General features: G+C 41.1%; 4 protein-coding genes across 4 annotated transcripts in view; 3 read left to right on the top strand and 1 right to left on the bottom strand.

Moving 5' to 3' along the window:
• Window positions 1–104, bottom strand: part of g2e3 (G2/M-phase specific E3 ubiquitin protein ligase) — a 13463-nt gene extending 13359 nt beyond the window's left edge. Inside the window, exon 1 of the mRNA XM_030719020.1 lies at window positions 1–104. This exon is cut by the window's left edge and continues 41 nt beyond it. The gene's annotated coding sequence lies outside the window, so the exon portion shown is untranslated.
• A 3244-nt stretch (window positions 105–3348) lies between these two features.
• ehd4 (EH-domain containing 4) lies at window positions 3349–53881 on the top strand. Its single transcript, XM_030719214.1, has 8 exons — window positions 3349–3799; window positions 15862–16038; window positions 19902–19999; window positions 35064–35230; window positions 35326–35459; window positions 39082–39193; window positions 47841–48005; window positions 51111–53881. Exons 1-8 carry the CDS (start codon window positions 3570–3572, stop codon window positions 51666–51668), a joined length of 1641 nt encoding a protein of 546 aa, XP_030575074.1. The 5' UTR covers window positions 3349–3569; the 3' UTR covers window positions 51669–53881.
• A 5039-nt stretch (window positions 53882–58920) lies between these two features.
• Window positions 58921–131473, top strand: sptbn5 (spectrin, beta, non-erythrocytic 5). Its single transcript, XM_030759095.1, has 80 exons — window positions 58921–59034; window positions 62024–62191; window positions 66100–66216; window positions 66507–66661; window positions 66839–67067; window positions 69459–69545; window positions 69725–69832; window positions 69918–70002; window positions 70211–70344; window positions 72096–72316; window positions 72436–72574; window positions 72672–72806; window positions 72932–73020; window positions 73191–73344; window positions 74276–74479; window positions 74748–74958; window positions 75001–75005; window positions 75151–75322; window positions 75988–76124; window positions 76677–76889; window positions 77012–77164; window positions 78062–78192; window positions 78499–78750; window positions 78897–78972; window positions 79458–79669; window positions 80006–80255; window positions 81642–81781; window positions 82559–82658; window positions 82817–82987; window positions 83140–83304; window positions 83457–83546; window positions 83634–83770; window positions 84460–84646; window positions 84860–84969; window positions 85591–85681; window positions 85860–85976; window positions 86125–86282; window positions 87746–87878; window positions 87991–88136; window positions 88266–88380; window positions 88558–88668; window positions 89103–89282; window positions 90783–90986; window positions 91120–91269; window positions 91357–91461; window positions 91756–91944; window positions 92171–92326; window positions 92777–92965; window positions 93058–93153; window positions 95739–95860; window positions 96193–96307; window positions 96757–96870; window positions 97589–97710; window positions 100481–100643; window positions 100722–100910; window positions 101217–101294; window positions 101377–101549; window positions 101645–101735; window positions 101810–101956; window positions 102199–102336; window positions 102524–102691; window positions 104793–104881; window positions 105079–105265; window positions 105619–105687; window positions 105788–105931; window positions 107528–107724; window positions 107819–108023; window positions 110331–110510; window positions 110598–110753; window positions 110843–111060; window positions 111884–112073; window positions 112160–112336; window positions 112755–112862; window positions 117499–118386; window positions 118459–118527; window positions 119878–119961; window positions 121330–121421; window positions 121778–121894; window positions 128946–129142; window positions 129764–131473. The coding sequence occupies exons 1-80, from the start codon at window positions 58921–58923 to the stop codon at window positions 129919–129921; spliced, it is 12336 nt and encodes a 4111-aa protein (XP_030614955.1). The 3' UTR covers window positions 129922–131473.
• A 12574-nt stretch (window positions 131474–144047) lies between these two features.
• The window catches only part of foxg1a (forkhead box G1a), a 2015-nt gene continuing 1883 nt past the window's right edge, over window positions 144048–144179 (top strand). Inside the window, exon 1 of the mRNA XM_030719264.1 lies at window positions 144048–144179. This exon is cut by the window's right edge and continues 1883 nt beyond it. The gene's annotated coding sequence lies outside the window, so the exon portion shown is untranslated.

Genomic DNA, 144179 nt, shown 5'->3' with positions numbered 1-144179 from the left:
CCTGTCGTTTTTTGGAGATTTAATCCACTTGCTTTTGTTTACTTCTCACTAACGCCGTCGAGTTTTAAATTTCCCTCTTTCAAAACAAAAGAACCCAATTTCCGCTTCCGTTTCTTTTTCATTTGCTTCAGGCTTTCTCGCTCTGGGCTTTTATTTGGCACATATGCGCCCCCTAATGGTTGGTGTCGATACTGTTCTCAACAATAGTTTGAGGATATCAAGAGACGGCGGAAATCTGAGATGTGTGATGGAAAGCCTGATTAAAGAGACTCTTTTTTATAATATATACACATTAAACTAGAATTTCTTTTATTTATTTAATTTCAAACTCATGATCCTGTCTGATATTGTCTTCTCCTCCAAAACACTTTTCACACACTCTTCTTTCAAGATTGTCCCTACTCTATGTCTCTTCCTATTCACACCATGGCGAAATGCCTTGAATCCACCTCTAACGCTTTTGCCTTGTTTTCCTGCGCACAGAATAGATCTACCTTTCTTTTGTCCATCATATCATCCAACTCTCTTCTTTTACCAATCATAGTCCCTTCATGTAAAGTTCCTCCACTCCCAGCCACACTCCTGCCTTTCCTTCTGTCTTGCTGCCTCCCAACCCTTGCCATGGGGTAAGAGGCAAGGTACAGGGCTAACACAAACATTCACGCTCATATTCACACCTATGGACAATTTAGAATCACCGTATCACATTTTACATATCAGGACATAATAAAAAATCATCTTGTCCTTAGCAGGTCTTAAAATTAGGTGAATGCAACCTCAGATGAACTATAAAGCATGACATATTACATTGTGTCATTATTTATTTAACAAACACTAAAATGCAGAAGCCATGTGTGAAAAATTGAGTACACCCCATGATTCGGCAGCTTGTAGAACCACTTTTGGCAGTAATAAGTAATCATTTTCTGTACAATTTTATTTTCTCACATCATTGTGGGGGAATTTTGGCCCACTCTTTCTAACATAGTTACTTTAATTCATTAAGGTTTGCAGGCATTTATTTATGCACAGTTCTCTTAAGGTTCTGCCCCATCATTTTCAGTCAGGTTGAGGTTTGGACTTTGACCGGGCCATTGCAACACTTTGATTCTTTGCTTTTTCAGCCATTCTTTTTAGATTTGCTGGTGTGCTTGGGATCATTGTCCTGCTGCAGTGATACTTCAGTGATTATCAGAACACCCCTAAGCAAATTCACAAATTTTAGCGGAAGGGTTTGTGTGTCCCAGTGATCCCAGGGGATTTGTTGTCCAGGGGTTTTAGCCCCCTGTGGTAGGGTCTCCCAAGGCAAACTGGCCCTAGATGAGGGGCCAGACACCATAATTGAACATAAGGATGTCCATAAGTGCATGTGGCACCAGGACATCCTATATTGCAGGTCAATTGTATCATCAGATCTGTGGCCATAAGTTCTGGACACTCGGATGAAGAGAGGAGCTGAACTGTCAACTGATCACCACATGGTAATGAGTTGAAAAAGGTGGCAAGGGATAATGGTGGACAGACTCAGCGCACCTAAACATATAGTGAGGGTACGCTGGGAATGCCTGGCCACAGTCCACAAGATCTTCAACTCCCACCTCCAGCAGAACTTCAACAGCATTGCGAGAGAGGTTCAGGACATTGAATCCAAATGGACCATGTTCCCTACCTCCATTGCTGAGGCTGCTGCATGGAGCTACAGCTGCAAGGTGGTTGGTGCCTGTTATGGTGGTAATCCCTGAACCAGTTGCTGGACACTGGAGGAGCCATCAAGCTGAAGAAAGAGTCCTATCGGCCTTGGTTGGCCTGCAGGTCTTCAGAGGCAGCTGATGGGTACTGGCAGGCCAAGCAAATTCTGATTCAGCAGATTCGCCCTGAGTTTCTGATGGCTCTGGAGGTTGTAGGGCTGTCTTGTTGACACGCTTCTGCAACATTGTGTGAGATTGGGGTGGTCCCTCTGGATTGGCAGACTGGGGTGGTGGTTCATATCTTTAAGAAGGGGGACTGGAGGGTGTGCTCCAGCTATAGGGGTCTCACATTCCTCAGCTTACACGGGAAGCTCTGTGCCAGGGTGCTGGAAAGGATCCATTAGTCAAACCTAAGATTAAGGAAGCCCTCAGTGTTCCTCGATTCTTTGTCACGTCCTCGTTCTCTCTCTGTGCACGTCTAAGGGCAAGGGAGAACTGAGGCTATAAATGCACAAAAATTGGAAGAGTGGGGAACAGGTGGGTAAATAAACAGGTGCAACAAATCAAGGGAAACAAGATAAAGGAAGTAAAATTAAAATACAAAGCAGAAGAGACAAAAGACTACTTAAATAAATTGGGAAGTAACATAACACAGAGACGGAGAACAAGCAAGACACGGAAACACAAGTCACACAGGAATACACGGGAACTCAAGGAATTAAATAAAAATCAAACTATATCCATGAACAGAACCAAATGTGAAACTAAAAACTGAGAATATAAATATAGAACAACCAATTAGGATATGCTGTTCCAAGAAAAATGCAAAACTCAGCATAAACGATTCTCAAAACCAAAAGGAATCATAAAAACCCCAAAAACCTCAAAACCCTGGGTCCAAGACCAAGGGACCATGACGCACTGTCTAATATTAAAATTTGTTTGATGTTCTGAAGCATGGAACTGGGACAAATATGCAAAATAATTAAGAAATCAGGAAGTGGGCAAGTACTTTTTCACAGCACTGCACACATACATATTTAACATATTTTGTTGCTTTGTGTCTCATTTTCTTACTTCTTCTGAGAACATGGACAGGACTAGTGGAAAGTAACAGTACATTTACTTGAGTACTTTTCTGAAGTTTCAATGCACATATACTTTATTTACGTATTTCTGCGTTATACTGCTATCTACTTCTACTCCACGATAGTTTAGGCGTATGTATTATTATTACATTATTATAAATTAAGATACCCAGGAGTGTATAAGTAATTAAAATGATCTCCAGTTGCACCTTTAAAGGGATATACACATTAATTAATAATTAATTATGATCTAATATCTGCTATCACGTATATAATTCTGTATAATGAGCACTTCAGTACTTCTGTACTATTACTTCAGCAGGTTTATCAGGCTACATTTACTTACTTTTTACTTACTTTTATGTAATACATCTGTATGAGGGCTTAAAAACGCGTCCGTGTATTTAATGTCTACACAGATTTGTTTCTGATCAAATATTAGGATTTGCCACTAGATGTGGCAAAAGCACTGCTGTGCCACTCCACTGAAAATATCCTTGAAACGTTCCTGATGCGTGTGTGTGTGTGTGTGAGTCGGTGTCGTCTCGGGGGAAAGGGTGGTGCCCCAGGTAAACGCAGCAGCAGCAACAGCAGCGCGCACATCACAAACACACGCCCAAAACCGCACACAGAGGAGGCACAGTACTGAGAGCAGCGGAGACTCCCCGGTGCCGAACAAACACTCCCCTCCGCTCAGCCTGAAGGACGGAGCTCGCAGGGAAGGAGGCGAAAAGAGCCGCAACATTTGGAAACATCGAAACAAGGAAGTTGGATACAGAGCGCAGCAGGAAGCATGTTCAGCTGGGTCAAACAGGAGCAAGGTGGAAGCAACAAAGAAGGAGAGATGTATCAGACGGTAACGGAGGGACTGCAGACTCTCTACACCAAGAAGCTGCTGCCGCTGGAAGAGACGTACCTCTTCCATGACTTCCACTCCCCGGCCCTGGAGGCTGCTGATTTCCAGAGTAAACCCATGGTACTGTTGGTCGGCCAGTACTCCACCGGGAAAACCACCTTCATCAGGTAGTGACCAACAACTGACCAGTGTTGTTATCTGTGTAGAGGCTGCTTGGCAGAGAAATGCACCAGATGATGCAAGAACACATTAATTTGTGCTGCATCACCTGAATGACATTTGGTGGAACTTCGTGCCAGAGGTCGTTAAAATATCACAATTTAAGACGCGTTTGGTTTCAGACAAGCTTAAAGAAGTGGTACACATGCTGTAATGTGTCAAACAAATGTCTGAAGTCCTGTGGTGAATTCGGCTGGTATAATTTAACCCAAAGCAACTCTGTATTCTTGGCAACATACTAGTTCATGTGTGTGCTACCCCCAGAACCAGCGCAATCAGCATTTCCAAAAAAAAAAAAAAAACCCAAAAACCCAACAAAATAAACCACGAAAACTATATCTATATATATCTATCTATCTATAGATAGATGGATATAGATAGACAAAGAATATTGTGGCAGTCTATGTGTGAAGCCTTTTCAGATCGTTGAGGATCTTAAATAGGATATCTTTTCAGTGGATTTGCTCTCCTTCATTGTGCAAACAGCTGTTACACTCTTGACGTGATAGTGGAAACAGCCATCAGTAACAAATACACATGCTGAGGCTCATGGGTATTGTAGTGGACTGTTATGGATGACTGGGAGCACAGCCTTTACTTGTGCAAACAGAGTGAGGTTTCAACACTGCTGTGCCTTCATCAGGGTCAGAGTGAACAGAGACACGTAAGGCCAATCCAGGTGTTTGGATAAGTGTTAAAATGGCTTTTGAGGCTATTAGATAATGAGTCAAAGTTGCCATAGTTCCCAACACCACACCAGAAACACAGAGACTCCTTTAAATGTAAAAACTATGACACGTTCACACATCAGTTAGGTGTGACAGGCCAAAGTAAACATAATGACTATGTAAGTCCATGCTAGAGGGCTGACATCATTGCAGGAACACAAGAATACAGCCCTCTCTTAAAGGCCGTAAAGGTACAAAAAACCCCAAAATACAAATATGAGCATGTGTCACGGGGCAAGAAAATAGAGGAAATATGACAAAGTTTTTCATGTGCTACACCAAAAGGCTCCACTGTGTTCAGAGTATAAATTAAATATTTCTGTTAATGGTGCAATGAACCGATGATGTCACTGCTTTTTGGAGATAATGAGTTTTTTTTCTTCCCCAGAACTTTCATTGATGTTGCAGAGCCATCATTAACATGTCAGGCAATAGCATTTTTTTTTGTCATATTCAGATATACACATTATTAAAACTTTTTTTTTTCCAACATAAACCATGGAAACATATTAGTTAGTGCTTAAATTACCTAGTACTTTAAAACTCTGTTCAGTCAGTTAACCAGTGACAGTTGAGTTGACTATAATTGGTTGCCTTTCGTCTTTGTTCACTTTGGCTCTGCCGAATAATAATAATTACCTAACAACTGTTTCTGTAGCACTTCTTTAAACACACATTACAAAGTCCTTAAGACTTGGGAAAAGCCACATAAGAGTGGAAATCTGGGCTTGCGTACAAGCACATTTATACACACAATAGAACATACAATCAAGGGATGGCAAAAACCGTGGTCCAAATGAAGTTGTACATCACCGTACAACCATGACTGAAATGAAAGGGAACGAGACCAGGATAACTAAAACCAATAGAAAACATTTATGGAAAAGGCCGAACTATAGACATGTGTTTTCATCACAAAACACAGATTCACCCAATCTGATGGAATTAGGGGGGCTGTTCTAAAGGTACGGTCACCTTTGATTAAGAATGAGGAACAGTTAAAAGACCATGATAGTGAACAGGCTCAGCAGTTGGGATATATAAGCAGGGGCCTGGCCACGTAGGGCCTTTGTATGTGACACACATTTTAAAATGAATTTGAAATACCTCTGGAAGCTAAAGAAGGGATGTCTGACTGCCGTGATCTGGACCATCTGAAGACGAGCTAGGGAGGATTGAGCAGGTAGAAAGTGAGATACAGTATCGAGCTGAGAAGATCAGAGTGTGTACTAGAAACCGTGGCTGATAGATATGATTGCTGCAGTGATCCTTAGCTGAAAGAAACAAGGCTGGATGAACTCAGACGTGAGATTTAAATTTCAAATGCTGGTCAAAAACAGTATCAAAATCCTTATGATTGGATGTTACCAGTGAGAGGGTCCATGCAGTGACTAAACCACTTTAGTGAAACCATCAGTGCTGAGCACCTGGACCTCAGTTTCACGAGTATTACAGTGAAGGAAATTTCCAGCTAGTAATGCAGTGATTCTCAAATCCAGGCCTCGAGGTCCGGTGTCCTGAGATTTTAGATGAGTCCCTGATCCAACACACCTGAGTCAAATATAGAAGTCATTATCAGGACTCTGGAGAACTTGACTGCATACTGAGGGGGTAGTTCAGCCATTTGATTCAGGTGTGTTGGATCAGGGACACATCTAAAATCTGCAGGACACCGGACCTCGAGGCCTGGATTTGAGAATCACTGTAGTAATGGAATGAAGCATTAACTTCAGTTTGTTAGACTAAACAGTGAAGTATGGCTGAGTATAGTCAAGATAGCACTGTTACTACATGCCCTTGAAGGAGTTAAGCTGTTGGCCCAAAGGGAGCATATAATGGGAACAGAATTGGTCCAAGGATCTATCCTGGGAGGGCCCCTACATGAGAGAGGAGTTTAGACAGATGTGTACTTGTTAATATGAATGCTGAGATGTTTGTAAGAGATGTAAGATTACTAGCATTTGAGATAATAGCCTGATGAAGATACAGTACTGTGTCTTCACACTGTTTGCACACACAGGTAAAAGTTGTGAATCAAGTGGGCTCCGGTCACTTCTGTCATTTTAAAGTTTCCTGTTCTTGAGCTCGTGAGCGCTGCATTCAGCTGCATTCAGCTGCATTTTGCTGGAAGATGCTCTCAGAACCGCCTGTTTCTAACACCAGATCTGTGTCACACTCCTGCCACCGTGCTGTGTATTTACAGAGCGGGTGCCATTTTTTCTGTGGCTGTAGCGGACAGCAGTGATATTTCCTGTGTTTTTGTAATAAAGTCAGATCTGAAGCCAAGAGAAATGATGTTGGATGCAGGGCTGTGATTATGATTGTTTTCACTGACAGTAACGCTTCCTGTTCTCCTCTGGAGTCGTATTAAAATGTTAGACAATGCTGAAAATGTCCAAGCAGCAGTCAGAGAAAGATGAGCTAAATGAATCTCAGAGTTAACTTTTTAAAAGAGCTGAAATGATCTGGTATTAAAGATTCACGCAATTGAGTAGATGAATACAGGTAATTACACTGTCATTACTGTTTTGTTTTGACTTGCACTGTGTGAAGTATGTGATGTGGTTCATAAAAATTTTCTTCTTCTTTTTATCTTTCATCCATCCAGCCGTTGAAACCACACACAGAGGAAGTTGTGAAAATGTCTGAGGGAGAAATTCTTAGTGATTTCCTGATTTTTGGCCTGTAAGACTGAGCAAGCATCCTGAAAAACAGCCTAGGGAATTGATAGTATTTTCCCATCAATTTGGTTCAAACTGAATAGTGAGGATAAAAATGTTTGGAAAACTGAATGAGAACGCTGTAACCTGCAGACCTGTAACAAGTGTAATTAAATTGTTTCTGTCAAGAGTAAAAGTGCTTTGGAATACATCTTCATTGGGGATACATGCCAGGTTTGCGGAGATGTTGCCATTTATAGGTTCTACTTTCAATACTGGACCAATCCAAATAAAAATTTTTGACTAATAAAGAAGTTAGCTCCAAAAAGGATGAATATGTAGGGCCCAGATTAAAAGTATGCAGTTTTTTCCTTTATAGGCAAACTTAGGGAACAATGGTCCTTACCTTTGCTGCAGTTTACATTCAGATAATGTATTTGCAGTTATTTGGTTAGACTTGCAAATGATGAAGTGTAGATGAAGGATTCAGATTCAGATAGTTTACAGGCATCTTCATTCAGACAGTGACCGTGTTAATCAACTTATTCTTCTTTCAGCTGCTCTCTTTAGGGGTTGCTACAGTGGATGATCAGCCTATCTATCTATCTATCTATCTATCTATCTATCTATCTATCTATCTATCTATCTATCTATCTATCTATCTATCTATCTATCTATCTATCTATCTATCTATCTATCTATCTATCTATCTATCTATCTATCTATCTATCTATTGATAGATACACAAACACACACACAATTCAATTTTAATGAGAGACACAAGTCCACATTACCAGTGGAGTTCTCAGTTTGTACAGTTTTAATGGCTTTTGGAATTTCCTCCTGTTTGTTTTATATGCTGCACTCCTGATAACATTAGCTTAAAATAGCCATAGAGGGCATTGTGTCTGTGCTTGCTTTTACTCTCATGTCATTAATAGGTCTTTAGTTTTTTTTAGCTGTGTATCCCTACACAATTGCTTTTTTCCCCACAGAAATGTTACAGCATTTAAACTCCTTGCAGAAACAGATCATGCTGTACTGAAGTTGGTAAATAGAAAATGACTCAAATCCACTAAAATTACGAGAACCTGTTCTCTCTGCGGGACCCAAGCTCTGCTGAGACACAATTCTCAAAAGTGTGTTGGTCTCAGACGTAAGATTCCTATAGTAGAAATGCACCTTGCAGTTACCAAATAGCAGGGTGATCCTAGATTGGCCAATTTTCTAAAGGAGTTTGGCATTACTTCCCCTCTTTAGACATATTTAATTATTATTTAATCTTAATGACTTAATCACTAAGGTTGTAACATTCTAACCACCTCATGGATAAGCTGTTAGGAGAGTTTGCATGCTCTGCCTGTGTTTCCTTGAAAGTTATAGCCAGGTTTTCTTCAGTTTAAAGTAGGTTTTAAACAGAAAGATATTTGGATGTATGCTTTTGATGTTGAAGAAAAACTGGATTTACTGACTTCTGGTGGTAAATCCAGCTGACAGAAAAATCATGCGTACAGTTCAGAGAGTTTTGTTTGGTTACCAGTGCAGCTTTCTCACTTTATTATCTTCATGATGACAAGCTGGTGCTGTGCCAGTGTCCTCAGAACCTGGTTAACAGCAGTTTCTCTGACAGCAGAGAGCTGGGACTTACAATATGTCAGCCACAGTCAGTAACCAAATCTGAGTTTATTGAAGCTGAAGGATATTAACACTTGTTGGAGCAGCACTGACTGAAATGTGTGTGTAGAATCAAGTATTTGCAGTACTTATCTTCCAATGATACATTTTCTGAATTAAATCGAACCTTTGTGTAATGAAAAGTGGTAGTTTAAGAAATGCTTATCATATTTTCTGCAAGTAATGTAAAATAATTTCATTTCCACTTGTTTTCCTAGTCAGAAACACAATTATCCAATCCAGTCATTACGACACTAACTGAATAGGTTGGAGACCATGTATAACCTTAGCTACGATGATGTCACCCACCGGGTTCTTAAGTCCTGGTTTGAAGCCTTGAGACGAGTGTTTCCATCGGTGTGAGGGGGCAGATGTGATTGTGAAACTGCACGCACATTGGCTAACAACTTGTCAATTACAAGTTGTCAGCATATAACTTGTGATTGTATAATCCTTTCTGACTCTTAGAATGACCAAATTTCACAAAATGGACTTAATATTTATTCAGTATAATCTGAAATGACTGACTGAGCCCATAAACTCATCAAGTGCTTACAGAGGAGAAGCCTGAGACATCTGTGCACTTCTGTAGACTTCTACAGAGTTCTTTCTGCAACCACAAGTATCACCCTCTGGTGGCTGTTAAAAAGGATCCAGATTTAAGGCACTTCAACATCGGCTTTACATCTCAAACCTGGAAGCTATGCCCATCTTTCATGCTATCTATGTTTAGAGCTTACAATGCTTGCTTTATGCCACATAGTGTTTTTGGGTGTGTTGAGGCTGAAAACTTTGTTAATGGAATGGCAACTGAAATAAGGCCCATTCATATCTCCAGATGAGTAAGGAGTGAATTATATAGTGCAACAAACTCAGAGCAGGGGTCATCACATTGCAGTTACAGTTCAAGCTTATCTCATGGCTGCAGAGAGAGAGAGAGAGAGAGAGAGAGAGAGAGAGCATATGTGTGTGTGTGTGTGTGTGTGTGTGTGTATGTTGAGTAAAAACAAGCAGACCAGCAGATCTGACCTGCAATCCGTTTAAGTCTTACACAAGCTACACAGAAACGTTGGCAGTTAGTGTGTGCGTGCATGTGTCTGTGGGGTGGGGGGGTGAAGGGACAACTGAGGCCCCACCTTACCCTGGAAAGCTGTGAATCATGGGAACATGTTGCCAGTAAATTGCAGAGTCAACATATTTCCTCTTCTTGTCTTAAATGGGTGAAATGAAACCTGTAGCGTCAACTGTGCTCTGGTGAATGGCCCAAGAGCCACAAACAGGTCATAGTATGTTCTGCATGGAAGGTAGTGGTAATCTGACCAAATCCTATTCAACCTTTTTTTCTAATATTATCATTTTGTATGTAGGTGAACTGATGATGAATATCAGCATATTTTCTATAATGTATTTTCCTTTAATCGTATCAAAAATCACAGTTTCCTACACAAATGAACACTACATAAAAATTGCAGACAAGCTACCAAACAGTGCAACTATAAAGATAATCATAGAGTTACTGAACACAACTATAAGGATACACTCGCTGAATCCATATTTGTGTGTGAACACAAATACTGCACGGTAAAACATCACCGTGCAGTATGGGAAAGGAAAACTGCTCATGCAAACTTCATGAATGACAGAAGTCATTATTTTTCATAGGAAAGCCAACAGATGAATAAAATTATCTCTAAATATATTTGTGAGAAGCAGTTTGAGCTTTAAACCATCAGAGTGATGACATTTTCTAAAATTTAGAACATTTTGGCTTGCTGTCATTTTTGGCTTTAAAGTTATAGTTAGGTTAAGGTTAGGATATAGGTTTGTGGTTGTTAAACTTCAGGGTAAGAGGCTCTGGAATGCATTAGTATCAGTGAATGTTCTCAAAGATTGCTGTGCATGTATCTGTGCCCCTCTACCTACAAAGAAAGTGGATCAGGTAGTAGTTACTGTACAGAAAAACTCTTAGCTAAAATATGAGAGAGACTCATCTCAACAACCTCAAAGTCAGCACTGTACTAACGTGGGTCCTCAGGAGTTTACCTGCCAAGTTTGAAGCAGATTGGATGAATGGTTGTCAAGATGGGAGAAAAAAAATCACAGGGAAAAAGCAGGTGCACAGTATTACAGTCAGTGACGTGCAGTCAGGGGAGGCAGGTGAGGCACGGCCTCGCCTGTCATCGTGGAAATATAAAATTTAAAAATAAATTAAATGGATATATTCATTCAGTGATTTGTATTTTAAAGTTCTTTTCCATTTAACTACACCATTTTTAGATTAGTTTTTTCAAAATCGCTGAATTTTCGCATTTGCCGGTCAAATACTAAGAGACGAACGGTGAGGCACCAGCCCGGCGAGCCGCACCACGGATTGCGCAATCCGTGGTGCGGCTCAGTATAGTCATTGCCAATGACTACTAACTGTGCTGGCATGCTATGCAGTGAGACCGGATTACTTTCCCTTTGCATGTGGCTATTAAAATGTTCTAACACTTTTACTATATGAACTAAATTTCCATATTTTAGCTGGTGTATATAATGCACAGTTTTTTTTTTTTTTTTTTCATTAACAACTGTATGTGTGTGTAATGCATTCTTGTGTTGAGCGATCATGAAACTGCTGCGAAGAGACACTAGGGGAGGCACGCCGTTCTCGTGCCTCATGGTAGGGGGCGCTGGTGATCCCAGGGACTCTACGACTCCTCGGCGGCAAGCTACCATAAACAGTTAGCAAGGCCAGTTAGTTTTTCCTGTTGCTTGGCCTTATGTTCAACATGGAAGATTACATAACTCAACTGAAAGAATTTTCTAAACTGGACTTTCAATCGAAGCAGAAGATAATAATTAAAGGAAGACCAACACCGTAGCTAAAAGGTTTGCTTCAGACTATGTTAATGTTAAACAAAACAACTGTTGCCAATCAAATGGTGAATAAGCTATATGTTTGTAAATCTGATGTGATGACGTCAGTGCCTCACCAGTCACGACCCTCACCGCACGTGACTGATTACAGTGCATATATTCCACAAATTCCCAAACTGCAGCTGAGGTGAAAGTCCTTGTGGATCAGTAGCTGAGTGAAAAAATGAGGGCTGAGATTGACTAAACTGTACGGCCGTGACATGTGACATTAAACCAGCTCAGCAGTTTCACACATAGTGGTGTAGCCTGTGGTTTTCCATCTTTGGTTCTTGTCCACTCTTTGATGTCTGCACTGTCCACAAAGACAGGAGATGACGGGATAGAGACTCCCAGTGCCCCTCTCTTCCTTCCTTTCTCACTTTTCTTTAACAAGGAAAAGCATGTGGAAAAGTAGACAAGGTCGGTGTTAAGATGAAAGGAAAGGAAAAAGATTTATTTTCAAAGTCTTTGCAAACACAGCTGCTCCCTGGCAGAGTTCAGAGGACCTATGAGACTGAACGGCAGAAACAGGCCAATGGCATATTTTTGTGACAGTAGATCTGTGAGTTCCTGTGGTATCAAATTAAAAGCTGAACTGCTACTAAATACAGAAGAAAATAATTTCAATCATCAATTAATCATTCAATCAAGCAAAAAAATGTTAAAATGTGCTGTTTCAGCTTCATAAAATATGTGAATATCTGATTCTTGTCAAATGCGATCATAACCTGAATAGCTTGGAGCTTTAGACTGAGTGAAATCAGATTTATTAAACATATCGCCCCGACCTATCTCTGTCATCTAACTGCTGTGTGGCAGGCAGGATTGGACCCCAATGCAGGACTCAGGAAATGTGGAACTTAGATTATGCAGCTTTATTTTCTGAATGCGCTGGAAACTTGAAACTAAGAAACTTGGCACTTTACACTTAAGGCGCACACAGAGGGGACTCGTGACAAGGATTTGACAGTGTAACAACAATGTACAATGTACATCCTGTATAATGACAATAAAGGCATTCTATTCTATTCTATTCTATTCTAAAGAATCTCTTAAAGGAAAACAAAACTGAAATTTACGGTTCAAAAAGTCCAACCCAAAACGCTGGGTCAATAGACCCAGGATATTGACAGTTTAATTATACTTAATGGGTGAGACAGCTGTTTGTTGTATTCAACCAAAAAAAAAAAATCACATAGGGTTGCTATCTGACCCCTGTGAAGCTGATTCTTAATGTTCCTAATGGTAAATAATCCACAATTAAATTAAACTAAACATTAGGTCACTCATTAAGTCCCTGTTAGTAAATGATTTAATAATTGATCAACATACTGATTGATTCTGCTTTACAGAGACCTGGTTACAGCAGGATGAATATGTTAGTTTAAATGAATCAACACCCTCGAGTCACACTAACTGTTAGAATGCTCGAAGCACAGGCTGAGGAGGAGGAGTAGCAGCAACCTTCCACTCCAGCTTAGCAATCAAAGACCCAGATGGTTTGAATTCATTTGAAAACCTGACTCTTATCTTATCAGAAAAGTAAAAAAAAAACAGTTTTAGTTGTTGTTATCCATCATCGTCCTGGCCCTTATTCAGAGTTTCTGTCTGACTTTTTATCTGATTTTCTGCTCAGATCAGATAAAATAATTATTGTAGTGTTTTGGGGTGTTTTTTTCTGGATTTTTGGTTGATATTCCAGACTTCTCACATCCAAAGAAGGGATGAAATAATTATTTCCCCCACAGCATTACACTGAGTCTTTGAGTATGTTGCCAAAAAACAAAACTGCGTGTCTCGACTCTTATATTATGTCTCATTTCAGATATTTTTGATTGTACACTTCTGTGCAGTACACATTATTTGACTGTGATTGTTACGCTAGCTACTGAATTGATGAATATTTGCAACTTACTTATCTTACTATGTTGTACTTACTATTTCTGACTACACATAATAGGGCTAATAAATTATCCTGCAGTCTAAAGAATTTAACACACAACATGACAATGCTTGTAATGTGTGGTTAGCTCACTTGATTGTCCTTCTTCTGGCTGAAAATAGTTTTGGTAGTCCCCACTCCTTTTCCAACATGGAGCCAAGATGGCAACTATTGAGGAAGAAGAGTGTATACTTTTTGACCAATATGAGCATAGAATCTGAGTACTTGTAATGCACTCCATGTAGCTGTAATTATATATATCCATAATAGTAAGTTCTTGTTTTAGTGCATAGCTTCATCAGTCTTCATCAGTTTAAAAAAAAAACAAAACAAAAAAAACCCAACTAAAATTGTACTAAAATAAACTACTTTTGGCCGCTCCCTTATTCACAAGGGGTTGCCACAGCAGGTTTTGCATGTTTGATTTAGCAGATTTTTATTATGTTGGAGTTTCTTCCTTTCATAGCCCCAAAAGGGATTTCTGTCTCCTCCTGGGATCAAACTTAGGATCGAACAATAAAATCTTAAAATATAAAGAACACACTTAAGTTTATGTAATCATATTTTCAAAAAGAATTACTATTTATCCGTATGCTTGAAGAAGAAAGTGTAAATATCACTTCAGCTGACAATAAAGTTACTTGGTTGTTGTTCTTGGTTGTACTCAAACTACGAGGAATTAATTAATGGGTGTTTTTAGTACTTCTACCAGCCCCACTGAAGATAACCTGTCTGATTTGGCAGAGCCATGCAGACCTTCCCTCCTTCTTTGTAAAATTCCATGATTTGTTGGATACAATTCAGGCAGAAGCTGATGAATGAGTTCACTTACAGTTTGTGAGAGGCTTCTGTTACGAAAACCTTTTGAACTTGATATTATTGTATGAACCATTTTACTTGAAACATCCCTTTCGGAGAGCAGTTGCACATATATTACAACTGCACGTAATTTATTTTAGCGGACATCTAATCTGCATTACTGTATGCAGTCCATTCTCATGCCAATGCTTTAGTTTCTGCCTGCACCACCCTAATCTGACCCAATCTTTCCTTTAATTTTCAGACCATAGCTACCATATTTTTGTCTTTTGTGTACTTTTATTTGTACATGCTAATTTAGCACTTGGTACAGTATTACATATTATGCTTCTTTCTCACCAAAGTCCAGGAAAATGTGCTGTATTGATCTAACAATCTTTTTTTGGTTCTGAGTGTCTCCTGCATTGAATGATCTTTTTAATTCGTGTCAGAACTTTGTTCCTTTTTTTCTTAATAAACACAAGCCTCCAAAAACTATTAATTTGTCATTTTAGGCCCCTCCAGTTTTTTTTTTATTAGCACTGTTTATGGGTAAAACATCTTGAAGTTTTGAAAAGTTAAGAAAAAAACCTACAGCCCTTGGGGTCACAGTATACTCTGTAAATTTAATCATTCTGGGCTGACTAAGATTTCAGTGTGGACATCAGGAGTGGTTTGGTAAATTATTATTGTTTATTGTTGTTATTATTACCTTTTTCTAGTTCACGGTTTAGCGCTAAATTTGCCCTCAACAGAGCATGTTCAAGAAAAGTAAACAGTTTGTGTGACCTCTGTATTTCGTCATGTTTTCCACCGTATTGAACCTGTTTTTGCTGCATGTGCTTTCCAGGTCATTCAGGGAAACATGTTTTTTTTCAGTTAGCACAGTTGTAATGCGTCTGTGTGTGCACAGATGCATGTATAGAAACATGTAAAGGTTGGATTTTTGGATTTAAACACAAAAACAATGAACTGACCCTAACATTGCAGCAGGCAAAAGATCATTGCAAAGTTATGAACTACACAACAGCCACTAAGGTTTTTTTGACCTACTCTTATTGACATTTTAGTAAAATGCAAACATACAAGTACGCTAAGATCCTGAAAGTCGTTACATTTGGCATCACTGATTCTGCAGAAATCAGCAGTGAAGTTCATTGAGAGTCGACAGTGAAGTGTTTGCTGCTCTTATCTTATTAGTAGAAAAAGTTAAAAGGTAACAATGAATCTTGATTTGTTTTTCTTCATCAGGTGAAATGAGCTCCACATGAGAAAGCACTACATCTTATATTCTGTCTTTGCTCCAGGTATCTATTGGAGCAAGATTTCCCTGGGATGCGGATCGGTCCAGAGCCAACCACTGATGGCTTTATAGCGGTGATGTATGGCGAAAACGAGGGGGTGGTCCCAGGCAACGCTCTCGTGGTTGATCCCAAGAAACCCTTCAGGAAACTGAACGCATTTGGAAACTCCTTCCTCAACAGGTAGAGACATGCACACATTAAATCAGCAAAAACTCAGCTTAAAAAAACCCTCCATTCATGATTTTCATTTAATCCTCTGAGGTCTAAGTCATGGGTGGTAACCCTAACCTTAACCCTACCCTAAGACTTGGCCAGAATGGACTTATTTGGAAAAAATGTGAATAGTTTTTCTTGATTATTTTTGTTCTCTGATTGCCAAACAGTTTAATAAAAACAAAAATCTTCATATTTGCCTAGGGTTAGATTTAGGGTTAAGGTTGGGGTCATCACCAGTGACAACGCAAACCTCAAAGGATTAAAAATCTACATGTATGATTAGACTTTAGAGGTCTTACATAAGTATAAAAATATGATAACATAAAAATGCAAGTTTTTCAGAAAAAAACAAACAAAAACAAAACATTGATGCACTTCTGCTGGTAAAGACTAGGTAGTCAGATAGTTAGCTAAACCTAGTTTCTGTTTTTTTTTTTCACATTTAAGAGGCTGTTTTGATTCTCTGAGTTAAAATTTCCAAGCATTCAGTATGTTACAGTAATAAAAATAAATGTTATTATCTTAAGTTGAGGTTTCATTTATTAAAGGGGACTTATTTTGCTCTTGTGTGATTCAGCTGCTTTTCCAAAGCTGGATTTCAAACCAGCAGATTGTGAACAGTGAGGGAATTCTTTGAGTTTTTAGGAGACCAAAACAAACAATAATCAGCTGACTAAAATGTAGCTCCACCAAAAGCACACCAGAGCGCCTTTGGAGCTGCTACAAGACTGTTTAATGCACAATAATAATAATAATAATAATAATAATAATAATAATAATAATAATAATTTGATTTTATCCATGTTTGGATATTTGCATGTTAGTTATTGGCTATTATTCCTTTTATTAGGAATTAATATTGTTAATGTGTGGTGTTATGTCTGTGTTGAAGCTGCTGTGGCAGTGTCATTTCCTGCAAAGGATTAATAAATCATCCAGCGATCATTCTGCCGATCTAAAGTCAACCAGTCGATTGGTCCATTTACTGAAGAGCTGTCAGGATGTTTACCTGCTGATCTCCAGAGCCATTAATCATTTTGATCACTGATCATTACGCTCAGTTAAATTTTTCATCAAGCTTGTGAGGTCATTGATGAAATGTGGTACATAATGACTGAGAAAACTGTTAAGCTCTCCTGATGGAAAGAAAGCAAGAATCAGAAAAGTGGAATGACTGAGATGGGTTGTAATTTATTTGCTGTCTTTTCTCTATAGCTTTTATTCATACAGACAGAGCACAGAGAGGTTGGATAAATGAGATGGGTGCTGACTGATGTGACATTAGAGACCTCAGCGCTCCACCCAGTTCTCAAAGACCTTGACCCTTAAATTTAATCCTTAAAAAATAATTACATTTGATTGCAGACTTGGCCTTACTTCCTGATTTTGGAGCTGTTTGGATTATTGTCACTCCATTTCACTACTTTGACACACACAGACACACCCAAGAACCAAAGTAGCCAAATCCAGAGGGATGTGAAAACACTTATTATGCCCACAGTGCAATGGGGTCAGTTTACATATAATATTCTACTGGTTTAAGCCTGAAAATCTATGCATAGCTGTACAGTAGATGGCCTGCATTCATGTGCAATGCACTTTACATCTATGCACTTTTTATTTTTAATTTTTGTTGACACTCTTGTGACCTTGCTCCCAATTTGGCAGTCACCATTCCCTGAGCACAAAGAAATCCTGGCACTTCCTCCCAATTCTGTCACCGCTTTCCTCAAAACATTTACAACGTGGGAAGTGACCTCTCTCACCCCACGCTAACATATAAACACACTGCTAGCTGTCAGATTCCAGACTTGGTGTCAGGTATTTAAATTTAGCTAAAACCACTCCTGTCCAAACATATTTCCTCTGTCCAGAAATATGTCTAAGAGCAGAAGTGAGGAAGTGGACAGAAATGTGTGTGTGTGTGTCAGTGTGTACCTGAAGCATTCCTTAAACCAGAAATCAAGTCTTGTCCCTTTGCGACCCTCTACAATAAGTTATTGTTTCCAGGGGGAAGTGTGTGTGCGTCACCGTGTGACAATATGGTGGTTTTGTTTTTTCCCACTGCCAGCCTTCTGCATCCCTGATGAGTCGAGGCAATTTATAGCTGCTGTAATCTCTCAGCTAAATTTAGCCTTTAGGTGACAGGGAGATTAGAAGTACCATGACCAGAACCTGGCAGATAAAAGGGAGAACAACAATAATAGCCACTGGGTAATAATAAACTAGTAATGCAAAGGAAATAAAAAAAAAACTACTCAGTAAAGCATAGCATATAAAAGATGGATGTAGCCACAGTGATGTCACCCATTGGTGACGACACCACATAGCAAACCATGTTGCTTCTCAGATTTTTAGCAGCATACCTCAAGGAACATGGTCCCTGCCTGCTCCAGGTCCACATGTAGACTGGATGGGCAAACTCCCACACACACCTGAATATCCTTTAGAGGATAAAGAGATGGTCCAGGGTTCCACAACCAGGACAAAAAACACATTGGTGAGAGCATATATAATTTTATTTATATGCTTTATATATTTTATATATATAATTTTTAAAAAATCAGACTGTAAACATGCTTTTTAATACTATAAAGTTGAACATTATGGAGATTATATGGATTGACTTGACTGAAGCCAGCCTCAAGTGGTCACTCCAGGAACTGCAGCTTTAACTACATACAGATGGCAAGCTACTTTACAGAACGATCTCTGGAGCTTGAAAAAGGCGACTGGACTTCTTTTTGTTTCTTGAAGACGTTTCACCTCTCATCCGAAAGGCTTCTTCAGTTCTCAACCAAATGGTGGAGAGACCCAGGTATTTAAACCCCTGTGGGCGTAGTCCCCTGGAGGTGGTTATGACCCTCTATTGATCATGTGCGTGAACACATGTGCCCAGGTGTGAAGAGGGCGTGGGTCATATTTAATCAGTGGTTTCAGTTGAAACCAATTTAGGACTCCGCTCCATTGTTTCCTGTGGCCTATTGAGGTCACTGGAACAAAGGTGTGAATGGGGGTTGAGACGTCTGGGAAGGGAGCTCAGGACAGCACTGTAAGCGGGGGAAAGTTGGTGACGTAATCCACCTCCTCTGTTCAATGATGGTTGTTCACAGTGGACATAGATGGCTTCTTTCACTCCTCTTTCAAACCATCTGTTTTCCCTGTCAAGAAACAAAAAGAAGTCCAGTCGCCTTTTTCAAGCTCCAGAGACTACTATGACCTGGATAACTGAGAATCTACACAGACATATTTACAGAACGATCTTTCTTTCTTTCTTTCTTTCTTTCTTTCTTTCTTTCTTTCTTTCTTTCAACCATTTTAAGTCTTATTGAACACTGTTTGACCCCTGCCCCACCCCACCCACCTTTTGTTTTAACCCAGATCATGGTGACGCCCCAAGAAAGTCATTCATCAGGCAGCTATTATCACACAGCAACCTTTGTATCCTGCTGCATGTCACAGATAAACCTCCTCCATTTCAGCCCGAGGAAGACTCACAACAGTTGTGACAGTGACAGGCTCTACTGACAAAACCTCCCTTTTTCCTTCTTGTATTATTTGTTATAAATTCATCTTGCATCTACATTGATAATTTGAAGTAATTGGTAGTTTCCCAAGCTGTGCTTTGTTTGTTTGAGGTTAAGCCAGATAGTTCATTCATCCCTTCATCCATTGTGAACATTATCATTTAAATTTTATTCCTTCAGCTGTTCAGTCCAGTAAACTGAGTATGAATATCAGATTGTCAGTTATTGAAAATGTTGAGTGGAAAGGGCACTTCTGACCAGCTGACAGTGAAACATCATACCTCTGTGTTGTGTGTTCAGGTTTATCTGCTCCCAAATGCCCAATCAGGTTCTTCAGAGTATCAGCATCATCGACACTCCTGGTATTCTGTCTGGAGAGAAACAACGAATCAGCAGAGGTAGGGTGTGTGTGTATGTGTGTATATGTTGGCACCCAACCTTCAGTTTGTTGTGTTGTTGCATAATAGTCCTTGACATTTCTTCACTTCCTTATATTGTATTAGGTCAGTGAGGAGCTGACCTCAACATTTCAGAATTTCATTTTAAGGGCAGTTTGTGAATTTGTCTTTTTGTTTTGACCAAGTCAAGTAAACTGCATTAGCGTCATTAAATATCAGTGGACATTTTTCTAGACTAAACAATGACTCAGTTTTTGAGGAAATTAATAGGCGTGGGTCACTAATTATTGGAAAGATTTTGATAAATACTGGTGAGGATTTTGCACCAACTCAAGACAAAAAAAAATCCCCAAACTTCTCAGATCCAATTTTTTTACTTCTCAGAGGAAGAGTTTGGGAATCTCACCTTTCGATCCACCCTCTAGAGAAATGTAACTGTGCTAACATTTAACCTAAAAAGTTCTTGTGAAATTCTGTCTCTCTTTCTCTCACTTCCTTCTTTGTCTCACAGTCTGTTTCCTCCAATGAATCAGTGTTGCTGATGTAAGGTTATAAATGCAGATCTGAAACCAGAGGCACTGATTCAGAGCATGAGCGCAGGAAATGAATCCATGCCAACAAAGAGAGTTACACATCTGCAATCATGTAACGTCACTTAGGTTCTTAAACTGGATGTAGTAATGTGTTTTGACTCCACCGCCCTTTTTGTTGAAAATTTTGACCTGAATTGATGTATTTGGTGTCAGAAATGAAGTTGTTGAAATTCATATTTTTTTCCCCTCATTAAAAACATCTCTTTTCTGTCCTGAATGACAAATCGTAGCATTTCTTGATGAAAATGTGTGATTGTGGCCTCAGTGATGGTTGGCTGTAGAACCCAAACTAGAACCAGGTCCCACTGCCCCTAACTTAACAGTGTTAATTAGAAAACAGAAGCTCTCATTAAAGCTTTTAGTGATCAAACTGGATACATAACCTGGATACAAAACTGAGGAAGAGATTCAGTGGGAGTAGATTGGATTTCAGTACCTTTGTGCATCAGAGCAAGGCTTCTCTGACTGTGAGGCATGAAGGGAGATGGGAGGTGAAAATATCTGGGTGCCAGTGTTGTAGTTCGGGTAATTGTAATGGGAATACTGTGACGATTCCATCCCAGCTGTTTATACACACCCTTCATGAGCCAACTCAAAGTGAAAAAGGTGAACTCATTTTCCCTATTGAACATTTTTTGTAATAACTCCATTAGTTGATCTAGTGTTGTTATCAGTACTAGTATTGTAAAAAGGACTTGGCAGGACCAAGCATAAAATATATTTATGCATTTGGCTTTCGCAACATGAAATCAGAATTAAATAAAATGGAACAATGTATGTTCTCATTCAGCTTCCTTATTTTTGGTTTCAGCAGCATAAGCAAAAAAGAAGCACTCCTGCTAAATTGTTCCAATAATATTAAATTTTAAAAACTTTCCAACATTTTTGTGACAAAGGCACCTTTTAAACTGTGTTAACCCCATGTCTGATCACTCTACTGAATTCTTCTTCACTACTGTAGCTTTGTTTAATATTCTCACAAAGTGTATGCCCAGTGCTCTCTTTACCTGTTTTCATCTCTTTTCTCCTGCCCTGTGCATTAAAAGGATGCAATCAACATTATGCCAGCAAAGATCTGACCAAATCTCCTCAGACAGTCAGCCTTTAGATACATGTTGGTGAAGCTGGCATCAAAAATAACACGCCCTGCTGGAATCAATACTAAATCAAGCCTGAATAAACAGACTAAATAGAGAAATTCAGTGTGGCTTACATCTCTTATTCAACTCAAATAAACATCCATGATACATAAAAAGATGCTCCAAAGAGTTGAAAGCCTTGCCTGGGAGAAAGGTGTCTGTTTATCCCGTGGCAGTGTAGTCTGAGTGTATTAACGTTACCTCCTTCCACAGGGATCCTTGCACGCGTTTTCTCCACCTTTAGTATAGATGTGCTTGACTTTACAGATTCAAAATGGGAAGTAGAGCTCCTGGCAGGTGACAGAAGGTTATTGCCCTGACAAAACCTGACACCAAGTACTTTGACAATGTAAAGACCTTTCTTTCTGCCATCTCAATTGCAGATCTAAACATACTCGCTGATATAACCGTCAAAGATTCTTAAAAGAGTAGTTGTAAAACAGCTAACTGATCATCTGCAGAGGAACGGTTTATTTGAAGAGTTTCAGTCAGGTTTCAGAATTCATCACAGTACAGAAACAGTATTAGTGAAGGTTACAAATGATCTTCTTAGCGCCTCTGACAGTGGACTCATCTCTGTGCTTGTCCCATTGGACCTCAGCTTTTGATACTGTTGACCATAACATTTTATTACTGCAGGAATGTCTTAAAGACATGAAGGCCTGAATGACCTCTAATCTCCTGCTTCTAAATTCAGATTAAAGTGAAGCTCTTGTACTCGGCCCCAAAAATCTTAGAAACACGGTGTCTTATCTTGATTACCTCATAACCCATGTGTAGGACTGCTTTCTTGTAGTTGCGTAATATGTCTCAAATTAGAAACATCATGCCTCAGAGTGAGGCTGAAAAACTAGTTCATGCATTTATTACTTCTAGGCTGGATTATTGTAATTCATTATTATCAGGCTGTCCTAAAAGCTCCCTGAAATGCCTTCAGCTGATCCAAAATGCTGCAGCTAGAGTACTGACAGGGACTAGAAAGAGAGAGCAGATTTCTCCCATAGTGGCTTCTCTTCATTGGCTCCCTGTTAAATCTAGATTAGAATTTAAAATCCTTCTACTCAGGTACAACGTTTTAAATAATCAGGCCCCATCTTAGCTTACAGACCTCATAGTATCATATCACCCCAATAGAGAATCGAGAGAAAAATGTTCCTTTTTGATAAAGGTTATAATCAGGTGACCCTGAACCCTCCTGTGGTTATGCTGCAAAGGCTAGATACAATAACAAAAGAAAAAGGAGGAGGTTATTTTGTACACATGTATAAAGTTTAATAGATAGTTGTCCATAAGAAGCATCTACAAAGAACTACAAATGATTTGATATATTGATTATTTTGGTGGCATTACAGCCTTACATAGAATACATGGAGGTTCTTTAATACAAATTATGTATATAATGTTTCAAGGTCTGAAGTGAGCACTAATATCTCTAACAGTGGCCTCACAAATACAAATATACTGTAGAGGGTGCTGATTGATATAAATTTCTGTGAGCAAAATAAAACAAAATGGAATGATTTACAATTAATTCAAAATCTGTATTTAAAACGAAAATGTAATTTTAAAAAAAGCTGCTCTTGTGCTATGTTTTATTAAATGAATAATTCTGTTTTACTGATATTTTATGTGGTGTCACGTTTCTGTGAAGATGCTTTGTGCTGTACTAAGCTCTGTTTTTGATGATTCCCACAGGAGTCTTTGCTGAAGGTTTTATATGATACCTGTGGTATGCTGGCTGGGGAACCAGACAGTCACATAACTCAGACCATATACTGAGCTTTCTAATGCCATCTTACTTTTAGCACAGGTCTTTATGATTCTGTAGGAAATAGACTTGTTAGTGCTCACAAAGGAGTTCCTCAGGGAACCAACAGGAGTCCTCTTAACTTTTATGTCCTCAAAGTAATCTTCTACTTTACAGTTTGTATGGTGTGGTATTCTGCAATGTCAGAAATGCTGATGCTGAAGTTGTCCAAACTGAGTGCCTCCCAGAAGGAAACCCAGAGGAAGATCCATCTGCTGTAGATAAGCAGTTGTTACAAATCTGGCAAATGAAAGTCAGCAGAGAACAGGGAAGATTTGTGATTCTGATTACAGCTGCACTTAGGTTTCTTGTGGAAGAACACTTGCCAGAATGGAGTGCTTAGAGAGACAATGTCAACAGCAGTGCATCCACATATCACAACTGTTAAGGAGGTGTGAAAGGCTGAATTAATATTTTGGTAAAGACTGACTTCCTGGAGGCCACAAAAACTAAAATGTCACATTGTGGGTAGGTAGTATTTAATTAGATTGCTGCAAATTTGAACCTTTAAAGTTCAACATAATTAAATTAAAGACACACATTAAGGGAACTACACTCTTCAGCTCAGTTGTATGTGGTCAGGAATGGCAGAAAGTGGGCAAAAAAAGTGACGCCTCAGCAGCGTTATGAAAAAAACATTTTATTACACGAGTCCTCTTAAACATTTTCCATGTTTCATTAAAATGAAATGTTGTGACATCCTTACTACAAACAAATTTTTGCTTATATATAATTAAAATTTTTAGCATATGGAGAAGATCATGTTATATCACCACTTAACATGTAGTGGATGTAGTAATGATGATTGCAAAACATCACTAAACCTGCCAATTTCAGCGACGTGCAGACTGCCTGTTAGTTTTTAATCTCTCTAGCAGAATCTTTTTGTACTGCAGAATTCCTGTTGCCCTTACATTGAGTCAACCTAGATGAATGACACCATCAGTGGAATAGCTCAGCTGGGTGGATGGAGGGATGTCGGATTAAAGGGAGTGAATGAGGGCCAGAGGAAGCTGTGGTGGGGCTTTCCCTCCATCTGGAAACATTTAGAGCTGCTCAGCTGAGGTTAAATTCCTCTCAAAGACATTCAAGGGGCCAACAGTGACTCAACATGGACGCACATAGAGACAGCATCACTAATAGATAAAACTTCACTTTGCACATGCTGAAGGCAATCTGTAAGATCACTGCTACTGCTCAGGAATGTTTCATCTGATTAAGTCACTTTCAGCACTTTAAAAGTACTGAATATTTGCTCTGTGTGCGTTAGTCTGCAGTTGCCTTCCAACACAGTCAACACATTTTTACACACTTCAGGTCTTGTGTGGGGATAAGTGGCCTTTTTGTTTGTTCAAGCTGCATTTAAGATTTGCTTTGTAAACTAAAGCACCTGTATATTAGATATGTATCATATACACGGCTCAAAAAATTCTAGGAACACTTTTTAATCAGAGTGTAACATCAAGTCAGTTAAACTTCTGGGATATTGATCTGGTCGGTTAAGTAGCAGAGGGGGTTGTTAATCAGTTTCAGCTGCTTTGGTGTTCGTGAAATTAACAGCAGGTGTGCTAGAGGGGCAACAATGAGACAACCCCCAAAACAGGAATGGTTTTATAGGTGGAGGCCACTGACATTTTTCCCTCCTCATCTTTTCTGTTTGTTTTTTTTTTTACTAGTTTTGCATTGGGCTGGGGTCAGTGTCACTGGAGAAGCCTCCTGTAAAATTGTTCAGTATGACCAGTTTGGTGTTAGGTCAGTGATGGTCTGCGGAAGCATATCCGTGGAGGGACACACAGACCTCTACAGGTTCGGCAACGGCACCTTGACTGCCATTAGGTATCAGGATGAAATCCTTGGGCATATTGTCAGCTCCTCTGGGTGCACGACAATACCCAGTTTCATTGCAGGTAGGAGTATTCAGGCAGTTAATGGAGGATGACGGAATTGATACCGTTGACTGATCCCACACTTGCCCATAGAAAAAATCCACTATCAGGTTGCACGTCAGACTGTCTACCCTGACACTGTCAAGTATGCATACAAGCAAGTGGGAGCCATACAAACTACTGAGTACCATTTTGCTGCAATTACATTTTGGCAAAATGGACTAGCCTGCCACATCATTCACTTTGGTTTTTGGGGTGTCTCTGAATTCAGCCTCTGTAGGCTGATAATTTTCATGTCCATCAAACGATGTGGCATCCTAACACATTACCCAGTCCATATCAGTATAGATATCCAGCATGATTTTTTTTCCCATTGAGATCTGATGTGTTTTCAAAGTGTTCCTTTAGTTTTTTTGAGCACTGTAGATATGATGTATCAATAATGCAACTGTTGCTCTGAGTGTAAAATAGAAAGTTCTTATACTGCACCTAAAAAACACTTTTTGACCAGATTGTTTAACACAATCTTGGAGAGTGACAGGATGTACTGGTACTGATTTTAAAGAACAAGGGTGATGTGCAGAGCTAGTAACTGCAGAGGGATAAAGTTGATGAGCCATAACATAAAGCTGTGGGAAAGAGGTGTTGAAGCCTGGCTGAGAACAGAGGTGAAGATCAGTGAGCAGCAGTATGGCTTCATGCCGAGAAAGAACTCCACAGATAATAATGTTTTATTTGAGAGAGTTGATGGAGAAATACAGAAAAGGTCAGAAGGAGCTGCAAAGTATCTTTGTGGATCTAGAGAAAGCATATGATAAGGTGCCAAGAGAGGAACTGTGGTACTGTATGAGGAAGTCAGGAGTGGCAGAGAAGTATATGAGGGTGGTGCAGGACATGTATGAGGACAACAAGACAGTAGTGAGGTGTGTGGTAGGTGTGACAGATGGGTTCAAGGTGGAGGTTGGATTACATCAGGGATCGGCTCTGAGCCCCTTATTTTTTGCTATGATGATGGACAGGCAGACAGAAGAGGTCAGGCAGAAGTCTCCTTGGACTATGATGATAAATGGTAAATGGACTGCTTTTTATATAGTGCTTTTCTACTCTACTTGAGCACTCAAAGCACTTTCATCTCATTCACACAAGTGCTCAGGTTGATTGGTTTGGAGACAAAGCTAGCGAGGCAAGGTTGAGATAGTTTGGAAACAGTGGATATACTGGACAAAGGATGGAGATGGAGCTGCCAACCAGGCAGGAGGAAAAGAGGAAGAGCACAGAGGAAGTTCATGGATGTAGTGAAGGAGAACATCCAGAGGGTTGGTGTGACAGAAGATGATGCTAGGGATAGGGTGAAATGGAGGAAGATGATCAGCTGTGGCGACCCCTAAAAGGAAGAAGCTGAAAGAAGTGTGTAGTAACAACCTGAGCTGTGGTGCATGCCAGACACAGTGAATAGGAGCACTTTTTTTTCTGGGCCACACTCATAATCTGTATATGAAAAAGATCTGAAAAGATAAGCAATGCAGAAAGTCCTTAAAAATACATTCTTTCTGATGTCCAGCAGGGAGTGACTCTTAATTTCAGATTGTATAAAAGTCTTTAGGAAAACAAATGTAGGCTCCCTTGATTTATGACCCTGGTAAACAGTTTAGTCTGTGGGTTCAGTCACTTCAGATGATGATGATGTTCATTTTGTAAATTAGAGTCAAAAAGAATGATAAAGAATGTTATGTCTCACCAGTATGAGTATCCAGTATTCCTCAGTTTGTCAATCAGATTTACCCCTCGTCGCTGAAAACACCAAAATGGCAGTGGATTAAAAGCTCAGCTCAAGGCTTTAAATTGGGACTTCACTAACCAATGGATGGCTAAGTGGCTGCAATTTTATATGCAGTCTATAGCCACACCAAGACAAAATACAATAAAAATTGAAGGGTCACTGTTTTGACACAATGGGATGTGCAAATGTAAATTATCAAGTGGTTGAGGGAGTGATTCAATTGTAGAGTTGAGGGACTGTTGATTGTGGAGCTGGCAGCTAAATGTAAATCCGGTATGGCTCTTGTTTGGGTTTTTGTGCAGCAGCAAATTTTTCTGATCTCATCCATTACCATGCAAAAATACCAGTTATTGGAAAGAGAAACAATGGCTTCTTCTCTTTTCAACCACATGGCATTGTTTAAGAGAAGCATTTTGAGAAGTACCACTGAGTAGGGTGTTTCATTGAAAAATTTTATGAACTGCAGGTATGACAAAAAATATGCATGTAAGGGTTTGGTGTTGTTGGGCCACACAGAGAATGTGTAGATATAAAAACCGCACTGGATGTAGTTCATGCCTGCCAACCTTTCCGTTTTATAATAAAAGTCTGATCTGCTGTTTCACTGAGCACAGAGTATGCTTTATGGACACATTACAGCTGCATGTTTGGCAGAGATGTTGGCTGCAGATTGTCTACAGGGTGGAGTTGATGTATGCCCACAGGGCTCTGGTCCCATATGTTGTTCAGACTGATCTACTGCCAGCCTGTCATCAGAGGGTGGAGTCTGATTGCAGTCTCAGAGTTCTAATAGAAACATTTATTTTCTAGGTCCGACTTTATAGGGTCCACACACACTGCCTTTAATCAGTCGATGGACATTGCTCAGTCATCATGGAGGTGATTGTTATAGTGTGACAGAGCCATGCTCCAAGTGTAAAATTTAACTTGGAGCCAGGCTGTCTCTTTCTGAGTTGTGTGCAGATAGCGGTTGGCAGGTCTGGCCAAGATCGTGAGTTTTTATGGGGTCGAATCATGATTAATGACTGGAATCCTGAGTTCGCTGTTATGATCCATGGTCACGTTCTATGTTTTTTATATGTTTGACTCCTCCCACTAGACTGTGTGTGATCTGCATCTTTCTCTCCTCACTCCAAGATGTGTGTATGGGTCTGTGTGCGTGTCGGCTGTCAGGCGGAGACTGCCGATTGGTGGTTTTGAATAAGTTCCCGAGTGCGGATTGGATAATTGGATGGACGGCAGCTTCTTAACCTTCAGCTGGCAGCCACCTCATCCCCCTCCTTGCCTCCTCTGCAACCAAAAAAGAGTCAGCCAGTTGCTAGTAGCCTTGAGTGTTTGTGTGAGAATCCTAAACTGACATCCATTAATGAATTGTGTGAGCTAATTTGTATTTCTGATATCGCCGTTGCTAGCCAAGATCGTTCTGTAAATTTTACCCCCAGAGCAAACTGCTGTTTAGTTTCTTGAATTGTTCTGTGCTGCTGGACTTTTCTTGTGAGTGGCTGGAGTGGAGAGATATACCTCATGATATGTCTAGGTTACCCCTAGGTCAGAGGTATAACATCACAAATAGCTGAACTTGTGTGATAATTAGTTGTGGTTGGCTGGACACAAAGCCACTCAAGGATAAAGATTAAACTCGAAAGATACCTGCATGCTGTTTCTGCTCAGATTTTATTCTGAAAGTTCTGACTGGAAATTCAGAATTTTAAGGCTGCAGAACAGAAGCATAAGCATAAGACTTGCAAACATTTCAACTTCATCTGGTTTATTAAATTCTATTAAATTCTAATTACAAAAAAAGTCACACCTCCATGCCCTCCACAGTCCTTTGAATTGGTGTCATTATAATTGCATCACAAGCAATCACCCCTTTGATTTGTTAATGTGGAGTAAGGACATTTGGGCAGCTCTTGGGTTTATGTATTTAATTATGTGATCCTTACAATCATTCAAGACAATTAAGATTCTTCACAATATGAGATCATCAGATCGGTCACTTCCAGCTGTAGACTTTTAGTCATTCGGGGTAAACAGTAACTAAACCGTGAAGCCTTCAGGCATCATCCAACGTCTTGTTTTATCTAAGAGTGCAAATCCCCAGAACACAAAATTACTGCAATGTTATATTCTGCCATTGGACAATGGTCTTGAGAGTTGATGTCTGTCAGAGTGATTATTAATAGCTTGACATTAAGATCTGAGAAGATAATATTTAGCTTGTTTTCCCATGAATGCATTAATAATAATTGTTATTGCCTCACTGTAGTTTTATGCTGCCCTTCATATAATGCACACTTGTAACGCTGGCATACAGTACATGACTTCACACGTGCTTACACAGGCAACACCCATGCTTGCACTTCTGCACTCTGAAATGAATGTGCATGTAAGGAGCAGGCACTTTGGTCTGTCATCATCAGGAGTCAAAAGTAAAGAGATGAAGGGGATTGAAGTCTACTGGTTAGATTTTTAAGTTAGAGCTTTAGTTTATGTCAGCTTACTGTCTCACTGAGTGTTTGTCAGTGAAAGAATCTGCTGTTTTTTGGTTAGGGCAAGAAGAGTGGAAGAGAAACAGGTGAGTTGTTTTACACAGTCCATCCATCCATCTGTTCGTCCCTGCGTCTGTCCATGAGGTTTTACCTTTCCACTCTATAGACTTCAAAACCACAAAGAGTTGAGCCATGTAATTTAGCATATATGTTCATTACTCATTACATTATTATTTATAGTCCTGGATATTTAGGGGCAGCACAGTGGCGTGGTGGTTAGCAGCACTACTACCTCACAGCTAGAGTTCGATTTCAGCTTGGTTTTCATGTTCTCCCCTTGTCTGTGTGGGTTTTCTCTGGGCACTCCGGTTTCCTCCCACAGTCCAAAGACATGCACTTGGGGTTAGGTTAACTGGGGATTCTAAATTGCCCATAGGTGTGAATGTGAGTGTGAATGGTTGTGTGTCTGTCTGTGTTGGCCCTGCGACAGGCTGGCAACCTGTACCGGGTGTACCCTGCCTCTCACCCTATGTCAGCTGGAATAGGCTCCAACCCTGAGCAGGATAAGCAGAAGAAAATGGATGGATGGATATTTAGTACCCTTTGGCTGTATGGAGGATTTCAGGCTGCTAATGCTATGATAAAATATGCTAATTATATATGCAACCTCTTTCTCATGCCTGATTGACTTAGCCTAATCACGTGATTATATTGTGCTGTGTAATTGCCTATACCTACTTGACAGTTATTGACCGAAACCGAGAAAGTCTGGAATCCCCATATCTGGAAACTGACCCAGATCACTGAATAGCTCATAGCAGCTGATAGTGAGAAACTGGGGGATCCCAAATTGGGGGATCTGGGGGATCCCAAAGCATTGTCTAACATGTTGGTCAAGGATGACTCATGGCCATAAATAGTACAGACTATGACTCATCATTGAGTCCATCAAGGTCTTCAAGGTCAACTTCACGATTGACAAAAAGCCTTATAACTCAGAAACTATGATTCTTACAAGTGTGGTGTGCATTGTCAACATATAGAAAGTACCATATAAAGATTTAAAATATCATGTCATTTAAGGTGATCTGAAGGTCAAAGTGATAATAATGTTATATAGAGCTATTTAAAATTATGTTTCTTACTGCTTTTGTTTGTATTGACAACATATAGGCATACAGGGAATGATAAATGCGGATTCTAAATATAATTTTATTTTTGACTGCGGACCTTTTCTTCAAGTTCAAATAAGGTCAAACTTTCATAAAATGTCTTTTGGTCTTTAAATCTCTGCTTAAAATTCTTCTGCCTTTGTTTGTATTGGCAACATTTAGGAAAGGATACTGGTATATGGGGATTCTAAATCCCCATATACCAGTATCAGATTGGAGGAAGGTTGTTAACCATTCTCATATATGCTGTTGACATAATACTTCTTGCTTGCTCTGAATCCGAGCTACAAGAATTGGTAAACAGAGTTGATAGAGTGAGCAGCAAATATAACTTAATGATCAACACTGAAAAAACAAAGGTAATGGCAACTGTAAATCAACAATCCAATATTACAGAATGAGGCATCATCTTGGAAAAAGTAAGCACTTTTCCATATCTGGGATCAGTCATCATAGATGATGCTACTTGTGGAATGGACATCAAGAATAGGCTCAACAAGGCAAATGGAGTCAGGACATCACTGATCAGATTGTGGCAAAAATCATGGCATAGCAATGGCAACAAAAATTTGCCTGATGAGGTCACTAGTATGGTCAACAGCTTGCTATGAATGTGAAAGTTAGATACTGAAAGGGGAAAATGAGAAAAGAATAATGGCCTTTGAGATGAAGGGGTTACAACAGATTACCATGGAAGGCAAAGAAAACCAATGAATGGGTGTTAAAACAGGCTGGGGTGCAACACTGCTTGCTGGAGTCAATTAAAGAAAGGAAATTGAGATATTATTGACACGTGCTAAGATAACAACAAGAATCCTTGGAGAAAGACATAATTCAAGGTACAGTTCCAGGTCAAAGATGTAGAGAGAGGCAAAGAATAACATGGATAGACAACGTCAAGACATCAACAGGATTGACACTGGAATGTTGTCCATAATTCAACCAAACTTCGGATTGAAGATGGTTAAAGACAAGACGGGAGAAAATATCACATTATAGTTTGCATCCAAATATCATATCACATTTGACCTCTGACCTCACTTTTACATTTCACATCTGACTTTCTTTCAAACTGACCCCAAAATGTGTTACTTTTACTGCACTACAATCTTCTTAGAATATATACAAAATCCAATCCTTGTCCATTAAAGGGAAATACTGCCTAGACAGTGAGCTGCCTTGGCGGAGGTTTGCGCTCTCTCAGAGTGCTTCTTGTTTTATGATTTTGTTTTTGTCTGCTGTTTTTTAGGAATTTATTATTTGCAAAGTTTTGTTAGGAAAATATTGCCATTCATAATATGATATATAATAAAAGTAGGTGTAGTAAGATAAAACCTTTTAAATTAGTTATTTGTTCTATTTAATGAGATTTTTTGTGTAATCGTGTGCATTTTTTTTGTTTTTGCCATTTTAAGTACAATTAGCCTTTTAAAAGTTACTCATTTTATGTTGCAAATCAAGGCACCATGTTATTCTTCACCTGAAAATGAAATAAAGAATAATAGAAAAAATAGATTAAAAAAAAGACAGTTGAGTGATGTAAAACTCCTACATTTGATACCTACATTTTGACAGGTGTTATATTTATCATGCAGTTTATCCAGATTTCTGAAGTACATTCAGTATGTTACAGCAGTGCAGGGGAAGTTGTATTGTTAGACTGAAGGCATTTCCTTTTTTTAAATGAAATGGAACATGTGAAGTAATCAGTTGTCCTGTAATAGAACCAGCAGAGAACAATTGCAGCTCTTATCAGAGGAATGTCCTCCTACTGACCCTGCAGGAGTGTGTTCTGTGTCACTCAGGTGTGTTCTCTGCCAGCTCTAATGAGTCTCAAAGGTGCAGAAGATTTCCCAGTTGATGGCTGTGTTTACCTTTAGGCTCACATCTGAGACAAACCTGAGCCAAACACCTGAACTTGAAGCTGGAGGGTGTGAAACACATTGCACTCAGTGCTGACAGCATCATTTATTCATGAGCGGACAATTCCAGGGTGGACAAATTGCAAAATATAGCTCCTTCTCCACAGAGGCAGTAAAAGCTTGTTTGCTGAGCTGCAGTGATTACTATTTAAAAAAAAAAAAAAAAAAAAAAAACCCAAAAAACTAAAACAGAAATAAATTCTTCTCCAAGATCCCCATTCAGCACAGACAGACACCTTTGCTGCCTGCAGCCTCCACCAGGAGCTGGATGCGAATGACAATGACAGGAGGCGGTGACAGACTTGCAGAGCTCAGGAGACCTGCACAGAAGCCATGCGTAGAGTGATAGGGCAGTGGGCCTTTTTGGTTCTCCTGGCTGCAGGGTGGGGCCTCCATGGATTGGGCTAGTTCCAGCACATCTGGTGGATGCTTGATTGGAATCTGGGAGGTTTGGATAACAATCAAACCTCCCATTTTAATCTTTTTGTGCAGGTGGATCAGAAAGATTGGTGTGTAACAGATTTTACTGCTGGTTTTTGGTGCTGTAATCAGGGCTTTTAATTTTTTTTTAAATAAACTGGTCTGAACAGATGCTAACAAAACTGCAACACTAACTAAATTGCAGTGGATTGGCTCCATTCTGTTTAGGGTTCTTTTCTTATTTCCTTCAAATTGGGTTCTAGATCTTGGAATCTAGGTTGCAAGCCCATTAGATTAGAAATACTGATGGTAGTCCTTATTTACTTCATAATAAGCATCATCAGCAATTGTACATGTGTTGTGCCAACAAACACTCAGGTGTGTGTGCTCCCCTGTAGTGATGTTGTGAATGTGGACAGTGGGATGCACCATTGTTGTGCTTAATCTGTCAAATTCAGTTGGCCTGCAGGCTGATAGACTGTTATCTACCCTCACGATCATTTTTATTTTATTAGTTTTACTAGGCAGAAATAAAAAATGTACATTTTTGCTTTGCTTATTTAACTCAGGTCTGATGGTGGAGACAGAGAAATTTATTGTATTTCAAAATGTTTCCAAATGTCTATTAACCTTGAGTGTTTGCTGAAGGTGTTTGTACTGTACGTGTGTTCATGTACTCTGGCTGTGATCGATGGCACTGTGTGTGCAGTCAGTGACCTCTGGAAGGTGTGTGTTCAGTGTAAACTGTGCATTTTAAATGTGCCTTTTAAGACCTGGACAAATAAATGGGTTTCCCAGCAACCTCAGTGGTGAGGTGAGGAGGAAGTCGATGAATTACTGAGAGCTTCTGAGAACATTTTTAAGCCTTTTTTTTATCCCACAAATCTAAAAAGCACTGCATGGAAAAGCTTTTGTCATCATAGGGAAACCTAAACAAACCTGAATGCAAAACTACATTCCGACTTTATATAGTAAACTAACTGAAATCTTCCCGACCATCCATTCACTCCACTGACCTACAGATATACAGTACCAGTCAAAAGTTTGGACACACTGTATATCATAAATATGATATCCAGTATAAAAGTGTTTTTACCTCTTCTGCGCCACTTCTAAATTTCTAAAATGACACACCCATGGCTGTACCATCTGAAGTGCACCAACAACAGCTAAAATATAGTCTTTCCAGAAAACAAACATCCTAAACTAATGTTTAGTGAGACACTAGGATAACAAACTAACTAAACTAAGAGAAAACGTCTCTGCTATGATGTTAAATCATGCTTGTTCACTTGCTAATGCTAGTTCTGGTTACGCACGACGTGCAGATTGTAACTGATCTCAGAGCAGCAAAAGCTCTCAGCTCAGACGATACACACATTTAAATCTCTATTAAAAACACATTTCTTTTCCTTGGCATTTGGCTGCAGTGCTACCTCCTTTTAGATGATTGTTTTATGGTATTTTATGGTACTTGTTTTAAACGTTTTAATTTTTAATTTTCTTATGTTATTTATTGTTCTTAATGTTTTTATTTATTTATTTTTATTTTATTATTTTATTTATTTATTTATATATTTTTATTTTTATTTAGTATAGTCCTTGGGGTTACAGATCTTGTACAGCACTTTGGTCAACGTCGTTGTTTTAAATGTGCTTTATAAATAAACTTGACTTGACTTGACTTGAAAAGCAGAGCCAGCAGCATCTAATTCCATCAAGCTTGTTAGCTGCTTGTTCACAACTTTTGTGCATATTTTAGGTGTTAGAAGAAAATGTAAAATATGTAAAACTTGTATTAACCACAAACCATATTTCAGGTGTCATCCTTTTATCTGTCTCCCTCTGACCAGGTTATGACTTTGCTGAGGTCCTGCGTTGGTTTGGGGAGCGAGTGGACCGGATCATTCTCCTCTTTGATGCACACAAGCTGGACATCTCAGACGAGTTTTCAGAGGCCATCAAAGCTCTCAAGGGTCAAGATGACAAGATCCGAGTTGTCCTCAACAAGGCAGACCAGGTAGGACAGACTGCATGACTCCAACATGAAATTAAACTCTGCTCACCTGCCCACCTGTGTAACCTCCAACTCCTCCTCCTCACCTGTCCGATTAGGTGGACACCCAGCAGCTCATGCGGGTGTATGGCGCTCTCATGTGGTCACTGGGGAAGGTGATCAACACGCCAGAGGTGGTGAGAGTCTATCTAGGCTCCTTCTGGGCCAAACCCCTGCAAAACACTGAGAACAGGTGAGACACGTTATTTCATCGGTTCATTCACAGGGAATGTTTACTTTTTGTCCCCAATGTGCTTTTTCTTAATGAAGGGACATGAGGAGATACTACAAACAAATTAATTCGAATAATTGAAATCAAAAATGTACAGCAGGGTTTGAAATATGTCTGCTTCAAATGGCTGGAATAATTTATACTTTATATTTTGAGTTTATGAAAATAAACCTATATTATCAGGGTTTCTGCAGTGCTGAGGTTGTAGCAGTGGTGTGGTGGGAGCACTCTTATTTCCATAGTCTTAATACTGCTAATAGCCAACTGTGGATATAAATATAATGTAACTTATCTTATCAATAATCCTTAGGACAACGGATGAAAATTAGCTTTTGTGCTAACTCTGGCATATTTACATTGATGCTTATTGCAGACATGTTGATTAATGTGCATTGTCCTAATTTAAATAAATGAAATAAAAAAAAAATAAAAAAATTGTCATTATCAAAAAATTATTTTAATCATTATTACGTAAACAATGATTAAAGAGGATCTCTTGTGCTCCAGAGAAACTTTGTGTGAGTCATAGTTCAAAAGCAAGCCCACCATTTGATTCTCCGTCTGAAATAAGGCATTTCTTCAGTCTGGCTGCCCCTCCAAGAAGACAAATTTTGAACAAATTTAAAGATATGTGCTAAACTAAGCTTGGAGCTCCACTACATACTGACAACTTTCAACTTGTTCTTAGAAATTGTATTAGCCTGACAAGTGCACTATATATGTGTAAAACATGTCAGTAATGGGTGGGAAATGGATCAACATATTTAAACATGTTGAACAGGTGTTAAAGATGCTTATTGATTTTCACCCTCAAAGGAATTGAATGCACTTACAGGAATCAGAGCAGTTGTTAACTGTAGAAGAAATGTTTTCACTTTACTAGGTTCACTGTCTCAGCTGCAGACGGTGCTTCTGTGTGTCAGTCAGAGAAGAGAAAATGTAGCTCCAAGTTACTTAAACTGGCCAGATACTCGGGGTACAAATTGCTAATACTAGATTGAATCGCCTTTTACCTTCAGAACAACCTTAATTCTTCATGGCATAGATTCAGCAAGGTGCTGGAAACATTTCCCAGAGATTTTGGTCCATATTGTCATCATAGCTTCTTGTAGTTTCTACAAATTTGTCTGTGATGCAAATCTCCCATTCCACCACATCCCAAAGGTGCTCTATTGGATTAGGATCTGGTGACTGTGGAGGCCATTTGAGTACAATTAACTCATTGTCATGTTCAAGAAACCAGTTTGAGAATATCTGAGCTTTCTGACATGGCACGTTATCCTGCAGGAAGCAACCATCAGAAAATGGGTAAGCTGTGGTCATAAAGGGATGGGCATGGTCAGCAACAATACTCAGACAGGCTGTGGTATTTGAATGATGCACAGTTGATACAGAGGGCCTCAAAGTGTTCCAAGAAAACATCTTACACAGTATTACACCACCATGTGTCATGTTGTACCATTCAAATGTTGCAACAGAAACTGAGACTCTTCAGACCAGGTTTTTCCAGTCTTCTACTGTCCAATTTTGACAAGTCTGTGCGAATTGTAGCCTTAGTTTCCTGTTCTTAGCTGACAGGATTGGCACCCACTGCTGTGGCCCGTCTGGTTGTAACCAGTAGTTATTTTAGTTACTGTTGCTTTCCTATGAGCTCAAAGCTCTCTGGCCATTCTCCACTGACATCAGCAAGGCATTTTGGCTCAGAGAACACTCACTGGATATTTTCTCTTTTTTGGACCATTGTCTGTAACTGCTTGAGATGGACGTGCCAGAAAAGCTTAGGTCAGCGGTTTCTGATATATTCAGACCAGCCCATCTGGCACTGGCAATATGGCAGTGATTACCGTATTTTTCGGACTATACGTCGCTCCGGAGTATAGGTCGCACCAGCCAAAAAATGCATAATAAAGAAGAAAAAAACATATATAGGTCGCACTGGACTATAAGTCGCACTTTTTTTGGGGGGGGGGGGTTGATAGAATCCGAGACTCAGAGCAGAAATTCCATCTTGAACGGCAATTTAAAATAATAATGGATTAAAGAACAGGACGAACACGGTTACGCCTATGTTATGCTAACGTAGCACATTCAGCTACATGACGCACAACGAACACGTGTTCGGTATTGTAACGTTGTAAACACACTTCCAAAGTCGGCGATATTCACAACAAAGGTCGTCTTTATTAACAGAAAAACGGCTGCTGTAGGCCACAGCCACGCCAACCACAACTACAACAGCGGAACAGCAACACACACACAGGCAAGCTCTCGGTCTTTTCTCTCTCTCCATGCTGCCTTCACGAACCTCCCGAACAGTCCGAAATCCCACAACATCAACACGCTCTCTAACTAAGAGAATCGCTACAGTATGTTAACGTAACATTAAGTTATTCAGATAACCATAGCATAAAGAACATACTAACAAGTTAACCAAACCATCAATCCATTGAATTCTTCATCCTCGGTGTCACTTCTAAACAATTCCGTACACTCCGTAGACGAAGCGCCGCTTCCTCTTCTGTGTCGCGTTAGTCAGACTCGTCGTCAGCTGCAGTTCCAATTATTCCAGCCTTTCTGAATCCCAACAGGATGGTTTGTCACTGAAGCCCATGTTTTCTTGATCCATCCAATGACTTCCAGGAAAGTTGGGTGGCGCATTCTCCCAGTTGCCGTTAAGCTGTGCTCTCCATCCACCATCCACTGCGCCCACAGGTTACGCAAGACTGCCTTAAAGCTGCAGTTCACGGAGATGTCAAGTGGCTGGAGTATTTTGGTTCATGTGTTATAAATGTCACATATACGTCGCTCCGGAGTATAGGTCGCACCCCCAGCCAAACTATGAAAAAAAGTGCGACTTATACTCCGGAAAATACGGTATATAAATACGTTTTACACTTTGCACACAACAGTTTTACATGCACACTGTGGAACACTGATTCCCCGATTTCCCAGGACTCTGAACACAAATGCATTACTGCGCACTAATCTTCACAAACATCAGGCTTTTGTTAAAACAATTCTAAGTCTACCTTGAAATCAAATTGTGCCTTCATCCACGACACAAAAGTTATGGATTAATTATATGCATGTTGCAAAATAATTGGTGAGATCAATTCAAAACCCTACTCCTGCAGTGAAAGTGGTACTTATGATTTGCCAACAGAGCAAATTCTTGCATAACAAACATATTTTTTAGTCCTCAGTGTACTGTCGCACTGTGATAAAATAAAGTGGAATCAAATGAAAAAGTAAATGTACCATACAAATATGCACTGATGAAGAATGTAGGATATAGTTAAATAATTTCCATGCATCTGCCAGTATAAAAAAATAAAGTTTGCTCAGCTTCGGGTTCATGTCTGTGGTCTGGGTTAGACCACTGGTTCTCACCAACGTCACAAACAAGGCAACATGTTACCACTAATATGTTCCAATTATATTCCAATATGTATGTGTATGTATCATTTCATTGATCCATCCATTCCTTCATGTGTTTACTCATTTGCTTGTTAGATATTTAAGATTTCTTTTTCCATATTATGTGTATTCATTCATTCATTGAGTCATTCCTGGGTCTTGTCAGGCGTCTATTCGAGGCTGAGTCTCAGGACCTCTTCCGTGACATCCAGAGTCTTCCGAGGAATGCTGCTCTCCGTAAACTCAACGACTTGATCAAGAGAGCGAGGCTGGCCAAGGTGAGACAAGAAGTCACGTGTGGTGGTTGGAGTTAAATATCAGAGCTGGAGGAATTCCAGGAATATTGTGGAATATTTGGTTGAAGATCTCTGAGATAGTGTTTTCAACTGGCTGAGTTTTGGTTTCATGATGGTGTCCTTGTGGGTAAAAAGGTCTCTAATGACATCAGCTTTTGTTTCAGGCTTTTACTTAGAAGAATCGAAACACAGCTGTTTTTTATTCAGCAGAAACAGGAAGCAGAAGTGGTACTAAATTTAATGGTGATGTGGAAATAAAACCTTAATCAGACCCTCATCCTGAAATTTGGCTTACACCAACCACATGAGCTTTTGATTTAGAAGAGTTTTTTTTTTTTATTATTATTCTTTTAAAGAATTAAAATAGATAAAGGAATTAAAATGTATTACCTTAGTCACGCACACTTAAACCTACGTACTGAACATCATGTATACACAGGGCTTACAGTTCAACACCACTGTGCCAGAAATCTGGTGTGGGTTTGTTTTAAATTCATCAGTGGAAAATTTTATTTCTAGGGAAATATTCTTACTTCTTTTTCTAACTGTCATGTAATAAAAAATATGAAAAATGAAAAACTGTGATTTAACAAATTGTCAGCTCAATTGCGCATGTAACTGTGCTATTTAAAAAAAAAACAAAAGAAAAACAAAATGACAGTTACCTGGTTACTTTGTATATTTTAATCCTGTCACAACTTGCATATAGTGAGAAAGGAAAATAAATAAATAAATAAAATGATTTTATTTTAATATTTCAAGATCACAATAATGTTCCAATTTAGAACTACCACAAAAAACGAACTGACAAAAATAAAATGCACTTCAATTGGATACTTACAGTTGTGTTCAAAATAATAGCAGTGCATTCAAAAACATGAATAAAGCTCAGAATCCTTATAATAGTTTTTATTTCCAGGCACTGGGAACACTGCACATTATATTCTAAATCAAAGCTTATAGAAAAAATGCATACATTTTCCAATTTCTTTACAGGAAATTAAGAAAAATGAATGTTGGGCTGTTCAAAAAAATAGCAGTGCCTGTATTTTTCTTTATAAACTCAAATATTCACTTTATGAACTGAAAAATCTTTAGGAATTAGCATTCCTGTGAATCACTAAACTAATATTTAGTTGTATAACCACTGTTTTTGAGAACTGCTTCACAACTGTGTTGCATGGAGTCGACCAACTTCTGGCACCTGTGAACAGGTTTTCCAGCCCAGGATGATTTGACAACTTTCTCTGCATTTCTTGGTTTTGCGTCAGAAAAAGCATTTTTGATGTCGCCCCTCTATTGGATTAAGGTCCGGGGGCTGGGCTGACCACTACATAACTTTAATTTTGTTGGTCTGGAACCAAGATGCTGCTCGCTTACTGGTGTGTTTGGGGTCTTTGTCTTGTTGAAACACCCATTTCAAGGGCATTTCCTCTTCAGCATAAGGCAACATGACCTCTTCAAGGATTTTGATATATGCAAACTGATCCATGATCCCTGGTATGCGATAAATAGGCCCGACACCATAGTAAGAGAAGCATCCCCACATCATGATGCTTGCACCATCATGCTTCACTGTGTACTGTGGCTTGAATTCAGTGTTTAGGGGTCATCTGACAAACTGTCTGGGGCCCTTGGACCAAAAGAGAACAATCTTAATTTCATCAGTCCACAAAATGTTTCTACATTACTCTACAGGCCAGTCGATGTGCTCGACTTCTTTTCAGTTAAAAAACAGCTGTTTCAGAGCTGTTCTTGTAAAAGCAAATATGTTTGGTACATCATTGCATTCGGATCACCATTCCAATTGCAATAATTGCCAGACATGACAGGCTTTAAAAAAAAAAAAAAAGACACACAGGCCTCTTCTAATTGTCACAGTACTCACAGGTAACATCAGCCTGTCTCTGATCACCCTGGAGCTGATCATTGGCCGAGTCTTTCCCATCCTGGGTATTCTTCGATCCATTTCAATGGTAGTCTTCCATTTTCGTCCACGTCTCTCTGGCTTTGCTTTCCATTTTAGAGCATTGGAGATCATTTTAGCCGAGCAGCCTATTGTTTTTTGCACTTCTTTATATGTTTCCCCCTCTCCAATCAACATTTTAATCAAAGAAGGCTGTTCTTTTGAACAATGTCTGGAACGGCCCATTTTTCTCAGGTTTTCAGTGAGAAATGCATGTACAACATGTGTTGGCTTCATCCTTAAATAAGGGCCACCTGATTGACACCTGTTTTTTCACAGAATGAATGACCTCATTGCTATTATTTTGAACACGCCCTGAATGCTGGGTCTGTTGGTTTTCTATGACTCTACTACACCTACTGGTAAATTGTTTGCCATGTAGTAATATGACTTCTACCAAAAATATTGATTGATCTGGTTAGTCATGTTGGACTGCTATTATTTTGAACACAACTGTACAATTTACTTCCGCGAGCTGCACAGAGCCGCAGCTTAAGCCTGAAAGAGCCGCATGCGGCTCCGGAGCCGCGGGTTGCCGACCCCTGATCTGGACTTTAACCTACAGTGCCAAGCTGTGTTTTTGCTTATGATCATCATAGCAGGGGATGTGCCCTGCTCAGAATTTAGAACACAAACATTTGTCCAGCCTGGTAAAAGCATATAAGAAATAGTGGGCTTTTATTTTGTAAAACTGCTTTTACAGTACAGAAAATTATGAGGAGGTTTGAAAGTTAAAAAGAACACAAGAAGTAAAATAAAGATGAAGTTCCACTATTTTTGAGTCAGCAGACAAACAAAAGCAGATTAGTAACACTGATCACATTAGACTTTTTGCACATAAGGTCAGATTACGAGAGCTGTGTCGCTGAAGCAGCATACCGATTCTCTCTCTCCTCTTGACATCTCAGGAGATTCAGTGTGAAGAGACAGCCTCTTGATTTGAGGTCACTTCTTTTTGTCATGGAGGATTAGGTTTATCAGCTCAGTTGAGCTGGAATCGATCACGAGTGAATGATCCGTGCCAAACACAGATGTGTGTTTAGCCACAAAAGGTCCTGAACTTATGTAATCCTGTGAGGCTAAGCAGCTTTGTTATGGTGCATATTTCCGTTATGAGGCAAACAAGAGATTTGGCTGCTCTCCACTAACAGATGACGACTGTTTTCTAGTGGGAACTTTGTACAGAGTTGCTAATAAGGAAGTCAGACTTCCACAGGTGATATTGAAGCAGCACTCATCACCTCTTCTAACAGAGGAAGTAGCGACGATCGAAAACCACAACATACAGTTGAAACAAACCATACTTGACCTCCAAGCGTGCTCAATGTGAGGTAACCAGGTGTTCAGTGGTCTCCCAGAATCCCCTGAACACCCTTCACTCAATCCAGAAAAGACTTTCATTTAACCACGTCCACCACTGCCCACTACAAACAAAAAGAACTGGTGAAAAACATGGACACACTTCAGCATAAAAAACCAATTCCCTCAGGAAAGAAAGAAAGCTGTAATATCAGTTGACAGACTTTAATGTTAATGGGCAGTTGTTCAGAGGCCCCCTGGCCTAACATGTGAAACACCTCTTGTCATATATTTATTATATATACGCTCACCGTAGTCTCAGTTTAGTTGCTATATGCTAAACTGCCTTGACCATGTACAAACTTCACATGCTGTTCTCTGTATTTGTTATATGTCGTGTTTTTTCATTTCTTTCTGCATGTCAGGTGTCCTTTTTATCTCTGTGTTAACCCTGCCCACCCTGTGGCAATCACACTAAGTTTCACTCATGCAACACTACCACACATCATGACATATACACTCATAATTGCTATTATCCACCTACCTTGTGTACCCATCTTTACCATATCTCTACAGATATTAGTCACACTCTCAATCGAACTCATGGACCATCTCAATAGAATTCAAGCTGATGTTTGCCTATTAAAAGAACCTTTCTGCCGAACACAAAAAGCACAGCACTAAAATCACCTCAACTTCCCCATGTATCCACAGCCAATTCTAACTCCAGATAATGAGGAGTTGCAACTCTGTTTAACAACAAAATTAAATTCACTCACAGTAGGAAGATTTGTAATCATCAGCATCTATATTAAGAACATTCCCCTCACAACGGCTAATTTACGCCGATCAGGAAAAACATTATGACCACTGACTGACACTGATTATCTCTTCATCATGGCACTTGTTAGTGGGGGGGGATATATCAGGAAGCAAGTGAACATTTTGTCCTCAAAGTTGATGTTAGAAGCAGGAAAAATGGGCTGCGCAAGGATTTGAGAAAGTTTGATGAGGGCCAAATTGTTATGGATAAGCGACTGGGTCAGAGCATCTCCAAAACTGCAGCTTTTATGGGGTGTTTCTGGTTTGCAGTGGTCAGGTGGTCCAAGGAAGGAACAGTGATGAACCAGCGAGAGGGTCATGGGTGGCCAAGACTCACTGACGCACGGGGGGGTGGGGGGTGTTGAAAGCTGGTCCGTGTGGTTCGATCCAACAGATGAGCGACTGTAGCTCAGATTGCCAAAAAAGTTAATGCTGGTTCTGATAGAAGGTGTCAGAGTACACGGTGCATCAGAGCTCCATCTCTGTGCTTAGTAACCTACCCAGCACAGAACTTTTCATAGGAGGTAACTTTAATAACACTGTGTTGGACCCGGGTTTGGATAAATCAAACACCTCAGGCAACACTCAAACTTGGCAATCAGCAGCAATTTTAAAGCAATATATGACTGAGTGTTGTCTTGGCGATAGTTGGACGCTTCATTACCCACATGAATGGGAATATTCATACTTTTCTCAGTAGCTCATACATTCTCCAGGATTGACTTGTTTCTTATCAGCAAATCACTCCACTCAGATATTTCGGAAGCACAAATTCTTCCAAAACCAGTCAGTGATCATCCACCAGTTTGCTTTAAACAGCCCGGGCCTGATGGCTTCCCTTCTGGTATTTTTCAGGCTATAAGGCGCCTTATAATCCGGTGCGCCTTATGTATGAATTCTTGTTGTGCTTACTGACTTTGAAACAATTTTATGTGGTACACTGCGCTCAAAAATCTGTCTAAATGTTTTAGTGCGACTTTGGTAAGGGACGTTTAATAAATATTGAAGTTTTCCAGAGCGTACAAAGCGTACAACGGGGGGAGGGATAACACCCAGCGTACGCTTTTCAAATAGTTGAGCGCTGCCATCTGACCGCCAATGGCCGAGGAATCCACACCACTGCACCATTGTGTGGTCTGCAGTGATATTTCCTCTGGTCTGGCAGATCAGTTGAAAGGCCTCATTGAATTCTCTAAAATAGTCCATCATTGATTCACAAAATGACTCTACTGACGATATTAGACAGGAACAAGCTGTGAGTGCAGTGCAGCAGGTGTGGAAAGCAGCCAAAGCTGCCGGAGATAAATTCAACAAGAAGCATTGTTCCAAAAATGGAAACCGTACACAGTAAACCGCAGAAAACTATGATGGATTGGGCCTATTTTCATCTATGCTGGCCCGGAGATTTGTGCGTAATCTGGCGATCGGTGGCCGGCACTGTTGCCAACTTTTGTGTAACAAAACTCACTGTCGGCTGTCTCAAAAAATCGCTAGAAGTTGCTAAAGGACGAATGGAGGTCCGGGGGTGTATGTGCTGTCCCCCTTGGTGCCAAAGAGAGGTCCGGGCGATGCCATAGCGTATGAAGGGACGCAGTACCAGCGCTGTATGTACACAAAACATGGTGACAGCGTAGTTTTCAGGTTTCCGGTGTTTTTTTTGTTTTTTTTTTATATTTTTCTTTGCTTATATCGGTAAATATACTGGTGCACAGGATTTATGAAGGGCTTATATATAAAATGAAGAAATGACTTGTTCTTACCCTCATTAATAAAGAATATATTGTAGCGTCTGTTAAGACGTTGAAGGAGATGGCGACAGATTGCCAGCAAAAGTTGCCCTTTTATTAACAATTAAATGGTTGCTGTTTGATGCAAACAAAACAGTAACAACGAGACTGACTCGGATAATGACGAGAGGGAACCCGGCATGCTTGATGCCGAAATCGCCCAACTGTTCAACTCAGACACTGAAGATGAGGAATTTGATGGATTTGTGGAAGATGAATGATTTAAAATGTGAGGGTATTTTTCTGTATTTGTTACAACTGAACAATATTCTGAGTTATTGTGAATGAGTTGAATAAAGTTCGACTTACCTGACGCTTTTGTTTCGCTCTACATATGTTTTATCATGCGCCTTATAACCCGGTGCGCCTTATATATTTGACATTATATTTTTTATTATTGTTCTTTTCTTTACTTAAAGACAAATGATCAAAGTCAAATTTGAGATATCATTTTTAAAAGTTTGAATTTTCACATTTATAACAATTTTATTCAAATCAGTAAATTTAATTACCATTTATTTTTCTCAAATGATGAAGTGATTCTGTTACATATTTCAGCACATTTTGGTATTAAGTCTCATTTTTTGTGAGGTTAATATTACAACAAGTCAGACTTTAAGTTCAATATGGATTTCTTTTTTTTAATTTAAATCTGTAAGATACAAAGTCAGAGTTGAGAATGGAAGTTTTGCATTTTATTATTTTGATGAACTGAGTAAAACACAGAGTTTTAGCCTCCTTGCCCTCCATGTTAACCTGCAGCCTAGATAGCAGACTTCCTGTCTCAGGGTTGTGATTAAGGAAACTTTGTATAAACAGTGCTATTGTTGAACGGAGCTCTGACAGCAGGGGGGCTGTGGCCTTTTCCTTTTGAGGAACTATCAGGTTAATTTCCTCTCTGTTGGGATTGTATAACCCAGAGGAGGTGGAGGGGAGCAGCCACAAGACACGATTCTTCATAAATAACTTCAGCTGTGTGTGTGTCCGGCCAGCTTTGCCATTTAGTCAGACTTCTGCTGTGTCAGCTTGCCCACATGTCCCGAATCTTTTAAGATTTAATGAGCTTTTTTTTTTTAATGAAGCACATAAAAAAAGTCTTTTTTAATACTTTAAATTCGAAAGCTGCCATTTTTACAGTGCATAGTTGACGAAGTTGCCACAATCCAAAAAGGAATTCCACCTATTTTTTCTCATGACCTACTCTTTAAGAAGCTAGGTACCAGGGTTATAATAGTTTTGGATTTTACATTATAGTTTAGTTTTAGTTAGTTTTTACTTTTTTTTCTCTAATTCAGTTAGTTTTAATTAGTTTTCAGAGTGGTTTTGCTCGTTTTTATTAGTTTTTATTTTTGGTTTCATGCTTAGTTTTAGTTAGTTTCAGTATTAGTTTTAGTATTTTCATACCTGATCAGGTGCAAGATTCAAGGCGCAAAAGTGACTATTGTGTAATGAAAACTTGACAAAAGATACAGTTTAAAGAAATATAGTCAACAACCAACTGTTCACAAGACATGCTAAATTTGTGTAATATTAACCCCTTAACTGGCAAGGGCCCGCTGACGGGCCGTTTGTAGTCCCTTTTATATGGCAGGCTAGACCCTCCCATTTTTACTGACACCTCATTCGGCCAATCATCTAACTGGCTGCACCAAATCACCTGACAAAGCTACGTGACGCCCTCTGAGTATCACTGGCTCTAGCAAACCCATTTCTTAACATGATTGGCCGAATGAGGTGTCAATCAAAATGGGAGGGTCTAGCCTGCCATATAAAATGCACTTCATTCAGCCGGCGGACCAGACGCGGCCAGTTAATAGGCTATGAAATGGGTTTTTCAGAGCCAATAATGACCAGAAGGCGTTATGTAGTTTTTGTCAGGTGATTTTTTTGCTGCCAGTTAAGGGGTTAAGGACACACATGAACATCAACAGGGAGAAACAAAGAAAAACATGAATTCCCAAACTCAATAAATTCTACAATAAACTCCACAATAAACTTCAGCATCAGTGCAGCAGATTAATAACGCCTACATGTGGTGTTAAACAAAAACAAACTCTTTGAAGGAGTCAAAGCTCAAATCCAGCTGCATCCTGATGTTCTCACCACCTGAAGCTGCTTCTGTTTTGGAGCTAGCTTGGTTAGATGTTCGCTAATTAAACCTGCAGGGTCTTTGTATATAACCTACGGAAGTGTCCGACCTCATGTCCGCATTTATGCTTGTGTAGCTGGATTGTGTGTGTTAATTACCTTGTGGTCGTGTGCAGGTGTTTGTACTCAAAGAGCCTCCATACGGGACTCTGCCGCTTTCTCTGCAGACCGCAGCCATTACTTTGCGGACCAGCGCGGTGAGCGCACGCACATGCGCACTCACACAGTTGTCCTGTGGCGCTCCCAGCTTAAACTCGGAGAGCGGAAACAATGATTTCATATCAATCCACAAGGCTTAAAAAAACCCCCCAAAAAACAAGTTAATTTCAGTTAGTTTTAGTTAGTTTTGTAAACTCACAATTCAGTTTTAATTAGTTATCGTTTTTTCCTTTTAATTATAGTTTTTATTTATTTCAGTTAACGACAATGTTTTTTCAATTTCAGTTTTCGTTATTTCGTTCGTTTTCGTTAACTATAATAACCCTGCTAGGTACACATGTAAATGATGCTGGCTGCCACCTCTGTGGTTAAAATTTCAAAGCTTTTTGGTGGAAATCAGACATCTTTCCCCTATGACATTTTAAAAAGCTTACATTTTCCACTGTAGGTGCACGCTTACATCATCAGCTACCTGAAGAAAGAGATGCCGTCCCTGTTTGGGCGAGAGAAGAAGAAGGACGAACTGATCCAGAGGCTGCCGGAGATCTACACCAACCTACAGAGAGAACATCATATCAGCCCCGGAGACTTCCCCAATGTCACCAAAATGCAGGTACAAGCAAACACAGAGTTGGATTTGAAAAAAAAAAAAGAAGACTGTCACATGGTAGTTTGCCTATTTGAAAGCAGTTAGCAGTTGGAAATGCAGCAGCAGGTGGTGTATGGGAGTGCTTGATATTTAATGTTCAGTGGCTGCTAGCCAAGCCGAGCTGGCCAGATCCCTATAGTCGTAGTAAATGATTTCATTTAGCTGATCCTCCCATGAGTCTCCTGGAGAAAACAAGAACTACCATCACCAGGGGCATCTGATATGGTTGAGTGGGATTCTGTCTGTTGGATGAATGACTCACTGAAGAGGCAGTTGAATGACATCAAGGACCACCACAACACAGCTGCAGCAAATAGACTTCAAATAAACTTCTAATTTTACATATTTCTATCTCATAAGTTGCTCATTTTCTGAGAGCTGCGTTTGCATGAGAGAGGCCTTAGTTTTGGTTAATGACCAACTTCTTTCTCATACAAACAAGCTGTAGATGCCAGCATCAGGATACCAGGGGGCGTCACAGGAAAAAATTAAAAACTTTAAAACCACTTTTGATTGTTGCTGTCAGAGCTCAGTTAAGTCGACATACACACAAACCACAGACTGTATATAAAAGAGAGAAACAGCCAAGTCCACTGAGGACAGAAACTCAATGAGGATCCAGGAACACTGCATGCTCATGAAGTGGCAATTACCTTGTCAATCAAAAGGTAGGCCCACTGTAAAGCATACTCTGCTGTATCCTTCTGTTTGACTCTAAAGGGGATGATAATATAAAAAGGAACATTATATTACATTAAATAAGACTCAAAACTAGTGAGTGAGACTATAAATTTATCAGGAAACTGTTTAGTGACCCCTACATGAACTGAGCTGCATAGCCATTTTCCCATAGACCTCTATGCAATTGGACTTCTTTTTACACCATCCTCTGCTGGCTACTGGAAAGAGTACAGTTATGAAGCGCTTCCATAATGGGTTTACTTATTAGCTTTGGAAGCTACATCCATCTGTCATAAACAGTCTGACACACACACACACACACACACACACACACACACACACACACACACACACACACACACACACACACACACACACACACACACACACACATTTTGGACTTAGTGTGACTAACACTTCCTGAGGATATCGTTATCTCTCATGTTGAAACCAGATAAAGGCTGTTAATGAGTCCTGAATCAGAAACAATGTAACAACTGTAACTGCAGAACATATCTGGAAACCAGTTTTTAGAGTTTTTCAGTATTACGGTTGTGTCACTGTGACAGTTGTATGTAGTTCCATGAAAGAGGAGCTGCTCATAGAGAATTCTGCTTTTAATTTGACAAATATTAAAACACAGAGTAACAGCAATAGCAGTGCTATACTTCCTGTTCCCATCATTGGAATTGTCATTCTGGCATTTATGTATCCTTAAGAGTGCCAGACTCTGGGAATGTCCTGCCCCTGCCCTCCTGGACACAGGTTGTTATTGGTTGATACACTAGGTTTAATGTAATGGTTGTTCCTGTTTATGCAAATACAGGAAAATTATTGTTTATATAAAAGCTTGGGTATAAATGAAAAACAAGTGAGTACAGGGTTACATCTTGTCAACATCCGTAAAACAATGTGTGAACTGAAGAAGATGAACCCAAAACTGTTTTCCTGACGTCAGGGAGGGTTTTAACTGCAGGGACAAAATGAACTGAACTGCAGCTGGTCTGCCGGGCCTATAGAGAGATGCTGCACGACAAGAGTGTGTGTTTGTGTGCGTGTGTGTGTGTGTGTGTTTTTCCCTCAGCTACACTCTGTATTTATTGGATTATTGACAGGAGAAAATGTTTGAGTACACATCACCCTGGTGAGATGTGTGCTCAGCTGACATGGAAACATGTCCTGAAAAAAAGCCTGTAGTTATTTTCCAAATGGCTCTTTAAGCAGTGATATCAGTAACCAGCATGTTATGGTACCAGTAATTAGAATAGGGGTTGTTTTTTATTTTAAATTTTCTTTTTTTGATCCAATTAAAAAAAAAAAAGCAAGAAAGTGACAATCATGTAGAAGAAGAAGGATAGAAGCACTTTCATAGTTGAGATTGTGAAACCATCAAATATTTGGCATTTTTGTCTGAAAAGGCAAAAAATCTGATGGATTTTCAAGACACACACACACACACACACACACACACACACACACACACACACACACACACACACACACACACACACACACACACACACACACACACACACACACACACAAGCACTGAGGCATCTGCTGTGTTGTTAAGAGGTCAGAGGTCAGCAGACGGTGCTATGTCCAGCTGCACAAAGCAGGACATTTGATTTTTAGCTCATCTGCGTCTCACTGAGAAGTTTTAGCTCATCTTGTCATGTAGGATTATATCCTAGTCAATCAGCTCTGAAAACCTTTCAGGACAGTTTTTCTTTCATTCACTCATTTTGTTTTGCTTTTGTATAATATACATATGATGATCGATCTGACTGAAAAACCGAGGGACTGTGCACACTCATATGGTAGTTACTTTCACCTCAGTTAGCCATGTCCTAAAGTATATGCTGCCTTACAGCGTACTGAACTGTAAAGCATCATGCTGTAACTACCAACTGAGCCCATAAATTAACCATTAACCATCATTAATCAGAGTCTTTAATGAGATCATAAATCACATGAGAAGGTTTTTTTTTTTCCCATAGACCTCTATACAGGTAGGTGCCTCTGTTAATAAAGGTAAACAACATCTAATCCCCAGTTTGTCCCGGCCTCAGTCACAATAAATAAGAGACTCAGGGGGTTTGCTTTGCAAAGCAAAAGTTTAGCAACTAATATTAAACCCATGTGCAAATACCAATTTGCAAAAATAATCATGAAATCATTTGCTTAAATGTTGAGGTGAGTAGTGAAAAACCAAATGTGCCTTACAGAAAAGTATACCACGATTTTAAAGGCTTCATCATTTATTTCACTCGCATATTTGTAGTCATATCTGTGCGATTGAGCTTTAAAATTTATGTCATTGATATTCCAACACACTGTCTAAACTCTCCCAGCAGACGGTAACCTGTGTTTCTTCTTCTCCTCCAGGATATGCTGCAGCACTATGACTTCAGTAAGTTCCCATCTCTGAAGGTAAAGCTGATCGAGAAGGTGGATAAGATGTTAGCCTCAAAGATCGCTGTTCTTATGGCGATGATCCGGGAGGAGGAGTCCAAGCAGCCTCCTGCCATGGTGTCGGGTGGTGCCTTTGAGGGCTCCCAGGATGGGCCCTTTGGTCAGGGCTACGGTGAGGGAATCAGTGCTGGTGCTGACGCTGAGGACTGGATTGTCAGCCGTGACAAGCACCGTTACGATGAGATCTTCTACACACTGATGCCTATCAACGGCAAGATCACCGGCGTCAATGCCAAGAAAGAGATGATGAACTCGCGGCTGCCCAACACCGTGCTGGGGAAGATCTGGAAGCTGGCCGACTGCGACCAGGACGGCATGCTGGACGACGAAGAGTTCGCCCTCGCTCAGCATCTCATCAAGATCAAACTGGAGGGCTACGAGCTGCCCACTGAGCTGCCCATGCACCTGGTACCCCCGTCACACCGCAAAAACCCTACTGCAGATGCCATGTACAATCACACTGAGGACTAGAGTGCTCAGGGGGTGCCAAGCAAGCTGCCGAAGAGACAGACTGAGCAGAGACGAGGTGTAACAATGTAAAGAACCATCACAGGTGGACATGTCTGAGAACATATGAGCCACCTAATGCTGCAGAAGGTCAAAGGGTAAAATTTTTGTTGGATACAGTCACCAAGACAATGCATTAGAGCCTAATAATGTTTGACTGTTTCGAGCAGCAGTCAAAAAAAAGCACTTTTATTTTGGTAAGATTTTACATGATGAGCATTTCAATGGATTTAAAGGCACCAAAGAAGAAAACTGATTGACGTTCTTATATAATATAGCCACAGTTGCCCAATTCTGGGTTCATCACTCACGTTCGCTTAGAAAGAGGGCAAGTCTTCATATTTAACCTTTAAAACTGACTTCTTGCATTCATTTCCTTTGTTTGTCTGAAGGTCACAGTTAGAACTTGGGTAAAAATTGGAAGCCAACATATTTAATCACCTGCAGTATATTAATATTCCTGCAACGCGTAGTTGAGCTTTCAGTCCTTACATTTGAACTCTTTAGCTTTTCGTGTACAAAGGCCTCTTTCAATCATGTGTTAATAAAGGACACCACTTATGCAAAACTTATGTTGCAAGTTTAAATGCATCTACTTGCTGCTTAAAGTGCCTGTAATATGCCTTCTGGATTTTTCCCTAATATTCCAGCTGTTGCAGCTTTTTCCTTAACAATGAGTTACTCTTTCACAGAAAAAAACTGCTCTATGGCTGTGACTTATTCTGGTGAAAACATCTTCAGCACTGTGAGAGCTTTGTCTTTGAAAATATAAACATATCAAAGATGTCTTCATGATGATGTAATGCTAAAAATAAAAATGGCTCCCGCAACATCTTAAAAGCTGACATAGTTTGTACTGAAAGAGCGGTCTGTAACGTAGATTTATTCCCCTTCCATGCAGGGCTCACTTTGAGGTCAGAGGTCAGAGTCTGGAGCTCACTGCTAATTTGCCCACAGGGATGGACAGCGTCCTGAAATGCAATTATCAGTATGTGCTCAGTTGCTTCTGTTTCCTCACATTGTAAAGGCAAAAGGAGACGAGGAGAGCCACGACCTCTGACCAGCACCGTGTGGTCTTAAGGTCGCCACTGTAAGCTTAATCTGGGGAAAGTTTTAAACAGGAAAGAGTTTGCAGAAGACTGGCTGACTCTTATTTCTGACCTTATTTCTTCCTTCATTTTTTAAAACGTCAGATTTCAAATGACATCACATCAGAACAAACCAGGAGATCAAAACACGCCTTCGTATCCTCCCTGGAACATAAAACACTCGTCTAACCAAACAAATCTAACAGTAACTTCAGTATTTGAAAAACATCCAGCCAGTATTACAGAGTATAACTGATATGATGATTGGGAGAAGGTAACTCATGATTTTAAGACGATATAAAATTCACAAATTGTATTTTAAAGTGAAGAATCACCTTTAAACCCACAGCAGACATGAAGGGAAAACAGTTCCACAGCAGTGCCTTTCATTTCAAAGCTTCTTAAGCTAAAAATAAAAGTCTGTAGCTTTACTTTTTTTTTTTAGTTTATCAGAAAATGTGTTTTTATTTGGCATCACCAAACCACTGTTTCTATTTTTAATGTCGCAGTGCTTTTTACTTTGAGCATGCCGTTTAAAGGCCTCTGTTCTAATGACAGGACGGGGGTTGTCCTCGAGGATTCGACAGGAGGTCCGCTTCACATCAGTGCCTTTAAAATGCAACTGTCAGTACATGTCATGTCCTGGGAGTCTATCCCAGCTTTCATGGGGTGAGAGGCAGGGTACACCCTGGGTAGGTCAACCAGTCTGTAACAGGTCTAACACAGAGAGACTGACGGCCATTCATGCTCACATTCACACCTACAGCCAATTTCTCCAGTCTCCATCTGCAGTCTTTTCTGTCCCAGTCTGTGAAAGAAAGTCACACCTGTATGAAGCAGCGGTCTGCTGGTTCAGGGATGGAGCGGGAGTTATTCCCTCATGTTTTCTGTATGGTTTTATCTGTCCAGCTGTACATGTAGTGAAAAGCTCACTCTAACTTTCATTTATCTGAATGTAAAAGTTTTTATTTTTTGATCTGGATGTATTTTGTATTGACGTTGTTCCAGTGTTGTTCTGGTGCAGTTCCACCTCTCATCCTGTTAGTAGAGCTGCAAATTAAAGTTAATAAAGTTTATTCAGTACATGTGCTCAATGTGCCAATGTTTCATTTTTTTTTAAGACTTTATCATATTCACATTTATCAGACAGTTACTCTACCTACTGGCTGTAGCTCAGTAGGTAGAGCAGGTCACCTACTGATCGGAAGGTCAGTGGTTCGAATCCTGGCTACTCCAGGCTACATGCCAATGTATCCTTGGGCAAGATACTTAACCCTAAGTTGCTCTCCGACCGTTCTGTCGGAGTATGAATGTGTGTGAATGCTAGTTAATTAAAAAAAAAAGCACTTAGCTTAATTAATGATGGAAGTGCTTGTATGAATGGGAGTGCATGGGTGAATGCAAAACAGGTTGTATAAGCGCTTTGAGTGCTCTGATTGAGTAGAAAAGCGCTATATAAGAACTAGTCCATTTACCATTTATTTATGTTTGGATTCAAATTTTACTCCCAGAATGCAATATTTCTCTCATCTCAGCGCTCCTGCATTTTGAGCCAACAGTACAGCTGTAAAACTGGAAAAAAAAAAAAAATCATCTGTTTTGCAGGTTTTAATTTCTGTCCTCACTTGGACAGCATCAATTTTTGGAGAGCTCCCTGCAGAACCCTGTATAACTTCATGAGTCTCTCACTCTTCCCACTCTTCTTTACAACATTGCTTCAGTTCATTGAGGTCTGTGGGCATTCATTTATACACATCTCTCCTAATGTCCCACCACAGCATTTCAGTGGGTTTGTACTTTGTACAGATATGCTGTGTTTGTTTTTTCCTCCAAACATCTCTACTTTGTTCTCATTTGTCCAAAATTAAGCAAAAATGCAGAAGCAGCTACTTGGGTGAAATTATGGAAAGATTGCGGTTTGGGTGAAAACATGCTTCTCAGCAGTAACCGTCCACTGCTCCTCCTAAACACTGAGTTAGGAAACAAGAGAATAGACAGAGGTTGCAGCACAGTGTGAAGCACTATTAAAATGACCACTCACCCTAACTTAGTGATCACACTCCAATACCACTGCACACAGTTCCACTGCAAACCCAGGTAACACCATCAATCCTACTACCCCATTTGTGCACACTGACTGCCACCAGGAAGCCCTGAAGAAGACAGAAAGACCAGGGTTAAAATCAATAGCACAATAAAACACCAGGAGAACAAAGAAAGTGTTCCAAAACAATAAAAAATACTATTGGATAATAACCAGCATGTGACTGATATTTCAAAGACAAAAAAAAAAAAAAATAGCAGTTTTATCCAGCCCTAAGTTATCAGTTAATCAGCCACAGTAGCTCATCGAGTCTGTAAGAGAGAACTTTGTTTAGCTTTCCTAAAAAGCACTCAGGAGTGACAAAACCTCAAAATATACCTTATCGATAGGACTTTTACTGCATATGTATAGTTTGGAAGACTGTGTTGAATCAGCCTACTGCACTTGATGTGTGGCCCTTTTGTTACCTGAGCACCTCCCACTGACACACCCACTATTCTCAGTACTGCTGATTCTCCTGCAGGGACTTAGGAATTCCCGCACACTTCATTATGAGCAGTACACCAGACACCACAGGCACTGCTGTTCTCCTGGGAAAGTTCTAGCTCCAGAAGAACTGAGTGCCGCTATGGAACTGTGTTTGAAACTTAGATGGAGAGGTGACTCTGTTTCAGGACACACCCTTTGGTTCAATTACTCAGTCTTGCTGTTGTAAACATCCCTCAGAAAGAAGTGCAAACTGTCTCCGGTGCGTCTTTCGGGAAAAATGGTGATTATTACATAATGTCCTGTTTCCCTGCAGAGCTGCAGTCAGGCTGTGTTGGCAGGATGAGGGATGATTGTGTGTCATTAATTATAATTCAAACAGGAAACACACATTCTTCAGTTTGCTTTTACTGGATCTTGAACCGTTTCCTCTCTTTTCTTTGCCCGTCCAGGTTTTGTTGCTTTTTTGTATGAGACCATTCTGTGAATAATATTTCATTTTATGACTCAGTGTGTATTCTGTTAAACTCGATCTACACAGATGAATTCTTATGGGGGTTGGCCTCCAGGACATTTTGACCATCAGACACTTGCATTCTGGTGCGTCATTTACACAAACAGCGTGTAGCTTTTCTGCATCAGTATATGGTGGCAGTGTCTACTTTATAAAGGAAAATTATTTTCCGATCACTCCTTGAAGTCCCATTAAGTTCCCTTGCAGTTATGTGGACTCTCTTCCAGTGCGTCAAACTTAAACTTGATTTTTATTTTTGAAGAATAGTAGTAGGCAAAGAACTGTGAGCTCTACTGGCACCCAATGGCATTCTGACATGCACTGAAATTCTCAGGTTTCTGCTGGATGGTCTCTCTCGAACGTGTCAGGACAGCACAGAGGAGCTCCACAATGATAGTTTCATTCTGGGTAACAAATTTGGGGTGCAGCACAACCCCATGAATAGCAAAGGAATGATGATCATTCATGCGACATTTGTGTCATTTTGAAACACCTGCTGACGTTAGCTCTCTGCGCAGGGCTGAGGTCAAGGGCAAGTGGTCAGAACAGGACTTTAAGGTGAGCAATGAGTAATGAGCAACTCTGCTAGAATCCATTTATACATGGATGAGAATTTATTTATATTTATACTGGGAGTATAAAATAAAAACACCCATTTCTAAAGGACAACGACTACTACTGTGATCAAGACTGTGTTACTCTTATGTTGCTTTGCTTCTTTAATGCTTATAGTGATGATTGATGTTCAGATTAAAGAGCTGTTTCATCACAAACAAGGACACACTATAAAACTGATATCTGTGTGTAACAGCTGACCTGCTGGATGTGTAGAAAAACACAGAAAATGATTTACTGTCAGATCCTGAACAATCCACTCATAATTCACTTACTGCTGTGTGTTTAAATGCACGGATGTTTTTCCTGTGTGTGTGTGTGTGTGTGTGTGTGTGTGTGTGTGTGTGTGTGTGTGTGTGTGTGTTACTGTCAGTCTGAACTTTGACTCTTGGAGGTTTCTTTTGCTGTCAGGTGAGTGGACCTGCTCAAGCTGTAAATCCAATGGCTTCAAAGTTCAACACACACACACACACACACACACACACACACACACACACACACACACACACACACACACACACACACACACACACACACACACACACACACACACACACACGTATCTCTTCAAAAGACATTATACTACTTCATTCAATTCTTGCAGACTTACCACAACTGCAACAATAATCTTTTACTGAACCTCAAACTGAGACTTCACCCTCAAATCTAATGATTTACTCTGAATCCCAGATTAACTGTGTTAACACATTAATGTCCTCACAACATGGACAATACAGGTACACACACATCACATGAATTCACACACCTCTTTTATGGTAACATCGGGTGCAGACAATAAAAATCTGATCAACAGACTGTCACTCTCCATTGGATCAGAAGGGGTCATTTCTTCTTTCTTTCTTTCTCAGAGTCTGAGAGTGAAAATAAATAGAGACCACTGGGCTGGACAGGACTGAGAGGTAAGAACTTGTTTCCTCTGTCTGTGTGCAGTACACGGCTTCTCTTCCTGCTCTTCTGGTTTGGTTTTATTAACACCAGGATATTTTGGAGCATCTGACTGTACATAAGTGTTTCCTGTTTATGTGGAGATATTTAAGCTGCATGGGGCAGATTTATGTTTGTCATTTTAAAATGTATATCTACATTGCAAAGGAGAGTTAAAGGAGAAGGACGTTTTGACAGTGCCGTATATTTTGTACTGATCATCAGACTAGCTTAGCTTAGCACAAAGACTGGAAACAGGGTTGGGTGAAAGCCAGGTCAGCTCTGGTCAGTGGTGCTGTCAGATAGGACAAGTTTGAGGTTGTTTGCTGTAGTATTTTTATTTAAGGTTACCTCAAACCTCTGATGAAGTACATTTCACACAGTTTTAACTCTGGGGCATTCATCTGGCTGCTAGATTTATATTATAAAATTAAGATTTAACTTTAAACATGACGCACAGCCTGTGAATTTTGTATTATAACTTGGCAGGATGATGATTATGTTGCCCCCCCCCCCCCCCCCCTTCTTTTTTGCAGCTTTATTAGAAAGGTCTTTTTAAATTGTTTATCTTTTAAACAAGAGGATAAATGAAGAATGATGAGACAACAAAGTTATTTAATTTCTTTTTCTACCCGTCTTTGCCTGAATGTGTTGGTGTGACTCCATAAAATCAATGATCAACTAAAATTTGACAGCTATAAAAAAATGCACACAAACACACACACATGCACGCACACGCACGCATGCATGCACGCACACACACACACACACACTCTCTCTCCCTTTAATGACACAAAGTAATGAGTGAGTGAGTTAGCTTATGAAAGTTCAGGAATTTTTACAGCTATGTCGCATTTAGATGTAAGTGCTCCTGTCAGCATGAAAGAAAATAAAATGTGTCCAGTTTAACTGTTGACTCAGGGAAAGTAAACCGACAGCTCAGTTTAATCTGCCCAATCAGCTGGTTAGTCCGAGCAAAGGCAAATGTTAGCTTGTTATGAGGGAGGCTTAAATAGTTAAAAGATCATTCTGCTTTATTTCAGTCTGGCATATTGCCTCTATTCTGTCTCTCTTCTTGCTCTAAGCATCTTTTTAAATTAAGGCATACAACTGTTTCATAACTGCCTCTGTTATTTGATGGTTAGGCTTCCTAAACTTATTTTAACTATTGCTTAAAAAAAAGTGACTTCTTTAAGTCAAGCATAGGCGCTGTGCAATAGAGGCTCTAATAAGCAAGATTCACAATATGTAAGAAAGCAAAGACACATAAAAAGAACTAAGAGACTCGGAACAATCACAACTTAAGTCTTTTAGTTTGCATGTTTTTGCCTTTAACATGCAGACTGAAATTTGAAACCCCTCAGCATTTCCTGTGTCTGATATTATGCTGTCTGACATGTTGCTGTAGTCCAAAAAGTCACCATTCACAAACTGTATCAAAACGTGTTTGTGACTTTTCTTCATTCATTCAGCATTTTGAAGCATTTTTGAAACTTTTTTTTTTCTTTTTTTTAGCCAATCAGGATGGAGACAGAGGAGGACGGGGCTGGGCGAGTTCGACAGCTGCAGGAGCAGCGGATGGCAGTTCAGAAGAAAACGTTCACCAAGTGGATGAACAGCGTCTTCTCCAAGAATGGGGTGAGATGGGAACAACTTACTTAAATGTTCCTTTCAATTTTCACTAAAGAAGGCTGTGGCATTGAGTCAAAAGCTCCAGAAAACATGGCGAGTAGCCAAATTTTCACTCACTAAGTTACCACAGAGACCACAGACTATAATATTAGTCTGTGAGCTGGTATCACACATGCAAGCACACATTAATCAGTAGTCATGATAAAGAACATGTCTTCATCCTCCACACCTGCTAAACTTAACCTCCCCATGCTGTTAACAGAACCCAGCTGGCCTCAATAGCTCTCGTATGAGTTCATGTTGCCCCCCCCCCCCCCCCCCCCCCCCCCCCCGTATCCATATTCCTGACATTCCTTTTTGATTTTCTTGGATGCCAGCTACTTGGCTGAACACTGAGCCCTGCTGCTGATCTTCATTCTCAGAATTCTCCAAGGGTTTCTGCAGGTTGGCAGCAATGAGAGAGAAGAATGCTGATGTATTGAGACTTTACTGGGTCACAGGAGCTCCTGGTTCACTCTGCTCTCTGTACATAATTTTATCACTGAAGAAGGTCATCCATCCTGTGAAGACAAAGCCTTAGTTGATGTTGGGAGTCAAGGAACGATCTCCCAGCTGGTCACAGCAGATGGATGCCCCTCCCTGAGCCTGGTTCTGCCGGAGGGTTCTTCCTGCTAAAAGGGAGTTTTTCCTTCCCTCTGTTGCCATGCGCTTGTTCATAGGGTGATTGTTGGGCTTTTCTCTGTATTATTGTAGGGTCTTTAACTTATAGCATAATGTGCCTTGAGGTGACTGTTGTTGTGATTTGGTGCTTTATAAATAGAATACAACTGAATTGTGTGTGGGGTTCTGCTAAGGAAATTTTGACTCAATATTAGGTCAATCAATTTATTTATTTATTCTGAAGCATCACTAATATCTAAGATTTCACTATAAGCTATTACACCAAAGTACGTGAGGGTGTACAGATAGCTTAGAAAATGCAGAGTAAAATATTTTTGTGTTTTTATTTTATAAAATTTCTTCTTGGCACTGAGCATATTGCTGCTAACTAGAACTAGAGGAATACATCCTGCCATATATTTAGATACATCAGTCTTTCCAGAGTGACAGTGTTTTTGATGACTATGATTCACCTGACTTTGCCCTCTCCTGCCTTGTTAGTTGTGTAAAATCTGGAGCATTTTCTGTAGTGAGACTGATTTTTAATGTTTTTCCCGTAACACATTTTATGAAAAAATGAGAGCCTGAAATATTTGAGTAATCTAGGTTCAGGGGTTACGCAGAAAGAGCATGCACACATTTTTGTAGCATGTAGCATTACCTGCTAACATCTTAACCAAGCATAATCTAACAATAATAACTTATAGCTGTTTCAGTCTGCAAATACACTATATTACCAAAGGTATTTGCTCATCTCCATTCACACACATATGAACTTAAGTGACATCCCATTCTTAATCCATTGGGTTTAATATGATGTCGGCCCACCCTTTGCAGCTATAACAGCTTCAGCTGTTTATGGGAATTTTTGACCATTCTTCCAGAAGCACATTTGTGAGGTCAGACACTGATGTTGGATGAGAAGGCCTGGCTCACAGTCTCAGCTCCAATTCATCCCAAAGGTGTTCTATCAGGTTGAGGTCAGGACTCTGTGCAGGCCAGTCAAGTTCTTCCACACCAAACTCACTCATCCATGTCTTTATGGTCCTGCTTTGTGGACTGGTGTGCAGTCATGTTGGAACAAGAAGGGGATCCCCAAATTGTTCCCACAAAGTTGGAAGCATGAAATTGTCCAAAATGTCTTGGTATGCTGAAACATTAAGAGTTCCTTTCACTGGAACTAAGGGGCCGAGCCCAACTCCTGAAAAACACCCCCACACCATAATCCCCCCTCCACCAAACTTAGTAGTGAGAAAATTTCACGACTGAGCTTTTTAAGCGAAATATATCAGCTTAAATAGTTAAAGTATAATAGTAGGACCAAAAATAACTGGAACAAGTCGTTTTCTGTAAAGACACATTTGTGTAAAACTATTTTGATTAAAAAAATGTTAATAATTGTGCAGTTTGGACATCTTATGTACGGTATGTGTCAAAAATCTTTTATACAAATATTTTTTATATTGGGCAGCACAGTGACGTGGTGGTTAGCACTACTGCCTCACAGCTAGAATGACATCTAGAAGGCCTGGGTTTGATTCCACCTTGGCCCAGACCTCTCGCTGTGTGGAGTTTGCATGTTCTCCCCGTGTCTGCATGGGTTTCCTCCACAGTCCAAAGACATGCAGTTACTGGGGTTAGGTTAAGTGGTCACTCTAAATTGCCCAAAGGTGTGAATGAGAGTGTGAATGGTGAATGGTCTCTGTGTCGGCCCTGCAACAGGCTGGCAACCTGTACCCTGCCTCTCGCCCTGTGTCAGCTTGAATAGGCTCCAACCCCTGGAAAAGAATAGATGGATGGATATTATTGAAATATTACAAAGTAAACAGTCGACATATTTTACCAAGATAATAAGATCTATCCATAATGAAACAAATTAGTCACTGCATTCCTGTGCAAAATATTTAAAAATAAGCCTCAACCTGCTACAGCAGCAGAGTGATGATATAATGATATGAGACCAAACAGGAACAAAGGCTATGCAGCACAAATGCATTGGATCAGCCACTCTGAGGGGGAAAAAAAAGTAGGATTTCTCTGCTTTTCTTAAGACTGGAGCATAGAACTTTTGACCACATTTGACTCTCCAATCTGAAGATTTAAAGGGTAAAGTGGAGTGGAGGGATTGTAAAGTAATTAATAAACCAACTGTGGGCACCGTTGTTCAGTAACTGGATAAAAGAATGGCATCCAAAGACCTAGACTGTAGTTACTAATTAATATTTCTAATATGTAAACATCAAGCTTGAACAAGGTGCAAAATGTGCTTATTAATCAAGTGTGTGGTCCAGTAAACAGGGAACTTCAATGACTAAACTGTGCTGTTCTCCTGCAGGAGAATGTGGAGCTGACCGACGTTTACACTGAACTTAAGACCGGAGTGGTTCTGATCCGCCTGCTGGAGCTCATCGCCAGCGCGAAGCTGCCGTCACCGAACCGCCGCAAGCTGAGAGTCTACTGTCTGGAGAACAACAGCATTGCCATCAACTTCCTCAAAACCAAAGTAACCCACCTGTTCATGAAGTATTCAACCAAATTTACCAAATTGTGCTCACATATACAAACCTCAATGTACAAGTGACTGTGGTTGTATACAGTGGTATGCAAAAGTTTGGGCACCCCTGATAATTTCCTTGATTTTCCTTTATAAATCATTGGTTATTTGGATCAGCAATTTCAGTTAAATATATCACATAGCCAGAGGTGGGAAGTAACGAAGTACAAATACTTCGTTACTGTACTTAAGTAGATTTTTTAGGTATCTGTACTTTACTTGAGTATTTATTTTTCTGAGTACTTTTTACTTTTACTCCCTACATTTTTACACAAGTATCGGTACTTTCTACTTCTTACATTTTCAAAACAGACTCGTTACTTTTTAACACGTCAGGGAGAAGTTTGCGTTTCCGGTCAGTGCGCCGTCAGTCATCAAGCGATCTGAGCCTAAACGGAGGAATAATAAGAGACAATCGTACTGGCGTATCCTCCATCACCGGGGCTTATCGGGTACAAAGGGATTAAATACACAAACCCATATAATTAATGTCTCATTTATAGCGCTATAATCAGGGGTCACAGCGGGCCGGACCGAATCCGTAAGTTGTGCTCGCGGCACATAAACAGCTTAGCTAGCGCTACTGAAGAGGAGCGAGCATGAAGGGAGTAACGTGTGGCAGGTAAATGCAACGTTTTTAAATGCTCAACAAATATCAGCAAACACACAAAGTGTGTGCAGTTTGTCACACAGTGTGTCTGCTAGCTAAAAGAAGAGCTGCTGCATTTCAGGGAGAGCAAAGAGAGAGAAGTTCACTCAGAGATGGAGAAAGAGGACAGGAGAGGAAGAAGAGAGGTTAGAATTAAAGGTAAGGACTGGAAAATAAACTGAAGTATGCTGACTTTGTGTTATTCAAAGATTGGATGAAAATACTGCAGTTTAGTACGTAATAAACAGGTTATCTTGTTGTACTGTATTTACAGTAAAGCTCTGTGTTGGTGCACTTTGTGTTGATGGTCAGAGTTACAGGTTACATCAGTGCAGCAGAGATGAGTTTGAATCAAAGCTGCTGATGCTGAGATTCATTCACTGAGTCCAACATTTCTACAGCCTGTATGCTGTCAGTGTAGGGGATGGAGATCAGCTCAGATAGCTGTGAAATACTGGGTTACATCTTTGTGAGTTCACTTCATCCACACAGAGCAGTAAACCTCAGAGCAGCAGCAGCAGCAGGTCAGCTGATCACAGCCTGCACACCAACATCATTTACTGCAGCTACAATAGAAAGCTGTGATTCTTCTCCCCATGCAGAGCCACTACAGCTGATCTTAGGGTTCCTCCAGCTTCTGAATCCCACTGTAACCCCTGAGTATCCTCATGTTTGTGTTTAGGTGGAGACACAGTCACCCTCTACTATGGAGGACACAGAGAACAGAGCTGTGTTTAAATTCCCTTTAACAGTTTGTGTCCTATGTAACAGATTCAAGCTGAGTGCATTCATTAGAATTAAAATTTAGATTGGAATAACGTTTGTGTTCTCATGTATTATTTTATATTATTACAATAATATATAATAAGGTTCAGTTAGCTTTACACAAAAATAGCAGGTAGAAACGTCCTCCAAAGAGCTACTTTTACTTTCTTACTTTGAGTAAATTTCAGAGCCTGTACTTTTTTACTTTTACTTAAGTAAAGAAGTTGAACCAGTACTTCGACTTTTACCAAAGTATTTTTTAACACAAGTACATGTACTTCTACTTAAGTACAGAATGTCAGTACTTTTGCCACCTCTGCACATAGCAGACAAACACAGTGATATTTGAGAAGTGAAATGAAGTTTATAGGATTTGCAGAAAGTGTGCAATAATTATTTAAACAAAATTAGGGAGGTGCATATGTTTGGGCACCCCAACAGAAAAATGACATCAATATTTAGTCGATTCTTCTTTTGCAGAAATAAAAGCCTCTAAATGCTTCCTATAGCTTCCAATGAGAGTCTGGATTCTGGTTGAAGGTATTTTGGACCATTCATCTTTCCAAAACATCTCCAGTTCAGTCAGATTTGATGGTTTCATGGAAAGCCCACTTTAAATCACACCACAGATTTTCAATAATATTCAGGTCTGCGGACTGAGACGGCCGTTCCAGAACGTTGTACTTGTTCCTCTGCATGAATGCCTCAGTAGATGTTGAGCAGTGTTTAGGGTCGTTGTCTTGTTGAAGTATCCAGCCCCGGCGCAACTCCAACTCTGTCACTGATTCTTGAACATTGTTCTCAAGAATCTGCTGATATTGACTGGAATCCATGCGACCCTCAACTTTAACAAGATTCCCAGGACCTGCACTGGCCACACAGCCCCACAGCATGATGGAAACACCACCACATTTTACTGTGGGTACCAAGTGTTTGTCTTGGAATGCTGTGTTCTTTTTCCGCCATGCATACCGCCCCTTGTTATGTCCAAATAACTCAATTTTAGATTCATCAGTCCACAGCACCTCATTCCAAAATGAAGCTGGCTTGTCCAAATGTGCTTTAGCATACCTCAAGCGACTCTGTTTGTGGTGTGTGTGCAGAAAAGGCTTCTTCTGCATTACTCTCCCATACAGCCTCTCCTTGTGCAAAGTGTGCTGAATAGTTGAACGATGCACAGTGACACCATCTGCAGCAAGATGATGTTGTAGGTCTTTGGAGCTGCTCTGTGGGTTGACTATGACTGTTCTCACCATCCTCCGCCTCTGCCTATCTGAGATTTTTCTTGGCCTGTCACTTCGGGCCTTAACTAGAACTGTGCCTGTAGTCTTCCATTTCCTCACTATGTTCCTCACAGTGGAAACTGACAGCTGAAATCTCTGAGAGAGCTTTTTGGATCCTTCCCCTAAAACATGATGTTGAACAATCTTTGTTTTCAGCTCATTTGAGAGCTGTTTTGAGGCTCCCGTGTTGTCAGAGAAAATGCAAAGAGGAGAAACACTTTAAATTGGCCACCTTAACCCTTTCTTATAATTGGATTCACCTGTGTATCTGTAGGTCAAGGGTCAATGAGCTTACAAAACAAATTTTGTGTTCCAATAATTAGTGCTAAAGGTATTCAAATCAATAAATTGACAAGGGTGCCCCAACTTTTGCACCTGCCTAATTTTGTTTAAATAATTATTGCACACTTTCTATAAACTTCATTTCACTTCTCAAATAGCACTGAGTTCATCTGCTATCTAAACAACCAATGATTTATAAAGAAAAATCATGAAATTATCAGAGGTACCCAAACTTTTGCATACCACTGCCTGTGTCAACAAAAGGGGTGGTGCAGTGGTTAGCACAGCTGCCTCACACTGAGAAGGTCCTGGGTTTGAATCCAGGCTGGGCCCTTTCTGTGTGGAGTTTGCATGATCTCCCAGTGTCTATGTGGCTTCTCTCTGGTACTCTGGCTTCCTCTCACAGTCCAGAGACCTGCATGGGGTCTCAGTTGGCTGCAGCTGTGCTTTTACCGTAAGTGTAAATGGTTGTCTGTGTTGGCCCTGTGATAGACTGGCAACCTGTCCAGGTGCACCCTGCCTCTTGCTCTATGACAGCTGGGATAGACTCCAGTCCCACAACCCTGAATTAGATAAGCAGAAGAAAATAGGTGGCACCACATCCTAAATAAAAAACAATATTAGTATCATAAAACAGATAAGAACAAGTAAATAAAACAGAATTCAAATTAATTAAGAACTTTTAGTTTGGCTCATGTCCCCTCCACTAATAGGGTGAGATGGGGTGTTTGAGATATTAAAGGTTCACTTCTGTGATGTCATCCATCTTTATATACAGCCTGTATTAAATACTGAGTCATTTTTAGATTGTTAGATGTTTGAACTTCACAACAGTCTCATGAACAAAAGGTTCACACTGCTGTACGCTCTACCATCAGATTCGGGTTGATCTAATTGGTCCAGAAAATGTGGTGGATGGAGACCGTACACTGATCCTGGGTCTGCTGTGGATCATCATCCTCAGGTTTCAGATTGGACAAATCAGCCTGGAGGAGGTAGTGAAACAAAACTGCAACAGAATCAGTAATATGCTTTATTCTAAATGATTTATTAATGAATTTAACAAATTTGGTGTTTCCTTTCCTTTCCTTTCCTTTCCTTTCCTTTCCTTTCCTTTCCTTTCCTTTCCTTTCCTTTCCTTTCCTTCATCTTCATTGGTCTCCTTTCCCTTATTCCACAATGTTTTCCTTCTTTCCTTCTTCTTGTCTTTTAACATTTTTCATATTTTTCCACTTTTGCTTCATTCTCCTTCTATCTCCTCCTTTTCCCTCCTCGTTACTCTCAGGGACACGGAGACAGTGTAGCTCATCGTTCAGCGAAGGAGGCTCTGCTGATCTGGTGTCAGAGGAAAACATCAGGCTACAACAGTGTTGACATAAGGGACTTTTCCTCCAGCTGGAGGGATGGACTTGCCTTCAATGCTCTCATCCATGCCCACCGGTAGCATACCTGAGCACACACATGTTTCTGCTGTCTTTGTGAGGACTCTGACAAAATGGTTTCACTTTCTTAAAACAGCCTCACTTAAAAGTCAAAAACTCAAATCGATTCTCACAGAGTGAACAAATGTGCATTTTTCCATGTTTCTGTTTCTGTCCCTGTCCCTCCCCATCCCAGACCTGACCTTTTTGATTACCATCGTCTCCATGGCAATGACCCCCGGCGTAACCTGGAGCATGCATTCGCTCTGGCCGAGCGGGAGTTCAGTATCATGCAGCTGCTGGAGGTGGATGACATGATAGTGGCTCATCCTGATGAAAAGTCCATCATGACCTACGTGTCTCTGTACTACCACTACTTCTCCAAGATGAAGCAGGGGCAGACCATCCAGAAGAGACTTGCCAAGGTCTCAGTCAACACAAATAACAACACAGCAACATGTACACAACACAAGAAACAAAAAAATCCTGTTGTACTTTGATTTTGGTATCACCTTGGACTTTTTAAATCACATTATCAGCAATTAATAATTAATTGAAGCCTAAATGATTTTAAATTTGAGTTTTAATGAGTGCATATAAATGATGTAAAAATACATACATACATTATATACATACAGATATAAGGCAGAATTATCTGTGTTTGCCAATTAAATCCATAACAAGTGCAGTAAAAAGAGAGAGACGTCAACAGGAAGCAGTGGGGAAGATAAGGCATCTGTACCTCAGTCTGTTAGTCTGTCATTAGTCCATCTTATCAAACTCTTTATAATCAGTTATTGTAACTCAGCAGTGATTAGCAGGCAGGTTACAATACAACTGATATAATTGTACTGAAAATCTGATCTAAATGGTTTGTTAACCACTTATTGTATAATTAATTCGTCCCTGATCTCAAAGCAGATGTGCTTTTTTTTTTTTTTCACAATAATGTCCCGTTTCACATAAGTTGAGTCACTGTTCATAGCATGGACTGCTCTGCCCCCTGTAGGCTGAGCTTGGTATTGTAACCCATGCAGCATGTTTCTCCTCCTGGTCTCCCCGCATGTCAGTGTAGATTACTGCTGGATTAGGTTCAGAACTACAACACATGACACAGAAGCAGCAGCACCACTCACATATAACACGCAGCAGTTTATAACACAGCTGATGGTACATAAAGAGGTATGAGGTGGCCAAAGGAAAATGTAAACTCTATCATAGCATCACTCTGTTGACAAGTCAGTGTTTCAAATATGCAAACATATAGACTGGAGTATGTGAAAAAAGAAAATAGCAATCCATTCTTATTCCAATTTTCATGCATTCTTTTCTGTTGCAAGAACAAACTGAAATCTGGAATTTCTGAGCAGGATATGAGAAAAGGGGATGATTGTAAATGCTTGTAAATAAGAGTTACTGGGGTCTCCCTGTTGGAAAATAACTCATCAGATGTGATTACATAGATCTGTATTTTATGTGCTTACACATTTTGTGTTTGAATGCAAAATGTACATTTCAGTTTGCCTCAGTGATCCACAACTTAGAATAACATAGATGCGGTCAGAATATCAAATAAAGGCGAAGGGCAGAAGCACACCTACACCCACTAGTTTTGTATTTCTTTACGGCTTATTTTGAATATTTCTGTAGCCATCCCAGAATCTTCCACTTTTTTTTTTTTTTTACCTTCAATAAATAACAATTCATTAACACAAACAGTGCCACAGTGGAGCAGGCTGTAGACTTTTCTATCCTGTCTAATTCACTGTGGGAGGGACTGCGGACGTTAAGCTAATCAGATCAGGCCGCACACACTGAGATGCTGCTGGAGGCATTAGCTCTCATTCAGAGAACCAAACGTCTTAAACACACTGAAGCTACAAGCCTTTATCTGCTCCATGCACAGCCTGACTGGCTTCTGCTGTAGATGATAACAACCAAGGATTTAACTGGATAACAGAGAAATTGAATTGTTTTTGTCACTGAGCATTGTCAGATGCTATTTGTTGTCTCTTTTGGCATTTTTTAAGGTTTGTAGTTTGTGTGTTTGTTTTGAGACCTGTGGCTGCAGGAATGGGGGTGTTGTTACTGGGCACCGTTGCTGCTGTCTAGCCTCCCATCCTTAAATAATAACCACATTAGTTTTTTATGCTGGAAGGTGAAGAAGTTGTTCCTCATGTTTGTTAGTTTTGCATCTCAGTAAGAAAATCAGTTTGCCAGCTCTGCTGCCAGAAGTTTACTTTATCATCTTTTTAGTAATAGCAAAAAGGGCAGCTTAAAAGATTGGATAATATGTTTATAATAACTTTTCCCCAGAGCATCTTTATGATCTCTGTAATAGGTGATTGATGGATGGATGTATAGTCACTCTTGTGGAACTTTGTGTCTCATTGTATGATTGCCAGTTTAATAAAAATGGTTGGAAGTGATATTTTAACCTTAAAAAGGCACAACTTACAGGAAAGGTTCATATGACAGAAGAACAAAGCTTTTTTTTTTTCATAAGTGGAATTCATTCATTCCTTGTAATATTGTGTTGTAATGGTTGGAGTTTAAGCCTACCAGCCACAGCCTGTACCTGATCCTTTATTTATCCCACTGCTGGGAAATTTGCAGTCTTCCAGCAACAATGGGGATAACCTGCTAACAAAGGAATCATTAAAAATTTAAGGTTGCAATTTAAGGTTGCATTTAAATGAGCACCTTTGCTTGCTAATTGTTTGGTTTGTTATACTCTTTATGTCTTTGACTGGCCAGTCAAGATGCCATTAGAACATATCAAGCCAAATGATCCAGCAGAGATCTTTTCTCCACAGATTGTTGGGATACTGATGGAACTGGATGATATGAAGCTCCAGTATGAGAGAATGGTCTCAGATCTGCTTCACTGGATCAAAACCAAGGTAACAGGTCAAACCAATTTTATATATATATATTATCCAAAATCTCAAGTTTGAATTTGGTGGGTTTGTAATATGATCCCTCCTACTTAGATAAACAAAATATAACAGCATAGGAATATAAGAAAAACACCAGTTAATGAATTAAATTTGGTGATTACTGTTTGACTTAATGACTGAAGGTGGTGCAGCTGAATGACAGAAGATTCCCAAACTCTTTGAGGGAGATGCAGACGCTGATGACAGCTTTTAAGACCTACAGAACTGTGGAGAAACCTCCCAAATACCAGGTCAGATAACCCTCAACATACCAATTTTTATCTGGCTGCCTCCTTAACTCACCTCCTCAAGGTTAAATCTTTTTTCGTTTTTCAGGAGCGTGGTGCAATTGAGGCCCATTTATTCAGTCTGAAGACCCAACTGGCAGCCAACAACCAGAGGGCTTACAATCCTCCAGAGGGTACAGAACACTTACAGTCAATTATAATATAAGAGGTGCTGCGTACTTGTTTTTGTAAATGTCTTCACACTGTTGTGGGTCATATGTGGGTTAATGTGACACTTCATCAAAGATAAACAGATAAAAATGAAAAACCCTGCACGGGTCAGCAGTATCCGAGGAGGATCACTGATGTTTAAACACATTTTTCTTTGCTGTGTTTGTAAAGGTAAAACCCTGAATGACATAGAGAAAAGTTGGGTTTTGCTGGAGAGGGCTGAACATGAACGAGAACGAGTCCTACAGGAGGAATTGCTACGCCTGGAAAGCTTGGAGCAGCTTGCACAGAAGTTTGCCAGGAAGGTGAGAACTCTACTCATTTATTTCCTTAGTTCTTTTGACTGTGCAGAAATCTGCTATATAAATGATGTGTTTATATAGAGTGTATGCATATTTTGATTATGAGTCTCCTAGTTCTGATCATATTGTAGATGATAATATGGAAATTTTTTTGCACATTTCTGAGTACATTACTGTATAAATACCAGTTTATAATTACAGATTACTGCAGTGTGTGTAGGAGTAAATTTCAGAATGATGTTTTGGTGATCTTAGCCTAAATCGATGTGACTGCTTCCACCACTGCACATGTTTGCAAGGTCCTGTTCACTACAACCCCACATCGAGAAAAATGTCACACACACACACACACACACACACACACACACACACACACACACACACACACACACACACACACACACACACACACACACACGCACACACGCATATACACAAAACATAAAAAACAAAAAAGACTGAAAGATCAGATCAGATCTCAGTACAGGCAGCATAACGTTCTCCACGGCTTCTCTAGACTCTTTCATGTCTGTCACATGTGCTCAGGGTGAACCTGCTCTCATCTGTGAAAAGCACAGGGTGCGAGTGGTAGATCTGCCAATGCTAGTGTTCTAAGCCAAAAGCCAATTGGGCTTCACAGGCAGTGAGCACAGGGCCCACTAGAGAACTTCTGGCCTTCAGGCCACCCTCATGAAGTCCATTTCTGATTGTTTGGTCAGAGACACTCACAGCAGTGACCTGCTGGAGGTCATTTTGTAGCTCTGCTCATCCTCCTCCTCCTTAATCAAAGGAGCAGATACCGGTCCTGCTGATGGGTTAAGGACCTTCTGCAGGCCTGTCCAGCTCTCCTAGAGTAACTGCTGGAATCTGGAGTCTCCTGGAATCTCCTCTACGCTCTTGAGACTGTGCTGGGAGACACAGTGAACTTTCTGGCAATGGCACATTTAGAAGTGCCATCCTGGAGGAGTTGGACTACCTGTGCAACCTCTGTAGGGTCCAGGTATCACCTTATGCTACCAGTAGTGACACTGACCCTAGCCAAATGCAGGCCACCTCTGCCTGTAAAACCATTCCTGTTCTGGGGGGTTGTCTCACTGTTGGCCCTCTAGTGCACCTGGTATTAATTTCATTAACACCAAAGCAGATGAAACTGATTAACAACCCCCTCTGGTACTTACTGACCAGATCAATATCCCAGACGTTTAACGGACTTGATGCTATACTCTTATTAAAGGTGATTCTTTTAATATTTATGAACAGTATATTTTCTGTCAGTATTGAAAATGGCATTCAGTTTAACATCAGAACACTCGTACTGTATTGTATCATGTTTGATTTGTTACTTAGAACGTAAGAAGGTACTCAGAAGCACGAAACCTTAAATAATCAAAAATGCCAATAGTGCAGTTAACCTCTAACACATTTCTAAATATAAATTAATTGGTCTGCAATCGTCTCACTTATGCTGTATGTTTTAGAACAATTTTAAAAACTGGATTAAATTTATAGTCACATTTTGACTGGAAATGAACCACTAAGACTCAGTGTCTCTGTTGTTTCACTTGGCTGAAGCTTAATCTATGCAGGCAGGCAGCAGCATTCAAAACCCTGGATCTTATATTTGACATTCTGCCTGGTTGTTAGAAAAAAAAACTCAATATATTGGAATAACCTCTATGATCCTTTTAAAAGCTAAACTTGAGCAGGGGTCATGTGAGCATATTGTCATATGAAACCTTATTTTTTCTTTTCAGGCAGCTCTGAGGGAGGGCTATCTGGAGGACACACTGCGTCTGATCCGGAGGCAGGACATCCGTGGTCTGTCCACTCTGGAGGAGGCTCAGGCAGCTGGCCGACGTCTGGAGGCCCTGGCCACCGATGCTCTGGCCCGAGAGCCACGCTTCACGGCCCTCAGAGACATGGCTAACTCCATTAAGAGAGGAAACTATCACAGCAAGGAGCAGGTTGTCAGGAGGTGTGATGAGAATAATGACTGTGTCATCTCAAGTTTTCTTCTTGTTGAAGGACATTAAGACAAGTGACATTAAGAAAACAGAACTAATCAGTCATTGTGCTCTATACAATAATTCTAAGGGAGGAGAGCATCAGCCATCGATGGAAGGACCTGCTGCAGCAGCTCCAAGAACAAAGGGTGCTTTTGGGAAATGTAGTTGAAACTCTGAGCATCCTGCGAGACATTGAGCTTGTGTCCCAGGAACTGAAAGAACTACAGGTGAGTTAGTTAATAATAAGGATACTGAGATGGGTCTCTGAAGGAAGTGGGGGGATTTTAATGTTACTGGCTGTCCCCTCCCTCATCCTCTCTTCAGAGCCAAGCCAGTTCCTCTGAACTGGGGAAGCAGTTGGCAGAGGTGGAGTCTCTTCTTCAGAAACATGATCTCCTGGAAGCTCAGATCTCAACTCATGGTGAAACCATAAATACAATCAGTAGCAGAGCTTTGAGGGTATGGTAATAACTATTATTTCGATTCCTATTAGTGCACTGTTAGGAGAGTTTTTAAGAGAGATTTTGTGGGGGATCTCTCTCTGTCAGACTGACCCATCTCCTTTCTCATTCTCTCTCCTTCAGGGAAAAGTAAAAGATGGCCAGCAGATTCAGAGCAGAGTGAGAGCTCTTGACAGTCAGTACAAATCTCTGGTCTCCCTCAGCAGCAGCAGGTTTGCTTCAGTTTTCTCTTTTTTAGCAGGAGAGAAAGATCATTTATCAAGCAACAGGCCTAAACATCTAACTTTTCTTTGTACCTCCTTCCACTCTTTCTCTTCTGCCATATTCTGTTATTTCTGCTCTCACCTTTGCTCATCTTTTCTCTTTTCCTCTCCTCTGTCAGGAGGAGGCAGTTGGAGGCTCAGCTGAGGTTGTTTGAGTTCTTCTTTGACTGTGAGGAGTTGGAGGCTTGGCTCTATGAACGCTGGTTGAGGTTGCAGACAGCTGGACTTGGACGAGACCTCAACCACATCCAGCTGGCCCAACAGAAGCACAAGGTGAGCCAGAGATCGGTGCATACAAAAATTTGAGCCCTTAAAGAGTCTACGTTTGTTTTGTACACAGGCACATGTATATACATAAGTGTGCCAGCTGTCCAACAATAGAATGATGGAAAGATCACTTTTTTGCACCTTTTTAGTGGTGAGAAACAGAGATGATGCAGTGCAGAGACTCTGTGTCACAGAACTGACTGGAATATGGAGTGGTCATGGTATCCCCATCCAGGATAAGAATTTAAAGCTGCTTCTGAACAAGGATGAACAGGACCAGCAATGGCCATAGCAACCAATCCGTGCCCACCAAGCTCTTTGATCCAGCACCCAGTTTACCAGTGAATGTTGGTCCAATAATTGTTGAAGGAACAAAAACAATGACAGGTCTTCTTAAATGTGGAAAGGCCACCAGTTTGGATGAAATTTCAAATATGTCTTTTTAATTAGCAGTTGTGCCCACGGCCCTGTACACATGCAAAACAACAAACATTTCTCAACTCCTTAACATATACCAACAATGAATTTTATCGGCTATCACCACAATTAGCAAGTGGGTGCAGCTATTAGCACTAGCAAGAGCAGTTGTCTGCTGATAGCCAGGGGAATAGCTAGGGGGTGGTGAAGGGGGTGGTGGTGGTATGCATAGGATGTACAATATATCAATATATCAAAGACATGAAAAAAAACATTCTTTTGGCCTAGAATATCTGTCAAGTTTAAAATTAAATCTAAATTCCATAACACAAAGAATAGGAATGAATCTAAAAAACAAACAAGCAATAACATCTAAGTCCTGGATTAAGTCATGTAATCTGGTTAACTCATGTTTAGGCTAAACATGAACACACTGTGAGAATAAATGCATTTTAAATGTTGCTTTACTGTAACTGTTAGTTCAAATAAATAATAATTTGATCTTATTATATTCTCATAGGCCCTGGAGGCGGAGATCCAGGCCCAAGAGTCTTTATATAAAGGTGTCTTGGGTCGAGGTCAAGATCTGCTCTCCAAACAGTGTCAGGTCAATCAGCAGACTGTTCAGAAGTGGATCAGGACTCTGAAGAAGCAATGGAGCCACCTGACTGAGGAGGTGACAGCACATCGTGACAGACTGCAGGCTGCCGTCAACGTAAAGCAGGTGAATAAAACGTAATTAAAAGCAGAGAAGACAAGAAAGAAAAACAGCAGTTGTGGTTTTGTTTTCTGCTCTCTACAAATTAATTTTTTTCACATCCTATTAGTCTAATTAGTTTGCAGTCAGATTTTCATGTAGTGTGATGCTTTTATGGTATAATTTTTGACCGTCACGTCATGTACTGCAGTCTTGTTTCTTATGTGGTCTTAGGAAGCTGGTCTAGATTTCCATAGACATCCTTTAGGACAGTAACCTCTATTTCTCTGACCAGTATTTTGCAGATGTGGCAGAGGCTAACTCCTGGCTGGGTGACAGGAAGCCACTGCTGATAAGTGAGGATCATGGGAAGGATGAATCTAGCACAGCAGTGCTTCTGCAGCGACACCTTCGTTTGGAAAAGGAGATGGCGGCTTATGCCTCAGAGATAAAGAGACTGTCAGAACAGGCAAAGAGTGCAGCACAGCTAACGGCGCTGACTGTGAGTTTAAATACGTCAGCTTTTTTTCTCTTTAATACTGACGCAGAGAAAGTTGCATTGGAAGTTAAAAATATATGAAACAGCTACACATGTTTGATTTGCCAGAGTTTTTTTTATGCCTCATGTCCTTCCTGACGCAACCCCAAAGGGGATTTATCAACTGAGCTTCTTTCTTTTATTTCCTCATCCTTTGTAGGTGGAGCCTCAGCAAAGTAAGATGATCCAATATACCGATTCCTCTGGGGAGGAGGATGAGGAGCCAGCAACACGGACCACACCATCCAGTACCAGGGGTGGGAGGGGCTCTGTAAGCACCCCCACTCAGAATCAGGAGAGCAAGGCCAAAGTTCGCTTCAGATACAGCAGAGGTACTGGAGGGCTGCAGAGCATGATGAGAAATGACTGCCATACATACATAAGTTCCTAAGTCTCTATTTTGCACCCCATGCTGTTAATATGTCATTACTACACTGTGTGGTTTTTTATATCTGATTATACTCAGGGTCAGAGTTTAAATGAAATCTTACTTGGTCAAACTAAGTCACATGATGTGTCTGTGGACAGACACACTGTGTTCAACCAATCATTATAGCAAGGTAGTAACCTTAAAAAGCTGTGACCCAGTCTGGAAATTATTGGGATGTTTGACTACAAAGAGAAACTTTTCAATACTGAAAATTGTGGGACAGAAATTTTTTATTAAATATTTAGAAAAATTAAAACTGTGGGAAACATTAAGGAAAAATGGCTTTCCTCCAATTTGCTATTTCCTGTAACATGGGTTAGGTTAACACTAGTTTATGAAGAACAATAATCTGTGACAGAAAACAAGGAAAAACAGATGAAGTCCATTTTAACTGCTGTCATTTTTGCATTTATAAAATGCAGCCAACTGCATAGTGGAATTGTTAGATGGAAGTACATACTGTATCTGAAATTACATAACAAACAATGTATAATAGATTCTTTCTTGAAATGTATAAACTGAGTATAACTAAGTAACTAACTGTAAACTAATTTAACCTGATTTCAGGTCAGTTTCCATGGGATCGCAATGAGCTTGTGACCATTATCAGCACTGAGTTGGATGGAGACAGAGTTCTGGCCAGAGACGGTGGAGGAAACCAGCAGCTCATTCCCAAAACCTACCTGAACATGCTGCCAGCCAATGTATGACAGTAGTGAGCCATTTCTTAGATCAGATTAATAACTAATCAAATTTAATACCATTTAAATTGGTGTTCTATAAACATACTGCAGTCAGTGATCCTGTTAATTGTGGAGTTCATCAAGGTTTAGTCTTAAGTCCCCTAATGTTTATTTTTTGTATAAATGATATACTAAATAGAATGTCAAAAAACACTTAAAAATCTTTATCAAGGCTTGAAGTACATAGTTTAGTGTTGTAATTAAATAATGACAGAATTTTTTTTCACAATTTATACAATTTTTGCAGATTTCTTTTAAATTGTTTTCTTTATAGAAGATTGATTGGCTTCAATTGATTTCAACTTGATTTGCCATCAGTCTAATAATATGATAATCTATAACATCAGGAAATATTGCACATCTCTCCCCAGCATGCCTTGCATTAACCCATCTATACCCTTGGGCAGTATGATGGTGAATTATTATGTGGTATTATGTGGTGGGCAGAACTTTATATTAAGTTGAAAGTACCAATATTAAGTCTTTAAAAGTACTTTTCCATACCCTACTCAGGTTTCCCCACCCACTCCACCTGTCTCAGCCAATGACACACCAGAAACTTCAAGCAAGAAATTGAGTCGGCCTAGACGCAGGCGCTCTATGCGTCGCAGCACGGGTGAGATCAAAACCGCATGGCTGCCAGACCCCCAGTACCAGCGAGATACTGTGGAGAGCACACAGGCCAGCTTGGACCAAGAGTACAAGTTCTTGTACAACCTGGTGAAGGTGAGAAAGAGCCAGCATTGAGAATATAGACTGTGTCAAGATGACAGATTAACATACAATAAAGAAGGGCACATTCAGATCAGGTATATTCTAAAATCAGATTTGTGTACATTGGTTTGCAGACAAAGACAAAAAGCCTGGAGGAGACACTGCGTCTCCATCGATTTTACAACAGCTGCCACGAGTTTGAGTCATGGATTGAGGATAAGGAGAACATCCTCAACACCTTCAGCACGGACGGTGACAATGTAGCCGTGGTTCAGGCCAAATATGAGGTGAAGACCTCCTTAGAAAAAATGTATTCCAAACATGGCTAAAAGGACATTTTGGGGAATGACTGCGTTCAGTACAGCGCTGGAGTGAAAATGTGCTCAGCTTAACTTAGCAACAGCGGTTACCGGCTTATTTGGCTGAAACAAATATCCCAAACAATAACTTTTGAAGTTCATTTATTAAAATTATTTTTCTAGTTTCTAGTTTAGTTTAATCTTTAAATGCATCCTTAGCAAATCAAGGCTATATTACAGCCATCCATAACTGTCAACAGTTGCCTATTCTTTTCCAAAAAGTGTATGACTTTTTGTTTATTTTTGCTGATGGTGGGAAATTTAACATTGTAAGTCTACTTATAAATGAGTAAATAAGAGCACAGTAATTAGGAAGTATGTTTATGAGGGGCCATTGTCACACTAACTTGGCGGTGCAGAACCTGGTTAGATGCATTCTGATACCAACAGATTTGTAGATGAAAATTGTGAAAGGAGAAACAATAAAATGTTAAATACTTTAATTGTTCACAAAGTAGAAAATCCAGAAAATGGCACAAACATCGGCTTTCATTTGCTCTGGCCACTTTTGTAGGTTAATTAGAAATGGAAAAATATGGTTTTAGACAGAGTTACATGTAGCTGATAAGAGAGAGGGTATTACTCAGTACAATTCAATTGTCACTGATTTATTTATTTTTGTGTGTGTGTGTAGTATGAATCTTTAATTATTAATCTTTACTGTCTGAATTTCACCCAAGCAGAATATTTTTTCTATTTATTTATTCATTTTTGTTTAATTTTTAATTTGACTGCTGGGCACATTAAATGCTTTTTTGTCTTATTCAAAATAAACTCACACAAATTCAGATTTTTGAAATAACTGAATGTTTTGATTTGTTTTAGAACTTCCTGACTGAGTTGGCGAGTGGGCGGGGTCAGCTGGATGACATCATCAAGATGGCAGAGGAGCTGGTGAAGAGTCAGCACAGTAAACAGAAAGAAATTCAGGCCAGACAGAGGGCAGTGTCCAAAAGGTGCAAAGAAAACCCACCATCAGTACAACAACCCAGATACATAAACTGCATGCTGTAAAAAAAGAGATACTGTTGATGTCTTAGAGTGACACATACCTGTGGGGGTGTCTCACTGTTACTGTTATTAAATGCAGACAAAATGATACAAAATCACTGCAACATTGTAGCAGAGCATCTGGGCAGGTTCAGTATAGGACAGCCTTTTCAAATATTAGACAGTTTTGAAGTAGCAGAAGCTACTGATGGCAGCAAAGTACTGACTGTGTGAAAATTGTGTGAAAGTTCTTGGTTCCTGGTGTGTTGCAGGTGGGATCAGATCCAGCAGCTAAAGGATGAAAAAGGACATAAGCTGCTGAGTACGGCGGACGTGCAGTCCTTCCTGCAGAGCTGTGAGGAGGCTAAAGCTCAGCTGCAGGCTGAGCTGTCCCGGCTCGATGAAGTGGACATGGGCTGCAGTGCCTTCACTCTGCGTGCTGAGGAGAAGAACCAGGCTCAGGCCCTTAGAGACATCCAGATGCTGGAGGGAAAGATCGCTTACCTGAAGAATGTGGCAAAGATGTATGAATAATACAGAGCAGCATCCGTCCCAATAGCTTCATAGTTTTGGTTAAAAATAGCTCAAGTGAAAATTTCTTTTTTCTAAAGACTCTTTACAGTGGAGTAAACTTCCACTCAATTCAGTTTGTTCACTTCCTGTGTTACAGGAAGCAGGACTGCAGTCCAGCAGAGAGTGCAGCCATTATGGAGGAGGTTCGAGCTTTGGAGGCTCTGTTGAAGCAGGTGATGTTTCACTTCTTTGTTTCAGACTGAGCAGAAATGAGCTTACTCTGAAGGCTGTCTGTGGCTACCATTAGAGTTTAGAGAGGGCTCAGTTATAATGGAGGTGTTCCTCCACATTGAAAGGAACCAGCTGAGGTGGTTTGAGCATGTCCAACTGGTATATGTCCATCTAGAGCTGGAAGATGTGGCCATGGAGAGGGAGGTCAGGGCGACTCTCCTTAAATTGCTGCCCTGACCTGTATAATCAGTACAAGTTGAATATAATAGATAATTGTATTTAATGAATTTATTATGTGATATTCAGATGTGTTTGGGTCATGTTCATTTTGTTTGAAATGAACAAGAGCCAGACCCAGAGGCTGTTACTGCCACTACAAGTTTATTGTCAAACATATAAACTATATTTTGTGGTCAAAAATATTTTGTGTCAGAATTTTGTATTAATTGGTATCAAAACTATACTTGTGTTTTTTTTTCTTGTTTAGGTGAAACTTCAAGCATCAGACAGACAGCATCTCCTGGAGGAGGCCCGCAGGCTGCAAAGCTTCCAGCAGCAGGCTAAGGAGCTGGAGCGATGGGCAGGTTCAGTCCAGGAACGGCTCCTGCAGGAGGAGACAGCAAGTGACGTGGCCTCGGCTGTGGCGTTGCTGGAACAACACCAGGAGCTGCGACTAGAAATGGAGGCACAGAGGGGCAGGTAAACAGCAGAAACGATCATTTGATTACATTCTTTTAATTATATTTGCTTAGAAAACTTAATTTACAGCATCAGTAAATTTAAATGCAGTGTTTTAGCACTTGTTAATGATTTATTTTGGTTTTTTAAAAATGTATCTCAAAGAATGCAGAATCAGTAACTGTGTGCACATAGTTTTTTAAATTTCAGTATTAACAGCCATTACCTTCCATAATGGCTGCCAGCACTGCGAGCCATAATGAACCCCTTCTGACCAAAAAGCTGAGAAGGTTTTAGATGAATCTACATCATCATTTAAGTGGACTGTGTCTCCCTCACTGTGTATGTTTCTGTCAGGCTGAATGAGATGGAGAGCTTGGGGAAATCACTGCAGCAGGGATCGTCCAGTGGGAAAATGGGTGGTGTTGACATCCAGCAAACCCTGGACAGTCTCAGTGCTGACTGGACTAAGCTGGAGAAGCTGTGGGCTAGTAAAAAGCAGCATTTGGAGCAGACTGTGGAGCTCCAGAGGCTGAACCAAGAGGGAGACCGGATTGAGGCTGCACTGTCTGGACATGAAGCCCGATTGAGAGTCAAAGACATTGGGGTAAGGGTGCTCCTTAGTCACCTTTTTACATGGTCTATCTCACTGAAATTTAGCCATTAAATTGGAATCTTACATATAAAGTGCTCAAAAAACAAAAGGAACACTTTGAAAACCCATCAGGTCTCGATGGGAAAATAAATCATGCTGGATATCTATACTGATATGGACTGGGTAATGCATTTGGAATGAAAGGATGCCACACTCTCTGATGGAAATGAAAACTATCAACCTACAGAGGGCAGAATTCAAATACACCCCAGAAATCAAACTGAAAAAAATGATGCAGCAGGTTAGCCCATTTTGCTGAAATTTCAATGCAGCAACTAAAAAAAGTACTCGTGATGTGTTTGTATGCATGCCTGACAATGTCGGGCCATGCTCCTAATGAGACGACGGACGGTGTCCTGGGGGATCGCCTTCTGAATCTGGACCAGGGCATCACTGAGCTCCTGAACAGTCTGAGGTGCAACCTGGTGACATCAAATGGATAAAAAAATAAAGTCCCAGAGGTGTTTTATTGGGTTTAGGTCAGGCGAGAGTGGAGGTCAGTCAATGGTATAATTTCCTTCATCCTCCAGTAACTGCCTACAGACTCTCGCCACATGAGGCCAGACATTGTTGTGCACCAGGAGGAGCCCAGGACCCACTGCACCAATGTAGAGTCTGACAATGAGTCCAAGTATTTCATCCTGATACCTAATGGCAGTCAGGGTGCCGTTGTTGTGTGTCCCTCCATGGACATGCTCTCCAGACCATCAGCGACCCACCACCAAACTGGCCATGCTGAACGATGTTACAGGCAGCATAATGCTCTCCACGGCTTCTCCAGACTCTTTCACATGTGTCACACGTGCTTAGGGTGCCTGTCAGCTCTCCTGCTTGTCTCTTGGAATCTACTCCATGCTCTTGAGACTGTGTTGGGAGACACAGCAAACCTTCTGGCAATGGCACGTATTGATGTGCCATCCTGGAGGAGTTGGACTACCTGTGCAACCTCTGTAGGGTCCAGATATCACCTCATGCCACCAGCAGTTACACTGACCCTAGCCAAATGCAAGACTAGTGAAAAAAAAAATTTCTGAAAAGCTGGGAAGGGAAGATGTGAGTGACCTCCACCTGTAAAACTATTCCTTTTTTGGGGGTTGTCTCATTGCTGCCCCTCTTATTAATTTCATGAACACCAAAGCAGCTCAAACTGATTAACAACCCCCTCTGCTACTTAACCTACCAGATCAAGATCCCAGAAGTTTAACTGACTTGCTGCTCTGTTCCTTTAAGTTTTTGAACTGTGTATATTTATAGTAATCTGTGAGGTCTGGGAACACAGTACAGGGATGTTCTACCATGAAGATGTCAAAATAATAATGTTTCTATTAATTGACGCAGGACTCTGTAGACAGTGTACACAGTCTGCTGGGGCGACAAGAGGAGCTCGAAAGTCTTCTTAAGGCTTTGGATCAAAGAGTGGTTAAATTCACTGAGCGGAGCCAGGAGCTAATCAATCAGCAGCACTTTGCTTCAAAAAGGTAAGAAAACACATAATAAATAAATACCATAATTTCCAACTCCATATTTTAATTCTTGAACTCTGCTGGAGTAGCTTTGCATAATTTGCTTTTATAAAAATAATCCTTCTTTACCTAATCTGAAGCCTGTTTACCTTGCACTGAGCCATGGTGCAGCGCCTTTGTGCATTCACTGATACAAGCTGTTGTAGCTCCCTTCCCCGTCCCTTGGATGCAGCAAACATAAGGTCTAAACAGCAGGTGGGTGGGGCTGCATCCCTGAGATGACCAAATTGTTTCTGTCATAAAGAAATGAGTAGAAAAGGCCAGTATGCAGGCACAAAGTACTTCTGTGAACAGACTATGATCAATCTGTTGTGTGAGTGGTTCCACAAATAGAACAAAGCCATAGACCACAGAAAACACACCACTGCAAAATTGACATAAGCAAAGCTTCTCTGCTTGCTATTTCAAGCTAACAGGAAAGCTTTGATACAGGTTGTACACAGTTTACAGAGTAACGAGTACGTTTCCTTTCCATACAACATGAATCGGCGCCATCTTGTGGTCAAATAAATTACAACACCATGCATTTACAGTAGCACCTCTGCTGCTGCTGTTAAATAGCTTAATAACAATAGCAAACTGAATAGCAATAACCTTCTCAGACAGATGGCAAGGGATTGTGCACCTTATTGGGGAACTAAATAGTCCCTCTAATAGTTAATATGGATAAGTCAATAATCTTACAATAAACTGTGCCACAGCTTTTTAAAAATCTCTATGTTTGTCTCGCAGCATCAAAGAACGGAGCAAGAGCATCCAAAAGGCCAACAGGAAGCTGAAAGAGAGCTGCAGGCAGAGGAGGAACCTGCTGCTGGACTCCAAGAAATACCAGGTACTATTACATCATACTAATAACAGAGTAACTTTTTTTAAAAAGGGTGTAGTATGTTGTTTGATCTGTCAAATACCTGCATCGATCAGAAAGTTCTTCAATAATAATTATGTATTCAGAGGGTGAATCAGTAATTTATCTGGTGTTTTGTGTGGCAGGAGTTTCAAAGAGATGCAGATGAGCTGCTGCTGTGGATGGAGGAGAAGTTTAAGGTGGCAGAAGACGAGTCCTACCGAGACCCCACCAACATCCTCTGGAAGCTGAAGAAACATGAGGCGGCTGAGAAGGAGATGCAGGCCAACCAAGTCTGGTTGGACAGGCTTGTTCAGGTACACCACCGCTCATTTTTCACCCAGCATAATGACTTCTACAGGTGTTTCACAGTCATTTCCTCTGGAAACACCTGCACAGTTACAAATATGAAAAGCTGACATGGACTTTACTGAGATGTTACCTTTAATACATATATATGTGTGTTAAGCTGGGACAGGAAATGATTGCTGAAGAGCACTACAACAGTCAGAGCATCAGCAGGAAGTCTTCTCGGCTCAGCAGGCAGTGGAAGAAACTGAGTGACAAGATGGCCGACAGGGGGAACAGGCTGAGACAGGCGGGACAGCAGGAACAGCTGATGGAGCTGCTGCAGGTAAACCCTTCTATTTGGCGATCGTTCGGCCTCCATTAACACGAGGGCCTGAAAGTGCAGTTAGCAAGTAGGTGTTAAAAACTGCAGTTCATCCTGTAGCCACTTGGAATAGAGCTCCAGTCTGAGAAAAATCTCCTATTTTCCCTCCTCAGGATGCCAAGCTAAAGATTGAGGCCATCCAGTGGATGCTGAACAATGCTGCCAAAGGTCACGACCTGCGCTCCAGTCGACAGCTACTAAAGGTGAGGACAGGTGGGGCCTACATTGATTTGAATGACTCAGTTTCACAGTTAGCAGTCAGTAAGTACTTTGTGTGTGTGTACATGCAGGAGCATCAGCAGCTGGAGCAGGAGGCCAAGGAATTGGCAGAGAAGATCAACTCTATTGTGAGCAGGGCCAAACACCTCGCCTCCAACCACTTCGACTCTCAGAGGATCCTCCAGGAGACAGACGCCTATCTCACTTTGTAAGTACCTCTGCACACGCTTTAAAGAAGGGCTGTTAACTGTGTATACAGTAAATTTAAAAATTCAAATTTTAAAAAGTGAAGCAGCTTGTTTTCAGCTGTAGGCCTAATGAAAACTCTTTCTATAGATTTAAATGGCTGTCAGGCTGTTAAAGTATGACGAACCAAGTAGGTACTTGCATTTAGAGCAGCTTTAATACACAGAATACCAAATGCATGTTAAAGAAAAGCAGAGGAAGAAAGAAGAAGAGGAGCTTGTGGAGCCTGATCCAGATCAGGGGTATGCCAACTAAGAAAACCATTAACGTTAACAATTAAAAGTATTTTTTGTGTTCCATGAAGGATGACTATAAATACACATGGAACTATATGACACAGTGGAAACTAATTGGGGTGATGATAGCAATCTTTAAGATGGGAAAAAAGGCAAAAGTATGAAGTAAAACAACAAAAGACAAAATAACTACAAAAATGAAAAAAAAAGGATGACAACAAGGATGAGGAAATTAACACAATGACAAAATGTGAAAGACAGACTGAAGCTCAGCAAAAAATTAAAAGTATAACAGGATCCTAAAACCATGACAGTGTCTCATCTGGGTTATTTGTGGCATTGTGCATCTTCTCTTGGGTGTTTTGTTCTGTGTGTTGTTAAAAATCGATAACCGAAATGAAATTTGGTGCTGCAGGTTCAAATCCCTGCAGAAACCTCTGGACCAGCGTCGTGCACAGCTGGAAGCATCTGTGGTGCTCTTTGGATTTTATCATGATGTGGATCTAGAGCTCAACTGGATCTCTGAGCATCTTCCTGCCTCTGGATCTACAGGATATGACAAGTCTCTGGCTGGAGCCACCAGCCTCATGCAGAAACACAAGGTACAAGCTGGGCTGCAGTTCTTTAGCCATAAAAACTCCTCTTTCTACCCGTTTTTTAATTAAAGAAGCTCAGAGCACAGTGGAAATAGAAATGAACTGAAGGGTGATTTGGGACATTTAAAGGTCTTTTTTCCCTGAGTTTTACTCAACATTTAAGGATCCAAACTGTCTCTTTGCTCATGCGTGACTGTGCGTATGTGTGTGTTTGCCCAGGAGCTGCAGGCCGAAGTGAAAGCCCACAGAAAACACCTGAACCATGTCCTGGAGAAAGGGCGCTGCCTGGCCAAATCCAGCAAATTAGAAGGAGAGGAGGTGCTGCAGAGGTGCTGTTTTTTTTTTTTTTTTTTCTTTCAGGATAAAATTTTAAAGTTTAATCAGTCTTTAATTCAAAAATAACACTCCTACAAATAGAAGTATGATTTTTGTGAATTCGTGCACTGTAGTGAATCTACCCAACGCTGAACTTGCTCATAAAAAGCCTTCAAATTAGAAAACATTAAGAAAAGAAGCATTTACTTAGAGAAGGAAAATGGATGCCATAATCTCAGGATGGTGTGTTAAGAATAATTCATAATTATGGAGAGCCAAAAGCTGATCAAACAAAGTTAAACAACAACAAAAGTGACTGTGGAAAAATTTTAACTTAATCCACCAACAAATAACAATTAATTTTTATAATATCAGAACAATGAGCATGCAACTCAAGTTTCATGGATGACCCTCTCCAGATGGCTTGGTGATCACACCTGTGTTTGAAGCTCAGTATCTGTGTAAAGATGGGCTTCTTTTCAACACAAAGAGCAGCACACTGATCTGAAGGAATGCATTTAGCTAATGACATTAAAATGACTAAATCCATGAGAGAAGCTAAGACTTTGACTAAATGTAGGATCCTGGGCTCTCAGTTGTGACCAGGTGTGTTCTGGCTTTCTGCTGTTTTGCAGGTGCAGCCACCTCAGCACAGAGTGGGATGAGCTTGAGGACGCCTGCAAAAAGAGAGCCGCTCACCTCAGCGAGGCCATTACCAGAGAACAGGTGAGATGGACATTTTATGTTGAAAGGAGGTAAAGGCCTGACTCTGCCCCTCCATCATCAAAATGCCCTTAAGCAAGGCACTTAATTCTGCATCTGTCTAACTGATCAGTTAGAATTTAATGTGGCAGGATTTTATACAAAAATAAATAAATAATAAGCCACTGTGACTCATCTCTAGCTGCTGCTGGACTGCTCAGAGCTGGAGTCCAGACTCACTGAGATGCTCAGTCTGGTGAACATCGATGACTATGGCAAAGATCAGCTGGCCACACAAAGCCTCATTACTAAACACCAGGTACAACACATGCTCTGATTGGTGTACACTTAACTTAATCAGTAGCGTACCTCATATCATTCCCATATGTTCCCGAGGAAGGAATCAAAAGACAGTGTGGAGATTGTTTTTCCAGGAATCAGTAAACAGTATCCTTGTGGTCCTGCAGGTGTTGGAAGGACAACTGGAGGTGCTGGAAGGTGAGGTAGAGGCGTTGGGAGACCACGTTGAGCAGGCTGTTCAGAACTGGAGTCTGGAGGAACTCAGCAGACCCTACAGTAGAATAAGCAGCCTGAACCAGGAGCTGCAGCACCAGGCTGCACTTAGGTGAATGCACACTCATAATGTTGGATTGCTTGATCTTTTTTTTTTCAGCCTTTCCTCACAGAGACATGGTAGCAGGAATAATGTCAGTACATAACTTCTTACAACTGACTTTGTTTGGCTCATGTCTGTTTCTTTGCTTTTGTCTCTCTGTGTTTTTTGACTCTCTCGTGATATTTTCTCCTTTTGTCTATTTGTTGTGATTTTGCATCTCTTTGTTTATTATGGGACAAAGTGTAATATTTATATAAGCCAGTTTCTAATTACCTCTGACAAGGAGGTTATGTTTTTGGTAGCATTTGTGTGCATGTGTCATTCTGTCCATAATCACAGTAGCTCAGAAAGTTTTGAATCAAATCTGATGAAACCTTGTATGATCTGTTAAAATTTGCCTCACATTCACCACAGTCTTTAAGATCAGCTTAATGATTTATTGGTCAAAAATTGCTAAAAAAGTCTCATAACTTAGAAACTATGATTGTTACAAGTGTGGAGTGTACTCTCAACATATGTAAACTACTGTATAAAGATTTAAAATGTCACATTTGACCTCTGACCTTTTCTTCAAGGTCAACAGCTTGTTCTGAAGGTTAAAGGGATAATAATGCTATATAGAGTCATTTAAAAGTGTTTAGTGCTGCCGCTGTTTGTATTGCACACATGATGTTTGTGTAATCAAAGTAAACATCTATCATGTGACTCTTGGCTGATTTTTACTGCACCACAAACCCCCAAAGCAAGTGGTGCCAGGCACAACAAACCCCGCCCCCGGCACGTTTCAGCTGATTAGAACACAAACGTGTCACTCTCCAAACACTGAATCACTGAGATAACATATTGGTCCTATTGTCCATGCCCATAATTTTTCTTTGACCTTTGACCTTCACATCAAGTTGACCAAAATTTGAACTCTTCCAAGATTTTTAGTAGATGCATCTATAGTGTGAATTTGAACATCCTAGGTGAAATCATTCTCTAGTGTTCACAAGATTTTCAGAGACCTTGACCTCTGACCTTTGACCTCTGACCGTGACCCAATTATGGCAAAAAATTGAATCAGGTGATCTGGGGTCACTGGCCATTTTTTGTGCAAATTTCGTATGAATCGGAGTGGTAGTTTTGTTGTAGGGGCAGTATAACAAACTATAACGCTATTCCCTTTAAAGTAAATACTGCCCAGAGAGGGAGCTGCCTTGGTTGAGGTTTGCACTTGGAGTGCTTCTTGTTACAAATATTGCAGAAAGAAAAAAAATATGTGACAGAGAGGGAAAATGAAAAATTGTGATCAGAAAAATTGATAGAAATCAATATAGATAGATCAGTGCTGATCTAGGTGATTTACATAATTTTAAAACAGAATGTTATGAGTGGCAAATGATCAGACTCCTGCTTAGTGGTCTTTGTTGTTGGCTTTAATATCCTGTCTGTGTACCTGTGGCTCTGACCATCCATGTGTCTCCTGTTAGGGGTCAGAAGTTGAAGGAGGTCCTTCAACTCCATGAATTCAGACGAGAGTCTTCAGAGCTGGAGGACTGGATGAACCAGCAGAGACAAACTGCAGAGTCTCAGGACCTGGGCAATGACTATCAGCATGTTCAGGTTACATGTCATTACATAATTATTGTTAATATTGAGTGTAGTGGGCTTAAATGATTTGTTTAGGAGGGTAAAGATAGCTGTAGAGTTGTGTGTCTGTGGGCAACATTTGCAGTTGCTGCGTGGGAAGTTTGAAGGTTTCCTGAAGCAGCTGGAGGTCGGAGAGGAGAGACTACAGAGCTGTAGTGACCTGGCTGCTCTGCTGATCCGCAAAAAACACCCACAGAGCTCTGCGATCAAAGAAACACTGCAACAGCTCAGGTAATCACACAGATATGGCAGTGAGTCAGTCAGCTTCTCCGTGAGGCATCCCGTGAACTTGTTGGTTTTACTTTTACAGAAGCAGTTCTTCCCTCTTTGTGTTAATTTTGATATTTATGCTTCTGCAAGTGCATGCTGGGAAGATTTGAAAGGCGCATCTAGGGAGCGTCAGGATCAGCTGCAGAGAGCCGAAGAATGTCACCGCTTTTACCAAGACCTGAGTGATGCGCTCACTCTCATCCAGGTAGCCATGTATTCATCCAGAAACTGCTGTCTGACTCCCATTGGTATTCAGTTGGGTTGAAATCTGTTGACTTGGAGGTCATCTGATCTCATGAATGCTGCTTTCTTGGTTAATATTTTTAATTGATTATGGTCCCTATGAAACCCTTAAAACCTCTGTTCCCATCTCTCTCTTTAGGAACGGCATAAAAGCATCCCTGACGATGTGGCGAAGGATCTGCAAGGAGTGATGTCACAGCTGAGGAAACATGAGGCCCTGCTCCATGAGCTCGCCACCACAGAGCAGCAGGTAATGACATACTGAAACTGTTGACGTAGGACATAGCTAAAAGAAGATCATTTAACATGATATTCAGTTTAAATGGAAAGAACACCACAGAAACACTGTCTTCTATGGGACGTTCCTAGGCCAGAGAGCATTTTCACTCCATTTATAGTGAGTCTTTCAGAGTCAGTTGGCATTAAAAGTGTTTCTACTACACAGTCTAACCTAAAGAAGTTTCTGAAGGTTCCTCTAACGTGCTCTGCTGCCCAAGGATACATAAATTCACAACAAAGGGTAACAAGTTTATAGCATATCTGACGTGTTTACAACAGAAATGAAGCAGAAGGAAAATCTGTCCAACACTCCAAAATTACAGCTGTCACTGATGATGCGCTCAGTGGGACAGAGTGGAAGATGCTGTCTGAGAAAATCTTAATGTATCTCTTTCACTTCTACAGTTGCAAGAGCAGCTGGACACAGTCGACTCTGTCCAGGACCTGTGCACGCCTCACCTGAAGCAACGCCTACAGGAAGTGGAGCAGGAAGTGGTGGAGCGGTGGGAGGAGCTCCGACTTCTTGCTGAGCAGAGAGAAGTGGAGCTCAATCTGGCCTGCCAGCGATACCTATTCCTCAACACGGTGAGGACAGATAGATATCAGCAGGTCTGAAAGTCTTAAATAGCACTTTGTTGAGTTTCCTAAAAGACAGACTTTCCTAAAAGTGACTGTCCTGTCCAAGTCTTACATTTTAGTCCTTTAGTGGATGTTTCGCAGTTTTTATCCTCCTGCGCAAAGTTAAGTGGGAGGATATTGTCATCATACAATCTGACCAATCGTCCGAGTGGCTATTTGTGAAGTTTTACCTTTCCTGTCTATAGACTCCAAAACCACAAGGAGTTGAGCCTTGAAACTTGGCATGTGTTCTGTACTCTTCAAAGATGTGCAACATGATATTCATATTCATATTCATATTCCTGGATGTTTAGTATGGCTGTATTTATCTGAAGTGGAGAGTAAACAACATGGACGATTTCAGGCTGCTAATGCTATGATAATATACACTAATGATATGCAGCCTCTTTCTCATGCCTGATTGGCTAAGCCCTAATCATGTGATTATGTCATATTGTGTGATCAGCTCTACCTACTTGATCATTATTGACTGAAATGGTGAGTGGGGATTTCTAAATTTCTAAATAAAGAGCCAGTCTGTTTATAGTAACATCAGTTCTAGGCTGCAGCCTTATTGATTAGCCTGTGATGCTAGCTTCTTATTGGCTGAGCATTGTCTGACATGTTGATCAGGGATGACTCATGGCCATAAATAGTACAGAATATGACTTATCTTTGAGCAATATTAAAGCCATACCTACTGCTCAGCAGTACTGCTTAAATGTAAACAACATGGTTGCGTTATATTTTCCACATTTGCTTTATGTTTATAGTGATGTTATACATATGCATTGATATCAACAGATTATGTAGTATGGGAGAATTCCTTTATACACATGAGAATAATATGATGTGAATATCTTGTAAGTATGCATAGATTATAGATTATATGAATAAAAATAGATTATGTACTATACACTACAAGAGTGTACTTTCTCTAATTTGTTTAATTTTTTGTGTCTGTTCTAGGATAAGGTTACCAAAAAGTATTTGTAGAAATGTTAGAGATAATCACAGAATATTAACCTCTTACAGCATGCTTTAAATTGCTTTGATTTAGTGAGTTTTGTTAATATTGAAAACATATTTTTGCTGGATTATAAATTATATCTTTACCCACCCAGGGGTGACTAAAAGTATTTAAATTAAAGTTTGGGGCAAGGCCTTAAAATTAGGGCAAAATAGTTTTGTAGATGGTAATAAGCTATCTGCTGAAGGGTTTTCTGTTATGAAATAGGGCTGTAATGTTATCCTAACATCTACATTTATTTAATATTTTCATTAATCACTGGAAGATCTCCCCAGCGGTGATGGGTCTTGTTGTGGTGGTTTGTATGCCTTTTTTATGGTCATATTATGCCTGCTTTGTATCTTTTTATAATAGTTTTGCAAACCCTGGATTCAACAATTAAATGTTGCCAATGGTCTGAGCTCACTTCACTCATCTCGTCCACTCTCCTTCTTCAGGTTCAGGACTACTTCCTGTGGTGCAGCCAGCTGATCAGCACGATGGCAGCTGAGGAAAGCATCAGTGATGTGGCTACCGCTGACCTTCAGCTGGCTCAACATCAGCAGTTGTGGGCTGAAATGGAGGCAAGACAAGAGACCTACCAGCAAGCTCTGGACATGGGAGAGGAGCTGCAGACACAAGACAGAAGGAACAAGAAGGAGGTAAGGAGGAGCAGTAAGGTTTGGGACACCTGGACAGCCAAAAACGCTGCATCAACTTTCTGTTTTAAGGTAGAAGCCGATGCCGTCTAGTGTCAGAGATATTAAACTTTGTGTTTGTTGATTGTTCTCTTAGGTGTTAGAGAAGATGGAGGCCCTGCAGGCAGAGAGAGACAAACTGGAGGAGCACTGGAAGAACAAACAAAGCTGGTTAGAAACTGTTCACCTGGAGCAGATCTTCTACAGAGATGTCAACAGCATGGAGAAGATGTCCAATTCACAGGAGGTACACCTGGTGTGTTTGTTCAAGAAAGGAAAATGCTGCACAATAGTGACACAGTTATTGGTAAAAACGTCTGCCATGTGTCCATAGATTCTGTTGAAGAACAGCACTCTGGGAAATACTGTGGATGAGACGGAAGGTTTGATCAAACGCCATGAAGCTTTTGAGAAGCTGCTCAGCTCACAGGAGGACAAGGTCTGTACTCCTTCTATGCGTTATTCCTTTCCTTTTTTTCATACCAAAATGCACAGCTCCTTTAAAATAAATTGGAAAAACACAATCATTTTGCGACATGCTGAGGTAGAGTGAAAGATAATGCTACATTTTCAAATATAATGTACAGGGATTACCTCCCCAGGATCTTTCAAAGGCCATTGCAGAGGATCCAGATTTTCATCTTATTTTTCTTTCATCATTTAGTAATCGCAAATTCTTACCTTTGTTGAGCCCCGGCTCATTTAACTCTTCACTCCCCTCTGTGTGCTCCAGCTGTCATCTCTGAAGGAGCTGGCTGAATGTCTGATGAAACAGCTGAGCAGAAAGAAGAGCGGACGGGTCCAAACCAGACTCAAAGCTCTTCTCCAGAGACGGGATAGAATTAAAGAGCTGTCCGCCAAACGTGGGGAAGAGCTGGAACTTTCCAGACGTCTATGTATTTTCAACCGAGATGTCGCAGAGGTAACCAACTGACCACTCAGAAATGTGGGCAATGTTTGATAACTGCACCTCCTCAGAAAAGCGACAGAATCCCCAAATGTGTTTGAAGGTTCTGCGTTATTGAATAAGGTGTTAATAACTGACAATAGAAAAGCTCAGATGGGTCTGATTTATTTTTCAGTTCCAGTTGAATTCTCTGTTTAACGCACTGTTTAGTTGTCTGTCTGTTCTTGTTTCTGTCTATCAGGCTGAGGCGTGGGTGTCTGAGCGGATGCAGAAGATGGCGGAGGACAGTAAAGCTGACCTCAGCAACCTGCAGACCAAGATGAAACTCCTGCAGAAACATCAGGTTTTTGAGGCTGAAATCCTGGCCCACCATGAGATCATCAGCTCTGTACTCCTGGTAAGAAGAGCTCAAGAGGCCAGCAACAGGGCAAATTCAAAAAAGCCCACCATATAAACCTAAAATCTTTTTTATGTAATAAAAACTTCAGAATACTTGAGAAAAGTAAAGAAAAAGGAATCTACATGTTGCAGAGCTCTGTGTGCACACTGCTGCAAGACATACACATTTATTACTGGCATATAGGTAATAGGAAATTTGGCTCAAGTGTAAAGACCTGGAAAAAACATATAGCAGTGATGTGATTTAGACGTGTGATGAAGTTGGTAAAAATCAAGTTTAATTTTAGATTTAGGATTATTTGATGTGATTGATTATTTGATGGACACAAAGAGATGATACATTCCCACTTCTACACATGATGCAGTGACTGTTCAGATTGTGTCCTCAGCTTCATGCCTGAATCATGTCAAATCTCCACATGTAGACTGCTTTGATCTTTGCTTCCAGGCTGGGGGAGACCTCATGTCTCTTCACCCGAGATCCAAAGAGGTAAAGAAGAGTGCAGCGACACTCAAGCTCCACTGGGAGGAGCTGAAGAAGGCTGTGGCCATCCGTGGCAAAGCTTTGGAAGACAACAGAGCCTTCCTGGAGTACCTGCAGAAGGTGGAGGAGGTGGAGGCCTGGATCAGACAAAAGGTAGAACACAAATGAATGAATGGATGTCCATTGTAGTAAAATGGGACACTAGCCAATTTATGTTTGTTCTCTGTGACCTGTGTGTGTTTCAGGAGGTTATGATTAATGTTGGAGATGTTGGAAAGGATTATGAACATGGAGTCCAGCTGCTGAAGAAGCTCAGCGAGTTCAGGGGGAGTGAAGATATGGTGAGTAAAATTATGCTGTGCCAAGCTTAGCTGCAACCTTTCGTGCTGGGCTGCAGTGATAGTTGCACAGTCAGTCAGCACAGTGAGTCCAGCTTAGCCTGGAGTTTCTGAAGGCCTGACACCTTTAATGCAGAAATAAAGCAGAGAGAAGACCTTTCAATGACAACAGTTGAAACAGTTGAAACAGTTGGACAGGGCCTCTATAACACAGACAGGAAGGATGCCATCTGTCTGGCCACCTCAGGCTGTGGCACTCCCCCTTCCTTCAAGCTCCATCTCTGCTGAGGGCTTGAGGCAACGGAGGCTCTCTGGCTGTGGTGGAGTTTCCCAGAATCTTGGACAGGAAGGCCACGTGTCTTTCTAGGGTCAATGTATGTGTGCACTGGGCTCTGATGCTGGGCTCTGATGCTGTGAACACATTGGACTGGTACTGTGTGATTGAGGCATGGGCAAGAACTTTGAGTTTCCATCTTTGACACACTGAAAGTATTCCCTTTTCTGGACCATTTTGAATTTAAAATGGTGAGATTGTTAGCATAGCTAAACTAGCTTCAGTTACAGTAGCTATGCTAAACAGTGCTAGAGAATTGTGGCCATTTAGCAAGCTAAACATTTGCAATGTGTGAACAAGCCTTGCAGCAATGCACAGGGTGAGGAGCTAGTTTACCTGTGAAGCAAAAGCAAACAGTTAAGTTGAAGTGCAAATAGATGAGACAGAGGGGGGAAGGCAGTCCTCCCATTCATGCACAGTCTTGTTTGCCTTCTTGAAAGGCATGCAGAAAAATATTCTTCAGGCTGTCTGTGTAGGTTCTCCATTATCCAGGCCATAATGGTAATCTTAAGAGCTTGAAAAATGGCTACTGAACGTTTCACCTCTCATCTGTTCTCGGCGACTGTTTGTTGTGATTTGGTGCTATATAAATAAAATTGAATTGAATTGAATAGGTGAGTTATTTTATGGCAAAATAAGCAGATAAAAGATCTGGAGAGGATTCCAAGAGTCCAACTCATATTTATTGGCTTTTACTCTGGAACACAGTGGTCCAAAAAGATGTTGATGTAAGTGAGGGAAGCCATCATTAGGCTGAAAAACACGAATAAACCTATCAGAGAGACAACAGAAGCTTTAGGAGTGGCCAAATCAACAATCTGATACATTCTTTAAAAGAAAGAACACACTGGTCAGCCCAGCTAAAAGGCCTAGAAGACCACAGAAGATGACTAAAGTAGATGATCACAAAAAGCCAAGTCAAAAACACTCGTGAGAAGGTAGGTGTATCACTGTCACAGTCTACAGTCAAGAGATACCTTAATGAATGTTAAAACAGAGGGTTTACAGCAAGGTGCAAACCACTGGTTACACTCAAGAACAAGAAGGCCAGATTAGACTAAAAATACCTGCACAGGCCTGAAAAAAATTCTTTGGACAGTTGAAACCAAGTTTAGGTTGTACACGAATGATGGGACAAGAAAAGTATGGAGAAGGAATCGAAAGAGCTCTGAAGCATGCAAAATTATCTGTCAAACACAATGGAGGCAATGTTATGGCATGGTCATATATGGCTGCCATTGGATCTGGGTCACTAGTGTTTTTTTGATGATGTGATATGTGAAAAAATAGCAGGAAGAATTCTGAAATGTACAAGGATATACTCTCTGCTTAGATTCAGCCAAATGCTGCAAAACTGATTGGACAGCACTTCACAGTGCAAACGGATAATGACCCAGAGAAAACTGCAAACCCAAGAGTTTCTTACGGCAAAGAAATGAGATATTCCTAATAGTTAGTCACCTAACTTAGTCCATGAATAATAATGGATGTTATTCCATAAAAGTTATTGCAAAGCTTTTGTTAAACCTCTTGAATTAATCTGGACTGATGGAAACGTCTCTGTGTAAGTCTTCTGGACTTATTTTATTTGGTGATGGAATCTCAGTGAAACACTTTGAAAAGAACAAACTGTTTCCTGTCTGTATGAAGGCTAATGGCTATAGATTGACTGAATGTGGAAAGTGAGTATAGTATTAATTTGACTTTTAATAACTGCTGTTCCTGAGACATCTTGTTCATCATTGTTGTAAATAGATGGATCACTGAATGATGCTATGAACTTATAAGTTTAGCCTTTAATACAATTTAAATGGGAAAGTTATATTTTAAAAAAATCACTTCCTATACAGCTGTTGTTTAGGGGGAAGTTAGCTATAGAGTTTTTTTGTAATAGGCGATAAACATGTTAATTTCTGCTGTGAATTTGGGTATTTCAGCGTGGGAGACGGGAGGATTGACTAACCTTTGGAACCAGCCTCCAGTGGCCATTAGAGGAAGTGCAGTTTTATTAACATCTGTGTCGGCTTGATTTTTTTCAGTGGTTGCTTTTTAACTATCTATTCTATGGTGAAGAACACTGCTGTTAGATGCTGTGATTTGCTTTGCTCTCTAGTGTTCTCCTCTATTTGGACACAAAGATATTAACATTACTGAGATTACTGATTATTATGGAAGGAATCGCTCAAAGTATTTGACCACAAGGCACACTGCTTTAAAGTGTCTAGAAAGTGACAGCCAAATCTGTAATCTGTAGGAAATGACAGTGGATGATGCTCATATCACCGCCATCAACAAGCTGGCAGCCAAACTGGAGAAAAGACAGAGTGCTGAGGAGCTGCTGACTGTGAGACAGAGGAGGCAGCAGCTCAATGAAAGGTAACACATCTGAAGAGATCTCACTTTCATCCATCTATTGTTTTCTACTCATCTAGCTCAGGGTCACAGCGGAGCTGGAGCCCATCCCAGCTGTCATAGGGTAAGAGGCAGGGTACAACCTGGAGACATAAAAAGTCTGTCATAGTCACAGAGAGATAGCCGTGCCCAGAGGGAACCCATTCAGTTATGGGAAAAGGTTCCAGCTGGCCGGAGGATTTGAACTTTCTTGCTGCGAGACAACAGTGCAAACCATGCTGCCTACTTATGTGTCTATCTCACTTGTGTGGCTATTTTTTCTAAAGTTTTTCTCTTAAATGTCTCATCTCCTCCAGGTGGAGCAAGTTCCACGTTGATCTGAATAATTACAAGAAGCAGCTGGAAGACGCGCTGGTGGTCCACAGCCTCATCAGAGAGCTGGAGGAGGTCAGAGACAGAGCTAATGAAAAGGTCAGCAACCTTTTTTTTTTTTTTAATCTTGATGCTGCACTTCTAATACAATGTATAATGTAAATTAAAAATTTGCAGATCTCACAGACCAATATTTTATTTACAATAGAACATAGAAAATTTTTTCTATTGCAGTCAAAAAGTCTGGCTGAACTGGCCTGTCTGGCAGTCCAGACCTCTCACCAATTAAAAACATTTGGGACATCATGAAACAAAAATAAGGTTGTTGAGCAGCTAGAATCATATCACACAAGAACAAAAGGGACAGCAGTTCTCTCCCAAAAGTCCAGCAACTGCTCTCCTCATCAAAACCTCAACATCTTTTCTGTTATATTGTGAAAAAATGTTCAAATCATTGTATTTTGTTTTAATTTACATTTTACACAGTGTCCCACCTTTTTTTGGAATTGGGTTTGTATTTTGAAGACGTTCCTCCCGTCTCTCTTTAGATGCTGCTGCTGCATGATCAGGATTGTGGCTGCGATGTGGACAGTGTAGAAAACCTGATCAGACGCCATGAGGAAATAGAGAGAGAGGCTGGGGTCATCCAAGAGAGGGCAAAGGTGAGGCACGCAGGGCTGTCAAGTCCAGCTCCACCTCTCTCGTGTGTTTGAGGTGGACTGTGATTAAAAAAACATTAGAAAGAGTGTTTTCAGATTCTCCTGCTCAAAGTGGAAAAATTCTCAGCCAATTTTAATTGACACAGCAAAAGTTACAGTGAAATATTCATTGATGACGCTTCTTTTCCTGCCAGTAGATACAAAAGGTACATTTACTGGTAATCTTAAACACTGGCCACATAGCAACACTCAGAATAAGATCATAACTAATGCAAAATGAAATACACTGCAACCCTCACTCCACTTTCATCACTGGAATGTATCTTTATACAGTATGTAGGACACTTTATAAATGCAAAGTGCTTCACAAAAGGAAAACAATTCCTATGAAGTGATTTTGTTAAAGCAGGGCCATGTTCATAGTTTGTCTTTGGTTTAACAAATTTTCAAAAGTTTAAAAGCTGGAGAAGGTAGTAGTAATTTAAATGATTCATCCCTTGTCAGTTATGTTGACTGTTTATTTTTGTGAATGGGATGGTATTATTTATTTCCTTTCATATTTCCTTTCTCTCTGCTAAAGGAACCACTGAGGCACCTTTACTTAGTATTTAGAGAATTTAGATTTTATTATGGCTGCTGTACAGATGCTTCAAAGTCACTCTGCTCAGTTAGGTAAAATAACTATTCATCTGCACTATTTGTTTCACTCCCATCTCATCAGTCTCTAGAAAAAGAGGTGTTGGGTCATCTGAGAGTTCAGTCAGTGATGAGCGACAAGCTGAAGAACAAACAGAAGGAGATCCAGAAGACTCTGAAAACTATGGACAAGGAACTCAAACACCGGTAACTTAATTTTTTTATTAGCAGAGGCAACAGTGAATTTTATTCTTTAGATATGCTCCAGAGTGGAGTGTTTCTGAAATGCCTTTGTCTCTGTGTAAACGGATGAAAACAATGCTTTTTGGAAGTGGGGGCACTCGCACATGCGCACTATGGTTGCGGCCCCTATATCCACACCGCCAACTGGTGGCCTGGCAATAGGAACTGCAGCATTTTCAGCATTTTGCGTTTCTGTGTAATCGGAGATCGTTTCTGAAACATCTCCATGTCGCCATCACTTTTCGGAAACGACAACAGCAAAACGACACAGTTTCCACTGGAAACGTCGTGTAAATGGGGTCTAAGTCTGAGGCCATGGTCCTCAGCCGGAAAAGGGTGGAGTTCCCACTCTGGCTCAGGAACGAGTTGCTGCCCCAGGTGGAGGAGTTTATGTATCTCGAGGTCTTGTTAATGAGTGACGGCAGAAGGGAGCAGGAGATCGACAGACGGATCAGGGCTGCGTCTGCAGTGATGCGGATGCTGTACCTGTCTGTCGTGGTGAAGAAGGAGCAGAGTGTAAAAGCAAAGCTGTCGATTTACTGGTCGATCCATGTCCCCACCCTCACCTATGGTCATGAGCTTTGGGTAGTGACCGAAAGAATGAGATTGCGAATATAAGCGGCAGAAATGATCTTCCTCTGAAGGGTGCCTGACCTCTCGCTTAGAGATAGGGTGAGGAGTGCAGCCATTAGGGAGGGGTCAAAGTAGAGCTGCTGCTGCTCCTCCACATTGAAAGGAGTCAGTTGAGGTGGTTTGGGCATCTATTCAGGATGCCTCCTGAGCGCCTCTTGGGTGAGGTGTTCCGGGCATGTCCTACTGGGAGGAGGCCCCGTGGCAGATCCAGGACACGCTGGAGAGATTATGTCTCTCGGCTGGCCTGGGAACTTGTTGGGGTCTTCCCGGATGAGCTGGTGGAGGTGGCTGGGGAGAGGGAGGTCTGGGCTTCTTTGCTTAGGCTGCTACCTGCGTGATCCGGGCCCAGATAAGCAGAAGAAAATGGATGGATGGATATATTTTAAAGTTTCTCTACAGCCAGACCTGCCACTTTGAATTAACTGTGACAGTTTGACAATGGAGACTTCCCTGAATTTTGACAGCGTTTAATGGCTGCGAGCAATAGACAACAACAACAGCAACTCTTACAGATGCTCTCCCCCGTCTACTGTAAGGCACCCAGTAAATGCACAATCTTATTTAACAACCACAGATGATATCTTCCCTGTTTTTGTGTGTTTATTTGTTTTCTGGTAGGAACAAATCAAACAAGAAGTAGAAAATAGCTATTTTAGCAGCACATGAACTGTAGCTTAATCTAAATGAGACACTGGTTACTTATTCACTCTATCAAGGTAGTGTAATAGCAGTATTACAGTACTATATTTAACAGCAATTTTTAAATGATCACTTTTCTTTTCCAGTTTGCTTTTGTATTATTTCTCTTCCTTCTCCCCAAAGGCCATACAGTTGGGAAAATAAGTACTGAACATGTCAACATTCTTCTCTGTAAATACATTTCTAATGGGTCTATGGACATAAAATTTTCACCAAATGTTGGTAACAACCCAAGTCACCAACATATACAAAGAAACCAAAACAAATAAGTCCATAAATTAAGTTATATGTAATAAAGTGGAATGACATGGAGTAAGTATTGAACACATGAAGAAAAGGAGGTACAGAACAGCCAAAAAAGCCAAGAAACCAGGTGAAATCTAGAAGGGGATCCTGCACCCTATCAGTGCAAATTAATTTCAGCTGGTTCAGTCCCAAGTGATGTCCAATAAAAAGGTTTCTCATTGCCAAGCTGTCACACAAGAAGCATCATGGGATAAAAATGATGGATAAAAGGAAACTTATTGTTGCAAAACATACTGATGGCACTGGTTACAAACTTCTGAATGTTCCAGTGAGCACTGTTGGGGTCATAATCCAGAAGTGGGGAAAAAAATCATTCCACCATAAACCAGCCACAACCAGGTGCTCCTCGGAAGATTTCTGACAGAGGGGTCAACAGACTAATAATTTTTACTGGTTTGCGCACCTGCACAGATCTGGTCACAGTCTTTCCAAGAATAGAGGTGGAAGTAGACACACTCTGACTGACAGGAGCAATATGGTTGTTTTGTCAGAGGGAATCCCAGTCCCTGTACTCTCATCAGTCACCTCCAGCCTGGGCTGGGGTGCCGGCCCAGGTTGGAGGTGATGATGTTTTCTGACATAGCTGTGATCCTTGTTCCAGCATGAAGATGAAAGACCTTGGAATGATGCTCTTTCCCAAGACAACTGCTGGCATGACTTATCATGGTCCAACTTGGTTAGTACAGCATCACCAAGTTACAGGGCAGGAAAGGGTCTCGCTCCGTGGTGAGCCTGTTTTGCTTTTTTCCCTTCCTGTCCTTGTTTCTCACAGCAGTCGCATCAGGCTATTTTGGGGTGAGGTTTCTTTCCAGGGTGGGAAGGGTGGTCCTCTTAACAGCTTGGCAGGACTAAAGCCTGTGGTTAAGCAGGAAGTTGACCTGTAGCTCATTTGGGCCATTCATTGATCTTACTGGTTGAGGATTTTCTTTGCCTTCTGTATGGCTTTCTCTGCATATGTGTTGCCCTGAGGTTGATGAGGGCTCGACATGTAGTGTCTAAAATGAACCAGTCTGGCAAATTCATGTGATTTTGAAAAAGTGATTAAAAAAAAAATGATGGTGAGCAGAAGAACTCACAGGAAATGCTGTTTGTTCAGAAAGGACAAGCTGCAGGAGGCTCATCAGTTGCAGCTTTTCAAGGCTAACCAGCGCCTCCTGCTGGAGTGGAGTCTCAAACAGAGCAGTGAGATGGCAGAAAAGGGACTTCCCAAGACCAGAACAGAGGCCGACAGGCTCATTGTAGAGCATCAGGACTGCAGGGTGAGCACAGTGGATTACTTACACTTTACTACCTTAATAAAGTAACAGCAAATTTTAAACTGGCTTTGCTGTTTCCAGACGGAGATTGATGCTCGCACTGAACGCATCGACTCTGTCAGGGACTTTGGTCTGGGCCTCATCCGGTCTGGTCACAGCTCAAAGTCAGAGATCCAAAAGGCTCTGAACCAGCTGGAGGAAGCGAAAGCTGGACTGGACCGAGCCTGGTTGAACCGTAATAAAACCCTGGAGCAGGCCCGTATTCTGCAGGTGATGAACATGGGCTAAGCTGAATATATTACAGCAGTGGCTCCCAAAATGCTTTATTATTAATTTGTTGTGTTAATAATGGTTAATTAATATATTCTCATTCATATTTGGTTGGGAGAAAAAGGTATGTTTGCAGAATAAATATCTGATTTAATTAAAATAAATATACTACATGTATTGTAAGTTAGCTTGGTCCTCTCAGCATTATTGTGAACATACTATTATATAATAGACACATGGATTTTCTGCCTTTTCTTAGTAAAACATAAGACAACCCTGAGACATGCACTCCTTTCCATCCTGCAGGTCTTCTTGGCCTCTGTAGAGCAGTGTGAGAGCTGGCTCAGCAACAGTGAAGCCTTTCTGGCCAATCAGGACCTCGGGGTAAAGATGATTTGATTTAGAATTTTACATAAATGGGAAAATACTTCTGCTTTCTGAAAAGACAACCTGTTCTGTTTTCCAGAGCTCAGTGACGGAGGTTGAGACTCTGCAGAGGAAGCAGGTTCAGTTTGAGGAAGCCATGGAGGCTCAGGGAGACCAGCTGGACCAGGTGGAGAAACTGGCCCAGGAGATGATCCAACAAAAGCACTATGACACCGACAACATCAGAGCAAAGAGCAAGGCGCTGGCCACCAGGTAATCATCAGACCTCTCAACAACACACTTTCCAATCAAAGCCACTGGCTGGAAGTAATGCTTTGTCTATCTGATCACCCGCTGTGTGCGTGCAGGCGGAGTCAGTTGCGGCAGCAGAGCAGATCTCGTTGTAAAGCTTTGGATCAGTCGCTGCGGCTGCAGCAGTTCTTATCCAGCAGCTACCAGGTACTTTACTGGACTGTGCTGAAGTCTAATCTGTATTGCGCCTCAGGGGTCTGTAGCAAATGTGTGTTTTCCAGGTATGTGTGTGGCTGAATGAGCGTAACGCCATAGCATTGGATGAAAACTGGAGAGAACCAACAAACCTTCAGGCCAAGCTGTTGAAACATCAGAGTTTTGAGGCAGAGATCCTCGCCAGCCGTTACAGAGTGGACACCCTCACTAAGGTGGGTTTTTTTTTAAGCATTTGTGTATTTGACTCTGAAAGAGTTCAGACTACATGATCACAGCTCCAGATGAAAGATGTTTGGTCTTGGACAGGACAGTTGATAGTTTTATACTATCAACTATCAAGATTATTGTATATCAGAATGTTCTTTTCATTTTTAGACCTTTGCTAACATTTTAGATACAGTTGTTTGTTTACATTATTAGGACATTAAACTTGGGTCACGTGGGTGCTTTACAGGAAGGAGAGAAGCTGCTCTCTGAGTCTCTGTCAGCTGAAGCAAAGGTTCAACCTCGACTCAGAGAGCTGACTGACAGCTGGGACGCCCTGATCCACAACTGCAAGGAGAAGAAAACCAGACTGCAGGAAGCCTACCAGGTACTGACACAATCATGTTTAACATTACCCTTAAACCTCTAACCTAATGTCAACTTAAACCTACTTAACCTTAATCCTAAACTAAATCTCCATACAAAACATTTAAAATTGGGGCTTTGCCCATTGTCCCAGAATAGGAGCGATGTATATGAAGTGCTCAGAGTACCCTGTGCTGTCGTGTGTTTAGGCATTGCAGTTTCAGCGCTCACTGGATGACATGGAGCAGTGTGTGGAGTCGGTTGAGAGGGAGCTGGCCAATGAGGACTGTGGCAGTGACCTACCCTCTGTGAACAGACTGCTAAAGGCACTGCAGGGGCTGGAAGAGGAGGTGGATGGACACCGAGACCGAATCCAGGTGCTCAGCTTTTAGAGCTAGGGTGCACATTGTGTTTTGTTGTTTCAGAACTGGATAATTTTTATTTTACAATCAAAAATTTACCCATAAGAGATTTGGATTCATTTGATTTAAATGTATTTGTGTGTAACAAATAACAAATGTATTTGTCAAAAAAAAAATCATGGATATTTTAGTGTAGACTGAAGAAAAAAGACTGTTGTAGATTCCCAAAAGTGGGCCAAATGTCTGCATGCTTTGTAAAGTAAAGTAAAAGTAAAATTTTATTTATATAGCACTTTTCTAGATAAAATCACAAAGTGCTTTACAGCATCTAAAAGAAAACAATAATACACAATAAAACACACACAAACCACTAGTTAAAAGCAAGCCTGTACAAATGAGTCTTGAGCTGTTCTTTAAATGATTCAATAGAGTCCACAGATCTCAGGTGTGATGGTAGTGCATTCCACAATTTAGGAGCTGCAACCTCGAAAGCACAGTCTCCCTTAGTTTTTAGCCTAGAGCGAGGAACCACCAACAGATTTTGGTCAGAAGACCTCAGCAGTCTGTGCGTTATGTATGGGTGTAAGAGCTCACTAATGTATTCAGGCATTTGACCATGCAGAGCTCTGAAAGTCATCACCAAGATCTTAAACTGGGATCTGAACTTTATGGGAAGCCAGTGCAGAGATGACAAGATAGGTGTCACATGAGACCACTTAGAGGATCCTTTAAGTAGCCTGGCAGCAGCATTTTGGACCAACTGGAGGCGATTCAAAGACGATTTGCTGAGACCAATGTATAAAGAATTACAGTAGTCCAACCGAGAGGAGACAAAAGCATGAACAATAATTTCCAATTCCGGCTTGGACACCATTCGACTGAGGCGGGCAATATTTCGCAAATGAAAAAAGCAGGATCGCACAAGGCTATTAACATGTTTCTCAAAGCTAAGAGCTTGGTCAAATGTAACTCCTAGGTTTCGAACATTTGACTGAACCATTGATGATAAAAAACCAAGATTGTTTATCACAGTGGGAACAAAGCTATCGGGTGCACAGACAAGAACTTCAGTTTTCCCGGTATTAAGTGAAAGGTAGTTAGCAGCCATCCAGTTCCTTACAGCCTCAACACAGTTCTGAAGAATAGATAGTTTTTTAACATTCTGTGGAGAAAAGGAGATATACAGCTGAATATCATCAGCGTAACAATGATATGAGACCTCTTTAAATGCGCCCAAAATGTCTCTGAGAGGTAGTAAATACAAAGTGAACAAGATAGGACCCAACACAGAGCCTTGGGGCACACCACAGGACAGAGCAGCAGATGAGGATGTAAAACTATCAGCAGCCACTGAGAAGCTTCTGTCTGAGAGGTAAGAGCGGAACCAATCTAAGGCTGATCCAGAGATGCCCACCCATGTCCTTAACCTGTCAATTAAAATGTTGTGATCTACTGTGTCAAATGCTGCCGATAAGTCCAGGAGTACAAGAACAGAGTATTCACCTGCATCCCTTTTCATTAGAATATCGTTAGAGACTCTTAGGAGAGCAGTTTCAGTGGAGTGCAGGTTACGAAATCCAGACTGAAACTTATCGAGTATGTTATATTTAGCTAACATAACATTTAGCTGTTTGACCACAACTTTTTCTAAGACTTTTGATACAAAAGAAAGCTTTGAAATTGGTCTAAAACTTTGAGGAAGTGAAGGATCAGCATCAGGTTTTTTCAATAGGGGATGAATAACAGCTTGTTTAAAATATCGGGGGACAGAGCCAGTAACCAGTGACCTGTTAATTATTGTTAACACACATGGCCCAATGGTGCAAAAAATTTTCTTAAATAAAAATGTCGGTAAAACATCAATGGAGCTAGAGGAGGGTTTCATGCTATCAACCACACTTAGGAGATCTTTTAATGATATTGGTGAAAAGTTCTCCAGGATTGAAGGCCGAGTGGGAAGTAAGGCAGAAGAAGATACAGAGGGATTCATGTTTGCTCTAATATTGTTAACTTTACCAATAAAAAAGGATAAAAAGTTTTGTGAATCTTTGTGTGAAGCTTTGTGAATCCACTGCATATAAAAAGTATATATCAGTGAATACATTTTGTATATCAGGGTCTGGTGGAGACAGCAAAGAGTTTCCACTCTCAGGGTAACTTCCTGGCTGAGGAGATTCAAACCAGAGTGGCGCACACCATCAACAGGTCTGTGAACAGTAGATCTTGTGTGCTATGAAGTGTGAGAAATCTGGTTGTATATGTAATGTAGCCAATTTTTTCATGTCTCTTTATACTCTTTGAAGAGACTGATGCTGTTATGAGATTGCTGAAAAAAAGCTATTATACAAAGAAAAATACTGTATCAGTAACTGAGAAAAAGTTGTTGGTCTCTTCACTGACAGATACAACAGTCTGGCAGAGCCCTTGCAGAGTCGTAGGGAGAACTTGGAAGCTTGGCAAATCCTGTTCCAGTTCTACAGAGATGTGGAGGAGGAAATGGCCTGGTTGAACGACAGACTGCCCTCCATCACTGCTAAAGACTTGGGCAGCAACCTCAGCAGTAGCCAGCAGCTGCTCCAGAAGCACCAGGTAACCACTGGCAGAGCTCATCGAGAGTGCTGCAGACTTCAGGACGAGGACATCAGATTTTAAAAACGCTGCATTAGATTCTGATGTCTCAAGAAGTGAGGAATGAGTTAATGTTCAGGTTTTTTACTCATGTTATTACAGACAGAAATAATAATAATAGCACATTTATAACCTCCTGTACTTTATTTAAACCTCCAAATTGCAGGTATTTTCATTGTCAAGGAAGTCTCTAATTGTTTAGGGCTCTGGTCTATAAAATGTCACAAATTAGTAACAAACATCTACATAGTTCTAATTTTTCCAGGTTTTGTGTTGCATTTATTGAAAGAAATAATTTGCAAATGTTTTTTCAGGCCATGATGCAGGAGCTCTCTGGACGCACGCCATTGGTCCAGGCAGTTCAGGAGACAGGACGTAGTCTGGTAAGGAACTCTTTGTTTTCAAGTGCCAGATTCTGGCATCGTTATAGCTGGAATTTTTTGGAAACGCTCTGGGAACCTTATGTATTCTTGACCCTCTCAGGTCAGGGGTCGTCACTTTGCATCTCATGATATCCGGGAGCGTCTGGAGGAGTTAAAGAGTCTGAATGAGAAGCTTATGGTGGAGGCTGAGAAAAAACTGAAGCTTCTGCAGGAGGGACTCAGCATCCGTACCTTCCTCACAGAGGTAACAGATGCATGAAAACTCAGATTTAAGGTATGAAGGAGCCCTTTTTCAGATATACTCTAAAAAAAAAAAAAATGCCAGGCCTTAAAGGAGCAACTTTAATTAAGGTGTCAAAATGTCTTTCTAGTATAACACCACACTGAGTAATTGCTTGAAACATCCTCAGACCCACCCAAAATGTAGCCAACTGTGACTCCACCACCCAAAAAATTAAAATGGCACCTTCACTAATACAGGAACACTGAAATGAATCTAGTTTCACTGTTTAACCATTTATTACCAGCACCACAGTACCAGACTGTACATAAAAGATGGAGATAGCCACCATGACCGTCTTTTTTTTTCAAGTCAGAAAGTGGCGTAAATTATCAACTAGCACATATCCATGAATGTATGGGTGTGACCATGTCCCTTGCGGCATCCTGTGGTGGATGCTTCTGGAGTATGGGGCGAGTGGCCGACTGTTACAGACTATTTGGACCCATGAATACTGGGATCAGCAGCTGCCTGTTAAGCTGGGTAGTTTAACCGCCAGCATACTAACTCCAAAATACAATTCAGTTCTATTTGATTTATATAACAGCAGTTCACAACAACAGTCACCTCAAGGCACTTTATATTGTAAGGAAAAGATCCCACAATATTAGAGAGAAACTACAACAAGCATAAACCCCCTGTGAGCAGTGGAAGGAAAAACTCCCTTTTAACAGGAAGAAACCTCCAGCAGAACCAGGCTCAGGGAGGGGCAATTGTTGATTGACTGGGAGCGAGAGTAAGGAGAGGAGAGAGACAGGACAAAAGGCAAACTAATGGACTAATGGTGGTATGTAGTGAGAGTAAAAAAAGATGAGTGAAGAGCAAATGCTAAGTGCATCATGGGAGGCCCCTGAGCAGCCTAAGACTATTGCAGCATAACTAAGGGATAATTTAGGGTCACCTAAAAGTAAAGAGTGTGTCTGTCTGCTGAATCCAAACTGGGACCTGGTTCACAGAAGAGGAAGAAGAGGTGCCTGACAGCTGAAGGCTCTGCCTCCCATTTTACTGTTAAATACTCTAGGAACCACAGTGTTCTGTTGGGACAGTATGAGGTCTTTAAGATATGATGATGCCTGCTTTTTCGAGATTTTGTATGTGAGAATTCAATTCAGAATTTATCAGGGAGCCAGTGAAGAGAATAATATGGGAGAAATATGATCTCTCTTTCTAGTCCCAGTTGGTACTCTTGCTGCAGTGTGCTATGGGTGTGTCACACAGATACCTGCTAATTAGTGCTAAGTAACCTACAAATGTGCAAGTGATCCCCTGGACAGACCACCAGTCTATCACAGGCCTAAGAGAGACAGACAACCATGCACTCTCACAGCCACACTTACAGCCAATTTGGAATCAACAACTAATCTAACATGCATGTTTTGAGCTGTGGGACTAGTTTGAGATAAACATCATTTTGTGACATTTAGGTAAAATTTAAGACAAAATTTAAGAAAACCCAAAAGACAAGCAATACAAGCCATTTCACACCATATAATGATATTTGGGATCAAAACAGGGACCAAACATATACACGTTTGGTTGTGTGGTTGTGTGTGTATGAAGGTATCAGAGTTGCAGCTGTGGTTGGAGGAGCAGCAGGCAGGTTTGACGTCTCGAGACTGTGGGAGGAGCGAGGAGATGACGGAGGCTCTGCTGAGGAGATTGGACTCTGTGGACGTGGAACTGGAGAACCACAGGAGGACCGTGGAGAGGCTGCAGGAGAGCGGCACATCACTGCAGCATCTCAGACACCCCAACAGGTAAGCTGGTTTGAAGTATCCTGCAGTATCATGCTGCTTTTTTATTTATTTATTTTTTTTGAAACTGAAAAACACCCCAATGTTTGTTTCTCAGCCACCTGGTCAGTGAATCTCTCTCAGCTGTCCTGGAACAATTTGAGACTCTTCTCAGACTTTCTGCATCTCGTCATGCCGCTCTGGAAGATCAGCTCCGTCTCTATGTGTATGAAAGAGAGGCCAAAGACATGCAAACATGGCTGACCTCCAAGAGGACAGTGGTAGAGTCCACCGACTGCGGACAAGATCTGGAGGACGTAGAGGTGAGTCACACACAAAAATTATTATGGCTTACTTGTGCTTCATAGATTTTCCAAAATTAGAATGGCATGTCATTAACTTCTGTCTTTTCATTGCCATAATCTATTTCTTTATATTCTTCCTTTTTTCTGTTCTCTTTTCCCTCATCCCTCAACCAGTCCTGGTAACTGGGTGGCATTACCAGAGTCTGATTATGCAGGGGGTCTCTTCCTGTTAAAAGGGAGTTCTTCATTCCCACCATTGCATAGTGCTGCTCATATGGAATTATTTGAAAATCTCAGCTGGCTACCGAATCTGGCTATAGGAAAATTGAGCATTGAGAAGTACCAACTAGATATAGTCAGGCTCACCTCAGTGCACAGTTTGGGCTCTGGACCCAGTCTCCTGGAGAGGGGCTGGACTCTGTACCACTCTGGAGTTGCCCTCAGTGAGAGGTGGCAACAATAGTGTGACTGGGAGCAATGGCCTGGCAATATGAACCTGCGTGGTGTTTTGTTGGTGGGCTTCTGTACTAAACCACAATTTGTCCATACGAACACGATGTTTGAGAATAAGGTCGTCCATAAGTGCATTTGGCACCAGGATGCTCTCGATTGCAGGTTCTTGATTGATTTTGTAGTTGTATCATCAGACCTGTGGTTGTATGTCTTGGGCTCTTGGATAAAGAGAGGAGCAGAGCTGTCAATTGATCAGTAGTAAGTTGGACCAGGTGGTGGGGGAGGACGCTGGACAGTTCTGGTGTCCCCAGACGTGTAATGAGGGTGCATTACCTGGCAGAGACCCCAGTCCGCAAGATCTTTAATTCTCACAACTGGCAGAATCTTGAAAACATATCAAGAGAGGCTGGGGACACCGAGTCAGAGTGGACAGTGTTTGACATCTTTATTGCCAAAGGTGGTGTACAGAGATGCGGCTGTAAGGTGGTTAGTGCCTGTCATGGTGGTAAACCCCAAATCGGATTATGAATGTGAGAGGTAAGGGAGAACTATCAAGTTGTAGCAGGAGTCCTATCAAGCTTGGATGTGCTTGTGGGACTCTGGAGGTGGCTGATATATATACCAACAGGCCAAGTGGAGTGTGGCTCTGACAGTAGCTGGAGCAAAAACTCAGGTGTAGAAGGAGTTTGGTGAGGCCATGGAACTAGACTTTTGGTTGGCCTCCCTTAGTTGGCCTTCCTTAGCCAGGCAATTCTGGCTCACTGTCAGGCAACTCTGGAAGGCAATGTGGCTTCCTGTTCACACTGTATACAGTGTTGATGGTCTCCTTCTGATCTCAGCTGAGGATATAGTAAGGTGGTTGAAAGAATACTACAAGGATCTCCTCAAGCCCACGGATACACCCTCTGTAATGGAAGCAGAGTTTAAGGATGAGGGGGATGACTCATCCATCACTGTGAGTAGTCAAAAAGCTCTCCAGTAGCCGGGTCCCTCGGGTGGGTGAGATTTGCCCTGAGTTCCTTAAGGCTCTGGATATTATAGGGTTGTCCTGGTTAACATGCCTCTACATTATCACGTGAAAGTCAGGGGAAGTTGCCTCTGGATTGGCAGGCTGGGTTGGTGGTCCTCCTTTTCAGGAAGGACTTGATGGTGTGCTCCAACTTCACACTCCTCAGCCTCCTCAGGAAGGGCTATGCCAGGGTGCTGGAGAGGAGGGTTGGTCCGTTACTCAAACCAGGATCCAGGATGAATGTGGTTTTTGTCCTGGACCAGCTATTTATCCTTTCAAGGTTGCTCAAGGATTCATGAGCGTTTGCCACATGTAGACTGGCTGGGAACTTTATGGACCTAGGGAAGGCATTTGACCATACCCCTTGGGGTTATGGACTGCACTTTGTCACACAGGGAATGTCTGGGGCTTATTCAAACCCAACCATGTGCAGAGAACTTCAACATATGAGTAGCCTACTCAAACAGATGAATTATAGCAGTTCCCATGGACTGTTTTTTCTAACTATGGGATTTTGGGGGCACTTTAATAAACGTTAATCTGTCCATTCATTTTCTTTTGCTTATCCAATTCACGGTTGCAGGACATTTTATTCAAACATATGAAAATAGTTGCTCTAAGCTGTATTTGTTTGGATTTAGATTCATATTTATTTGCTGTAGCATATTAAGTTTTGAATTGCATTTAAAAATAAAAATTGATGTATGAAAAAATCTTGGAAAGGAAGAGACTTTACTGGAACCCTAAATAGAGAAACCCTAAATAGCAAATATTTAGCAAATGTCTAAACTTTAAGATCTCAAACTGCTAATATCTCCCTCTTTATCCTTTTTAAGCTGCTTCTTTCTTCTCTCCATCCGTAGGTCCTTCAGAAAAAACTGGAGGTTCTGGTTTCAGAGGTGTCCGGCTTGGGTCGCAGCCGACTGACTTCGGTACAACAGCTTGGCCGAGGCCTGCAGCAGGATGATCAGGCTCGCAGGAGGGATGATGCACTCAGCAGCCTGTGGGATGAGCTCAACAGTAGCATCAGGACCAGAGAACAGGTATAGATCTGATAGATCAGGTTGCCTCTGGATGAGGTGATCTTGGTTAGAGCTTGTGAGAATGATAATCTGTCCCATGTCCTCCAGAATCTGCAGGCAGCGAGGGAGATTCATCAGTTTAACCGTGATGTGGAAGAACTGAAGGGCTGGATGGCTGAGAAGGAGGCAGTGCTGGACTCAGATGACCTGGGGCACGACCTGCACTCCGTCCAGACTCTACTGAGACAACATGAGGCACTAGAGGTAGGAAATATCCACCAGACACTGCATCAAAGCTAAGTGGTGGAGGCATGGCTCAAAATGAATGTTCCTGCTTTGTTGTTTTCCATCAGAGGGACCTGGTTCTGATCTCTGAGGAAGTAACCAGGAGCAGAGAAGAAGGTCGCGCTCTGAGCAGATGCCAGCCTCAGGCCAGATCGTCTGTAACTCAGTGCCTGGAGGATCTAGAGGTGTGCTTGACCAGCATCCAAGACAAGGCCTCGCAAAGGCGGGCCAGACTGGGGCAGGCAGAAGATGTGCAGAAATACCTTTCCCAGTGGACTGAACTCATGTAGGTTCTTGTAACGTAAAACAATGTATTTACACACTACCCAGGGATATTCTATAACATTTATGCAGTGAGTGGTTGTGTTTTCTGTGATTGCACATCAAAAAAATCTGTTTTGTCCATAAAACTTGCATTAATAGTTCTGTTGCCTAGCATTAAGTGTTTATTAAAATAGCATTATTTTCTCTTGCTGAACTAATCTCAACTAAATGAGCATTGCATTGCATTAGTTTAGCCAGACCACAGGGTCAAGGTTAGCTGCACTCCCTGCAGATGAGCTGATGGCACAGGTGATACCCTTCTACAATTAAAAGCTTTTTCTTAGCTGCTCCCTTAGGGGCCGCCACAGTGGATGACTCTGCATTTTTACCTGCATATTCACCTTTTTTTTCATTTAACACTACATGCCTTGCCCTGGGTCTCCTTCTGGTCTCAAACCAGGTATCTTTCATGTGTTAGGCAAATGTGTAAATCACTACTCTATGGAGCCACTTGATACCCTTTTAAACATCCAATTGATACATCTCATTTATAAAGGATTAAGCTGCTTTAGTCTATGTATCTGCAATTGACTTTACAACGTGCCTCCATCTCAGCGCTTCCATTCATGCGATTTCTGTTCTGTGTTGGAGTCTTGCTGCTGCTCTTCCTGGCTCCAGTTTTCCATATAGAAGGGTGCGCAGGCGTCAGAACAAAGCTGCGCTACCAAATATGTATGACTGCAGATCAAAATAACAACCATCTTCTAAATCTATGCATTCTTTGCAGTAAGAAACAATTTTATAGAATGAATATTTTTAAGATCCTACACTGTCTTGTGCTCCAGGGCCTGGCTGAAGGAGATGCTGTCTCTTGTGCGAGGGGAGCCTCAGAGCGGGAAGGGAAGCGATCTGGAACAGCTCATCAAAAAGCACGATGAGTACCGCGTCCAGATTGACAGACAACTCAGCAAATCGCAGGCCACCAAACAAAAAGGAAAGTGTCTGATTGAGGATGGAAACTTCATGTCTGAGAAGGTCATGTTGCCCCATTACCTTCTAACATCAAAAACATAGAAATGCCTCCTGATAGCTAATATCCCACTGTGTATTTCTTGTCTCAGGTGGAGCAGCATATCTGTGAGCTGGAGGAGCTGGAGATGCGCTTGGAGAAGGTCTGGGAGGAAACCAGGCTGCTGTATGAGGAGGATCTGGAGATTGTCCTTCTGCAGAGGGAGATTGAGCAGGCTGAGCGCTGGCTGAGCTCCTATGAAAACACACTGATGGCTGAGGAGTATGGGGTATGTTAATGCTGAGGAGTGCTCAGAAAGGTGAAATGGACAGGGTCATGCTAATGTTTCACTTTTCAACTCTGTTGTAGTGATTTGGGGCAACAGTCACCCTATATCAGAGCATAATTTTTTTCCTGCAGTGTGTTAATGCAGAAGAATACAGAGATGTTAGAAAGAAAGATTTCCAAATCACAAAATCTATCTGGATTTTTTTCCTGCCCCCTGAAGGGAGGCCATGTTACATCTGGATAATAATAGTGATGATAATAATAATAGTCCCAATACACATGTTTGAAATAAACTGGAATTATCGTTGAAGGCAGATTTCAGAGGATGGAGTCCCCAAGACATCATTCAGACCATGTGACAATAAAACTTATCTTTACTAGAACCTTTTCAAAGCTTGCTTTTTCTGCGGTTCCTCCAGGATTCTGTGTCCGACGTTATGGAGCTCCTTAAGAGGCAGGAGGACTTGGAGGCCATGATCCAGGCCCAGAGTGACCGTTTCATCGCACTGCAGAAGAAGAAAACGCAGGTTGGTCTGTAACATTACAAAAAAAGAGAATAGAAGTTCACGGACTGAATGGCAGCACGGTGGCATGGTGGTTAGCACTACTGCCTCACAGCTAGAGTGACATTTAGAAGGGACTGGGTTCAATTCCTCAAAACTCAGTGTGGAGTTTGTATCTTCTCCCTGTGTCTGTGTGCATTTCTTCTGGGTACTCTGGTTTCCTCCCACAGTCCAAAAACATGCAGCTACTGGGGTTAGGTTAATTGGTCACTCTAAATTGTCCGTAGGTGTGAATGGTTGTCTGTCTCTCTGTGTTGGCCCTCTGACAGGCTGGCGACCTGTACAGTGTTCCCTGCCTCTCGCCCTATGTCAGCTGGGATAGGCTCCAGCACCCCCGTGACCCTGAACAGGATAAGCGGTGGATGGACCGAACCGTATGCTGTAAAACCGAATTTTCCCCAAACACAAACAGGATGAAACTAAAATCAAGACAAATGAGATCTAAAAGTGTCTTATATTTTCCAGACATTTGCTGTAGGGATTACAAATGATGTGTTTATGACTGGTAGAATACTCATAGCCATAGCCCATCATACTAGGGCCTGCTGTGGTGGACTTCCATTAGCAATTTCAGAGTAACATCTAGCAGGTCTGGTGCTGCTTGGTCCATGAATGGGAAAGTGAGAAAAGGAGAAAGAAGCAGCAAGGTTTTTTTTTCACTGGCAGCATAAAATACATTAGCTGTTGGGAAAAATCCAGGAATTCTATCAATTATCAGAAGACCAGGCCCAAGACCAGCTTCCATAGTAAGAGCTTTATTCTTTGCAAGGAAGAGACAGTTGTGCTCTGCACCATCTTATGCTCATACACAAGTACATGGCACACAGGCAGGAGTGTAGGCGAGGGAGGAAGAACCAGAAACGCTGACGTCTGTAAGGTTCCACTTCAGTGCATGCAGCCTCTGACGGGAGGATGAAAATCAGACATAGTCTTCACACCTTTTGTCAGTTCTCAATAACAAACTACACAAATACAGAACTTAGATAAAGGTCAGAGGGTAACATTAAGACCGTGGTTAACTTTTATCTTCATACTTGTAAAGCATATAAGGTTTAGAGAGGCCATACAAATGTTTCCTGTCATTTCAATAAGCAATATATACATAAGCATAATTAACACAAGCTAAATTAAAATTGTAGCTTTTGTCTAAAAGAACTTAAAGTATACACAAGTCCCAAAAGCAGTTGATTGTTTCAGGTTTGATGGACCAGCAGACCTGCAATATAATGGAGGAAAACCCCAGTTCTTCATTTTCCATTTTCTTAACAGCAATCCGAAATCCAAAGAGTTTCAAAGTGCTACCCACTTAGTAGTTTTGGCTTTTTTATGTATTGAGAGCATTAAAAGGTCTTATTCAAGATGGCGCCGGTGAGGTCAGCAGCCGTCGTACCTGCTCCTACGCTTTGTTTGTATATATTAGGTTTAGCTCTAATTTTGGACTTTATAATTCCGCCTGCTCTGTGTCATATCACGTATGACAGACAGACTCTTTTTAATATCAGAATACAGCACTCTGGCTGTATTCTGACACCTTTTTCTCCCGACCCGACTTGGCCTCGGGAGATACTGCGTTTCCAGTGGGCCAGCTCAAACAAAGGACCCAGGTCACGGACAAGGCCCCGAGGGAAAAGAGCCGGCGTAAGAGAGAGGCTGAGGCGCAGAGCGCACCAAACGCCACTGCCGAGCATCCTGTTGGCTAATGTCCAGTCACTGGATAACAAGCTGGACGAACTCAGGGCCAGGATACAGTTTCAGAGGGACATAAGGGACTGCAACATCATCTGTCTCACGGAAACATGGCTGACCCCCCTCATACCGGACCACGTCGTACAGCCGTCGGAGTTCTTCAGTGTTCATCGCACGGACAGAACGAGTGAGTCTGGAAAATCAAGAGGAGGAGGTGTGTGCCTAATGATTAATAACAACTGGTGTGACAGTAGGAATGTTGTCCTTCTGAAACAATCATGTTCACCTAACCTGGAGCTCCTAACCCTGAAATGCCGTCCCCACTACCTGCCCCGCGAGTTTACTTCGGTCATCTTCAGCGCCGTCTATATTCCACCTCAGGCGGACACAAACACTGCACTATCCGAGCTACATGAGGCTATTTCCACCTATCAGGCTAACCAGCGTGATGCGGCTCTCATCGTAGCCGGGGACTTTAACAGTGCAAACTTGAAAAAGCTGATACCGGAGTTGATTCAACACATCGACTGCCCCACCAGAGGAGAGAGGACCCTAGACCACTGCTATTCTCCATTCAAAGATGGCTACAAAGCAAAGCCTCTTCCGCCTTTTGGGAAGTCTGACCACACCTCTGTACTTCTCATGCCGAAATACAAACAACGGCTCAGGCAGGAACCCCCTGCTGTGAGAGAAGTGACACGGTGGTCTGATCAAACCGAGGCCGCTCTGCAGGGTGCGTTGGATTCAACCGACTGGGACATGTTTCGCAGCAGCGCGGGCGGAGACATCGAGGAGTTTACGGAAACTGTTGTGGGATTTATTGGGAAAGTTGTTGAAGACACGTCACTTAGGAGGACCATCAGGACTTTTCCCAACCAGAAGCCGTGGGTGGATAAATCTGTCCGCGACGCCCTGAGGTCCCGCACCGTTGCCTACAACTCCGGCCTCGCCTCTGGGAACATGGAGGACTACAAGGTTGCATCATACAACGTCCGCAGAGCGGTGAAAGAGGCTAAACATCGCTACGGCCGCAGACTGGAACAGCAACTACAACAGTCTGACTCCAGGGGACTGTGGCAGGGACTACGCACCATCACGGACTACAAAGCAACACACACACACCCGGTGAGTGCCGACGCTTCTCTGGCTGATGAACTCAACATCTTCTTTGCGCGCTTTGAGTCGGGAAGCCGACAGCCCGCTGCGCTCCCGGCCGGAGGGGCGGAGACACTCACTGTGACGGAGCGCGACGTGAGGAGGGCGTTTAGACGTGTAAACACCAGGAAAGCGGCTGGACCAGACGGTATTAGTGGACGTGTCCTTAAGACCTGCGCTGACCAGCTGGCACCTGTGTTTACACTGATATTCAACCTCTCACTGAAACTGTGTGTGATTCCCACCTGCTTTAAAAAGTCCATCATAGTCCCTGTCCCAAAGAAACCACACCCCAGCAGCCCCAATGACTTCAGGCCCATAGCACTCACCTCTGTGGTGATGAAGTGTTTTGAGAGACTCATCAAGACATTCATCACCTCCTCACTGCCCACCACCCTCGACCCACTACAGTTTGCATACCGGCCAGACAGATCCACAGATGACGCCATATCCTTCCTCCTCCACAAGACCCTTTCACACATAGACACTGGTAAGGGGAACTATGTGAGAGTGCTGTTTGTAGATTACAGCTCAGCATTCAACACCATAGTTCACTCCAGGCTGGTCTCTAAGCTGCTGGACCTGGGCCTGGGCCCATCCCTGTGCAGGTGGGTTCACAGCTTCCTGACCAGCAGACCACAGGTGGTACGAGTGGGTCACCTCACCTCATCCTCCCTCACCCTCAACACTGGATCCCCCCAAGGCTGTGTGCTCAGCCCTCTGCTGTACTCACTGTACACCCATGACTGCGAGGCCACGTCAGAGTCCAACGTCATCATCAAGTTTGCTGACGACACTGCTGTTGTGGGACTAATCTCTCACAATGAGGAGACAGCCTACAGGAGAGAGGTCTCCCGCCTGGAGAACTGGTGCCAGGAGAACCACCTCCTGCTCAACGTCAGCAAAACAAAGGAACTGATCGTGGACTTCAGCAGGAAGCAGCAGAGGGACTACCATCCACTTGTCATCAGTGGTGCTGAGGTGGAAAGAGTGGACACCTTCAAATACCTGGGAGTGACCATCTCATAGGACCTGTCCTGGACTCATCACATAAACATCACTGTGAAGAAGGCCAGACAGCGTCTCTACCTCCTCAGGCGGCTGAGAGACTTCAAGCTCCCACTCAAGGTGCTCAGGAACTTTTACACCTGCACCATCGAGAGCATCATGCGTGGGAGCATCACCACCTGGATGGGAAACTGCACCAAGCAGGACTTCATGGCCCTAAAAAGGGTGGTTCGTTCAGCTGAACGGACCATCAGAACCACCCTCCCCAACCTGCAGGACATTTACACCAAGCAGTGCAGGCTGAGGGCCATGAAGATCCTAAAACAGCCCAGCCACCCCGGACACTCTCTCTTCTCCCTGCTCCCATCAGGCCGGCGTTACCGCTGCCTGAGGACTAAGACTGAAAGGTTGAAGAAGAGTTTTTACCCACAAGCCATCCGTCTGCTCAACTCTGAGCCCTAACTGGACCATTATTGCACAATGTAAATATTATAATTTAAAAAGTGTGTATAGTGTATAGTATATAGAGTATAGTGTATAGTGTGAATTACTTTTTTTTATTTTTATTCTTCTTATTTATATGTGTGTGTATATAAGGTTGCAGGTACAAAATACATTTCACTGTGCATTGTACTGTGTATAACTGTGCATGTGACAAATAAACACTATCTTATCTTATCTTATCTTAAAAAGCATTGATTTTGATTTTTAAAGTGAACCCTATTAAAACATACTTTGTTTTTTATGGCAGAGGGAGAAGAGCCTGGGTCTTCATGGAAATGAGGAGAAAGACCTCCAGTACAGACGGCCTCCAGCTAGAGTTTCCTCCCTGAGGAGTAAACCATCGGAACCAAAAACCCCACGGATCTCCCCTAGAGATGTACATAGAGTCAGCAGTGGCAGGCAGACAGACAGAACAGTCAGACCGTCCATGCTTGAGAAGAAAACAGAAGCTCTTACCAGTTCTCCCAGCCCCCCTCTCAGCCCGTCGCTAGAACCTGGACTAGATTCAAAGAGACTCATTAGCAAAAATGCTCAGATAGAATCGTCTGACAGTCCTCCTGATGATTCCAGCCCCATCCCAACTGTTAAGCCCAGGAGAAGTCAAATCAGACACTCACACCCAGACTGTGACACTCCCCTCAGAGATTCAGCTGATTCCTCTTCACCACAACCTCCTCAGTCTCCTCCACCTTTATCTCCTAAACCACTTGAATCTCCACAGACCTCCATGTCCTCTTCACCGAAAGAGCCTCGGTCCAGCTCCAAACCTCCTCTGGCTCCAAAGCCCAGAATCTCCTCTACAGAGCAGGCGTTTGCCCGCCGCTCTGATCCACTGAACCATGCAGAGAAACCACCAGCTCCACCTGCCTCACCTCCAGCAATCAGACGGCTTGTTGCTCCCACTGAACCACCACCACCTCCACCACCAGTGGAAGAAAGATGTAATCTCCCTGAATCACCGATGCCCAGCCAGCATGATGCAGCTCCACGTACTGCTCACGACATTATGCCACCCGATTCCCTGACTGCTGCACCAATCACACGAGAGGACACTGAGACACCTGACCTTGCTCCTCCATCTCCTGGACAGCGACAAAAGACTTCAGATCTATCAGAGGGGCAACCTGAGCCTGAGGTACAAACTGTTTTATTCATTTAATTAATAATCATAATCAACCTCATGTTTTCACACCTGTTATACTGTCAGGTCGCAGCCGGGCAGCTACCGAGAATGGAGGGCACGCTGGAGATCAAACTGAAACAAGGAGGAAACAAGGTATGAGACACGCTACACATCTGCAGCTGATGATATGAAAGAAGGTGGTAGTTTGTAAAAATATTCTAAACTAAATTTCAAGGACATAAAAAGGTCCCAATGCCAATATTGAGGCAGGAAAAACATTCATGTCTGTTTGAACTCAAAGATCCACACAAAATGAATCAGTTGAGTACCACTAAATGTAAACTCCACAGAGGAGCTTTTAATTTGAAATCTATATGGTAAAGATCCTGGATATTTAGTTCAGGACTAAATTCTATAATTCGATAATGGTTTGTTCTATTTAAAATCTATCATTTTGCTCTATGTCAGTAACTTCTGCACCACCAACACTTTCTTTGTTTCAGTCTTTTCATTGAACATATATTTAAGAGATAAGAGCACTGGGAAGTACAACAGTTCTTTAGGCTTTAAGGGTTTTATCATGGAAATAGATAATCCACTGATAATAGAATACGGTAAAATAGAACCGATACACTGAAGTCAGCAGTATCAAATATACAGTGCTGAGGGTGATGAAAGACAACATTGCATGTCAGCTCGAGTCAATCAGAAAACAGTGACCCTGATTTAGGACAAAGGTACTGATTATTTAAAAAAAAAAAAAAGGAGAGCGAAGTCTAAGTCCTTATTAAGACCACGGTAACTGGTGGCCTTCGGAGCATAAACCCAGTATGCTTCTATTTGTTTAGTGTGTTTGATTTTATCTCTACCCGTCCATCAAACTTGATGGAAAAGAGAGCTAAAGGAGCCACTCGGTCTTCCAGGTAGTTTTTTGAAATTTTTGTGGACTTTGAGGAGCAAGTGAAAAGAAGAAAGATCTGGGAGCTAACACAGTAAGAACTCGTGCTCTTGCAGCTCTTGAGGACACAAGTTGTGATTTTTTTTTTTTTTTTTGCGGTATTGAGTAGCTGCTTAAAGGCTAGAGAAATGTTGTACTCATGATTGCCTTTAAAGGCCAAAGAAAATGATGCATATATTTAGTGTTGCATGCTTAAAGCAAGTGAAGGTAAGAGAGTGAATCACTCTTTTGTTATACTTGTATCTCCACACCTTGAAGAAGGTGCAAGCTGATACATATTGGTGTATTTTCCTTTAGCCCAGTAAAATAAAGGCCTTTCATTGCTTTTCCAAACCTACTTTGAGTGCCTGTAGTTGGATGTTTTTTCCATTTTCCTTTTTTTTTTTTTTTTGCCCCTGTACCCTTCCATGAGCCTTGGTAGTTTGAGGGACACCAGTGGCGCTCCTTTTATTTCCTTTTATTTATGAGAACATTTTTGGATTATGACGGCCTGTTTGTTGTGTTCACTGTTGAAAGCACTGGCTCATGCTCCTCTGTTGCTGCAGGGTCTGGAGCACTGGGAGGAGGTCTTTGCTGTTCTGCAGGGAGAGACTCTCAGCCTGTTTAAAGACACAGCAGCTGCTGCACAGGTAGAAAACATTAAACACCCACAAGACTACTGACAGCACTGGCTTAATGACATGCAGCAGCAGTTAGGGTTAAAACAAAGGAGTGAGTACTCTCCCCTGAGAGGTACTTTTAATCACTACACCACAGAAATGCAGAAAAAACAAAACAAAGCAGTATTTGTTTAAAGAGATGCAAAAATGCACTTTAATAAATAATATTAAATAATTCAGTCCTCATTTAGGATTTGAAAATCTATTTATGCTCTGAGTAGACATGAACTATAATCCATGCAGAAATAAAATTTAAAGGTTTTCAAACCTTGGAAGGCTTTTGGAAACTTTTCAAGTATGAAGCTTTTGATTTTATCCAAATCTGGAGAAGATCGTGACATTTTGAATTTATCCTGATAAAACTTTGTAGCAGTGTAGAGGGGCTCATATTAACAATCCATTAAAATTTGCCATCAAGGTCTTCAAGGGCAACGCCATAATTTATTGGTCAAAAATTGACAAAACACCTTAGAATTTAGAAACTATGATTTTTACAAGTGTGGTGTGTATTGTCATCATATGGAAAGTACCATATAAAGATTTAAAATGTCATGTCACATTTGACCTCTGACCTCTTGAAGTTCAATAGATTGATCTGAAGGTCAAATACTGTATAGAACTATTTAACACTATGTTTCTTACTGCCATTGTCAACATACAGGCATATAGGGAATGATATCTGGGGAGTCTAAATATTATGTTACTTTGGACCTCTGACCTCTTCTTCAAGGTCAAATAAGGTCAAACTTTCATAAAATGTCTTTTATCTTTAAAACTGCTTAAAATTCTACTGACTTTATTTGTTTTGGCAACATTTAGGAAATGATGCCTGCATATGAGGATTCTACATATCACGTTATAGTTTGCATTCTTAGAATAGCATATGAATCAGCGCGTTGTATTACAGGTCATTTCTGGGTTCATGGGATGTTCTTGGCAACAAGGGAGAGATCGCTTACATGTTTTGAAAACTCTTATTGGCTACCAGTGATGCCATCATTAAAATTATGGTGCATGTCTAATATGCAAAGTAAGTTAATGATGACATCACTGGTTATACAGTGGACATACAGCTTTATCTAGTTTGTTGGCGACAAACTCAAAATATTGCAAAATTCAAAGCACCTTGCTGCCAAAGCTGCTGTTTGTGGTCTTCAAACACAGATTAATTACTCATAGTTGAGCAGAGGTCACACATACTGTATCCTCAGTGTGTAGCAAAAAAGGAAATACTGTCCCTTATTTGTCTATAGGATGGATGATAACACAACAAATTCACATTCACTTTAATAATCTCACTGAGGCCCCACTGTTTGACCCTGTGCTGTGTTTCCACAGAGGACCTCTAGGTGGCCTCCTATCAACATAGTTGGAGCCGTCTGCAGGGAGAACTCCTATTACAGGAGGAAAGAGAACACATTCAAACTCATGTAAGAGCTGCAAGCTTCACGGACACATTGTAAACACAAGCACACCACAGCATTTGACACTGGAAAGCTGAGTTTAATGTTCATGCTAAATCCAGCTTCTTCATGCTATATGATTATCAGGACATTCAAGAGGAATATTAAACTTGATATTGGGCTAATTCTTTCATACTACTCTGAAACTGTATTATAAGTTGTAATTATGCATCGTTCTGCTGGATTTGAAATTTTGAGGATCACCGCTGAGGTTTATATAAATATATTCTCCACATATCATGCTTTTCTTTACATCATTACATGCAGTATTTTCTTAGAAAGGTTTATTTTTCTGTCCTTGTGTTGTGTTTTCTGTCCATCAGACTGGAGGATGGCAGTCAGTATGTGTTTGCAGCGTCCAGCAGGGAGCTCCAGCTGGTCTGGGTGAAGATGCTCCAGAACTGCCCCGAATCTGCCAGCAGCGACTCTGACGACTCCGGGTGAGCGCTGACTCATGGTTATTCATTTTAACGCAGTCAGGAGAATGCTTTTAGAAACACTTTCTTTCATTTTAAGGTGTGTTTGTGACTCTTACACTGTAATTGATTGCTCAGTTGCAGTCGATAATGTGAGATGTTTCAGCTAGTGGGGTTAAACATTATTCTAAAACAAGGAGATGTCCAGTTCTGTCTCCAGAGTCCTGCATTGGGGTCCTAATCCTGTCTGCCACACAGCGGTCCATGATCTCACATCTGCCCTTCTTTTAAGCTGACCCCAAATGTGTTCTATCTTTAAAGAAAGGAGTGTTAAGAGAAAGAGAATGAGCTGCCTAGTTAGTTAGAAATATACTGTATTATATAATAAGCTCACCTTATTCATGTCCAGTTTTTTACAAATCAGTACCTATTATCCATCACCTACTCCTACATAATGTTTGTGTAATCAAAGTAAACATCTGTCATGCTGCCCTTATCTGATTTACACAGAGTAAATGTTTCATCTCTGCTTTGTTTATTTTAAGTTGGGACGCAGACTGCATTTCCAAACAATTTTGCAGTTGTTGTGCATGATGACTACAATGATTGCAGCACTGCTGCTTGGACTGTTAGATTAGATGAGATGTAAGATGAGAGCATCCTAGCACTGGACTCTCTCACTGCCTATGCACACTGAAGGAGGCTGACTATACCCTGCATGTTAGTTCTCCGCCCTTGGAGGGGCCTGGGCAGCTGTGCCAGGGCTCTCTGGGTGGGGGACTCTGTGCGAAGGGGTATCGGTGAGAGGGATTTAGCCCGCAGTGCGAGATACACATCAAATGCTTGGAGCTGCTAGCTGCTTTTCTAGCTCTCAAGCATTTTTTTCAGGGCCTGATGGGCCAAGCACAGGTGTTACAATAGTAGTTTTTTTTTGCATAAACAGGCAGGTAGGGGACATGCTTCCTTCCCCTGTCAAAGCTGTCTCACTCTGTTGTTATGTTGCAGTGTTTTTCTGTCTTGCCCATTGAGAGGTCAGACTTGATAGCTAGAGGTGCAAAGGGCTTCATCTACCAGAGGTGTGTATGCCTGCAAATGTCAAGGGTTTGACCAATGGTGCCAGGACCGGATGTTCTCCTGTTCCAGCTGCTTTATTGCAGATGTTTGTTTTTTTTATTTTTAAAATTCTTGCAGGAACTGTTGGATAAGGGTCTTTCCTTTTCTACCATCTCTTCTGATGGTCTCAGGGTCATATTACGCCCAAATGCAGCATTATTACCTGAGATCATTCCTGCAGCTTATAGCGCTGTGGATTTTGAGCTTCTGAATTTTTGCTCCACTTGTTTCCCATCTGAGGAGCAGAGGAGGCTGCATTCCCTGTGTCCTGTTGGGGTGGGGTGGCTGTAGCTCAGTAGGTAGAGCAGGTCACCTACTGATTGGAAGGTCAGAGGTTCAATTCCTGGCTGCTCCAGGCTACGTGCCAATGTATCCTTGGGCAAGGTACTTAACCCCAAGTTGCTCTCCGACGCAACCGTCGGAGTATGAATGTTAGATAATTAAAGCACTTAGCTTAGTTAATATGGACGTGCTTGTATGAATGGGTGTGCATGGGTAAATGTAAAATGTGTTGTATAAGCCCTTTGAGTGCTCTGACTGAGTAGAAAAGCGCTATATACAGTAAGAGCTAGTCCTGTGCATGTGCTACATGCCTACACTGACCTCAATCAGGATGTGCGTTTATTTGACAAGTTGTTTGTCAGCATTGCTTATCCAACCAGAGTTAAAGCTTTGTCTAAACAGGGACTCTCCCACTGGATTGTGAGAGCCCTAACCCTTTTGTCTATTTCTGTTGTTTGGATGGGACAGCCCCTTCGGTGGCTCGTCTTATCTTTTCTGCTGGGTCTGCCATACACTAGCGTGCTGGTGGTCTGACTCCAGTTTGGTGGATGCTCTGAGGAGTTTGCGTGTATGTCCCATGTGTTGTACTGAGTGAATTGACTAAAAAGAGTATGGACCATTATAACTATAACTTCTGTTCCCTGAAGGAGAGGAATGAGGTACAACTCCAAGCGCGGGGCTCAGTAAAGAACACCTGTCAAACTGAGGGATGACTTTGATGACAGGGATCAAACGGGGCCTCACATAGGTCATTACAGGTCATCTGCCTTAATAGCATGAATAGAGCTATCTTCAGCCAGGACACATGGCATGATATCCCATGTGTGTTATATCCCGTTCCTCTAATTCAGAGAACAGAAATTACAGTCATAACATTTTGTTTTCATCATCTTTTTGACTGGAGTTCTTTCAGCAAAGTCTTATCTTCAATATGTGGAAACATGACCAACTATTAAAGAGTTAGGTCATTATACTAGATAATGATAATATTAAAGAACACATGAAACAAAGTCTTCATTCAGGTGACCTTAAGCCATCCAATAGTTATCCTGCTATAGGTTCAGGCTGCTGAGTATGGTTCTCTTTGAGAGCGTTTCCTCTTTAAAGATAATTCTTCTTGCCCAGAGTCACCAAATGCTTGTATATAGTGGTTGGTTGGATGAATAGAATTCATTACAGGGTCTTTACTTACAATATAAAACACCTTGAGATGACTCTTATAACATTTTCTAGTCTTAATGACCACTCAAAACACTATACAAGCCACAGTGCTTTATTCTACACACTTTAAACACTCTAACTCACATCCACGCCCAGTTTAGAATCACCATATAACCTAACATATATGTCTTTGAAGCACTTCTGCTAATTTTTTTTTTTTAATTCTCATTGGTCTAGTGGCATCCAGGGGGAGGCACTATGCATATTGTTATACAGGTTGTTTGACTGTCAACTAAGAATTCAAGATTGAAAAACTGAAATTACACACTTAGGATATTCAGAGCTACAGAATGTTCTTATGAAGGGATTTTACATTTATGGTCATGGGGGTAACTGTTAAAGACCTGAGGCATTAGAATTGTTATAGAGGTAGTCTATGCCTGATAATAGTTTGAGGTACTTTTTTTGTAATGATCAAAGTGTGGTTCAAAGAATAAAGTACATAAAGAATGTGAGCACACATTCAGTGTCAGATTTCAGATTTTTCTGTGATATTTTAGCTATGTAGTCAGTCATAATATTCCTACTTTGCTCCTGTGAATTTTCTTATTAAAATGAGTTGCTGGAATAAACAGAGAGCATAGCAGGCATGTTTTTGGGGTCAGAGAGGATGGCTGTCATTCACACATGTTTGATGGAGTTTCAGACTGGAATGGTTTCCTTCAAACTGTGTAAGGTAATTTGACTTTGACTTTCACATCTACCTATTCACACTGTGCACTGTAGGGACACTGGGCACCTCTGAGGTGGGTGAGAGGCCAAAGAAATGAAACTCCCCGCCAACAGGATTTTTCTTTAATGAGATACTTGGACAAGGTGAATTACATTCAGCGGGCACACAATGGTGGAAAAACACATGGTGGCACAGGACACAGCTATGGCTCTATTCAGCTGTCATGCATTGCATCTGCTTTAGTTTGCTGCATGGTGATGAAATATGGAGCACTGCAGTGGCTGCATGACTACAGCAGTCATAAAATACACTGACAAAGGGATTTCTGTGGGACAGATTGAGCATGTTTATTTAACAGGTGTAGAAATAGACATGTAAAAAGAACATGCTGTGGTTTTCACAGCAGTTAGTGGTGGGGCTATTTGTTGAGGAACTGAATGCTAAAGTCCTGAGTTCAGGGATTGTTGGTTTGAACTGTGACCTAACCAAAGACTGTTTAAAAGAACTGGATGTAACCTTTGGGCTAAAAAGTAAATCCATTATACTGATACTTTAAACTTGCATTCTTTTGAATAGCCAGTAAGGACCTTCCAAAGGATTTTCTGTCCTCAATCACTTGTTTTAAGTCTTTTTCAAAACAGCATTTTGTAAATTATGGTCATCCGTCCTTCCTCCCAGTAGGACATGCCCAGAACACCTCACGCAAGTGGCACCCAGGAGATATCCTAGGCAGATTCTTAAACCACCTCAAAGGTCTCCTTTCGATGTGGAGTAGTGGCTCTACTCTGAGCCCCTCTTGAATGACTGCACTCTTCACCCTATCTCCAAGGGAGAGGCCAGCCACCCTCTCATTTCCGCCACTTGATCTCGGTCGACTGGAAAAGCAACAGCTTCACTTTTGGACTGGTGCAGCATTCGCATTACTGCAGCCACAGCCCCAATCCGTCTGTCAGTCTCTCGCTACCCTCTTCCCTCACTTGAGAACAAGACCCTGAGATACTTAAACTCCTCCACTTGGGGCAGCCACCCTTTTCCAACTGGCCTCATACATGAAGGTGCTAATTCTCATACCTGCCACTTCCCATTTGAATATCCTTGAGGGGATAAAGAGCTGATCCAGCATTCTGTGACCAGGATGAAAACTACATTGTTCCTCCTGAGTCTGAAGTTTAGCTAATGGACGAATTCTTTCCAGCACCCTGGTGTAGACCTTCCTGGAGAGGGAGAGGAGTGTGCGCCCCCCTATAGTTGGAGCACATCCTTCAGTCCCTCTTCTTAAAGATGGGAACTGCCACCCCAGTCTGCTAATCCAGAGGTACTGCCCCAGATTTCCATGCAATGTTGCAGAGGTGTGTCAACCAAGACAGCCCAGCAACATACAGAGCTTTCAGGAACTCAGGGCGAATCTCATCCACCCTCTGCCACCAAGGAGTTATTTAACTACCTCAGTGACCTCACCCTCAGTGATGGGCGAGTTGTGCCCCCACATCCCCAGACTCTGCTTCCTCTACAGAAGGGATGTTAATGGGATTAAGGAGGTCTTCAATGTATTCCTTTCACCACCTCAGTTGAAGTCGGCAGTGGCCCAACCGCACTATAAACTGTGTGATTAGAGAACTGCTTTCCTGTTCTGAGTTGCCTGAGCGTTTTGCCAGAATTGCTTCAAGGCAGTCCAAAAGTCTTTTTCTATGGCCTCATCAAACTCCTCCCCCACCCCGGTTTTGCTTCAGCCACCCGAGCTGCATCCCACTTGGCCTGCCATTACCCGTAAGCTCCCTCCGAAGTTCAACAGGCTAACCAACCCCGATAGGACTCCTCCTTCAGCTTGATAGATCCCTTCACCAATGGTATCCACCATCTGGTTCGGGGATTACCACTACAACAGGCACCAAACACCTAGCTCAGCTTCTCTCTTCACCTGAGTGTCCACAGCCACAGATCTGATAATATGATTACAAAATCAGTCATTGACCTGCGACATAGGGTGTTCTGTGCCACGGACATCCTTATCGATAATTATGGCCATGTTTACAGTTAAACACAAACAAAGCAAGGTATGCTATCTGCTGGCTCCCCAGTGAATAACAATTCCTTACTGTATGGGTGTGGATAGTGTCTTTATTGTCTTTTCAATTATGGTCACTTCTCTCCCTAAAAAAACATGATTGGCTTCATAACGGTTGTCCACAAACTAAGATGTATTTCATGGAGTCTACATTGAGTACTTCTATATAGCCTGTGATCGTAACACTATTGTTAGCTACATTCAAATGGTCACTGGATGGACTGGTAACTAGTTACTACTTAATACATGCTCAAGAATACAGGCAGCACAGCTCACAAGCACTGGTCTAGTGCTTCTCAGCAGGCTTCCAGAAGTTAGCTAAGAGAAGAGAGAAGAGGGAAGTGGGTTTTTAAAGGAGGGTAGCCTTAAAAATTACTGTAATAGGTCTCCCTTTAAGTAGAAAGCCTACATCTAAGCTCTCCCGCTGAATACAGCCAAATACTAGTTTGAGAATCATGTAAAATAATAACTAAGAGTCGGACACAGTTTGTATAATGACGCAGTTTCCCTCCTGCTCTCTGATGGAGACAGTCGCGTTCTATCTCTCTCCCTGCCCTCCCCATCTCTCCTGCTTGCTGTAAGAGCGTCTCTTACACACTGTCGGAATAAGAATAAGATTAAGAGCAACATGGATCTAAACCTGTATTCTAAACACCAATTATCGAATTTTCTCCACTATGAGATCGGGGAAAGGGGAGCCTGCGTGTCCGAGTGGAACAGACCTAGTTGGATATGTCATCGATTCTTGGAGCTCGTGGAGACCTGTGTGCTTCTCAGCTCTGGAGATTGAGGACGTGGAAGACGTGTACATATTCGGCTATTTGGTAGTGGTATCTCTTCTGTTTGGGCTCAGAGGATACCTGATTTACCGTACAAACTCAGACTCAAAGCCTGGTGGACCTGAGCCGTAAAGTGGACGGGTAGTCCAGCTGAGAACGTGCTCGCAGGCGGGAGGGATTAGATCTGGAGATAAGGTTCGGTTCTGCACGGTAAGGACGGTAACTAATGAATTTGGAATATTGGATTTACTGAATGGGTTCCCCAGTGAAACTGAAGGCTGTTGGAAAAAAACAAGCAGCCTGTTCCAAAACAACATCTGCATTATCAGGAATTTGGCTCCCTAGCCGGCCTTGGGCTGGTAATCATATCTCTCCAGGACAATGTGCGAAGGCCGCTCTTCCCCTCAGCCCTCTCTGTGATTTTTGTGAGCTGGATCTGGCGTACCACGGCCGCTGATGAACTTCCATCACTATCAGTGAACTGTTTTGGCTAGGAGCTGGCATCTGGCTCCACAATGCCCTGACCCTCTCATCTCCGTCTGCATTCCCCTCCTGCCCCCCCTCCCCACCATATTGCTATCCTGGCTTTAAATGTGCAAATATGCTTTGCTAAGGTGGTTTTTTTTGGACCCTGGTATGGCTCATCTTGAGCACTGTACCAGTTGACTTTTTTTATACCTAACTACCCCATGATGTGTGTTTGTTTCCTTTTCCGGGGACTGATTGTAGCAGCGGTGCCAGAGTGGCTGCGGCTGCGGACACCCATCTCCCCTATGTTAGTCTTGTCTGTTCTTCTCTGGATGGTTGTTCCCATCGCAATTTCGTTATATTATGACGGAATGTCGTTATATAATTTGTTGTATAATGATTAATTTTGTTGTATGTATAATGACAATAAATTTCTATTCTATTCTATTCTATTCTATACTTGTTGCTACTCAGGAGAGCGTCATCCGTCAACCTCAGTTTGGAGAAGCTGGCTGAGTCTCCAGATGATTTGTCCTTGACCAAGCCTCTCGACAGAAGACCTGAGAGCCTGGAGAGACAGTTATCGTCAGAGGGCCAACCTCCACCTAAACCCCCCCATACCTACTACAACAGACATACCTACCCTGAAGGAGGGGAGTTCAGGACAGAAGGTGAGATGGCACAGCAAATTTAACTGGTTTTAAATACTTGTTTAAGTCAGTTGCCAACAGAAATACTGAAAAAAAAACAAAAAAACATATCAAACACAGATTTGTATGACTATGCGACCCCATGAGGGCCAAGCAAACAGACTGGTGTAAAGTGTGCATTTAAATGGAAGCGGTGGTGCTATGAACACCCTTTTACCGTATGTTAGGCAAGCCTTGGACCAATGCCAGCTGATGTGTGCACTGACTTTTACAGGGTTTATTTGCACATCACTGCAGAAAACATACCCCAGAGCCTGTTCCACACCATTACACACTGTTTCAAGGATCAGTGTCATTTCCAGAAACTGTAGCAAGTGTGCACACACCCATTACAGGCTTCAAGTCAAAACGCAACTTGGGAGTCTGAGTTTACGTCTTTGCTGAAGATTTTATGAACACAAGCTCTTTTTTAAAAACAGAACCAGATAAATTTTAATTCTGTTTTGAATCATTTGAATTTGGAATCTATGGGTTACTATAACACAGCACTGAACAGCAGTTAGACTACAGGAAATGTCTCTCTTTGCAACTCTGAAAAATCTGTGTGGATATTTGGTCTGATCATAACTTTCTGCACTGCAGGTACACGGAGTCTCCAAAGGCAGTCACCATCAGGGTCTCCTCCTGCTACTCCTGACTCTCAGGATCCCCCCACTGTCACCCCCCAAGTAACAGAGGACACCCTGAACAAAGAAAAGCCAAAAATTAACGTCTTCAGAAAGTTTTTTGCTAAGAAGTAGCACTTTAGTTTCCATCCATACATCTTGTGATGCAGATTTGGAATATTTTTTTTACCATCAACAATAAGGATATCAAATCTTGACGTGACTTTGCAGGGAGTTTCATAGAAATCATTTTATGCTGTGGTTCACGTGCACTTATGTGAACGATAACAGAAATGAATAAATAAAAGAAAAAGAAGAACACTAACAAGAGGAGCCTATAGAGAATTTATAAAGGAATCTTGAAAAATCAAATATGTTTGGAACAACAATGCATCCACATCCCAATTCTGATTGTAAAAGCTGCCAGACAAGACAGGCTTTTTTTAAAAAAGGGGGAAAAAAGAGATTATTTTCTCTTATCAAGTGCCTCCAGTTAATATGTTTGTAGAATGATTATTGTTTCATGAATTTGGATGTAAGGAAGTTATAACCTTCATAGCTGGATTAGTTTAAGAGGAGTTTATAAAACAATGGGTCATAACACATGGGAACTCCAAGAACTTTGATTGGCTGCTTGTTTTCCTGGATGCCTGTAACAGCATGATACAGATGTCGGTTATTAGTAACAAACATCTAACAAAGAGACCACCCTGCAAACTTTCTGCTCACTGCAATCAGTTCTGTGTATGAATCATTGTGAACAAAGCAGTCGTTCAGCAGTCGCATGAATCAATGAAAGAATTTGATCAGTCAGGCCCTGCAGATCAGACATTCTGTGTACAAACATGGAAGGGTAATATAAATCACTGCAGATGAAAATGCCATAATCTTTTTCTTTTCTTTTTTTTTTTACTATAGTTCTAACTGAAGTAAAAATAGCAAAAAAAGAGATTCTGAGGAAGGATTAGCAGAAACATTGGGCACAAAGGTGGCTTAGATTTAGATTTGGAAAAGCACTTTTACACCATGGCCACAGTAAGGAAGCCTGTTGTCTCTCATCTGAAGATTTGAAGCAGCCAGCAGGTCAGCAGTTCTGCAGCAGATGTTAATGATGTGTTTACATCATTCCTAATGAGAATCCGCTCTCGGCCTGATCCCAAACAGTTTAGAGTGACTCAATGTGAAGAGTTTGACTGCACGACATGATCGCTACTTCATCAAAATTGACACTTGCTCTCATACAGAATGATTGACAGCAAATCAATTCAAGCAAATTTGTCACATTTAGCTGGAGAAAAGGTTTGCAAAGGCATCGTTCAGCAGAGACGATGCTCTGCATTTTCAAACAAAGAGCTTTGGTGAGTGATTCAACTCCATTTATTTATTAATGAGCAACAAATCCAAACATCTTTAGTCTCATCTTCTCCTCCATTCAATCAGATCAATAAGTGAATCAATAAAAATAATGAGTCAGATTGAAACTTGAAGAAATCATTTGGGAAATGAAATTAAACTCAGTTGAAGTGCTCAAGTGAGAGTCATTAAGACAAACTGAATAAAAAAACATGACATAACTTCATCATTTATTTGTGCTGTTTCTGCAGATCAGACTTAGACAATGTTACTTATCTTTTTCTTTACTGGTTTGATTGCTCTAAGATTGTTCAGCTACAGCGCTTTACAGATGCTCATTGATGTCACTGAATTGCTTTAATAAAATGTATCCATGTTTCATTATAGACCATTATTGACCTCATGCTGCTGTCATTCATTCTCCCCTCCCCCCTTCCTCTCACTGGAGTTCTGGTAATGAGTGGCCACATGTTAAAACTCCATCTGTGTATTGACTCATGGCACCAATATGATTACATGTTCAGAGGTCATCTGCCTGGGCTTCAAGGGTCACACAGACAACACTTCACTGCAAAGCTGCAGTGACCTTCATCACCTTAGATTTAAAGTCTGTTGCACTGGAGGTGGTCTCCTGACTTCATTGAGCATCACTGAAATTGTTTGAATACTTAAATATCTACAGAGAAAATGGTTACGGCTAATTATCGTGCGTCAACCTTTGAAAAATCTGAAAAATCTTAGGCACATCGCAGCCATGTGTGACAAGGAGGATGCTAAGGATGGGGTGGGATGGAGGCAGATGATCCACTGTGATGATGTTTTTGCTTCAAAAATGCCGGTGAAGCATTGTCATCACCCTGCTGTTCAGGTGGCCAATTTTCAACTTTGTGAACTTGAGAATGATGTGACCTAGGATGTCCAAATTCAAACACCATAGATGCATCTACTAGAAGTCTCAGATGAGTTTAAATCTTGGCCATCCTGAACTCAAAGTCAAGGTCAGAGGTCAAGTTTTCTGAAAATCTTGTGAATGCGAAAAATTGGTAACAGTGTGACCTGGGATGTTCAAATTGAGGCCATAGAGGCATCTACTGAAAATCTCAGAGAACTTAGTTCTTACTATAATAATGCCAATCATAGAAAGTGACAGTATTCTCAGTGGTTTATATTTATTATAATTTTAGCATTTCTTATTCCAGGGTCTTACTTAGTCATTTGCTTTTGAATTGATTTGGTGAATCAAGTCACTGAGGTTCACGTGGACGCCATTAAGATCTACTGAGACCTGCTAAATGTGTTGTAAAACTTGTACTTCCAGGAGATTTGTGCCACCAAAAGGTTCTACTGCCAGGAGGCTGAGGGCGAGCACTGCTGGCTGACAGTGTTTTTTCTGAATGTAATGATGTTATTTTATTGGTCTGTTCCTTAGCTGTAAATAGCACACCTGTTTATTAGGTACTTTTTATGGATACAGCACAATAGCTGATAACTTCACCATCTCATTTAAATGTAGCCCCTAATAGCTAATGGGCCCTGAGTAGCTGTAGCCCAAAAATTTATTTTCATCATGTTTTTGATAGAAGGGTTGTGTGTGTGTGTGTGTGTGTGTGTGTGTGTGTGTGTGTGTGTGTGTGTGTGTGTGTGTGTGTGTATCCATCCAGCCATTCAGGGTGGGGGGGGGCTGGAACCTATCCCAGCTGACATAGGGCGAGGGGCAGGGTACACCCCTGTCACAGGGCCAACATATAGTCACAGACAACCATCCACACTCACATTCACACCAATGGGCAATTTAGAGTGACTGCATGTCTTTGGACTGTGGGAGAAAACCCACGCAGACGTGGGGATATATATATATATAGTGAAAAACATATATATATATATATATATATATATATATATATATATATATATATATATATATATATATATATATATGTGTGTGTGTTTTTCACTCTTTAAGTATTAGGCACATTGCAGCACCTTTTGTTGCCACTTTACAGCATGTGCCTTTTTGATTTCAGCCATGAAGCAAGCAGCGGGGCATTTGTAGCAGCAGCCTCCTAATAGCATCACCCACTGCAGCCAGCTACTTCTTACACACACAGAAGTTTCTCTTGTGGTTTAACTACACTCCTGTCATTTTCTGGTACCATCCTGTCATAAACCCTTTAGCATTTTTATGTCACTTCAACTGTTAGTTTATTTCAATTTGTACACAGTATTGATACTTTATTTGTAAACACTAAAAATGTGGGTTTTCCCCTAGAAGCAGGTGGAAATCATCATTTTAGTCAGTTAACTCAATTCAGTCAATTCATGAGGACTATCCCAAGAGTGCCCTCTGCTGTGACACTAATTTCTGTACAGTGGCAATAACAGGAAGTGCAATGGCTAAACTGAGTCATATGAGTCACTTGTGAAGTTTGCTGTTGCCCAAAAAGCAGGACCCCTCAAATGCAAGCAAGAGAAATTTACATTATTTTTGTCCATGAATATTTTACACAGCAACACCTCTATACCTGCTCATTCATGAAATCTTCCAATCAAGTAGCAGCAGCATATCAGGAGCTCTGGTTCACATGAGGCATCAGACACAAATCAGCCACAGTTTTGTCTTCCTCACCTTGTTCACTGCAGAGGTGATGAAGTCCAATGCTTAGCTTTGTTTGTCCAACCAATATTCAGTCCACTGAATGATACATGCTTCTTGGCCTTGATATATTTAATATCACTGTGATCTAAGCCCCCCCCCCCCCCCCCCCCCCCCCCCCCCCCCCCCCCCCCCCCCAACAACCTCATTTTCCTTTTTTTGGTCCCTAAGATGCCATCAGTTTAAGTTGGTTTGAGATTTCTAAATTATAGCTGTCCAAGTCAGAACCTGTTTAAGCAAGTTTTTCATGTACAGCATCTTTTATGTCATCTTTAAGAAGAAAAAACCCATCTTGGTCAGTGTGCTGAGGAGTGGTGGCAGTGCAGTGACAGTGCTAAAGAAATGAATACTGATGAGATTGGCCCGTAACACATGCTGGGTGAGACACTGTAGAAATATGTGGAGGGTAAAAGCGTAACAGAAAAAAATCCCCTGTGAGCACATTTCATTGTGTCATCCACAAATGCAGGTTACAGCATTTCTAGATCTGTGAACACGACCCAGAGCTGCAGCCATTTCCTCTGTGTCAAAGCTCGTTTAAAATGACCTGAGACAAAGTAGAAAACTGTTCTGTGGTCAGATGAATCAAAATTTGAAAAAAAAAAAAACTTAGTCCTCCGTACTAAAGGTGCATACAGATTTTAGAGCAAGGTGAGCTCCCATTCAGAGGAGGATTTATATTTCAGTAAAACAATGTTAAACTGCATACTGACATGTCAAAGCAATGGTGCTCCAACTGACTGCACTTGTAAGAGTTTTGTTTTGAAATCCACCCACTACAAAGAGACACAGCTTAAAAAACAAAAAATCAGGAATCAGGAATTTTTAGGCACCAAACTGCAACTTTTTTTTTAGCACCAGTTTAGAGCAGAAATGTCTGTATTCATGTAAAGGAAAAATAATTCAGTTCACACTGAAATATATTCTAGAGATGATCTCTGAATTCATATTATTATAAATTACATTATAAAACATTATTTTCAGCTTTTCTCGATCAATGTTATCTGTGCTGAGTCAGCACAAAAATGGTTTTACGTCTCCTTTTTGTGCCTGTTTGCAGATGTGAGAGTCAGAGTGTAGGCAGCTGACTCTCCAGATACCAGGCGGCGTTTGTGTGTTTTGTTTGGGGGATATGACCTACTTGAATGTGGCACCTGCTCAAATTAATTATAAATTCATTTATTTTGATTTGTAAATCCCCGGACTTTCATGACTCAAATGTGTTTCACTCAGGTTTCTGCTGGTGTTCAAAATCGGCTGAGTACTCGAGGCATTGATATGGTTTGGTGGTGCAGACCACGCGTCTACAGAAAGGCTGCTGCAGGAGCCCAGGTTCGATTCCTCCCTGGATAATTTATTGCATGTTATTTGCCCTCAGCTCTGTCCCCGCTCTACTGTCCCACTGTGAAAATAATAAAGGCAAACAAACAACTCCAAAAACCTAAAACTTTCTGTACATCCAAAACATGTCGCACGTCTCTGTGATGGAAGGATTTTCTTTAACTAGCCAGAACACTCTGAACTCCTAAAAAGTAGCTTGAAACTTGGTTTTCAGACTTTTTCCAGAATAAAAATCTGTGTTTGGTGAGGCGCCAGGCCCAACATGACCTCACGTTTCAAAAGAAAATAGATGGATCGATGGGGACAAATACGTGTCTTCTCAGTGCTTTGGGGTTCGTCTCCCACGCACCCCCTGTTTGCAGAAACCCTGACTTGTGTGAAGCTCCTCTAATCAGAGCTGCGTGGGCTCGCTGGTGTGCAGCTCCGCGGACCTCTTGGTGTCGCTGTCGGTGCAGGAATGAGCCTCGCATCCCGTCTGCCGTTCTCGTGGAGTGAACGTGCGGCCTCCAGTCGGCTGGTTGGATTCTTCTGAAGTTTATTTTCAGCGCTTGACATTGATTGAACCATTAACCCCGCAGGCGCCGGCACAGCTAATGATTTCGCTGCTTGTTTGTGAGGCGCAGGACAGCGGCCGAGTCCCATCCCCCTCTCACGGCCCTTTGTCACACCTTTCTTTTACTTCATCATTTGGGCCTCAAACTCGAAAATTCACGTTTTCTCTGCTGGAGATGTTTCTCAGTTTGATTTTTAAATATTCAAACTCCTTTTAAAGTCCCCATTTAGAAAGAAAACCTGCCTTTTAACACGTGAAGCGCATCTGAAACAAACGTGTAAGCAGTCACTGCGCAGACTCAAAATATGGAAGGAACTGTGTATTATATAACACATATATTCTATTTGAATTTATTTTAATTGCGCAGGTTTGTCATGTAAAGGCTGTCCAAAATGTGAACCATATATTGTGCTTATGATCAGTTAATGAAAAAGGTTAAAATGATACTTATATGTAAAGCAGCAAAATAAAACTAAAATAGATCATATTTCCTTCGTTAACATGTAAGAAACTGAGGGGCTTTTTATCATTTTAATTTTTCCTTTACATACACTACCCTCGGCTTTATTTGTGGGGCTTGGAAACATGATCAGAGACCTTTTTTAGAGGCTCTTTATTTTGCCGTTAGTACAGAAGTATGTGACCGACCATCGGGCTTTACTGTTACCGTCTATTTTTGGCCGTGATGGACCCATTTTTGTCCCTCCAGGCCTCCGTCTGATTCCCGCTTCAGCATTCAGCTCACGGCGGCGACAGAAACACAATAGAAACCAGCAGAGAGAAGCAGCAGGAGCCCGAGGCCAGGAGCAGCGTGCAGAAACCCGGCTCAATTTATCCAAAAACAAAATACTGATGATGCCGTCTTAGCTCCATCACTTTAACTTAATTGCGTCTCTGTGTTTGGCCCTAATGTTTGTCTTTCTGTCTGAATCTGAACATATTGGTGTTGCTTTTGAGTGTCTGTCAGAGTAGACCTACTTTGCATATTTTAAAGATGCTTCTATAATAAAGTTTATTATTAATATTTTAACCGGTCATTAGATGACATTTAAAGAAAAAAATAACGCACCAAACTGTTTGTTTATTTTGATTTAATTATTTATTTATTTTTAAATGAGTGCAGGTCTGACCTCTTTGTGTAGGCTTTTTTTTTCAGACTGAAACTGCTTGTAGGCTGTAAAGCTTTTTCTGTCTCACTTTCTTCAAATTAATCAGGGATTCTATTTCCTTTGCTAAATAAATAATTGAGTAAATTGAATAAACAAACAAACAAATAAATAGCTGACAGGAATATATAAGACAGGAAGTTAAATGTCCGTTTTTGGGTTGCACTGTGGACAGAATGTCTTGTGGATATTTTTGCACATCCTGCAGAGAAATACTTTTTACATGAATCTGATATTATTTAAAGTCAAATGAGTGCTATAGGCAGCAAAATACAAACTTCATTTTTACAATAAAAATAAAGTTAGGGCGACCAGCTGTTCCACGCTATGTGAGACTGCACAGCATTTTTATCACCTGGACCTCCCCCATTCCACATATTGAGACAATGTCCCCACATTTTGATTGGCTCTAGTTTACAAAAGGCAGCAGTGAATCTCACAAGAAATGCGTGTCTCAAAAAGAAACCCACAGATCAGCGGACGCATCCAAACCCTGCGAAAATCCCAGCTGTGCAGTTATTGTGATCGAAAAAAAGAAGAAGAATACACTGGCGTACAAAGAGTATAACATCAGATTTAAAAAAAAAATGCTTTCATTTACAAGGCATGCATTTGCAAACTAGTTGGAAAAATGTATCAAATTAAACAATAAATTCAATCAAACTGTAGCCTGTGTAGTTTCAGTGTTTCTGTTTTTTGATGTCACATAAGTGAGAATTTCAGACCTCCTCTCAGCACCAGTGTCCTGGCCCACATGCTCTGCTGCGTGTCGCTCTAAATGGAGGTTCTCCTGTTCATTAGCAGGTGAAGAAAATAATAATAAAGGAAGTCATGTTTACACAAATATATCTTATTCATTACGGGACTGATGCAACTAAACGTTTTATGTCTCTTAAAAACTCCATCCTTGAATTTGAACTGAGACATTACAGCAGTTCAAACGGGATTACTGTGAGATCACTGCAGCTGTACCATCAGTGTGACACCAGAATACTGCGTTAATGTAACAAAAGTAACAAGACTGGCGTGTGGAAAAAAACAGGAGGAGGTATACTATTGAAACCCGCCACACGGTGATGTCAAGATTTTCTTAACTCACCTCAAAAATGAAGCGTTTATGTAAGTTCTTTGCTCTCCGTTGCCAAACTTTACGAGTTTTGATTTGTTTTCCACGGAGACTTAAAAATCAGATTCACTCCCACATGAGCACACACACTGATGGGATTTTAATATTTTATTTATTGCACATTATCGTCATTACAGTTTGCAAATGTAAGAACTTATATGTGACAAAATACAAAGAAGCTCTCTTCAGATCATTTGGCTTATTTACGAAAGAAGGTTTCAGGTGAGTTCTTTCTGCCATCACACTGTCTGATTTTTATGTTTTCCAAACTAAAACTTTAATCATACAATTGGAAACATTACTATGGATGATGTAAGACTACACACAATAAACTGAGGCTGATTTAAAGTGGGATTTGTGTCGGTGCAGTTCCAGTTTCCGCTGCAGGGTGGCACCCTCTGTCCTCCTTTGAGCTTTAAAGCCAGTCAGTAATACTGATGCTAAGAAATCACAGCGTCCTGTATTCAAACATTTACACTCCGAGGTAGAAAAATCTACAGATTAATGATTTCGTCATTGTGCAGGATTTAGGAAACACCAATTACCCCCCACCCCCACCCCACCCCCAAACAAGGCAGCTTATAGGGGTTAAAACTCAAATGTCTTTGTTTAAAAAAAATTCAATTGATTTTCCTAAAAGGACAAATAAAAACACAAATAAGAAGTTAGGTTCATTATGTGAATACATTTTTGGTTTCATTAAAACCCTTCAGGATATCTAGAACATGGAGGAAGCCTGAGACAAGCCCTGAAATATCCCTTGAATCTCCTCTGCAACTTCTTACAGATCTAAAAAAAAAAAAAAGCCCTTAAGGTAGGTGGAACCTTAAGACCCACATGGACCTCTTTAAGAAGCCCTAAGAAACTCCCTGAAACCCCGGTAAGACCCCCTAGAACTCACTTATGACTCCTTTTGAAAACCAAAAGCCTTTACAAGAAAAAAGGAACCCTTTATTGACAGAATGCCCCATCTACCCCACAGAGTCCATCAACAAGCTCTCAGACTTTAACAGGTTTAACTTAGTAAAACCTGAAACCCTTTAGGGATCCTTGAAAAAAATGGAACCACCTAAAAACTCCTTATTGAACTACTTAATGGCCAATAGACAGCCTCCCCCCACTTAAGCAGCCCCAGAACTTCCTTTAACCTTCTTCAGATTCTGCTCCACATTAGACTCCACAACAAGTCCCAGATTCCTGGAACTAGAGCTCAAATCCCTGGATTACTCCAAGGAACTTCAGGAACCCCCTTAATGTTTTTCTTGGTCTGAGTATTTTATCCTTTGCTGTACACTTTCTGTCTGTCTTTCTATTGCTATTTAAGACTTTAAGAAGGTCTCGACCCCCTTACACTCTTGAGCACCAGTGATCATCCTTCCCTTCCTACGAAACCCTTGGAGCCCAAACAACAACTCTTGAGATCCTCATTACTGAACCAAGGACCCCTTTTAGAATCTAAAGAATGCAGTAACCCATTTTTACAGTAAGCAACAAAAGAATCTTTAAGATTTTGGTGGCCCTCAGAGGCCACCAAAACCCTTAATGCAGAAAGGTCATAATAAAAATATTTCAGTCTTCTAATAGTTTATTTAATGTTTCATATTCATGAACAAGTTAGGGATGTAAATGTAAGCTTTTTCCTATTAGAATTAAATAAAAAAAAATAACAAGTATCTCCTTTGACATGTCTACACTATACTTTGCTGAAAAATTTGCATTTTTCTTTCTGCTTCCTTTCTGTTTCTTTGCAGCATATATATATATATATATATATATATATATATATATATATATATATATATATATATATATATATATATATATATATATATATATATCCTAAATTATTGCAGTCAAGATTTAATGTGTCTCATCTTTCATGGTGGCGTTTCCCCCTCGATGCCATTTTCAGTCTCACTTTTTAATCAGCCTTTTTCAGGCTCTTTCATACAATTTATATTTCTATGATTTTGTTTGAAGTTTTAGTTGTTGCCATTATTGGAGCCGGTTTGATTTTCATTTCTCCCGTTTTTAATTTAAACACCAGCTGTTACCTGTCTAAAGGAAAGGTTAGAGTCAGGATCTAAAATTCAAGAAAAAATAAAAGTTGGCTGGTTTTATTTGAATTTCTTATCGTTTTTATGTAAAGAAATACACGTACACACGCGTGGAACAGCAGAAACCACCCCTCCTCGCTTCTCCGAATTCACCTGCTGCTTTTGTTTCAGGGACCAAACGTTTTCTTAAAATCTTGAAACAGGCGCTTTGCTGAAATGCGTTTGGACAAACTAGCACCAGAAAGCACCAATTTTTGATGCCTGTTTTTGTCCTTCTCAGGCTGGATGGAGGTTTTTCTTTTTTTTTTCTCTCTCTGCAGCTCCTCCTCCTCCACAACCATCCCCTCCTCCTCCTCAGGTCTGTTTGGATGATGCAGAGTCTCACAGCCCGACAGACACAATCAGGAATTTACCTCAACACACAGAGACACAACAAGGAAACACAGCAGCAACACGGAAGCGCTGCAGAAAACATACAAGCTGAGCCGAACAGTCCGCTCATATCTTCAGCTTCTCTGAGCTGTAAACAACCAGTATGTTCAGTTCGCCGAATGTCACAGAGAAGCTCACAAACAAACAGCACTAACTTAAACCGCGCTGTCAAAATAAAAGCATACCGGTGGAACGAAAGAACGTCCTTCTGAAGACACTATTTTACGCGCACGATTTTGCGCGCAAATAATAGTGAGAATTATTATTATTATTATTGCCACCGCTGTGCACTTGAGCAACACACTGAATTAATTTATTAATATTATTTGATAATATAATAAAAGCCAAACCTGCTCTGCATTATGTACAAAAAAACAAACTATGAGATGTGATTGAAAGATCCAAAAACAATTACAGAAGCTTTCCAAGACTTCTGAATTCCTCTTTTTTTTTTTTTTTTGGTTTTCTGTATTGCAAAAGACCGGCAATAATAATGATATGGAGTTTAACCTTACGTATATGAAATGGTTTTATAAAAAAAAAAAAAATGTATGCGAAGATAAAATTTCTTTCATTTTAGTAAAACCAAGGTCCAAGAAAAGGTAAAGCCTCATAGGCGGGAAATCCCTCAAAAATAACAAGACTGCTGGTGAATCCTAATGATTTATTTCACTAAACCATCTGAAAGGTTTAAAACACAAAATGGAGATTCAGACAAAATGAGGAAGTTTATGCAAACTTGCAGTTTCTGATAATGTGAGCAGCTTCTTCTGTGTGCGTTAGAAAGCTTCCAGTCTGAAATCAAACCACTCGCTTTGCTTGAAGTCTTCCCCTGCCTCATTTCTGTGATGAGCGCCTGTCACTGAAAGACTGCGCTCACCTTCTTCACAGAAAATACATTCACATTTGTGGGTCTCTGAGAAGCTCAAAAGCTTCCGCGACGCTTCAGTGTTTCCTGCGTAAAAACCGCGCAGCGTGTCCGAGCAGGTGTTTCCTTTTTTATTAGAAGTAAAACCTAACTAAATAACGTCAGGTGTATTTAAAGCAGTTAGATTTTTTTTTTTTAAATCGCGCTTTGTTAATTAAAGAGCTTTCTCATCTTAAATGGTAGCTTTTCTGTGTGTCAGTAGGTTGAGTCACATTTCTACCCAAAAGTCTGCACTTTGGATGGAAACTGTTGGTGCATTTTCCCCCTCAGTGTTGTTGGCAGATTAACTCATGATTCGAAATAAATATATGAAAACGTCAAATTAGCTCTCCTGCTGCGGAGTTTTCTCTGGTTTAGTTTCCAGTGATGTATTAAAAAAAAAAAAAAAAGGGAAGAAAAACCCCTTAAAATGTCGATTGTCTTCCCTTCACATACACTGACAGCAAGATTCTCATACCACCTTAAACGTGTTAAATCAACTGTTGTGCACTTTACAGACTGACAGATTTGGCAGAGTGTGTCTCCCATTAAAGTATTTAAGGTGGAATGACATTCTGAAAAGCTTTTATTTTGTAGACTTAACAGCTTTTTTTTTTTTTTCTTTTGTAATTATCTGTTCCAGACAACACGTGAGGGTGTTACTGAGGAGGAACATAATATATTTATTTTTTTGCGCTCATATGGAGAGAAAAACTTCATTGTAGTAGCAACAATACAACAGTGATATGTTCATGGAAATATTACTATTACCGGTCATATTAGTGAGCTACTAATGGCGGTGTAGTTGTACCCATTTCATCAATAATGACACCGAATCAATAAAAACGGCAGCGCTAGTAACGAGCAGTAGTTGTGTAGGTTTACGGGCAGAAACAGCTGCAGTACCACAGCCGTATTTGAGTGGGTAGTCGCGTAGCTGTTTGGGGAACTCTTAATTAAATAAATTCCAATGAGACCACACAGAATATGTGACTTCTTCTTCTTCTTTTTGAATAATATCAGCAATAACATAGTGTGTAAATACGTTGACAGACTAATCTGTGTAGTGTTTGCCAGCGTTTGCATGCACTCCTGCAGCAGAAAGAAATGACTGTTGTCTCAATAACATGCGAAAATAATATTAAACATTTAACTGACGTTGTAAAAACAATATTAGAATTTATTCCATTAATTTCTTTTCCACTGTGAGAATTTAGAGATTTTACATATACATTTTGTACCTATTTCGTCGCAGGCTGGCAACCAAATTCTGGTATAAATGTAAACGCATCAAACCATCAAATATTTCATTAATGTTGTAAAGCAGATGTAGATAAAAATGTGTGGACTTTACGGCCTGAGTGCACATCCCTCAGTGCCATTAGAGCGCAGGTGCCGTTATAGTTACAGTATATTAACGGTCACACAGACCCAACATAGGTAATAACAACGCACTCTTCATTTTTTTTCAAAAGAAAAGGGTGCCATGAATCCCTTTTGAAATATGTTGTTAAATTATTTCATGTTTTTTTCTTTATCCATAAGCTAAAAAAATATGTGGCTAATGTTTGATCAGAGTTCTCGGCGGCCCTCGGCTCTCCACCCTTTCCCACTCGCTGAGTCTCTTCCTGCCTCCGGATCATTTTGTGCTGTTGTTAAATTCTTCTCCGCTGGGAGGAAAGTAAGTGACTACAGAAACCTTCCTGAAAGCGGCAGATTGACATGACACCGTGTTTATGCCCGGCACACATTTTACGCACGGAGAAGCGGCTTTTGGAGAAGCAGCCCGCAGCCTTTCTGCGCAGCGCAGTCTGCTGCGATCTGACACATAAATCACCTCAGCCTGTCCTGACCGTGTCCGCGTGCCCTCCGGATCCCCTCTCCTCTGTTTATTTTCCCGGGATGTAAACAGTTTTGGAGACGCCGAAGGGGCAAATATTTGAATCGGAGGAGTGTAAATATGAGGAGCGGCGGGGATTTGGGTTTACGCATGCACGGTGTGTGTTTTCCAGCTACGGTTTTTTGGTTTAGGTGGGGGAGAGGGTGTGAGAGGGGAGGGATGAGGGGAAGGCACACGAGTGTTGATAAGGGTGAGTGTGTTTTCTACGCTGCAAAAAGTGTCCGATTTGGCCGTGTGCGTAAGACGCTCTAAAGTTTCAGTTTCCTCTTAAAAATGTCCGGAAAACACACAAGTGGGTTGTAAAATGATCCAGTTTCTAAAAGAGTTTTATCCATTCACAGATCAGGTTTTTGCAAATGTGACGAAAATGAGCATAGGGAACACTAGTTTAAAGATAAATAGACTAATATTTAACAAAACTCAAAAACAAACGATTCGCTTTGGAAACCATAAAAACACAGTCTTCGTTGTGGCATTTCAGTGTTTATTTTGCTCAAATTTAAATTCTTTTAAGACTCCAGAAACCATAAAATGTGTCGGGGAGGTAGGCATTTTTTGCAGCGTGCAAGGCATTGGTGGATGTGTGTGTTTCCCTGTGCGTCATGATTGGCTGAAAGCGCAGAGGACGCCTTAATATTTAATACTAATGTTCCCCTGGTTGGCTGAGGCCCGGAAAGGTCCAACCAATGTTTTTTTTACTTGCTTTAGTGGCTGTGGCTCCCTAATTAATTGCAGCTATCTGTCTCCTATCGATGTGTGTGTACATGTGTGTTGTGTGTGTTTCCTTTTTTCTCCCCAAACCGAACATGAAATAGTTTGTTGGGCTATACTTTCTTTCTTCCTATCTATCCCCCCTTCCTTCCTTCCCGTCCTGGTTCGCAGGCAGAGACAGGACAGATTGAAAC

This window comes from Archocentrus centrarchus, chromosome 22 (assembly GCF_007364275.1).
Source record: "Archocentrus centrarchus isolate MPI-CPG fArcCen1 chromosome 22, fArcCen1, whole genome shotgun sequence".
In the NCBI taxonomy this organism is placed as follows: Eukaryota; Metazoa; Chordata; class Actinopteri; order Cichliformes; family Cichlidae; genus Archocentrus; species Archocentrus centrarchus.
Note: the sequence above shows the minus strand (reverse complement) of the source record. Positions and strands in the feature narration are given on the sequence as shown.

What these genes read in the sequence shown, in the direction of transcription:
- sptbn5 (XM_030759095.1), top strand. Translation starts at nt 58,921, where the DNA reads ATGGAGACAGAGGAGGACGGGGCTGGGCGAGTTCGACAGCTGCAGGAG. An exon ending in TGGCCAATCAGGACCTCGGG is followed by an intron (nt 101,295 to 101,376) that starts GTAAAGATGATT and finishes TCTGTTTTCCAG; the next exon opens with AGCTCAGTGACGGAGGTTGA. An exon ending in AGCAAGGCGCTGGCCACCAG is followed by an intron (nt 101,550 to 101,644) that starts GTAATCATCAGA and finishes GTGTGCGTGCAG; the next exon opens with GCGGAGTCAGTTGCGGCAGC.
- ehd4 (XM_030719214.1), top strand. Translation starts at nt 3,570, where the DNA reads ATGTTCAGCTGGGTCAAACAGGAGCAAGGTGGAAGCAACAAAGAAGGA. An exon ending in GGGAAAACCACCTTCATCAG is followed by an intron (nt 3,800 to 15,861) that starts GTAGTGACCAAC and finishes TCTTTGCTCCAG; the next exon opens with GTATCTATTGGAGCAAGATT. An exon ending in TCCTCAACAAGGCAGACCAG is followed by an intron (nt 35,231 to 35,325) that starts GTAGGACAGACT and finishes CTGTCCGATTAG; the next exon opens with GTGGACACCCAGCAGCTCAT.